At 42.9% G+C, this 144179-nt stretch overlaps 1 protein-coding gene across 1 annotated transcript; it reads left to right on the top strand.

The window, feature by feature from the left end:
• Positions 1-29399: 29399 nt before the first annotated feature.
• ARMC1 (armadillo repeat containing 1) lies at positions 29400-142789 on the top strand. The gene is made up of 7 exons (XM_069220258.1): positions 29400-29592; positions 40639-40836; positions 58933-59024; positions 107160-107349; positions 113471-113587; positions 113678-113752; positions 139640-142789. Exons 2-7 carry the CDS (start codon positions 40675-40677, stop codon positions 139829-139831), a joined length of 828 nt encoding a protein of 275 aa, XP_069076359.1. The 5' UTR covers positions 29400-29592; positions 40639-40674; the 3' UTR covers positions 139832-142789.
• The last annotated feature ends 1390 nt before the right edge of the window (positions 142790-144179 follow it).

The raw sequence follows: 144179 nt of genomic DNA, 5'->3' as shown, positions 1-144179 counted from the left end.
ATCCAGAGAGGCATTGCAGCACACATGGAAAGAGGAAACAACAAGGAAAAATAAAGATAATTCTCCTTGTTGTGCCGGCCCTGCGGTGGCTTACAGTTTTGTTGCATTCCCAGGTTTATAGATTTTTGTAAATCTTGGAATGTGCCAAAACCCACGGGTGTTGCGTGGAAACACCCACCGTAAAGCCCATGATACGTCTCCCTGATGCAGTGTACGGCAAAGCACCAACTTGGGATGCGTTGGCTTACGGCCATGAAAAGCCATTCAAAGTGTCTTTGCATGGCCTTGTAGATATGGGTCTGCACTATGTACCCCTGGTGCATCACAAAAAGTGATGCACTGGCACTGCACGGGGCTTGTAAATATGCCCTTGAGTCTTCTGCTAAGTCCCCAGAGTTTATGACACCCCTGCCACGAAAGCAGCAATACATCGTTTGGGGCATTTTTAAGAGGCTGTGAATGATATAGTTTGTGGCTTTTGCATCCGATGGGCATCTGGTGGTGCCCCTTGACATAGAAAAAGCATTCACTATGATTGGTTGGTCTTTCCTTATGGAGGCCATGGGGTTGGGACAGGTAATACTCGCTGGATTCAATGACTGTATACTAGACAGCTGGCAAGAGTTAGAACAGAACCAGTTCGGTGATCTCAGAGCGCTTTACTGTGGGCACAAGGCAAGGTTGTCCCCACTATTTTTGGGCTTGCCATGAAATCTTTGGAGCGCTTGTTCTCCAGGGCCCTGGCATGGAGCATTGTTCTATGTGACATTTGGCATATCATTTTGCTTTCTCCCAAAGGTGTGCATCACAGGGTCCTCCTTGATTTGATGTAGTATTACATATGTTTGGGGAGTTTTTGGAGCTCAGAGTTAACTGGGCCAAATCCTTACTGTTCCCCCTCAGTTATTGGGCTCCTGACAACTGAGGTGGGTTAATACATGACAGGTAGGAATAGAAATTTGACATCTTTAAATGTCTTGGCATTAATGTATGCAATGCAGATGACAAATTGATTGTTGATAACCTGGGTAAGGCCCTGTTGGCAGCCCACTGGTGTCTTTGTTTCTGGATTAGCCTGCTGCTATAACTGGTGGGGCGTATAGCAGTGGTCAAATATTACTGTTACCATGGTAATTATACTGGTTTGCAGCTCTGCTGGAGTTCACTGGGAAGGCCTTTTTCATGGAGCTACATGGTTTGTTGTCTGACTTAATTTCGGGGTAAGGATAGAAAAAGGGTGGTACTCAGGAAAACATCTATGAAAGCTCTGTTGTTTGACAGTGATCTGTAGATCAGCAGAAATTAACACTAGAAAGTAGGAGAGGATGTGAAATGTGGTTTGCAATGTCTGTCATGACTATCGCATGAAGACTAGTGATTTGTAAGGATTCTTAGAAAATTATGGTCTCTGGCTGTCCCATGGTGAGTTCTTGTCAGCATTATGTATTTAATTCCTCATTCAGCATTAGTGAAGTGTTGTCTCCTAACCAGATTTTGACGATGAAGCACAAATCTAGTTTTAAGTCTAGATATCAGGTTGCAGATGTTTGAGGTGAGTATTTTGGGGTGAAGCGGGTAGAAAGGGAATGAAGAGCTCATAAAGAAATAGATGTGGTGTTTGAGGAGAGCTCTAGGATGCAGAGAAGAGGTGAGTAGAAGAAACATGATGGGTAAAATGGAGCAGTAAGAGGAGAAAGGTGTTCGGGAGGGGGAGGGTGTTATTGGACCTTTGAAATTAGCGGAAGGCTTGGAAAAGGAGATAAATGGAACAGAATGGGAAATAGATCAGAGGTATTCATGGAGGTTGGTATTGTAAGAGAGGCATTAAATGGTAAAGGATGTTACTGGGAAATCGTACATAAAACGCTCCTGATTTCAACAGAAGAAGAATGAGTTTTAAGCCAAAAATGATCTTATTTTAGATTTCTTGACTTTACAACAACTTCCACTTTCATTCAAGTTACTGTTGGAATTAAATTCTTCCTATTTTTTTCTACAACTTCCTTTAGGTATACCCAAATGTGGACATGTATGGAACAGGGTGCAGCTGACATGAGGAAGTATTAGTGAGGCGGAAAGAGGGAAGCTATTATCTGAGGAGACCAGGTGATGCAAGGAGAAAACATGTGGAGAGGGTTATGAGACAAGGTTAGGGGTATTGCAAATGGAGGAAAGTGCCGTGAGAAAAACGGGTGGGAAGAAGGAAAGGTCATTAGATGATAGAACTAGGGGTAGGTAAGAGAGGAGCCTTTGGGAAGGACAAGAAAGGTCTGAACAGCAACGCGACTCCATGTCAGCATGACACGCTTTTTAATCCAATGCTTTTCAGATAAAACACAGTGCTTTCAGGTGTGTTAGCCTAATAAATAAGCTCATGGGAAGCAAACCAAAACCGAACAGTGTCAGAAAATGGAAGACAGACCGAGGTTCTGCATGGCAGAGCATACGTGTAGAAGGAAATTGTGAATGTGTGTTAAGAAAGTGGGGGGGGGGCATAGACAAAATGCATATGTTGAATACATATTCTGATATTTATTTATGATGTATAATAAAGGTTGTATCTGAGTTTCGACTAAAAAAAAAGGGGCCACTACTTTTCAAGTGAGGGATATGCGTATGCTGTGACATCACTTCTAATGATGTCACTCAAGGTGACATCATTAAAATTTGCCACAGCTGTCAAGTTTCCAAGATCCATGTGTGACAAAGTGCCCCAGTGGAGGTTTTTTTATGCTCTGGGATTTGTGGTCCTGGTTTCACAATGGGATATAAAATGCTACCCCAGAGTGCAAAGAAAAAAACCTTTACTGGAGCAGCTAGTCATGCATGCACCCGTGATTCCTGGCAGGGCTAATATTCACCTTCCTATTTTCCTTTCCCTTGTGCAGAGCACTGAAGTTTTGAAAATTCCTAGATGCAAGTACTAATTAGCACAAGTGATGACATCATGCGACCGCTGTGTTATATGACTACAAGAAAAGTAAAATCTGTGAAAATGATAGCAAAAACAAAAATAAATGGGGACTGAATAAAATACCTTATGTAAAAAGAATCCTGGCTTGTAGTTGCACTGAATAGGTACTAAACGCAGGCGCCAGAATAATTTTTGAACTTATATTTTCTCTTAGTAGGTGGGGGATAGGCTCTGTGATGTGCTCGAACAGCTAATCCCAGCAACAAAAGGGTGGAAAGCTGCCCCTGTGGAAGTGAACAGCTTCCTTTGCTCCCAGAAGCTGTTTTGCACACAGCAAAGCTCCTATCAGAGCTACATTTAAAAAGTCAGAATTCTAGTCTTCTCACCAAGTGTGTCATACTGCCTAATTGCAGGAGGTCAACATGACCAACAAATGCGTGAGGCTCCTCACCTCCAATGAGACCTGTGGTATCTACTTGTATCCTGATTAATTATAGTTACTTTCCTATCTTTCCACTTTCACACCTCATCTTCAATCACAGTGCTAAGTGCTGCACCTCAGGACAATTAAAGAGCACCTCTCTGGCCACTCACACACAGCACCAAAACACTTCCCATATAGGATCACAACAAATAAAATGCTTCTATCTTTCCTCATATTGTACTATGATACCCTGTACAAAAATGTTTTTTTATTTCCAATCTCACAGTGAGGCAGAACCTACAATACACCAGCATCCAAATGAATCTCACTTTGCTTTGGTAATTCATATAGAGTGGTATTTTTTAAAAACAAACTTCAGACAACATCAGAGCCAGTATTTGCAGAATCTCGCTTTCAATGTTTGCATTACTTTCCCTATATATCCATTAGCATTGCTTCAAATATGCGATTACAGGTTCATTCTAGCACAGCCTAACACTGACAATATTTACCTATGTATGCATTCAGGTTTTTTTGTGTGCATCCAGCCACTGAGCTATTAGCTATACTATACTTGATAAGCAGGGTTCTAGCAGCATCCTAACAGCATAGACACTGTTCACTTGATTGTAGGACCTATCAAAAATACATAATGGGGCACCATCACATGCAAACAATGTTGTTTCTTTCTCGTGTTTCATCCTCAGACAGCATACTATCTCAAAAGACTACTATAAGTCTCTACAACCCTACATAAAATGCTTGACCTTGCTATATCTCTCATTTTTTATTTCAAACATCCTTTCCTTACTTTCCATCCTCTCATGCCTCTTCTGAGCACGGTCTACTCTAACCCATCTGCATGTTTGCCTTAATAGCTATTATAATATTTCCGCTAATTGCTCACAACTTATCTCAAGTATAAAAACCTTCCCTTTTTTAAAAGACATTCATTGAAATCCAGAAATACCTAATCTGCTTTAGCTCATCTACTGATCCCACCATCCATCCGCATAAACTCACATACTCCACTAATTTCGAATCCAAGAGACTCTTCTACAGCGCTCCTGCTTCAGAAACAGGATAGATATAAGGAGTCTCGCATACTTAAAATACGTTTTTGATGTTTTAATGTCAACAATATTGCTAAGTGCCACCTACAAGACACACATAAATAAGGAAAAGATGAGTAATCATGGCTACAGCATGGCTACAAAACGTGAGACAAGCAATTCTCTTACAGAAGGGCACAGCTGGGCAGTACATGAACGTTCGCAATGATGGGTCAGTCAACTCAATGCGCCCCCAGTGCCAAAGGCTCCTTACCTGCGGGTACACCGACGGGGCGCATCTCTAAAGCTGAACTCCACTACAGGCCATCCCACCTGATTGGTGTTGTCACCAACCCACTTTCCTCATTCAGTGGGTTGAGTATCCCAGCAACTACAGCTCCCTGCTGGCACATCTGGGTTTCTTGCATCATTAACTATTTCAAAGCCAAAAAAGAGACTGACGGAGAAGTGCAACAATCTCTGCTTCTCCAATATTCTGAAGATAAAACCTTTAAACTCTTTAAAAACCTACCCAAAACCGGGGGTGAAAACAACTAAGATGGGGCTATCACAACCCTAAACCTGTATTTCGGCAACCAAATGAATACTGACTTTGAATGCTTTAAACTGCATCAATCCTGCCAAATTAAAGAGGAGCATATCAATGTGTTCTATACCAGGCTAAGTGGACTCGCAAAAAAGAATGGTGCAACTCATTAAGGGATACAGGTTTGCCATTCTCAAACATCACATCCATTGAAAACAGGGCATGCCACTCAATAAAATTCTTATGCTTGCCTAATTTAACAGATTGTCCAATGCCAGTGCGGAGCAAATCGGAAGTTGCCTTTGGCAAGCTTTCCATAAAGGCAGACCCACCAGATTTGAAATGATTTAAAGATGAAGACCCAGCTGGCATCACATAGGAGTGGACGACTCGCACAACATCCAAAGCCACAAGAAAAGTTGGACTAAATGGCATTGTATGCAGCTACTCCAGACAGACCCCAGCGAGAAGCAGAACATGCTCAACAAGCCAATACCCTAACCACTTTGCAAGAGTCTGCTGGGGGCACTGCCCTGCAGCGCCACAAGGCAGAAGACAACTCCTGCGCCTGGCATTAAGTGCCAGAGGAGCCCCAGACCCCAGCTGGAACCTCCTTACTACACGAGAAACCAAGGACAATGGACTGTTCCTCATATCCTGCATGACCGCAAGTTAAGAGAGGCTTGGCCACTACGACCACAGGTAAAAGTTACATATCAGGGACACTAATAACCTCTCTTATAGACACAATGGTATCTGTCAATGTTATGAGCAAGAAACACTTTTAGAACTGAAACCTTACCCAGCACTGTCCACCAGAAAGATCATGATATTTGTTCATGGAGGAGATGATCTCCTCCTACTGGAAGAAATATTCAAATGTATACGAAAACACCAGGTGAGCAGAGTTTGGGTAGGTCGCTGGCACTCTCCTCGCAGGGCCACTGTCATTGCAACAGTGTCCATAACTCTGCTTATGACCTAAGAGGCCCAACAGATATATTAACTGGGTTGGATTATCCCACAGTGAGGTATTTATATCTGTTGGGGAACAGCCATTATTACATATCTCATCTAGGTGCAGGATAGGGCTTGTTCTGGTCCTGCTGAAGTACCAAGGATCCAGATGGACCAAGAGTCACGAAAAATGTTGATACTACATAAATCACTTTAAAAGCTACCTGAGTACATTAAGGTCATAGGGTAGTATTCCTTTGTTTTTACCTCTGCCAAGGTGACCAAAATATTGATAAAAAATTGAGGACAATTTTAAAGTGCTTAACACCTTTTGCCCTCACACCACACTACACAGAACACACCCTCACACACTAATCCATCATTACAGCAAAAAATGAAAAGGTCTCCGAGAACGTGCCTTCTCGCTGGGCCCGTCGGGCATTGCAGCGCCAGCCCAACAAGGAGCCAGTCCTGTGATGAGGCATGACATCCATTTGGGTGCGTGAGGGCACCAATTCTTAATTATAGGGATTCCCTCTCAATTTCTCTGGTTCCCACCTCTTACCTTGTGACTTTCCTATAGGAACAGCACTTCTTTTTGTCTATTGGTTCTGATTAGGAGCGTAGGTGCTGGACCTTTATAAGTTCCCTGTTTCCCCTCTTTGATTTATAGTATATGAAAGTGCATCATGTCAGGCCAAGTTTTTTGTTGCAAAGCGTGGTGTGGATACTCTGCTCAGCTACTCACATGCCAAAGAACTCAAACTAGTACAGTTTCCCATGGCTATGCAATAGTGGCATGTAGATGAAGTCTTGACCTTGTTTCAACATTTCTTCAAGGTACTGGGACAGCCTAGATAATAAATGGATTTGCAAAAAAGAATATGAATTTCTTAATCAAAGAGACAGGAAAATACCGCGCTTTTATATTCTTCCTAAAATCACAAAGACCCGGTAAATCCACCTAGTAGACCAATTGTTTCAGCATGTGGCTCAATTTTAGAACCTTTGGCTCAGTATGTTGACACTTTTTTTAAACCATTTGTGGCTCAAACACAAGCATATGTCTGCGATTCTATGGACATAATTAATAAAATAGAAGATTTACCATTTGATGAAAATAATCAAATTTTGGTAACCTTTGATGTTGAGGCACTTTATACAAACATTCCTCAAGATGAGGCAATAGCGGTAATCAGACAAGTTCTTGACACAAGACCTGCACCAATTCATACCCCCACTGAATTTTTAACTACTTTGGCCAGCTTATGTTTAACAAAAAACGTCTTCCTGTATAAGGAGAAGATATTCCTTCAGATTTAAGGAGTAGCAATGGGTTGCAGCTTTGCACCAGAGGTAGCCAATCTAGTAATGGACTGTTTTGAAAATAAATGGGTGTATAACAATTCTAACCCCTTTCTAAAGAATATTCGAAAATGGTTTGGATGTACAGATGATATACTCATGATCTGGCAAGGAGACCACACGACTTTGTTAACTTTTCATCAATGGCTTAACCATCGCACACCAGATTTTAAGTTCACAATGCATGTTGACAATAAAAGGATACATTTCCTAGATCTATGGGTTATATCTAAAGAAAGTAATTTACAAGTAAGTCTGTACAAGAAACCAACTGACTGGAATACCCTATTGCATTTCACGTGTAGCCACCCTAGAACTTTGAAAGAAAATCTTCCTTATGGCCAGTTCCTCCGGATTCGGAGGAATTGTAGCAGTAAAGACGACTATTTCAACAATGCATCAGATTTAGTAACCAAATTGATCAACAGAGGGTACCCTAAGAAACTGGTGAAATCTGCATTAAAGAGAGCATGGTTTACCCCAAGGGAAACTCTTTTCTCCCCCAAGCAATGACAAAAGAGAACCCATTAACCTGTGTTATCACTTACAGTCCAAAGGCAAATAAAGTACGGCCCATTATAGAGAGAAATTGGAGAATTTTGGCAGGACTAGATATTGAAAAAACATTGTTTGTGTTTAAAAGAGCCTGAAATCTAAGGGAACATTGGGTGAAAGCAACATACCCTGATGAAAAAGAAAAAAGAAAAATGATCTTAGAAGATTGTTATAATTACCTGCCTTGCAGGGACATTATAAATGTAAGAATTGTGTAGCTTGTCAATTACTAGTGAAATGAAAGAAGTAACTCTGAATGGATTAGTGCATTGACAAGTGAATTTTTCAAACTGTAACACAAAAAAATTAATTTACTGTATTAAGTGCCCTTGTGAATTGATCTACATAGGACAGACATCACAACAGGTCAAAACAAGGATACTTCAACACATTGTCAGAAGCGCGCCACTGGTGGAACATTACTGCAAATTGAACCACTCATCAGAAGATATATGGTGGACAGTATTGGAAGTAGTCCAGACCAAAGGTGACGGGCAACCAGTCTCATACTACTTAACTAAGAAGGAAGCACGATTCATTGAGAAATTTGGAACAGCAAGACTTGGTCTGAATGACCAGGACGAAATGTGGGCGCTGATATAGTCAACATGAATACGGTTTTGTTATGAATTTTGAAAAATAAGAAGATAGAAAATATCTTGGATGGTATTAACATAAAAATGTAATAACTTAGACTGAAAAACTACTTTGTTCAGATATATGGTTCCCTGGGTGTCAACAGTATGGATACATATTGCTCATACACTAGATGTCTCCTAATTCTATTTATTAGATCGTGTATACATAATTTGATCAGGAAGGATGAATATATTAAGGAGGACATTCATATGCACTTCATTAAAACATTTAATATCCTGAAACCTAATAATCAGAACCACAAAGGAATATACACTGGTCTAGATCGATTATAATCCGTCAAATAATAATTCCACTCCAAGATGGCCATCGCCATAGTAACAAATGTGCACGTTTCAAGATGGCCGACGCATGAATAGTGTAACTTGAAGCCTCTCCTGGCGCGGCTTTTTGGCTTCGGTTTTCTTCGCTTTTCCTCTTTTGTTTGAGGAATTAAAGCTGTAACAGCTGTAACAGTATTTAATTGTTGAAGTATACGAGGGGATTAAGGTAGCCCCTGTTTTGAGATTAAATACGCATGCGTTTCGAGTGAAGCAGTCACTCTAAGATGGCCGCCACCCGAAAAACGCTTTTAATATGGCCGACACAGAAGTAACCGGTTTTCCCACCACTGTAGAAATAAACGTGCATGTTTCATGATGGCTGACGCACGAATAGTCAATTTCAAAACTTACGCCAGCACGGCCGTCAGGCTCCGTTTTCCTTCATTTTTCCTCTTTTGTCAGAGGAATCATAGTTGCAAAGCACTTAGGTTTCTTAATACATAAGGGGATTAGATTAGCCACTGCTTTTAGATTTAAAAAGTATCTGCGCTTTTGAGTTAAGCAGCCACTCTAAGATGGCCGCCATCCAGAAAAACGCTTTAAATGTGGCCACCACAGAAGTAGCCAGTTTTCCCGGCACTCCAACGTGGCATTGATTGCTTTTGTGCTCGCAAGCTGACGAATTACTGTCTAAGAGCCACAGATAGATCCAATGGCGGTCATTTTGAACTTGGCGGCTCAGCATGGTGGGCCAAACTGCCCCATTATGAAATGGATGACGGCCGCCAGCAGCCATGCTACCTGCGCTACCCTGCGGATGTTTCAAATGCTGCTAGGCTTTTCCTGGTGGGATATCAAGGGCACTTTGCATGGGCAGTGTAGGGGCCCCCGTGCAGGCCCCCGTCGCGAATGTCACATGCGCGACAGGTCCTGCTGCACCCGCCGCACACCTCATGGAGCCGCCGTAAATGTTGCGGCCGTGTTCCCCGCCTGGCACGGAAAACATTGTACGTCTGGCGGGTTTTCCAGGAGGCTGGCAGTCGATGGAAAGAACGCCAGCCTGAACACAGCGGGAAATCCCGCTGTGTTCAAAATGACTGCCAATGTTTCTCAGCAACATACTTCTGCTACTTATGGATGAGTAGGAATTTGAAATTTAATAAGATATAGTATACTGATCCTATGGGACATTTACAGCTTTAATGATTTTTAATGTCCTCACTCGTGTAAATGCAGGATTAATATATTGATTGGCCTATTTGAAGAAATTATCCTTGTGAAGGGTGAGTTAAACTTATAATAATGGGTTTTTGCTCTTGTTTTTACAGTTACAAAATGGCATGCGACACAATGGTGTATCAGATAGATTTCTGAAGCACTCTTTTAACACCTATAGCATGTTTTAGTACTAGTAGGGCTATAGGTAGACATGAACTTCCACCTTGAGGTTTTATTTTTATTTTTATTTCTACCTCTATTCTCTTTTGTACACCTGGTGATTTCAAGGCGATAGTACGACAAAGGTTTTTTTTCCAGATCAACAAAATCATGGTATTCATTAGTTTTTTTGTCTGCATTCATTAGGTTTGGCTCTCTCCATTGGGCCCATAGTTAAAGGGGCCGAAACGCGTCGACCATTTACACTTGAGAGGTTGCAACCAAGATTGAATCTATCCTCTAAAGACTTTATTTCACAGTCCCTTTTCATTTTTCTCTTTGAAAATAAGGATGTTCTAGAACTGTGATAGATTAGGCAACCATCTCTTATATGTGGATCATCTACATAGTTGCCAATGAGTACCACACGATTTTTGAAATAAGGGGAGGACTGTTGGACCAATCACTGATGTTTTATGTTTAATGTTTTATGTTTATTGTTAAGTATTGTATGTCTGTGGTGCACTAACTAATTCATTTGGATGTGTACATCTTTTCTCTTCTTTTTTGTGTGTACATAAAAGACTGTTGCAATCAGATAGGTTATCTTTGTTGTTGGGATCTATAAAGAGGTTTTGACAAAGGAGCAATTAAGTTGTGTACTCAATGAATGATTAATTTCTTCATTGAATGTAATGTATGTTCGTATTTGTCCTACTATCTGACAAAAACACTTCAGATATTATTGTTCATTACCCAGGTCTAGTAGGGTTAAGTGGGTAGACCCCTATATCTTTCAGTCGCAAGACATCACCATGGCATGCTTTAACCCTGCTAAAAAATCAGAAATAATTGTCAAAGTGAAACCCATTGTGCTGAGTATTGTACTTACGCAGCACACAGGGATAGATAAATGGAACATTATTGCTTTTCGCGAACAGAGCATTCACCAGCACTAAACAATAATATGACTACATAGAAAAAGACACACTTGCTGTCAACTCTATCTGTATGGTCAGTCATTCAAAGTCACAACAGACCACAAGCCTTTCATTTCACTGTTTGCCGTGACAGTACCGCACTTGCCCCCATGATAGAGAAATGCGAACCCCAACTCCAACAGTACCAGTTCACCCAAGGATACCAACTAGGTTGTACAAACCTGGCTGACTACTTGTTTTGACACCCCAGGGCAGGGCCAGTTGCATTGAAGGGTGCTAGCAGTGGTACAGATGAGTATGCAGAATGGATCGCCTTGATTAACTGTCCAGAAGCAATCTAACTTAGCAAAGTGGGGGAAGCCAGTGGAAAGGATCCATGCATACATTGAGCCTGTCACTGTGCAAAATCTAACTAATATAAGACTTTCTATGCAAAGTCAGAGACCTGCAAGAGGAATACAGTGTGGATCTGAAGGCACTCTGACAAATGCAAGATTAACTCAGAAGCAGAGATGATGGATTGCCTCTTCATGGACACAGGCTATTCATCCATCAAGTCCTCTGGACTCACATAATGCAGGAAGTCTGTGATTGGCACCAAGGAATAAATAAAACCAAGGCTCAGCTTGGAGAAGTCTGGTTATTTGCGATGACCGACCGTCTGGAAGAACTTGTGACCAGGTGTCAATGGTGCCAAGCTAACGGCAACCATGGAAGGCCTGGACCAGTAATCACTGAAGACCCCTGTCATGGCCTGACGTCAGCACTGATTTTGGTTTGTGGATGCAAAATCAGTTTAGCTCACTTTGCTCAGAAACCAAAGACCAGCCTGCTCCTAAGATAAGTAAAGTAGTTTATTATGTGCACACGGAGACTGATCAGCATAAGAGATCAAGCTGGAACAGTCTGAATAAGGAAGTAACACATGATCTTATATATCATTAAACCACAAGCAAATTCGTACATTTCATTGGTTCTTGACATTGACGTGTAATCATTTCTGCAAGTTTGCTAAAGTTGTTTATCCTTAATTCTTCATAACGCACCATATATGGATAATAATTCACGGACAGGAACTTGCATAATATGTCCTATGTGTCTAGTATCGCGATATATATCTATAAACAGAAATAGGAACAATAAGTGCACAGGATGGTACTTTTGAGAAGGAAGATTGCTTCAGCTAGCATGCGATTATATTTCATGATGGCTGTAAACATAGCAAGCCTTGCAAACTAATTCCTTCCAAGCTACATCAAGACATATCAAAAGCACAGTTCATGATAGGTTATAAGTTGTTCAACAGAAACAGGCCTAGTTGTCATTGGGTATCACAGGGCCCCATAGGCCCACAATGGGTCCCAGGAAAATGCGATTCCACGGGTTCTCTTCTAGAAGGCCGCTATAGTATGTCGTAACCCAAGAATGTTCTGAGCCGACCACTCCAGAACAGAATGTTTGTATACGAAGGTGAAGAGTTGGAGATTAGCAGTTGGAGCGGTCTGACACCTGATGGATGGGGTCTCTAAGTAACTGAACTTATTTTAATAAATAAGCTTTTTTTAACTACAACTTCACCCGAGAAACCGTCTTTTCTACACTGGCCATGAGCGGAGAACCTACAAAACAGAGACCTCAACATGCACGCATAAGGGGATTGAAGGAGAATAGGGAGGTGTATCCTGAAGCATGTCTTGAACTTAAATGTGTTAAATATGAACATATTTAACATTTGCAGGTAAGTTGTGTTCATTACTTTTCACCGTGCTGCCTGTTTTATATTTATTTGGACAACACGAGCCATACAAAAACTGTCAAGATACATGTGGGGTAAACGTTTAATTATAGTGTGGCATCTCTTGTAAGACCATGTTGCATGAAGAACCAAGGTGCTTGCGCCTACCTTCTATTTCATCCTTCCAGTACTGTATGTGGCCACTCCCTTCAGTCTTCCTCATGGGGCTACTTTCAGCTCCTGTCATCAGCGTGCACGCGGCCACTCTCATTGGCTTTCCATGAGTGAAGCTGCTTCTCCCTTGCATTTCCTGCTAACAAATAATGAAGCCAACACGCTGATGTGAGTGTGTCCTTCTCAGTGAGTCACCACCTTAGTAAGGTTATTTAATCACTACAGCGTGTATTTCAAATAGGTCTGTGACACACACACAGTAATTGCAGTATACAGTATTTGAATGTAGACTCTTGTTGAAGAACTGGTGGACATATTAAAAGAAACTCAAACCTCGGCCACATTTAAAGAATTGCAAACGTGCTCTCGGACATGCACACAAGGATTCACTATTTATTTTGCATGTCCCTATCTGTTGATATTGTGTGATACAGACACAATTATTTATATGTAATCACTGCATATCAATGACTGCGTTATTGTGTGATACTTACACAATGTGGTGATTGTTAGTAATTTATTTTACGTGTCAACGTGAACATTATTCTGTGATGTGCACACAATAACAAATCAAATACACACAAACTTGTTTAGTCATTATTCATTTTGCGTATCAACGTCAGCAGCATTCTGTGATGCGCACACAATAATATGTCATAGGCACACAAACCTGTGATTCTGTCACTTGGTGGGTGTACTGCCATTTGATAAAGTTTGTTTTGACCAATGACTTTGTGTTTCACCACTGCGCATATTAGTTGCTCAATGTTCACATTGTATGTTTTGTTCAGTTTAGCCGCCTATGGGCTTTGACATTGCATTAGCCATTACTTTCTGTATTCAGTTGAGCCGCCTATGGGCTTTGACATTGCATTAGTCATTACATTCTGTATTCTGCCTATTGGCTTTGACATGCTGTATCCAGTCTAGCCGCCTATTGGCTTTGACATTGCATTCCTATTGGCTTTGACATGATGTATTCAGTTTAGCTGCCTATTGACTTTGACATGCTATTAGATATTCTGCCTATTGGCTTTGACATGATATTATACATTGCATTTTATATTCAGCTCAGCTGCCTATTGGCTTTGACATGATATTATACATTGCATTTTGTATTCAGCTCAGCTGCCTATGGGCTTTGACATGATATAAGACATTGCATTTTGTATTCAGCTTAGATGCTTATTGGCTTTGACATGACACTAGACATTGCATTTGATATTTAGGTTAGCTGCCTATTGCCTTTAACATGACATTGCATTTGATATCTAGGTTAGCTGCCTATTGCCTTTAACGTGGAGTTAGACATTGCAGTTGAGAATCCAAGCTGTATTTTTCCAAGCTGTGTTTTTGCACCAGATGAACCAAGATGTTTTTCTCACAGTAGACTAGACATGATAAGAGAGAGTACATGGGTGTTGTTTTCTTCGCTTGAGCTTGGGAACAGGAGTAGTCTTGGAGACCTGGCCAGTCTCCAAAAGGCTTGCTCAGTTTCCCAGGTCTGAGAGGAGGGGGCACACCTTTGTAACGAATGTAACAGGCTGCAAAGGGTCAGATTCGAATCTGCCGGACCTCGTGCTGGAGCTTGGCGCAGGCTGCCAGCAATCCCGTGTGGGTAGATGAATCTCTCTTTCTCGCGGCTGACAGGGGTCATCAGCTTGCAGACCTTAGAAAGATGAAGCTGTAGATAGTTCCCACACGGTGAAGTATTTGTTTTGCTTTGCATTCAATATCTTATAAATATAACCTGCTGTGTATATTGCAAACTGATATATTTTGTTTGATTAACGCGGACTTGAAAGCTACTAATTCGTCATTCATAAATATTGTGGTTGGGGAAGAATTAACAACAATAAAAGTCTTCTTTGACCTCACAAGTGCATTTCTAGTGGTTTATGTATGTGCTTAGAAACTAAATAAGAGGAAAGCACTACAATTGGTACCAGGAGTCGTGGGGTCGGTCATTAAGAGGTGATTAAGAGGGTGTTGACGAGTTGGTAGATTTCTAAGTGCACACTTTAAAAGTGTAATTGTTTTTGTTGTTTGGAGAATTACAGAAATTGTTTTTTTTGGAGAATCACAGTAGCACGGCAGACCATGTCTGAGAATTCATGTGTTGATAAACTGCCTGATGGTGCTAACAAAAACTGTGAATTGTTTTCTGTTTGGGGAATTACAGAAGCACTGCAGACCATGTCTGAAAATGCATGTGTAGCTAAAAGGCCTGATATTGCTTTGAGAAATAATTTTGGTTGTACATATGTAGAAAACGTGTCTTTTGGAAGTAATGATGACAGAAAGGTTTGGATACCTTTATCTGCTTACAGAGAAATGCAGGAGAAATGTAGGAAGTTGGAACATGAAAATAGGAATTTACGTGAGCAAATTAGCCCGACTGAAAGTTATAAAAGGGCTGTTTTTGAAGAATCTTTCTTGTCCCATTCCAGTAATGAGGGGGTTAAGACAGCTCTGAGCTGCACTGAGTTTCCGTGTGAGCCAGGGTTTTTGGCAGCCAAAATGCATTCCTTAACTGATAAGATGGACGAGAGAGACCAGAATGTGATTTACGAGTTACCGTTGCAAAATGCACAAGTAAAATGAAAGATTTTAGAGAAAGAGCCGACTTTCATTAGCTTGTTTGATTTTTGGAAAAAGAATAGCCCTCATTTGAGTGAAATCCTAACACTTTTGTATATGGTCACTGTGAAAAATTATATGCAGCTGCGCGCTTGTGATTTGGCAAATGAAATAATGCAGACTTTAGGTTTCTGCGCAGTGCAAGAAGGAAAAACTGATGTACATGTAAATCATGAACAAGGGAAGAAAATAGTGCCCCTAGCTAGAATCATACAATGGATCTGGTACTTGCAAGACAGGGCTAGAGTACCACAGATAAAAGAATTACCGGTGAAATTGTGTGCACCATTTGAATTCGTGTCCACTGAAGATAAAAAGCATGTTTGTTTTACTAATGATTCATTGACTGAAATGTTGCTTTCTGGCACAGTAGAAGGAACAGCGTTGTATAATGTGTGTCAGATTTTAAAGCAAGAGCTACGTGAGATGTGTCATTTTTATGCTGATTTTTGGTTCATTGCTAATGTTTTAGCACCTAACTGGTTCAATTACCTTGCAGATGTTAATGAGAAAAATTCAGAGAGAGAAGTGTTCACCCAGAATTCTGCCTTAGTGGGGATGGCTAAGTGGGTGCCCCAGAAATGTGAACAGCTGAGAGAAAAAGCCACTTACAGGTGGGCAGAGATGAGAGAGATGCACATTCCCCTAGATTTGATAAAAACTGTGCAGCACGCACAAAAGCAATCTGTCATGCAAGCAGTCACAGAGCAGTTGGGGAGAGGAAAGTTACCAGAACAGAAATGGCAAATTGATCAGGTTTTAGGGAGAGTGATTGCTGCAGATTACCAAGGAAAAATCGAAATGTTGCTGATACCTAGAAAAGAATCTGATTCATTCATACAAATTGGAGACAGAATGGCCCAAATTGGCAAAAGTGCAGTGAATGGAGGTTTGGTAAAGAAGGAGTCTGCCCCAGCCCTTCTGACAGTGCAAGAAAAGGGAAGCTGTGGTGCAGCAGATAAAAACCTCAGTGCTGATGTGTGGGCTGAAGCCCCAAGTGATCCTCCAAAACCTGCAGAAAATATAACAAAGGGCCCCAAAAACGTCCTCCTGATAATAAAACAGGGAAAGAAAGAGAAAGGGTGCAGTTTAAATGAAAAATGTTATTTGCAAGAAAAGTCATACTTGTTTCTTTTGCAGATCCTACCACGTTTCGCCACTGTCCCTGAGTGCGCTGTGTGGTCCCCCTTCCGGTGTGTGCGTGTGGGGTCGGGGAAGGGACCGAATCCCCAACCTGAACCTGGCTGAGTAAAGTGCCAGCACCATGGATCCATTTTGCGCAAACTGCGCCTTCAGTTCAAGTTCAACTTGTTTGATTGCATTCTTCCACTGGAACTAAGCTGTGTTTTTTTTTTTTTTTCCCTTCTCGTATGGAACTCTGACTTTTGCTTACCTTCCAGAAAACCTTTCAGGTGGACCGTGCCTCTTTACATGAGTAGAACTCATGCCACATCAAATTGCTAACACTGTTGAATTAGAGACTCATTCAGAGTATAAAAATTGCCCAGTCTTTTCTATGTAGATGTATCTGATGTGAAAGGTTATGAAATCAATGTGTTAATTCACTTCTATTGCTTTACAGGGATTGCTTTGATCATAATGTTTTTTTGTTTGTGCTGATGTTTTTTGTTTTTGTTTGAAACAGGAGATATGTGAAACAAAAATTCATTGGTCAAAGGGCGGAATGTACTGCCATTTGATAAAGTTTGTTTTGACCAATGACTTTGTGTTTCACCACTGCGCATATTAGTTACTCAATGTTCACATTGTATGTTTTGTTCAGTTTGGCCGCCTATGGGCTTTGACATTGCATTAGCCATTACTTTCTGTATTCAGTTGAGCCGCCTATGGGCTTTGACATTGCATTAGTCATTACATTCTGTATTCTGCCTATTGGCTTTGACATGCTGTATCCAGTCTAGCCGCCTATTGGCTTTGACATTGCATTCCTATTGGCTTTGACATGATGTATTCAGTTTAGCTGCCTATTGACTTTGACATGCTATTAGATATTCTGCCTATTGGCTTTGACATGATATTATACATTGCATTTTATATTCAGCTCAGCTGCCTATTGGCTTTGACATGATATTATACATTGCATTTTGTATTCAGCTCAGCTGCCTATGGGCTTTGACATGATATAAGACATTGCATTTTGTATTCAGCTTAGATGCTTATTGGCTTTGACATGACACTAGACATTGCATTTGATATTTAGGTTAGCTGCCTATTGCCTTTAACATGACATTGCATTTGATATCTAGGTTAGCTGCCTATTGCCTTTAACGTGGAGTTAGACATTGCAGTTGAGAATCCAAGCTGTATTTTTCCAAGCTGTGTTTTTGCACCAGATGAACCAAGATGTTTTTCTCACAGTAGACTAGACATGATAAGAGAGAGTACATGGGTGTTGTTTTCTTCGCTTGAGCTTGGGAACAGGAGTAGTCTTGGAGACCTGGCCAGTCTCCAAAAGGCTTGCTCAGTTTCCCAGGTCTGAGAGGAGGGGGCACACCTTTGTAACGAATGTAACAGGCTGCAGAGGGTCAGATTCGAATCTGCCGGACCTCGTGCTGGAGCTTGGCGCAGGCTGCCAGCAATCCCGTGTGGGTAGATGAATCTCTCTTTCTCGCGGCTGACAGGGGTCATCAGCTTGCAGACCTTAGAAAGATGAAGCTGTAGATAGTTCCCACACGGTGAAGTATTTGTTTTGCTTTGCATTCAATATCTTATAAATATAACCTGCTGTGTATATTGCAAACTGATATATTTTGTTTGATTAACGCGGACTTGAAAGCTACTAATTCGTCATTCATAAATATTGTGGTTGGGGAAGAATTAACAACAATAAAAGTCTTCTTTGACCTCACAAGTGCATTTCTAGTGGTTTAGGTATGTGCTTAGAAACTAAATAAGAGGAAAGCACTACAGTGGGTCAATAACACAAAATCCATTTTTATTTGCAATTGTACGTTATTTACTATTGAAAAGGCTTGATGCAAAATGTTAGTGTACTGCCATTGATTCTTCCGTCCAATACCAAACCAACAATACCTTGGCAGAGGAGGAAGAAGGTTTTCATGCTTTATGCCAGAGTTTGTGGTACCTCTCTTAGCCCTGAGAGAAAGATCTCTCTACTTATTCATTGTTTGGGGGCTGATGGCCAAGGAGTATTTTAACACTTAACTGAATTGTCTGTAGAAAATGAAAATGGGATTAACAAATATGAAATTTGTCTCAGAAAACTTGATCTACATTACTTACTGAAGATAAGCACTATGTTAGAACGATATCATTTTGGGAGAAGAAGGCAATAAGTGGGAGAATCAGTGGAGGCTTATACTTCTATTTTAAGAAAACTTGCTTCAACCTGTAATTTTGGAGCAACAATTGATCAGAGGTTGTGAGACCAATTTATGTTAGGTTGTGTCTTAGATAAAGCAAGGGAACTTTGCGGTTAAATATAACCCTACACTTAATGAAGTGATTACCAGTTACCATGGCGAAGTCATGTGAACGTTCCCTAGCATGTGTGGAAATACTTTGTTATCATAAGCTAGCCCAAAAAAAGAAAGATGTGGTTCAGGTAGTGAAATGTAATGGTACACTGCTACCTAGAGAAAACAAGAAATTAAATTTAGGAACAACCCTGAAATTAGATGTTTCAGATGTGGCAATACAGGACATGTAGCGAATTTCAAAGAATGTCTGGGGTGGAAAGCTACATGTAAAACTTGTGAAAGAAAATTACATTTGCTTGCTGTAGATCTGAAAAAAATGAAGAAAAAAGTAAGTGAAGTATTGTGTGACCTTGATGATGAGTATTAACAATTTGTTTTGCAAATCAAAGGTCAGGAAAAGGGAGGACCATTTGAGGTGGTAAAGATCAATGGGTCTCCTGTGAGCATGTTATTTGATTCAGGTGCAAAGATAAACCAATCAATCAATCATGGTTCTTATAGAGCACGGCTAAATCACACATTCGGGTCTTAAGGTGCTGAGTGGGGAGGGGAGGTGGAGGAGGACTTCTGCAGCTCAGTCGAAGCGCTGGTTACCTGGTTCAGTCGAAGACTCAGGTCTTGAGGGCCTTCCTGAATTGAAGCAGAGAAGGAGTGTGACGGACCGCTGCTACAGCAAGCGGACCCGCCTTGCCTGGAGGAGGAAAACGGCACTGCCACTTCCGACCCGGAAGTACAGAGAGCGACGCCCAATCCCCTTGCACATCCGGGTGCAGAAGGGCAGGGGAAGCCGATGCGGGCCATTCTTGGGCGTACAAAGGAGGACGATTCGGCTGAAGAGAGTAGTTCGGAGGAGAAGCGGACGAGGAGCAGGAGACCGGGAGAACCTAAAGAAGACGACCAAGGAGAAGGAAGTTACGCTGCTGCAGACTGCAAAACCGAAGTCCTGGCCAGAGACTTGGAGTCCAGAACCAGCAGCGCGGGAGGCGCCCAGCGCAAGCTCCAGCCACGCTTGAGGGAAAGCGTGGCCACATCAGGTGCGTGGCTATACTAAACTGGGGGGAGGGAAGGTAGTACAGGAATAGGGAAGAGAACTGTGTTTTCTTGCTTGGTTTGGGGGAAGCTGTCGTGTTGGCACAAGCACAGAGGAGGGGACACTGTCTATGATTGACTACAGTTGAATGGTAAATAAAACAGGAGGTTTATATAAGGATACACTATCCAACCCAGGGGACAGGGACAGGAGGCAAGTCATAGGGGGAATATTACCGAATAAGGTATATGAACTAGGTATTATTACCCAGAACGATAAAAAAATAAGAGAAAGCCGCTCGTGGGTAAGGGGAACTAAAGAAAAGCTACAGGCCCAGACAGACACCCTAAAAGAAGAGAAGCGAGTGAATAGACCAGAACAGAGTAAGAGGACTAGGTACATCTATAGAAAGAGACCCAAAGTGCACCAAAGGAGAGATAACGAAAGAAGAAAGGAAAAAAAGAGGAGGCAGCCACAACAGGCCACAGGAAAGTCGAAGGAAAGCCAGACAGAGATACAGAAAGGAGGAAAAGAAAGAAAGAAAAGGAAGAGAGGAACAATTAACAACAGGAGAAAAGTAGAAACATAGCCAAGGACAGACCACTTACCTGTATTTTTCTCACTCTTGTTCCCACATGCGCCTCCTTCGAGCCCTGTAACGAGAAGACAAAGGGAAGAATTAAAGAGACATTCATCGTATATATGGGAAAAACCAGAACTGTGTGGAACAAATCTTTAAATTTAATAAAAGTCACCATACCATCTGCCACTGACTACTTGTCCTCATTGCGCCGCCCTGCTACAGGGAGATTGCCTGAGATGAAGAGGAAGAGAGTTCCAGGTTTTAGCGGCGAGGTAGAAGGATCATCCACCAGCTCTGGACTTGCGGATCTGTGAGATGGTGGCTAGGGCTAGGTGAGCAGAACGGAGTTGTCTGCTGGGCGTGTGGAGGGTGAAGTGGTGGTTCATGTATGCAGGTATACAGGTATGCAGGAATAAGATAATCCTTACTCCAAGAAATGTTTTTAAGGCAAAATCAAATTATGTAAAATTGTCAAAACCAGATATAAACCCTAAAACGTATGGAGGACAACCCATCAAATGAATAGGTTATTTCTGTGGCACTATGGAATTACAAGAATCATTCCAGCAAAAATACATGTGTCAGTAAAGGGTGATTCTTTGATTAGTTGGTTCCACCAAAAAGACTTGTCAGTGTACCTTGATCCAAATGAAACACCTTCTGTGAGGTTGAAGGAAAAGTATGTTGATAAGGAAGGTGTTATGGTATCAAGTGTGTTAAACTTTTGAAGAAGTTAATTATGAATAACAATTTCCTGAAGACTTTAGGGAGGAACTAGGTCACCTTAAAAACTATGTTCATCGCATAAAACTTAGTTCTGGTGTGATGGACGTGGAGAAACTGCTAAAGTGTGATGTGATTCAAGAAATTGAAGCTTCAGAATGGGTGTTACCCATTGGGATGGCTGGGAAGGAGAATGGAGAGATAAAACTTTGTGTGGATCTGAGGGAGTTGAACAAGGCAGTGGTTGCAGCTCGATATGCCTTACCAAGTAATACCGAGATGTTATGTTGTTTGGAGTGGGCTAAATGGTTTACCTGTCTAGATCTAACCTTGGCGTACCATCAGCTATCATTACACCCTCAATCACAAGAGTTGACCTCTTTTATCACGCCGTTTGGAATATGTAAGTATCTATGAATGCTTTTTGGGTCGATTTCTGCTTCAGCAGTTTTCCAGAGGGCCATAGAACATATTTTGAGGAGAATAAATGGTGTGAAAATATATCAAGATGATGTGCTGGTACATGGAAGAACTAAGGAAGATAATGATCTTAGAGTGTGTGAAGTACCGAAGAGATTAAGGCGGTCATTCTGACCGTGGCGGTCGGCGGTCGCCGCCCGCCAAGCGGTTCCCGCCAAAAGACCGCACCGCGGTCAAAACACAGCGGCGGCCATTCCGGCTTTCCCGCTGGGGCGGCGGGCGACCGCCAGAAGACCGCCGGCCGGCCCAGCGGGACAGCCCCTTCAACAATGAAGCCGGCTCGGAATGGAGCCGGCGGAGTTGAAGGGGTGCGACGGGTGCAGTGGCACCCGTCGCGATTTTCACTGTCTGCTAAGCAGACAGTGAAAATCTTTGTGGGGCCCTGTTAGGGGGCCCCTGCAGGCAGTGCAGGGGCCCCACGGCACCCGTTCCCGCCATCCTGGTTCTGGCGGTGGACACCGCCAGAAACAGGCTGGCGGGAAGGGGGTCGGAATCCCCATGGCGGTGCTGCAAGCAGCGCCGCCATGGCGGGTTCCCTGGGCCAGCGGGAAACCGGCGGGAAACCGCCGGCTCCCCTTTTCCGACCGCGGCTTTACCGCCGCGGTCAGAATCGCCCAGGAAGCACCGCCAGCCTGTTGGCGGTGCTTCCGCCGCACTCCGCCATGGCGGTCATGGACCGCCAAGGTCAGAATGACCCCCTAAGTGTGATGGACTTATATTAAAACATGAAAAAACATAGATTTGGTATGAGTGAGATAGAATATTTGTGACAATTTGGTTAATGGTATTAACAACATGCCTTCTCCCTCTAATAAGGAAGAGCTGGTGAAATTCTTAGGAATTGCAGAATTTTAAACAAATGTATCCAAAATTTTGCTGAAGGTTTAGTGGTATGAGAAAACTGCTGAAAAGGAGTGGTATTTATATGGTCACAGGAGTGTGAAAAACTATTTGTAAAAATAAAGTAAAATCTTTCTAAAGCAGAAAATTTGAGTACTTTTGAACCAGGTTCAAAACTGTGCTAAGAACTGATGCTAGTGCCAACGTTTTGGGTGCGGTGTTAGAACAAATAACTGAAGGAAATGTCAACACAGTTTTGTTTTTGTTAAGGCTACTACATGGAGCTGAATATAATTAATCAGTAATAGAGAAGGAAGCACTGTCTGTTTATTGGGCTACTAGAAAATTAAAAACAAATCTTGTGGGGCAGTTCTTCTGGGATAATGATAGACCATAAAGCCCTGATGGAAGTGTTTTGTAACAAGGGTATTGATGCAATATCTAACTGAATTAGAAGTTGGGTGTTAGCGTTGCAAGAGTTTAATTTTGAAATTTCTTATGTACCTGGTGTGAAAAAGATCATTGCAGATTGTTGCTCAAGACTATGTGCAAATGGTAACAATGAACAGGAAAAGCTTGAAATGTAAGATGAGTTTGGTGATGTAACAGTTAAGGTTTGTGTAGGTGGTATCTGGAAGCATTGTACAAGAAGAGGAATGGAAAGAGGCACTTAAGACAGACATGCAACTTAAAAAGTAGTGAGAAGTATAAAAGATGGAAGGACTAGTGAAGACAAAGCAACCGAAGACTTAAGAGTATTTTGGCAAGTAAGACATGAGCTTTCAGTGGAAGATGATTTGGTGATGAGACGTGGAAGACTAATTCCACCTGGGACGGTCAGAAGCAGACTGATCAATTGGGTTTATGAAAACCATCCTGGCCAAAAATGGATCTGATGATCGAAAGAGTACTGCATGACTGCACTGAATATAATAAGAGTGAAAAAGGTGAAAAGATTCTGACATGCAGGACTCAACCTATGGTAATCAGAGAATTAGCACCTGGGCCCTGGTTTGAAGTAGCTTTTGCCATAGCTGGACCTATAAAAGTGTCAGGCAATGACAAGTAGATAATTTCATGCATTGACACAATCTCTAGGTGGCCTGAGTTGAAGGTGGTAAACTCAGTGGAAACACTTGATGTTATCCTATTTTTGGATAAGGTATTTGGAAGAGAGGGATCAAGAGTGTCACTTTTGATGGATAATATAGTTCAGCTGCCATCAAAAATGATGGATGACTTTCTAGAGTAGAGGGGTATTAGACATAAAAGGACATTTGTGTCATTAAGAAACCAATTTTATGATTGAACACTCAAACCAAGTAATCAAGGACTGTATTCAGCATGCCTTAACTAATGCTCTTAAATGGATGGAAGAGTTAAAAGAGATTTACGGTTAGACTGACTCCACATTAGTCAACAGGAGTCACGCCTTTTTTATTATTTATAAAGAGATTTCCTAATGATATGGTGAGTCCAGCATGGGTAAATAATACGAAAATCAGGAAAGCCAAGAATGGAACTGATGATGAGAGAGTGAAGGTAGAAAGGGAAACGTGTGTTGAGAAAGTAAAAGGGGTGTTGAGTAAAAGAAAAGAAAGATTTGATGAATGCATGGCTGTAAAAAGAACAAAAATTGATGTCAGGGATTGGGTCAAAATAAAAAACTCAAAGAGATGTGGTTTGATGGATAAATTCAGTCAACTGATCAAGGTTATCAAAGTTTTCAGAAATGCGGTTTTAACTGAAGACCATCGTATTTGGAATCTGAAAAGGATTGCCCTTTGGAAAAACTTAAGTGGAGATCTAACAAACAAAGGATGGGTGTCTGAGAAGTTCTTGATGAAGACTTCAGAAAATATGGGTAAAACCCTGATGAGGAAAAATTTACGTGCCAGTAAAACAACAGCCCACTTGAAGGATTTTGTGTAAAGTATTATATGCAATGGTTATTATATGTGCAAGTAAGGTCTTTATTGATGAGTAGGTTGTTGATTATAATAACTGTCTTATTCGTCAGTTATATAGATATACTTGCTTGTTTTATTATTGTGGGGGAGATGTGTGATATGTTGTAATCCTACAATGCTCTGTGCGGACCACTCCAGAATAGAAGGTTTGTATTTGAAGGTGAAGAGTTGGAGAGGAGCAGTTGAAGTGGTTGGACACTTGATGGATGGGGTCTCTAACTAACTGAAGTTACTTTAATAAATAAAATATTTTCAACTATAACCTTGCCTGAGAAATCACCTTTTCTACAGACGTCACATGCTGGTGCTTTCAGACACCTTCTCCAAGTTCCCCGTTTTTAAAAATACTCACCTGCACCAACTTTGAGTACACTTTGAACAGTCTTGAGAAAGTTTTTGCCATCTTCGGGTTATCAAAAACTCTGAAGATGGCCCTGTGAAGAAGGTCTACCATTTCAGGGTTATGACTTCAAAGACTACCATGTGTTATTGAATATTACTCACTGCAAGATTACATCTTAATGGCAACAACCATATAGTCACGTAGAAAGACTGAGGAGGACTCTGAATAAAGCCATCTGCAAAGGGGTGGAACAGCAAGAGGTCATGGAGACAATACTTCACAAGTTCCTTGAGACTGAATGAAGGACGCTGCATAGCACCACCCACCGATCATGAGCAGAAAAAAAATCTACTTGTCCCTTTGTTGCCATGTAGTGCAGCAACGTATTATGACATAAATCTCATTATGGTAGAGCTATGATAATAGCCTCTCTGATTATGCCAGGGCTACTACTATAGTAGAGCTTGAATACTAGAAATGTCAAGCCCTACTATATCAATTTCCTAATTTTGCCACCTGTCCGCAGATCTACATACTGAGGCTGGAGGAAGCAGTAAGCAATAGTTCCATGGTTAAAATGCATTTGAGTCTAAGCAAACCTATGAACTTGCATGTTTTAAGTATTTTCACCAGCTGCTCTCTAATTGTTTCCCATACTGAGAAAGTTTGGAAATTTACTGACAAGGGTAATCTAGAAATTCTTCCAGGGTTAGGATAAAAGTGGTTAGAGAGAAAGTGTAGATTTACTCAATAGATTTTCACATGAGCAAATCGACACATGAATATTTGCTTGTGCTAAAATAATGTTCACAAATAGTTTTGAGCAGTATGAATTCTAGGCCTACCTCTGTAAATTCTTGTGAATTCATGAAAGCCACATAGACATACACCATGGGTACACTTTTGTGACTTTCTTTAAATTGGGCTCCTGATGAGGTCAACTGTTAACTGACATTTTGTTTTCAATCAAAAACACACTATGGGTGCACTTTTGTGACTTTCTTTGGAATAGGGCCCCTAATTCGGTCAAACGTCAATCAAGACATTTTGTTTTTATCAGAATTCTCTTTCTCTCCCTAGCTATTTACCGGAGAGATTTACTGGGAGCGATGGCACTCTGCTCTTCCACAAGTAGCATACTGGCACACAAAGTAGTTTCGTTTAGTGCCAGGGCTACTTTGGCAACGTGTGTTTTTTAAGACCAATTTTTTTTTTTGCCAATATTTGTTACAAAGTCATGTCAGAACAAAACACATATTGCCAAAACCAGTAGACTGACCACCAATGTTGGATCAGTTGGCTTTTCCAGTGCTTGTTTTCATGTTTCTCATAATCGTGTTAAAAATTGTTACGCTGATTTTCCGTTATTTTTTTGAAAATACTAGCATATTTTAGCAAATGATTCTTCAAAGAAATAGCACCTAAACTTTCACAGTAAATTAGCAAAATGTTTTTTTCCTACTTGCATTTTCTTCTGAACTTGTATTTTGAAAGCAAAGAAACATTAATCTTGCATACCATTTGCATCTAATCAAAGAGCATTCTGGGAGCATTATACATAGCCTCATATTGTTAAACTTTTAAGCATATGTGTATGCATTTTTTTACTGGAACCACTGTCTGTAGTGCAGTGTGAGCTTACAACATTTATTTAGGGCACTCACCCTAATAGTGATTGGTTTTACGTTAATGAAGCATACATACAACTTAGAACAGTATTAGCATATTAGAAATATTACTACAACTGCAGACAGTCTCATTCCCTGTAAACTAGTAGGCAAAGGGTTTGTGCTGCAGGGGGTTGGGTGTACCTGTCCCAAGGACAAAATAAACATGAAAATGTGTTGTCCTTGACCCCAAACAATATGTCCTGGGACTTGGACATGCCACATACTAACATCCATCTTCACATGATCACACACTGCACTCTCATTATCTCATAACCATTAATAACCACACCTTAGCACCTACATATTTCCTCTGTTGAGTGCGCGGACTGGTTTTACGGTTTTGGTCTCCACACTGCCTGTGTGGACTCCACGAGCAGGTGAAACCAGCATTGTCACTTAATTTATGATCTAAAATGGGACATTGAGCATTACCAGTGTGTTTTCGAGGAAAAGATAACCCTTGTGACACGTGATAATGTATATATCATACACACGCATATTGCCATCCGATGCCGGAGGTTTCAGGGGTTAATAAAGATCTATCTGGCCGTGGGTGTGCACAAACTCTCTCATAAACAGTACATACATAGCCTGCTAGCGCACCTGGTCCTTAGTAAGTAAACTTACAAGGGGACGCGTATAGGCCGATTAACCTTTTGGATTGCATGGAGTATCCTAGCAATGTAGTAATTGATGGACATCAACCATCAATGTAATCAATCAATAACCACTAAGAGAATCATTAAGCATGAGACAATATATCGACATTTCGTACATAACCACAACTCGATTATACGTTTTATCTATTTTATGTCCCTGTTAGTTACAATACTAAGTCATAACGTTAATTCAAACTTTATTCAATCAGCTCAGAATTAGTTCATTAATGACCACCAATAACATAGTCTAATCAGAACTTGAGAAAACATATGATCTAATGCTTCAGCATAAGCCAACAAAGATGAATATGTCAACATCAATAGCAGAGTTCAGCAATCAGTTTGTCAATCATTTGTCACTGTCAGCGTCACCCAAAGAATCCTACCTAACCCTGATTAGCATTTAGCATGTGGGACTTCATACAAAAACAATTTAGAACATGATTTTGGAAAACATCTAGCAAGTAGATAACCTATAAAAACAGCGCAGTTGGTACCAAAAAAGGAAAGGCACAAAAGTTAATCAGTCACATTGTCATAGCTACCTATCCACGAAATGGATCAGCAATAAGGTCAGTCTTCGTCCTCAGGTCATCAATCGATCAGCAACGCATCAGGCTCTCAGAGCATGAGCCCAATGACATAATCTCGAATCGCGTCTTCTAGCATCAGCATTTCACCCCTCACATCTCCCTCGATTCGCAAATCTGAAGTTTTAGCCCCTTGTCATGACTTTTTATTAGAGTTTTTCAGTCCACCCCCTTAATTCCTATTTGGTCAATCAATCAGCAGCTATCCCTCTATCCTATAATATTAATTTTGCAAATCTATGAATTCTAATATTTCTCTGTTCCCAATTCGTTGATTGGTTCACTGTACGATGTCCTCACCATCCGACTCATCAGGTATCGAAAATGTTGCATCTTCTTCTCCAGTCAGTGCCTCTATTGTTTGAGTCCTGGGAAAGTACATTGAGTCTGCCTTACACCAAACTGCAACAATTTCAGTTCCATTATCTCCTGTCCATCTGTACATTGCAGAAAACTCTAGTAAAGCAGATTTTATTAAACAGCAAACAGTTCACTGTCAGTTCAATGCACCAGCAACTTCTACATTATTAATTCCAGCAACTTCTACATCTATTAATTCGGCTCCTGCATGAGGTCTGGAAAGACTAGGCCACAACTTTGGCTAAGTTAACTCTACAATATAATGCAAAACATAGGTTATACAGCTTAATATGACACATTGCTACATTATTATTATACATTTTCATTATTCCACTTATTTTTAGTCATTTTAGTACAAGTTCGTATAAGTGGCTGCCATTCCCCGTGGGCACATTTTCAAACGTGCACATTAATTTTTCTCTACGAATAACTTCTCCATGAACTTTTGTTAACCATAACATGTAAGCATTTATTTATAATTAGCATATCTGCTTCAAGAAGCCCATTGATTATAGGGTACAACGTTCTGATTTGCAGGATCACAACATTAGGCAATATACAAACGCACTTACAATAAGTCACATTGTATTGTGAAGATTCATACATTTTTTCTTCTATTCAAGCTCTTTCTACATTATGTTAGCCATTCAGCTTTCACTCGACAGCTGTTTTACAAATTAGTCTCAACGACGTTTCTTGGTGGATTAACACGCTGTGTTTCAATGCACGTACGTATAAAGCCATAAAAAACACGCTGTTTTTGTTTCCCTGTCTAGAGACTGGTCCAGCAGGTCCGGCTTGGACTTCTTTTACAGAAAATTGAACTCAGTACTCATACGCACGCGTGCTAGCTACACAGGTACTTCACGAGAAACGTTATTTGTATTACACTAACACCAGCTCGCGGGCAGCTGAGCCATCTCTTCCGGAGCGAAGGTCTTTTTTTTTTCTTTCAGCAGAGCATTTGTGCGATAATTTCCGGGGCAGAGGAATAATTTTCCGGGGCGGGTCGCCCCCTCCAACCAATCGCAAGCTATCTTGAGAAAGTACAGCCACTAAGAAAGACCTTCCAAAATCCTGCCAATCAATGGAAATTGCATTCCGGTTGTCTCTCCATACCTTCACTTATACAAGTTGCCTCAGTGGCCTTCCTAGGTTGGAAGTCGGTTTGGTGAAGCGCAAGACAGGAGCAATTGGATTGTTATCAGTCTCTTGCGAGAGGCAAGTCCCACGCCAGGGAACCTCCCACCTGATTCAGGAGCGTTGGCATGTATAACTGAAGGTACAGTTGTCTGCTAACACAATCTACGTTATAAGGATTTCAGTATGTGGTGTGCTTCACGGTGTTGTTTTGATGAATCAAAAAATAAGGGTCCTGGTTTCCGTTAAGGGACACACGACATTTATGATCGCGCGTTCTCATCTACTTTTTTTTGGTGTCGGCACGGGCGCATGACTGGGAGTGAGGTCCGAGCCTCAGTTATAGTGTCACGGAGAGCGCTGTCACAACCCGTGATTGTTTAGGTTTGGTAGTACACAGTATCCTGTGTCGTTTCGTGGTAACTGTTCATTTTTAGGTCGAAGTTTACCAGCTTTGCTGAGGACATCTTGTGGGCATTCAGAAAGTTTCCCCGGGAATGTATTGCTTCCCGTTGGCTCTGTGGGTTGTAACTCACATTTGCTTGCTTTCTATTTGATGGCTCTGTTTGTTCTACACTGCCCAGCTGGAGTTCGTCCCTTTCCTTGCCAAAATCCTAGTTACTGTATTCGTCCAGGAGTGCTTGATTTCTGTAAACATGGCGTTTAAATCTTGTTACACTTACTGTGCATTCAAAGACAGAGGTAAAAATGTCATGCTGTCTTCCATGGAGCTTGGTGTTTACTTTTGTTTCTCAGACTTCAAAGTGAGAGGATTTATGTGACAGTCATGCTGGCTCCGTGGAGTGCTTGCGGAAGCCTGTACGATGTTATATTTTTTTCTAGCTCACAACAAAATATAAATGTCTGTAAATAAACTGTGCTGATATTTCTGAATTAGAAAAGCCCAAATGAAGCACATTTTATAGTAAATCTGAACTGTGGTGGAAATAAATATTTTCAAATGATCAAAACAACTCAAATTAGATGAAGACATTATTTTTTGTGCACTGTATACATTTATCAGTGAAACTGTATATCTGTGCAAATGTAATGGTTATGTTAATTGAAGATGTATTGTCTGTAATGGAAGTGTCCTACCACACAATGCATATTCCACTCTGTACCACTTCATGCCACTGCACTCTACTTTGCACTACTCCATTCTATGCCACTTCACTCTACTCCACTTTGCACGACTCAATTCTATGCAGCTGCACTCTCTGCCACTTGACCCAATGCCTCTCTATTCTGCACCACTCTACTCTGTGCCACTGCACTCTTCACCACCATGCTCTGCACCACTCAAGTTTAGACCACCCCACTCTGCATAACTCCACTGTACGCCACTCTGCAACAGTTCACTCTGACAGTACAGTCTATTCCACTCTACTGTACCACAGCTGTCTATGCCACTGCACTCTACACCACTATGCCATAACTCTATGCCAATACATTCTACCCTGCACCACTCCACTGTATGCCTCCTCACTATACCATGCACTACTCCACTCTGTGCCACTTCACTATACCTTGCACCACTCCACGCCACTTCATTATACTCTGAAACCATGCACTCTCTGCCACTGCATTCTACGTCACTGTACTCTGCTTTGCACCACTGTAGTCTATGCCACTGCTCTGTATGCCACTGTACTCTACTCTGCAACACTTTGCTCTACAAAACTGCACTCCCTGCCTTTGAACTCTGTCACTCTGCTCTGCACTACTGCCTTCTTCTAGTGCCCTCTACGCCACTATACTCTGCACCACTCTATACCACTGCACTCTACGTCACTGCAACATTCTACACCACTGCACTCTGTGCCATTCTATTCTGTGCCTCCCTATGCCACTGCACTCTATGCCATGTTATGCCACTCTGCTCTGCACCACTGTATTCTATGCCACTGTATTCCACGCAGCTGTGTTCTGTGCCACCGCACTCTATGCCACAGCACTTTACACCACTACACTCTACTATGCACTATTCCAGCCTACGCCACTGTATTCTATGATGTATTCTATTCTGCTGCATTCTACTCCACTGCACGCTGCAACATTGTACAAGAAGGCACTTTCCTGTACACCACTCCACTGTGACCCATTCAATGCCATTCCACTTTACTCTTTGCCAATGCACTCTATGCCACTGCACTCTGACACTCTACAGCCCTGAGCTCTACGCCAATTAACTCTGCTCCACTCTACTCTGCACTCCTGCTTTCTTTGCCAATGCATTCTACCCTACAGCATTCTATGCCACTGTACTCTGCATTGCTCCATTCTGCGCCACTTCACTCCGCAGCACTCCACTGAACGCCTCTGCACTTATGCCACTGAATTTTACGGCACTATACTCTACTCTGTATCACTCAGTTCCACTCTACTCTTCTCCACTCTATGCAACTGCTTTATGCCAATGTACTCTACGCCACTCTACACCACAACACTTCTTCTGTGCAATACTCTAATCTACACAACTCCATTCTACCACTCTGCATTGTACAACACTGAATTCTGTGTCACTCAACTCTACACCATGCTACTCTGCAACACTGTATGCTAATGTACTCTACACCAGTCCACTCTACGCCACTCCACTGAATGCCATGCTATGGGACTCCACTCTGTGCCACTCCAATACACAACACTCTGCCACTCCACTCTACTCCGCACTTCACCATTCCACTTTACGACACTCCACACCACTCTCCTCTACTCCACAAACTTTTAGTCAGTGCTGAACAGCAGCCATGCCGGTGTACAACGTGGCTAAAACACATTGGCAAAGCCAATAGCTCTTGCATAGGTGAGACATATTGACTTTGCCAATGCATGTTGCATTGTACAACACTGAATTCTGTGTCACTCGACTCTACGCCATGCTACTCTGCAACACTGTATGCCAATGCACTCTACACCAGTCCACTCTACGCCACTCCACTCCACTGAATGCCATGCTATGGGACTCCACTCTGTGCCACTCCAATACACAACACTCTGCCACTCCACTCTACTCCGCTCTTCACCATTCCACTTTACGACACTCCATACCACTCTCCTCTACTCCACAAACTTTTAGTCAGTGCTGAACAGCAGCCATACCGGTACAGAACATGGCTAAAACACATTGGCAAAGCCAATAGCTCTTGATTAGGTGAGACATATTGACTTTGCCAATGCATGTTGCTAGGGCACTTGTCCTTCTAGTGAATGCTGACATCTGGGTTATGCACAGTTTAGAAAGAAATGCATAGCTTTGACCACTGTTGCGTATTATTAGGCGGAAAGTGAGAGGATAATCAGCTCTTCTCTCAGCTCCCAAATAATATCATACCATGACATACCTAAAGACAATAGTAGCCTTTTTTTTTATTAAAACCAGCATCACTGTGCATGCTGGAAGTTTGTAGGTCGACATTACGGCTATAATGGGAAACTAAATGTAGGTTGCAGAACTTGACTGGAAAAGACATAGCATGCTGAGTGTCTCACAAAAAAAGGCTACTTGGCAGGTATACTATTTTCCTACCTGTACGCTTTTTTTTGTTTTAAGGAAAGTTGATCAAGTAAAGTCACAGATGTAGAGCGAATTAGGTTGTATTTACTAATTTTCGTTTTTAAAATTCTGGTGCATACCCATAGACGCACTTGTGATAGAAACAAGTTGTTTCAAAAAATAGTCTGCTCTGCATAAATCTCAAAAGTGATAGAGTATATATTTGGCAGATGAAAAGCGTTAAGAAACTGACAAGTTTAGCAACTTGATTTTGAATATGATTGAGTTTTTTTTTTTAAATATAATTGTGCATCCTGTGATTTACCGTGCCTGGTTTTCTCTCTTTCTTTAAGAAAGTAGCACAAACATCCATGTAAAGTGTTTGTTGTCATGTAGAGCGCTCGGAATCTTATTTTGGGTCTTGTTCGTGGTATATAAAATTGAAAATGAATAAATCCTTGAAAAGCCTTTTTTTTGGACCTAGGCATTTTTAGACAACTCGTACCTCCCTGTGCTTGGCTTCTCGACTTATGCAGACTCTTGGAAAACCTAGGAATCTTACAGCTTTATGAAATCATTGCATGGTTCTACATACATGGACTAAAATTATCTGCATTCAGGCTGAAGTATTTTCTTTGGTCATCATCTGGAACTAAATTCTTCCCCCAAAAATAATTAATGTTCTTGTATTTTTTTTAATTAACTTATTTGTGTTTTTTTTTTTTGGGCAGTTTTTTATATAGTGCACACTTGACCCGAAAGTACTGGAGCATTTTACATGAACACCAGTTACATTACTCAAGGTCACATTTAGTTTTTGAGGCACTTAGAGATTAGGGGCCTGATTTAGAACTTGGTGGATGGGATACTCCATCACAACAGTGACGGATACCTCGTCGGCTGAAATCTAAATCCCATAGGTTATAATGGGATTTCGATTACGGCAGATGGGATATCTGTCACCGTTGTGACAGAGTAACCCTCCGCTAAGTTCTAAATCGGGCCCCAAGTGATTTGCCCAGAATCACAGGATGTTGATTCGACACTGACAATAATCTAAGTTCCCAGCTCTTGCTATAAATGTCACATACTCTCCCTTGTTACTCAATTTAGGGATGCTTTTTCCCCCCTGTTGGATTAAACATATAGTTATCCCACCCCCGTGAAAAGCAACCTTCACACAGTTCTCTAAATGCAGCCGCTAAATTAGTGAATGGGCTTTACTTCATTCTGCTCCATCACATTCGGATTGCTTGTACACTGCTACGAGTTATCGATCCCTCCACAACGTTACAAAGACAGAAAACCTGTTTTATGTTAAAAAAGAAAATCTGCAGGGAAATATGAAACGTTCTTACCGGTCTGTTACTGTGAAATCAGTGTAGATGACGGGCAAGTTCCTGTCAGGCGTAAGTCTTGTAACTCCTGTAACGGAATCAACAAACTAACTTGTAGGGAAACCAAAAGCTGTTACAAAAGGTCAGTGCCCTAGAAATGCTCATATAGCATATCTCGTGTATGATTGATTGTGCAGGAACCATACTTACCTTTGAACGGAGTAGCCTGTGGGGTAACAGGGAGCGTTCAAAATTGCCAGTTTTTCAACCTGTTTCAATTACCTTTTGCTTGTAAGTTACTTTGGAAACTCGTGAAGAGTGCACAATCTAATTGCTTAATAATGGCACTATATTCACCTGTAAGGCGTTGTGACATGTAAGGCCTTCGAACAGAGAGATTGGTAACTCAGCATACAACTGTAGACAAATCAAAGTTATTCTTTAGATTATAGTTTACACAACTTTACTAGAAAATAAAATGACACAAGGTATGTTTTATAAATAAGCATTCGGGCTGTAGTTGATACTGAGAATGCTGATGCCTGCTTAGATGTACCTCATTGCTGCATAATTCCGTCATTTGTGTACAGTGCCGCTCAGTGCATACCTTCTGCGAGGGGGTGCTTAAGGTGTTATCAGATGTACCAGTAATGTTGTACCTGACGCCATTGCTTTTTTTATTATGCATTTTTGATCAGTCATTAGTGACCTGTTCAAGGCTCTACCACGTGGCCACATTCATTGTCTGTAGAAGGGTTGCATTTTATTAAATCCTCCTAGAGCAGGAAGGCCTTGGCTAGTAATAGATGCTTGAAAATTGGGTATATGAACAGCAAAAATAAATTCTGGGATTTTCCAAATTCTTTCAATCTCGAGTCCAGCATGGATGGCAGGGGCTTCATTATGTTGTGATGTCTGCTGCTAATTGCAAGCATGGGTCTAACTTTTAGAAACAGCTACCCGAGTTTAGAGTGTTGTCGGAGTTTTCTGCGAGTGTGGATAAGAATGCATATTTTTGAGCGTCTCACTGCAAATTGGCATGGATTTTAAATAAAATTAAAGCATATGTTGCAAGTGGCGTAAGGGACTTTGAGGGTAGCGAGTGAAACGCTCAATGTAGTTATGCACAAGTGCTAAAATACTATCTGATTTGTTATTTAAGGCATTTGAAGTTCTTGCTTTAGAACAGCACATGTTCTCTGTTTTTTTTTTTTTTATAACTAAAGCAGCTATCATTGCTCTTCTAATAGCCAGATCTTCATTTCTACGGTTATATGTACGTCTACTGGTGCACCTAGCTACACTTTGTTTAAAGACTGCGGCATTACCCTTAGATAATCTGGAGAAAGTTCAGACTGAGAAAGAACGAGCATCCCTTTGTTGTCTGTAGGGTCAATAGAAATGTAATTAACCATAGTACAGAGAAGACATTTTTCCATACCAGTGTGAGTCTGCTACCTTGCAGAACTGTGTTTACATTTGTTTGGCTGTAATGTGAGCTTGTTTTGTAACTTTAACTTTGCTGCCACTCTAGGGTCGTGGAAAAGCAAAAGGGAGATACTTTGTAAGCCGCTATAACACGTACAGTTTCTACTTTCCTTTCTAAAGTCTACACTTATTTAAACAAAGCTCATTGGGCCGCTTATTCTTGAAATCTTTTGTCACAAAACACAAACCAAGATGCTTTAATCTTACTTTGTCTAATGGGGGCAATATTTAAACTGTACTAGTTTATTGACACAATTGCCGACTCGACAGACAATGTGTAGTGTGTTATGGAAGTCAGGTCTGCTCTGTTATCAGCTTGGAAATTCAGTCTTTTTCTTGCTTGATAGTGTTTCTTTTAATTTTCTTATGCATTTGTTTAATTGTTTCTCAGATTTTCTGTTATTGCGGTCAACTTATATCCATGTTATTGGTCCGTTCCTTAATTGGAGATACTTTGGGATCTGTGCAGTAGTTATATTAACCCATCGATCTACCCATACCATTTATTGATACTCACTGGGTTGGTAAGAGTCCAGTACATTTCCTCTTATCGTGACTTCCTGACTACATTCCAACTGTAAGCACCAGCAGAAAAAGTTTTCATTGCTTTTAGGTGACCTGAGTTGATATAAATCTAATGTAAGGAATATTGGTTTTAGTAAATTCAACATAAGTTTAAGAACTCATAAAACAAAACGATAAACTAATTCATTTTGTTTGCTAATATGGTTTATCAGCATTTTAAGGCAACAATACACCTTTATTATAAATGGGCCTTACGATTGCACTAGTTTTCTCATTCCTACTGTAAACTTCTAGCCTCCCTCTTGGCTCCATCCCTATCTCTCAGTTCACTTCAGGCCTGTCTTTTCCTCGTTTTTGATAATGTAAATACTGCTCGCCATTAAAGTATTTCACATGTCCCCCTAACGTCCAGCATCTTCATGCAGTGAGCCTTAATTGTCTTGAGAAATTCGCATCCTAAGGGTCAATCAAATAGTTGCAGTGCTCTCAGTCTAGTAGGGCATGTCATCTCCCAGCATCTTTTAGCCATAAACTTTAAAACAGGTGCCAAATAGAAGAAATTTGTCATTATCCATAAGTAGATGCCTTTCCACCGCTATGATGTCTTATATTTTATTGTACCACACGTTCAGTGTCAATGGTGGTCTCTGTTTCTGTTTGCGTGCTATTAACATTGTAGCCTACACCAATAGGTGAAACATCAGAGACCATTCCTTTTTTGCTCTCTGCGGCTATTGTTAAAGTTTGCAGAAAACAATTTCCAACCCCACAGGTCTAGGAAATCACCCCTTTTCCTGGACACGTATTTCCAAAATAATCACAATCAGGTACTTCCACCAGGTATATTTGTGGTCTCATCTTGCTCCACAGTCACTCCCGGAATGGTCCATTACTCCTGTATACTACTTTAAATAGGCTATTTTAACATGTTTGGAGTCAGATATCAAAGTATCGAGACCTTGATTTATGACTGTAAGATCTACTTCATAATCCTTGTTATATCTCTACGTAAGTCAGTCAGCTTATGTTTTGTCTGATATAGCCCTGGTAGGAAATTCTCTTGTTTCTTCATGTTTCCCCAACTTCTCAAAATCAGTCAGTTGCCTTCTGTCTGCTAATTTATTAGGAGTGTAGAAGGCCCAGTGTCTCAGCTGCTGATATCTGAAGTGTTCTGCCTGTGTTACTAAACTCACTTTTTTGCAGAGTTCAAAAGATTTGATTTTAGCCTAGCATAAATGTCAGCTAGCATCCTGCAGTCCCTCCCCTACCAGGTTTTGTACCCTGTATCCTCATAAGCTGGTTTGGAAGCTATATTGTTATGTATGGTGGGAACTGTGATGGGTGGGCTGTAAGTGTTTGTGTGAGTAGGGAGTCCCAGATCTCTAGTGCAATACATTTGACCATCATTTAATTGTTATCACAATTACTGCAGTGACCACGATACATCCCAAAGGGTTCTCCCTGCCACCGCTCTATCCAAGTGTCAAATGGAGTAGCTCTGTGACCATTCCTCCAGTCCATCATACGTTTTTAGCCCCAGAAATCACAGTCCGTCCTTGTGTTTCGTCATTCACAAAATGCTCCCAACCTGGATCTGGGACATCAGATCGTCCAGGTAAAGGATATTAATCCATTCAACCGAAGTTCAAATGAATTCATACCTTAGACACACCACACTAAGTGCCAACTATCAACATCTCCTGGTTAGGCCCTTCATCCGGCCATCCCACCAAGTGCTGTATTTTAGAAGTAATGTAATAAAGTTCAGAGTTAGACAGTGCCTGCCCACCTTGCTTAAGAGGAAGGAGAAATATCTCAAAACTGTAGTGCTGTCCTCCACTCCCACATGAGCCTGATGAAATACATATAGAGACAGCTGGCAAGATTCACAATCTAGGGAAGCGCTATATGTCGTGTCCCTGAAAGAGGCGCAAAAATCTAGAATGAGAAACTTTAACAAAAGCTGACAATTGCCCTTATTCAATATTATCATGTTGTTGAGCATCCTAATACTTTAATTCTGTTTCTTAAGTTTGATCTGAGCACTGTGCTTCATTCAGGACATCCTGCCAACACGCTCATAGTTAAAAGTCAGCATTTATGCAAATTGCTACGTACGCATGGCCGGTCACTAAATATGTCTAGGTTTTTCAGCACATGTGGTACAAGCTTTACATGGTCTTTCCGTTACACCAGAGCATCAGCAAAGAGAGAGATCTCATATACCAGGTCACCAATATTTACATCCCACGCTGCATTCATCTCATGAAATGTGCTTCAAAAGCCCCATATTCAAGTCCAAAATCAATGGTGACTGGGCACCCTTCCCCCGTTCTTTCCAAAGACTACATGCTTCCAAAATCGTGACATCCTCCTTTACATGGGGTCTTGATGTAGTATATAACAAATTAGTAGCACATAAATTAAGAGCGGAAACAAAATAGGCAAAGGACACGGAAAAGGATTTCCCAATTGAGTGTATCGGTGTCTAAGGAGGACATATCAGGATCCTCTTAGTTCGAAACAAGATGTGTCCAGGGATACACCAGAGTTTAAAGGTTCTGTCTAGCTCATAGGTACTCACAATATTTTTTAAGGGGCCAAAAAGTTTAGTCTGTTATGTGACAGAGGGCTGCATTGAAGCCAGCAGTGGCAAGTGGGCGGGGGTTGGGGAGAATCACCAGTAAGGTGGAAAGTTGGGGAAGTGAAGCATGTACATCTAGTTGCTGAATGAGAAACCAGAAAACTTGGGATTAATCCTGGCTTCCTCACTTTACCAAATTGTGTGACACTAGGCAATTGTTTTATTGCACTTTCCCGCTTTCTTTAGTATCATATATAAAAGGATGTCACAAGGACCCTCGTATCTCTACGGGACTGCTGGATTAGGGGCAGCAGCACCTCTGCTTGTATGTGACCGAGTCACTCCTACACTAGGTGGCAGCTGTCGGCCCAATCCTTCCGTCTCTTTAGCCGTACCTCACCAAAACCCGAATAGTAAAGGTGCTTTCTGGCAGCCTAGCGCATGGGTTCTAGAAGACTCTTGCGGGGGAAAATTGCGGTGTAACTAGTCTTATCCATTTCTCTTGTTGGCAGTAAGTCTTTTTTTTATTTTTTTTTACACACTCACTCACTCTCTCCATTTATTTAAAAGGCGTGAGCTGCAGTGATTAGGATAATGACCAGTAGCAAAATCAGGATTGTGAAAATAAGCAATGTAAATTGGAACAACCCCAACATATTGCAATAAACACGAATATTCAAATTCCTCCCTAAAGTGTATTTGCTACCCTAGAGAGAGCAAGGCTTGATACACCTAATCGACCCATGCCATGTCCATGAGAAGCTGGCGATTGCCTTAGGACAAGGTCGGCCTCCAGTCTCCAAATCAGGTTTCGTAGAGACACAGAGGCTGAGGTCTGCTGCAAAGTGACGTGCAGTATAGATGGAATATCCTGGGTGGAATCCCTTCTAATGGCCTTGGTCTCACAAGGTGTAGGCCGACCCACTCCCCCATGCTCTATTCTGTAGTGGGAGGAAGCAAAGTGTGACTGACACCACAACAGACTAATGGATTAGAAGAGCTTGCTAAAAGCCCCTTCAAGTAAGTATATTATACATAAACTTTTATAAAAAATGAAACGTCTTGGCTAATGCCAGACATAACCCTCCCCCCCCAAAAAAAATAAAAACAGCCTACACACATATCCTGGCCCTTCCACGAGATAGAGAAAATGCCAAATAATTGCGACTAACTTTTAATGTGACCAGAGCACAACATCCGTAATGTGTCAACACAAGCTGATCAGATTTTCAGCTATCTAGATATTTAGCATGTCCCAACATTGTTGTGGAAACACAACTAACAATGAAAATCTTGGAACCATGTGAATAGTGAGCAAGCTGCTGAAACCTCTGACAGGCCATAACAATAGCAGAATGGGCTGCATAACTGCAGAAATACCACATGATGTAATACAACATCTAATAGTAATTTTATTTGGCTGAACAGACAATGCTCATCCGTAGAACGTAGCATTTGCAAACGTTAAAAAAAAAAAAAAAAATAGTTGCCATAATTTCACGTGTAGCATAGTGATTGTAGAAATCTTTGTGACTCATCAAAACATGTTCATTTTGCAAAAGCATAATTTGCACTGGGTTCATCTTATGAGGCAAACTTGAATCGAGTTGAAAGTGTCCAGAGGCACACAGCTGGCGAGGACGGAATATAGTGTGATTTCTATTGCAGTGGTGGGGCCGATGTAGTGATGTATGTTTTCTGTTAAAGGGAATGTTGCTCATGTAAGATGTTATTTTTACTTGTTTTTTAATACAGAGTTTTAAAGTGTTCGACATAAAAAATCAACACATCATGAGCAGTGAGCCAGACGCACTGGCAGTGGTCAACCAACTGCGGGATCTGGCATCTGATCCTTTAAACAGACGAGCTATTGTGCAAGATCAGGGATGTTTGCCAGGGCTGATTTTATTTTTGGATCATCCAAACCCGCAAGTTGTCTACTCTGCATTATTGGTAAGTACTCTTGGTCCTAATCAAAACTATTGTTCTACTACAGATAATGCTTTATTTATGTTGTAAAGAATTGACTAGCTTTCGATTGATAGTGAGCGAAAGGCATTTCCGTGCTGACGATGGGAGATGGGCTTGTGTTTGAATGTGTGATTTTGACTTGTCCGAACAAGTGAACAAACATAAACTTATACCTGCTCCTTGTAACATGCCTACAAAAACAAAATCTTGGTGAAGACTGCCAATTGGATCGAAAGGACAATGCATTAAGAGCGAACCAGGTCAGATATCAAACAGAGTTACAAATTTAGAATGCACTTTAAAAGGTCTTTTCATGTGAAATTTGTGACATTGCCTTTGTTTATTATACAGTGTATGAGTAGGGCTGTTTCAAAAGAAGTGTCTCAATAACCTATCTTACCCACCTCTAAAAAAAAATTATGTGAGGGTAATTCTGTACAATTATATTCGTATAGCATACTGTTAATCTGTTATCATGAATCAACTGTTGATAGTTGCAGTATGTTTGTTCAGATCGTCTTGCACAACAGATTGTTTCAAGAAATGGGAGCAGGATTATTCTTCATCATTAAGTTTTCGTTAATGTTCATAAAAATGTAGCAAATCTGAGAACACTGTTCCAAATTTTTTTTTTTTAAACTGACTATCTAAAGGCAACAGTTTCTGCCTTGCATGTTAATACGTGAAATTAGATTTAGCAAAATGTAAATAAGCGACTTGGCTGAGTAGCTCTTTTTAGGTCGCTTACCAGACAGTGCAAGATGGGAAAGACCTTTTTTGGGCTTAGGATACGTTTACAGCCCACCCATTTCTTACCATTGGCTGGCATTATTTCACTTCTATTTGCTTACTTATTCAAAAGCTTGCATTCCTCGTCTTGTGTTTGTTCTTGCCTTGGAGCTTAGCATCTTTACCATGACTAGTATCCTTCCAATGCTCACTTTAAGGAAACTACCTTTTACTTAAGCACTCCATGAGATACATGTTTTACATCTCGCTGCCTTGCGTGCTTCTTACGCCTCCAATTACCACCCCACACTGTGTTTTTTTTTTTTTTTTTTCCCCGTAGGATAGTTTTCCGCTGATTCCTTGTGTGCTTCTCCACCCTCATTCTGTTGCTGTCTTCCTTGTGTGCTACTTCCCTGTGAGACTTCCCCATGCTCTGTGTTGTCCACTCCACCATGTGCCAATTTTTCCCTCCCCAAAGACTCGTCCATTGCCTATGTACTTCAGTGACCCCTCCCCACCTTTTTTTAAATTTTAAATTTCATACTAAAATTCCCATTCTTTCGTTTACTGATTGAACTGGCATCCGCAGTCTTGTATTTGAATTTTCTTTTTAAAAGAAGCAAAGTAAATTACACACACATCATTCTACTGGCACACGCATGTGTGGTGACGCTTGCATGTGCATATTTCATAATGTATGCATGCACCAACCGAATAATGGTGCAGCTGAATCATCGCTTCTCCCTTCTTTTGCCTTATTTTTTGCTAATGCTTTGCAATTCTCCCATTTGAAAAGAAAAAGGTAGACCTCTGTCTCATCAGATGGAGATTTAGCACTGTTACCTTAAAGCAGTAGACTGCTCAATAATCCAAGAATAGTGTGCACCTGTCAGTTAATTTACCCCAACCCCCCCTTAAACGCCCACCCAACACAACAGTCCATCAGCACTGGACTTAGCCCTTCCCTGGGCTTCCACCCATAGAAACTCTTATAGAAGGGTGCCCAAATAAATGCCAGATGTGTGCTTCTTTCAGGTCAGACCTTGTTTGGGTATACTTTTTCCTCCAGAGATCATTCACAATTTAGGTGGCATGATTCTCTACACTGCTACTACTACTCAACATAGCAGCATTGTTTTCACATAGAAGCATTGTTTTTATCCAAGTGTTGTTCAATGCAGAGAGTTTTAACCTCAAGCCTTTTGTTGTTAGTGTTTTTGAAATTAATATCTTGGGCACTCTACACACTTTCAAAACACAGGATGTGTATTGACATACCCTGGCCCATAGGGAGGTGGTAGAGATTCTGGAACATCCCTATGAGGTGCACACCTTCCAGAGACTCTTCCTCAAATGCAGGAGCCACCCATACCTGAGTACCACCATCCTACCTGGTCTCACTTATAAGAGGGAGTAAAATACATCTAACACCAGGAAGTCTTGTTCTAGAGCAGGGTGTGAAAGATCCCATAACTGGTGTCCGGGGGCGGGGGCATGCTCCAGCAAGGGAGATTAATACATATACCACTCTCCTTGGATAGACAAGAGATGACACCCACAGAGTCAATCTGATCTGAAGTTTATTATTCCTAAACAGCATCTTTCCAAACTTGGTGGCTGAGGCAGATCTTTATCTAATGACATGTGACTGGCATCTGAACTTTTTTTATTTAACAGAATCTTAAACATTTGGTGTCGCTCCCCGTAGAATGGTTCCTTACCAGTAATTTCTCCCTTCAATTCAGAATCTGATGCTAGAACAGTACCAGGAGTTATTTTTGGTTTCCATCATTTTTAGGGTTGAGCCTGCGTTGCATGCGCTCCCGCATGCGTATCCCAGCGAGACGCTTTAGTTACTAGAAAAGGGCTCGGAGCCCTGTCGACGTCACGTCAGTGTGTTTCATTGGTTCGTGGGCTTGCCTAGTAAAATCTGCTTGCTTTCATTAGTGGAAGGCATGCACACGTCATGCCTTTTCCGGTGGTTAGCCCTCCTCGAGCGCAGCGACCAAGTACAGAAAACATGCAAGGCTCGTTTTCTGTCGGATCGTGGACTACTTTTTCTAAATTTTCCTAGCGCGATTTCGCTTGGCAGAAGTCGAGCGCTTTACACAGTTAATTTCACTTTTTCGGTTACGTACATAAAAGCACTTTTGCCGATAGATGAAAAGTCGGGTTAGGAGTTTACAACGCGATCAGCTCTAACATGAGCAAATGCGAGACCCATTGCATTGCAAATGCTTGTTATTTTTTGTTTCCTCACACTCTAGCACCTTTGGATTGGACTTGAACCCAGTTCCAAAGTCACCAGCTCTGACCATTAAGCCACATCTTCTCTCATCGCATTGGTAAGCATCTGGATGTTTCATCGAGTCCCACTTGCTATATTTACGCAGAAACAAAGGAAGCAACTGAAATGTTATTTTATCTTCTGCCTTGTAAGTTGTGCGAGGACAATTTAGCTAGCACGGGTACACTGACTGCATTATATAACCATCTAAAATCTCAGATGAATTGCTTGTATTCCTGCCCCGCAGCTCCAATATTAGTTGTGCAGTCATCGTTTGCACGCTGAGGATGGGCAGGCTGGCTCAGGCCACCACTAGTAAATGTCTGGCTGACTCACCACATCAGACAGGGAAAGATTGATGTTTGTGAGACAGCCTCCAGTGAAATGAACCTACCATATGGGGGGTAGACTTCCCCCATTGTTGCCATGCCAGCTTCTCATAGCATAGAGAGCGATGTGGGTTCCTGGGTGGCCGATATGGCCAGTTGGTGTAGTAGTGATAGTGCTGGTGCGTACACCAGAGACTTCCCGCTTTTTCGCTCAATTTCTGCCAGGCCTTTGTGGTACTATATATTGTGTTGATTCCCAAACTAATGATAACCTTATGTACATGTGTTAAGATGGCCTTAAGAGGTATAGGATGTGCGACATCGCTTTCTATCACTAAGTGTTTCAGATCTGTAACAGAAAAGTACCAGTTGTGTGCAAATTGTTCTTGTGCACATAAGTAATATAGGTACATATTTGGGGCTCCACATCCCCCCACTCGTAAGTGTTTCTTAGCTACATCTAGGTTGCTTTTCTGCCCAGGCTAGCGTTATCAGATAGGATCTTAGTGTTCTAAAAAAGCTTTGGTTAGAATGACAGGGATATTAATGAATAAATTTAGGAACCAGGTCAAGATGGTCATCTTCATGATTGCACCCCTGTCAGCCAATGACAGAGGAAGTCTTATCCACCGGGCTACCTGATCCTCTAATTTAGAGATCGCTTGTCCATAGTTCTGTCGGATAATGATTTCAGGATGCCTATGTATCAACACTCCTAGGTATTTGACTTGTTCCGTACACCGCTCAAGGGAGAAATCAAGCACCTGGGGTTCAGTACACTGCGTTCGAGGGGAAAGTGGTTGATTTTTCCCAGTTTATGCTCAGGCCTGAGAACCTCTCATACCAATTATATTCACATATTGTCGTAGACTCCCATTTTGGTAACAAGACTGTTGGATTTTGGGTATCTGCACCACCAGACATAGGAGACTTAGAGGGTCATTCTGACCCTGGCGGCCGGTGGCCGCCAGGGCCACCGACCACGGGAGCACCGCCGACAGGCTGGCGGTGCTCCAATGAGCATTCTGACCGCGGCTGAACCGCCGCGGTCAGAAGCGGAAAGTCAGCGGTCTCCCGCTGACTTTCCGCTGCTCATATGAATCCTCCATGGCTGCGGAGCGCGCTCCGCAGCCATGAGGATTCTGACCCCCCCCTACCGCCATCCTGTTCATGGCGGGAAAGCCGCCATGAACAGGATGGCGGTAGGGGGGGTCGCGGGGCCCCTGGGGGCCCCTGCCGTGCCCATGCCAATGGCATGGGCACGGCAGGGGCCCCCGTAAGAGGGCCCCAAAATGTATTTCACTGTCTGCCTTGCAGACAGTGAAATACGCGACGGGTGCAGTAGCACCCGTCGCACCTTCCCACTCCGCCGGCTCGATTACGAGCCGGCATCCTCGTGGGAAGGTCGTTTTCCCCTGGGCTGGCGGGCGGTTTTACTGGAACCGCCCGCCAGCCCAGGGGAAAACTCGTAATACCCGCCGCGGTCTTTTGACCGCGGCGCGGTAATTTGGAGGGCGGGATCCTGGCGGGCGGCCTCCGCCGCCCGCCAGGGTCATAATGAGGCCCTTAGTCTGATTCCACACCGTGTGACAGCTGTCAGGCTAACCCTTTTTGGCTAGCTAGAGCACCTCACAAGTACCAGAGGTAGAAGTGATTTGTGTCAGCCTATTGCATGACACTCAGACTCCTCAGGAAAGTCGTTCTGGAGCAGATATTATCTCCTTCTAAGTCTCATACATGCAAGGACAACACAAAAGCAGGATCTTGGTTCAATAGGTTTGTTGGACCTGGCATTTTATGGTGTGTTTTCCCCTGTCTTTTTGCCTTCTGACCTCTTTTTATGGTATGCTGGACCCCGTTTTTGATAGTTTATTGTATCTGTGCACTTTACCACTGCTGATCAGTGCTAAAGTGCAAGTGCTCCCTGTGTAAATTGCATTGGTGATTGGTACCATTCGCGAGCACCTGGAACGCCTGACAAATCAATGGGACGGGAACACCCTTCAGGTAACAGGCTAAGATTGCAGATCAAGTATTACAAGCCCTGTGAAGGACTGCTTTTTACAAATCATCGAATGACTTACAGAATTATTGCATTCTTTTCTGCTAAGAAAGCCCCATTTCGTGTAATTGAAACATTTGTACTCAAAGGGTAGCTCCCACATGTCATTGATATAACTATCTCCTAGCTTTTCGGATCTGCCATTGATATAACTATCTCCTAGCTTTTCAGATCTGCCCACAGGAATGTGCTTCAAAGAAAAAGTGAATTGAAATGTTGAAATTGGCAGATTAATAACCTTGTGCCTTAACCATACTGCAGATGGTCTTTCTGCCACTGTGAAAGGCAACCTTTCTAACTTTGCAATGTCTAATAAAATGTGTGTTGCTTCTTTCTTAGCCATCTTTTGTTGCTGTCACGTCAGATTAAAAGCGGCAAACAATTCCCTGGAGCTGACGTATTGCCAGGGCATGCAAGCACTTTTCAGAACTTGTAACGTGCAACCTAATGGACCTAAGCTGACTCAGTCCATGTTGTAAAAATTATATTTAACTTTGTATGGTGTAAATTGCAGAACAAACAATGTTATTTAGGGCCTCATCACGTGTTTGGCAAAGGGTATTACTCCATCTTAAATGTGACAGATATCCTGCCCGCCGAGTTACAAGTTCCATTATATCCTATCGAAATTGTAATACGGCGGATGGGATATCCATCACGTTTGTGACGGAGTAATCCCACCCGCCAAACTCGTAATGAGGCCATAAGTGTGTGTATGCAGATGGGCAAAGTGTTAATACCATTCTCTACAACAGCTAAAGCTTTCTATGAATTTTCCTAATCTATCTGCCTCTACAGGGTGGCAGCTTCTCTCTATGAAAGTTTCCAAATCTCATCATAAATTGCATATAAAAAGCTCTTAGTGTGTGGCTTTCTTGAAACTAACAGAAAATCTTATAAATCTGTGTGTTGGCTGACAGGAGACAAAGGTGTTCTTTGACTGCTGTTAATGTGGAAGATTTCAACCATTGTTGACATAATTTGCCCACTCTATATGTGGTGACAATATCAGAGTGATGTAACGATATGCAACATGGGTCTGGTCGACTTGCTTTAAAACCCCCTGTGGAATTTACAAAATGTGCATGACAACCATTTGTGTCCATTGGCCAGAATAACCACTTGTTTGGACCTTAAAGTGTTGGGTTAAGTGTCGCCTTTTGGACCCACCTGTTGAGCTGTGCTTCAGTAACATTAAAAACTTTTGCCATTTGTCAAATTTAGCTAGTGATGGACTACTTGGCGGTTTCAATTCCTTAATTATTGCTAAGCCTACACAACTTGTTTGTTGTACAGTTTCATTTAGAAATATAATTTGCTATGGAACCAGGCATGCTATAGGCAAAGCTTCCCTTCCCTGTATTTGCCAATTTCTATTTCCCCATACACTCTTTAAGTCAATAGACTTCAACCAATATTCATAGCCATCAGTAGCCAACTGGGAAACCATGGATTGTTCATTGGTGATATGCAGGGTTCTGTTACACCCTGGTACTCCAGTTGTGTGAGTAATTCCCTCACTGGTGGCTTAGCTTCATGTTTTATGGGGTATTGTGGTTGTAGAAGTGATGCTGATCTGCTAGGTATTATATGGTAGGGGGAGTCTTTATCCCAAGCTAGACGGTTGAGATACAGCACCGGGGCTTATGCCAATGCCCTATCTACTGTGTAAGTCTATCTTAATTCTTCAGGCACAAGGACTGAGAAAGATGCCATAATGCCAGCTTCCCCTCACGGGAGGGTGGACAAATTCGGGTGGCCAATCTTTTTCTGCCAGTGGAATGTCATAACATGACGTACATTTTTCCCAGAATATAACCTTAATTGTGAGCTCTGTCTCCCTCAGTTTGTATTTTCCGTTTGTAAACCCTATCTGAGGGGAGACCCGTGTGTCTGCAGTTTTGACTTCTAAATAGTCGCTCATTACTGTCACCGCCATAAGCTCTTGACGAGTCTGGTGAAATATTGTGACCTCTGCCGTGCTGTCTAGCAGAGTCAGTGCCCAATCCCTGTTCTTCAGTAAAATTTTCATTGTGTGTGGCATTGCTAGCCAAAATTGCTTCCACCTTTTTCTTTTTGAATTGTGCTTTCTGTTGCGTTCGTTTTTCTTCCTTTTTTATGGAAGGTTCAAATAAGCTTTGTGAATCTTTTTTTTTTTTTTTTTTTTTGGTTTCACGTACTCGTTCTGTTATTTGTTATGCCCGCCTCTCTGACTGCGTTTATCCGGTGAGTCCTGAAAGGAACAAGATCTCGGAGCCTCTGGCGTACAGCTAATGTTACTGCTTTCCCTTTAACGTTACCAAATATTATCGAGGATACTGTGGTAAAGATGCCCATTAATTGCATCCCCATATCTAGGGCCAGGGCAGCCCTGTATTTATCCTGAACTTGTTTTAACACTTCCAGAAGATTCGCAAAATGTCTGTGTACCATGTGCGGTAGTGTAGAGTGCAGCAAACACTGCACCCCAAGTGGTGCAGTTATCCACTGAGGGAACCATCCCGAATGGCAAGCACATTGTAAGAATTCTATGTTTATCCTGGGGTCCCATATGAGGAAACACTGCTTCCAAGGCGCTAATTATTTGTGCGAACCAAAACGGAATCTCTTCACGTTTGGTTTGTACTCTACCCAAATTTGAATGCTCAGTAGCAGGATTTATTCCGGTGGTGGCCACATGTGGTAGGGCCGCAGCAGCCCTTGCCGGGTGGTGTTTAAAATCTGCATTACAAATTGCATTAATTGTCTGTATATTTCTACAAAATTAGTGTATAGGACGCGTACGTCTGCCACTGTCATTGTACCTATATTAGGGTGTGGTGTATAGGTAGCTGATTCTGGCCATGTAGGTCTGTCAGTACTTAAGGGACCTAATCTAACATTCTTTGGAACGTGAGGTAGGGCTAATTTTGGTATTCTTGATAAGATAGTGGTATTTCTAAATACGCATAAGGTCTGTATTTTGAAGGTGCATGTGCTGGAGTGTAATGATGAACTGTATGCATGTTCCCATCTGCTGCTGGAAAGGTGACCCAAGAGTAGAAAATTTCTGTTCTGTGTGCTCAACGACAAATGTTACCTCCGTCATCTGTGAGACCATTATGTCTTAAATGTGTTGTGAGGGGGAGTCTCATGTTATCTGCAGTTACGACCCTGTTTTGGTCTGCCATTACCTGAAATGTAAGCTTGAACAAATGACAGAGTCAAATAGCACTAGCTATCTCGCTGAGGAGGATATTCCCAGATACCACTGACGTCTCTTTATAAGGTAGTTGGGGTGTCTTTTGCACATAATGAGACCAAAATACATGGGTGATCTGCAAATTCAGTGCTTAACCACTGTTAGTAACGAGACTGCTGGATCACCAGCAGCACCTCCGGGCCAAAGAGACTGAGCCTGATCCCACACTATGTGACAGCTGTGGGCCTAACCCTTTCCGGCTAGCTAGAAGCTCCTCACAAGTACCAGAGGTAGAAGTGATTTGTGGCAGCCTATTGCATGACACTCGGCCTCCTCTGGGAAGTCCTGGTAGAGCAGATCTTACCCCCTTCTCTCGGTCATACAAGTCTCATACATGCAAGGACAAAAGAGCAGCAGGATCTAGGTTTTATTGGAGCAACTGCGTTCTATGTAGAAAGGAATGAATTGTGATTATGAGGATAATGAAACCCAGGATTATGACAGTAGTGACCAAAAGAGTGAAACACAAGAAGAGCCCCACCACATGGTCGTCATAATAATAATAATAATAATGTCACTGCTGTGCTGCACAAGCTTCCTTATATTATCATGTCGTGTCCCTGATCATCTGTTTCAGAGTATGAACTGGAGACCCTTTATAATTAAAATGAGGATCCCCCCTGGAGTATGACAAATAAGTTGAGGCCACTCTGACTGCATCCCATCTAGTTCTCACATGCAGGTCAGTAGAATGTGTGAGATGCGTTTCTTGCATTAGTACTATCTGCACCTGGTGGCAATCCATATAAGGAAGCACCTTCTGTATGTTTTTGGGATTATTGAGCCTTCGGACATTCTATGTTAGCAGCCTGATAAAGCCCTGGGTGCGCCTCATGGTATCGGAATATGGGCCTATCATGGTATTGGAACGTGTCTCTGTATCACGTTATGTGATAGTTGTGTTTGGGCAGTATGTGACACTTGAGCATTCCTCATTGTGATGCATTGTAGCAATTCCATATGCAAACAAAACGCTTCCCTCCACCCACTTCAGCATTCCAGGCATGCCAAAGCCATCACATGCATAACCTTGAAATAAGAACAAACAAACCAAACAGATAATAACTGTAGGAAGTTACACTCTTTTTAGCATGGTTACCTCCACTTTTTGTCTGCTGTAAGTGTGTTTTGACTATCACTGCGATCCTGCTAACCAGGACTCCAGTGACTGTGCTCTCTCCCTCTAAATATGGTGCGTAGGACTTAGCACACCCCACAATTGGCATACTGGTGCCACCATGTAAGTCCCTGCTATATGGTACTTAGGTACCAAGGGCACTGGGGCACCAAGGGTTCCCCATGGGCTGTAGCATGCATTGTGCCACCTATGGGAGCCCATGCAAAATGTGTCTTAAGGCCTGCTGTTGCAGCCTGTGTGAAAAGGTGCATGCACCCTTTCACTACAGATCACTGAACCAGGTCACCGTAAGTCACCCCTACGGTAGGCCCTCCTAGCCCAAAGGGCAGGTACCTGTGTGTGAGGGCCCCCCTGTATGAACAGAGGTGCCCCAACGAACTCCAGCACCATTGCACTGGACTTCGTAAGTGCGGGGAAGACATTTTTCCCATGTACTGCAAGCTACATAATGGTACCTCCGAACTTGGGCATGTTTGGTATCAAGCATGTCGGAATCGTAACCCAGTTCTGTTGCCAGTATTGGTTGTATGATTCCATGCACTCTGAGGACTCTTTAGAGGACCCCCAGCATTGTTCCTACTAGTCTTCTGGGTTTTTCCGGGCAGCCTGTGCTACTGCCACCCCCCAGACAGGTTTCTCCCCTCCTACTGCTAGCACCAGCCCAGGCAGAGGAAGGCAGAACAAATGATTTCCTGTGGGAGATGGAAGTAACATCCTCTCCCTCAGAAATAGGTGTTACATGGCTTGGGAGGGGTAGCCTTCCCATGCCAACGGTATGCTTCGAAAGGCGCATTTGGTGCCCTCCTTGCATAAATCAGTTTGCACCAGTCCAGAGACCACCGCTCCCTGCCATGCCGCGAAACTGGACAATGAAAACTGGACAGTGGATTTGCCCAGAGCTCCTCCAGGTGGCCGCTTGATTCTGCCATCTTGAATCCAAGGTGGGCAGAGGCCCCTGGGAGCACCTTAGTGGCCAGGTCAGGCAGGTGATGTCACAGACCCCTCCTTGATAGGTGGTCACCATGCTAGGTGACCAATTCCCCTTCCTGGGCTATTTAGGATCTCCCTCTTGGGTGGTTCCTCAAATTCGACGTGCAAGATTCCAGCAGGACTTCTCTGCATCGTTTACTTCATCTTCTCGCCACTGGGACTGCAGCTGGACTCTCCAGGAACCGACAATCTGCAACTCCAGCTACGACTCAGCTCTGCAACATTGTTTGTTCGGCTCCTTCCAGCAACTGCAACATTTCCCTGGCTGTGCATCCTCTGAGGGCGACGAGTCTTCAGCCTGCACAAGAAGCAAGATTGAATCTCCCCTGGTGTGAATGAGTCACTCCCCTGCATCTGCAGGCACCAACTACAATGATAACCAGCTGCGTGGATCTTCTCTCCTCCTGAACTGCGTGGATGCTGCATCACAGGTGATGGTCTGGAGTGGTCCCCTTGGTCCTCTCTAGCAGCTGTTCAACTTGGAATATAGTAAGTCCTTGCCTCTCCTTGCAGGACAGTACCCCTGTGCACCACAACTCTTGCAGCTACCAAGGCTTGTTTGTTCCTCCTCCAAGGGATCTTCAGGCTCTGTGTAGCCCCGGCCCCCAGCACTTCTTCCTGAAATGCGCAGTCTCCTGTCTGCTGCTTCAGCGACACTTCTCCAGGTGTGCTGAGTGGGCCTCATTGTGACTCCTGTGCCTGCTGCATGTGGGTCGCCTGTGTGGGCTGTCTCCTCTTCCTGTAACTCTCCCCGATGCTGAGGGTCACCTCGTACTCCCCTCTTTGGGTCGAGTCCCATGGGCCTTGCTGGTCCTCTTCAGCCTTGCAAATCCTTCTTTTCCGACTCTTGTATTTGCCAAGGCTTGTTGGTGGTTTTCCAGCACTACTGACCGACTGCATCACGACTGCCAGTGTTTGACATCACTTCTAGAACTCCTCTTCGGCTCCTCTGTTGCACTGCTGACTTTTTGTCCACCGTTAACCTGGTCCTGCATCCACAGAAGGTTGGATAGTGGCTCCTGTCACAACCTGACACTCCAAGTCGAAATGGACTTGGTCCCCTTCCTTTGCAGGTCCTCTTCTGTCAGGATCCACCTTTGGTTTCTTTCAGTCTTGTCTGGGTCTTGAGCAGTCCTTTTCCAAAATCTTCCTGTGGGTTTTGAGGAAAACCATGTACTTAACTCTTCTCTCCCGGTTGCTGAGTGGCACTCTGGTACTTACTTCGTGGGGTTCCTAGTTCCTCTAGCTCCCCTCTACTGATTCCATTTCCTTGGGTGGGAGACTGCCTTTCACATTGCATTTTTTTTTAGTATATGGTGTGGCCCTACCCTAGGGCCCTCACTGTTTGCTGTTGCTTTTACCAATGCCTATTGTTTTCTATACTATTTCCTGATTGCTAATGTGTATATAACAGTGTGTTTACTTACCTCCAGTTGGGGTATTGCCTATACAGTATTTTAATATTTGTGTTACCATGATAAAGTGCCTTTATTTTTGTACCCTGTGTGGGTCTTTCATGTGTGTAAGTACTGCATGACTATGGTGGTATTGCATAAGCTTTGCATGTCTCCCAGATAAGTCTTGGCTGCTCACCCACAGCTACCTCTAAAGAGCCCTGGCTTCCTAGACACTGCCTAGACTTCACTAATAGGGGATACCTGGACTGATAAGGTAATAACACCACACACCAGGCCAGCCTCCTACAATAATTGGCCTCCTAGTTAACACAGTAACATGGTATGATACCATTTGGGCTGTACCCTCTTGGGGCAGCTAGAGTCCGTAAGTCCCACCCAATGGATGGGGATGGCAAGGAACATGTGCTGACCTGTGGCAATCAGGTTAGAATCACTGAGGGTAAGCTGCATTGTAGGCATTAGTATGGGTCGATACTGTACAGAAGTAGGGTTACAGTAGGGCATCCAAATATCCATAACAATGTCATTGCCTGCAGTTCACATGACATGGTTAGGATTCTGCACATAAGCCCATACGTACGCCACATGGTATACCTCTGGGGGTCACCTTTAAGTATCACCAGCACTCCTGCTCTTTGTCATACATATGTTGCCCATACAATGCTGCATACTTATAGTTTAGCAGCAATGGTTACTAAATATCTGAAGTTGAAGAAGGAGAGCGTGGTGGGCTTTTCTGGGACCATTGTATAGATTTAATAAAGTCCATGGCAGCTCTCGGTGTGGTGACGATCTTCTGTTTCCCGCCGTGTTCAACCCAGAGGGGGGCAGGATACCCTATGCTATGTTGTATGTTAGCAGCTTACAGTTTTTCTTCAGCTGAGCGTACTCCCTACGTGCGACCTGCACCGCAACAGTGAAATCTGGGAAGAAGGCCACATCATAACCTTGTTATTTAATATTCTGCTTCTCCCTAGACAGGCGGAGGACAGCATCTCTATCTAGGGTATAATGGGCCTCGGGTGGGAGTGGGCATGCTGCTAGTGTCTTGTGTTCCTTTTCCATTATCAAAACCGGAGACAGCTGCTCTGTCCAAAACTTTCTTTCAGCATTTTTTCTGCATTGATCTCAAGGCGGCCCATATTACTGGATTCCGTAATAGTTCAGGGTATTTGGTCATGAGCATGCTTCCAGATCATAGTTTTTTTGCTTGGATCCAGCACCTTTGCAATAGTTGATCATTTGTTGGCGACTGTTTGTGATTCATCCTCTGCAGTTGATATACGCTGTTCCGCTTCAGCAATTCACGTTACCTGCTTATCAAGTTTAGCAGCCATATGATCCATCCTCAAAGTCAATGTGTCCATCTTTCCATCAATAGATCGTAGACTCTGTTTCATGGGCAGTAGTGTAGCCTCAAGAGGTGCGATATCCCGTGGTTGTGACTCCTGTTTGGAGTCCAAGAGTGCGGGTGCTGCAGCCTAGAGGTGTGCCTAGCTTCGAATGTGAAATGGGACTGTTGCTTATGTGTTTTCCCCATTTTGTCTGGTATTGCCATCGCTATTCTATACTTGGGGCGTGGGGGTGTCGGAGTATAAGGAAGTCCCAAGAACTTCTCTATCAGTAGTCAGGAGGCTGCCGTGGCCCAGAGAATCCGGTCACACCGTGTCCCCACACGCTGTCAGAGGGCCGCCAACAAGCAACACCGAATAGACCAGTGCTAGCGATGTTGCTGCCCATTCAAGTCACTGGGGGTCATTCCGACCCTGGCGGCCGGCGGTATGTTGGCGGTAACACCGCCAACAGGCTGGCGGTGTTCCGCCAGCAATTATGACCGTGGCGGAAAAGCCACGGCCATACCGCTGGCCCCTCCACTTTGCTGCCAGGATTCCGCCTGGCGGTCATAATCCCCAGGGCAGCGGTGCATGCACCGCTGCCCTGGGGATTATGAGTCCCCGACCGTCGGCCTGTCCATGGCGGTACACACCGCCATGGAAAGGCCGGCGGTAAGGGGACTTGGGGTGCCCCTGGGGGCCCCTGCACTGCCAATGCACTTGGCATGGGCAGTGCAGGGGCCCCCAGGCATAGCCCCGTTGCGCATTTCACTGCCCGAATTTCGGGCAGTGAAATGCGCGACGGGTGCTACTGCACCCGCTGCACATCAGCATTGCCGCCGGCTCTATTACGAGCCGGCTGCAATGTTGATGTGACATTTCCGCTGGGCCAGCGGACGGTAACACTGTTACCGTCCGCTGGCCCAGCGGAAATGTCATAATAGGGAGGCAGAAATACCGCCGGCAATGGCGGTATTCTGTCTCCCTCGGCGGTCTTTTAAAAAGACCGCTGAGGTCGTAATGACCCCCAATGTATTGCATCTCAATGATTGACATCCACTTGCTGTCTTCTACAGACAAAGATGTCTAGGCCCACCTCAGCTGTCTTCAGCAGATCTATTGCATCACAATGGAATTCAGCGCCCTCATCACAATGAAGGCCCCGCAGTAGCCACAGATGTCAGCGTCTATGAGGTGTATGTTGGCCAGATTTCTACAACTCTTAGTAGCGTTTACACATGTCTGCCAAGTTAGTTTTGAGCTGTTCTGCAGCCCACAAACCAATTAGGACATTGCTATGGTCAAATTGTTCTCTGGTGCTATGGGCTCTTGCCTCCCAGTCTAGTAGCTCAGGCCTTCTAGTTTGCTGCTGGTGAGCATCAAGTAAGCAAACATCACAGCGTGTCCAGTGGTGCTCATCTAGGCCGCAGCAGTATCCAGGTGCACCGTCTTACCCATCCTGTGCAGTGCTCAGCCACCGCCAGGGCCTCACCACCTCTGCAGATTTTTAACGCTGCTTCAAGCTCTGCCACGTTGGTGCTCATGGCCGGCAAGTGGAACCAAACCTGCGAGGGCCCGGGTATCTTGAGGTGGGCAGGCGCCTCGGGCCTCGCGGGGTTTGTGGCAGACTGACCGCTTCTGGTTCCTCTCGGGTTTCCTCAGACGGCACTCACTTCACTGCTAGTGACGTCGCCAGTGCCTCGTAGCAGTCATTGGGGGAGCACTGCGAGATTGCTCACAGATAGGGGCCCGCCCCCAGGGTCCAGCAGCTCAGCTCCCCATCTCCCAGCTAGTATTATGCCACATCTTGCGAGAGTCCCTCACTGTTCGTTCTGTAGCTTGTGTTCACTAGTCGGGTAGGTGCAAACGGTGCAAAGTTTAAATCCAGTTGCAGGCCGGCAGCTTCACACACATCATGCTGCTGGCTGTGTGTTTGGATGGCAGTCTGTAATACGGATATTTGGCTGATCAATGCCCCCAGCCGGCAGAGCTGCACTAAAGTGCGGCTATATTGCCGTGAGCTCTCTGGAGTTCCTGCTGCCTCCCGGAATTGACTAATAAGAAGGGCATCCCAAACCACATGAAGGAACTCTTCATCTTCATATGTACACACCTGCATTGTGCTGTAGTTAGAATATGTATACTGTTAATTTTCTTGAGGGTGAGATTTGTTGTAAGTAGGTAAATTGTATGCAGCTGAATTGGACATTTATAGCAATGTTATGCTGATATTTAATTAACTTATTCTACTCATTGCCCTCCACTTCACCTTGAGATCCGTCTCCTGTATGGTCTTCAAGCTAGTTAGGTTTGTTTACGTCATATTGATTAGGGTGCTGTTCTCCCCTATTATGAAAATTACTGCATCACCTCATGCTTCTCAGATTCAGAATCAGTGATCCACCATCTGTCCCGTAATAAACCCAAGATCTTTCTATATAAAAAATTGGCTTGCTGGAAGTTCCTCTTCTTCCTCTGGTGTTGCTAGGGGTCTCAGTTCTCTGGAGTATTATCTAAGTCTAAAGCTCTCAAAAATCTGATGAGGATCTTTTACAGAAGTAGGTTTTGGGACCTAAAAGCTGTGTCTCATTGGATATCCACAAGGCCATATGATTGACACTGAAAGATCGAGTGACAAAGTTCCCTGTGGTGGGAACCATATTGGTTAAGTTGGGAAGCCCGATCCAGAGAGATTGTTACCTAAATGGCCTACTGTTCAGTTGTAGTTCTTATGCTGTCTTCATGGTGATTATGGATTCCATTATAGAATCTATACCGACCATCACAAAAACCACTGGAGAGCAGCAGTAAGGTTATTCATACAACCCAAGCACACCTTTGAACCACAGTGCTAAAATACACTGCAAAATGATAAAGGCTAGCCTAACAAGGGTTGTCCCAATACTGATCTAGCTAGAATTAACATGCTTTAATTTAGGTAAGCCGCTGTTTTTGTTCCGCTGGCCTGAGACACAACTGACCTTAGATTCTGGGCAAAACATTTCAGTGTCTCTTCTGGCACTGGATGAGGAGAAGGCTTTCATTTAAGTCTATTGGATCTACCCACCAAGGGTCCTACACAATGCAGTGCTGGGTGCTGATGTTAGCAAATGGATATTCTCTTCAAGTCTTTTTGGAATGTGAAGCCTACATGTAACTAAGCAATGCTGGAAAATAATTTTATACATTGCTTATGTACTCTGTATTCTAAGTGAGATGGTATGTCCGACCCAGGACTGCTTATTTAACTCAGAAAGTTCCATGAAGTATCTTGATGTGAATTTAATCACAAAAAATTCAGGTCCTAAATATAACTGATGAGAAAACAACGTTGCCAGTGTCTTATATTTTCCATTAGAAAAAGGGACAGCTGAAATATTTCAGAATTTACTTTCTATCAGGGTCTTACCAGATATCAGAAGGTACACAATTACAGAAATCCATGTTGATATTTGTTAGTGTTGATGTAATTGAGGCTTTGGTACTGGACACGAGAGTTCAGGGCTTGGACAGTAAACCACCCGGCCCCTGAACTTCCATCCCTGCTCACCCTTATTGAGGGAAACTACAACTTCAAACCAGCTTTTGGAACCCCCAATTTCACACACAGAAAGTGAGGTAAGACACTGCAGCTAGGCAGCATTACTTAGATGACATACTAAGTGACTCTTGCCTCTGGTAAGCTAGAACCCCAGCTGAACAAAAAGGATACATTCCAATTCCCCCAGTTAGGGTATACTGCAGTGACGAATGAGCACAGAGCAAGGGCAACTAAGTGTTTTTTCAGTGTTCAGTATTGTATAAATGAATGTCTTTCATAATGCCACAGTGGGTTGGGGAAATTAAACACCAAGTTAATTCAGAAGCAACATAAATGTCAATCCAGTTGCTTTTCATGATTACTGTTTTACTGAGTTTTATCAAATATCGGGTTCTCTTTGTATTGAGTACAGTAGGAAACCAATCGCTGATTTGAATAAAAAAAGATTGTTTGTATTTTTGTGTGGAGGATAGTTAAAGATGCCTTCTGTTGGAAGTTGCTATTTGTTCTCAGGATTAATTGAATGGCAGCCCATTATTACAACAATCTAGCTCTGGTTTGCAGTGTAAAAAAAAGTTTTTAGTAAATCACAACACTCTTGTATTTTTTAACTCTTAGTGACAAAATATTAAAGATCATTTCAGATATCTTAATACTCAATTCTTATGCGTATACACAGGGTGTTATGCCTTCTGAAATAACCTTGTTTAGTAAAATGTCCTTTTAGGTTCAACTCCACTATTTATTATAATGCTGCATGAACATCCTGAGGGAGACACTTTGCCTAGGGACTGACACCTTTCTCGCCACCTCAGGATCCACGAAAGGGAACTGGATTATATAGTTAGTAGTGTGTAAGAAAAAGATGTATGATTTTGCATATAAATGAAGCATGGCACCATTTAGTGATCCCTCTAATTAATATGATTTATAAAAAATAGTCCAGGGATGGTTTAAAGAGGACAGATTTGAGCTACTAATTTTGTTGACTTGGATATTTTTTTTCTAGGCTCTGCGGTATTTAGCGGAATGCCGTTCAAACAGAGAAAAAATGAAAAGCGAACTGGGCATGATGTTGAGCTTGCAAAATGTGATACAAAAGTAAGTCTTTGAGAGTGTCTATGTGTGTATGTGCATGTCTCTGGTGTCCCAGCACGCTTAGCAAGCTTCTTGCCAGATGACTAGTGATTTCATAATGAAGTTCCAAACTGTGTTTTCCCCAGTAAGTTTCTTTTTTCTGTTAATTACTTGGATCCCATAAATGGTTGGGCTAATAACAGGCAACATTAGTGCCAAAGATTGATTTTGTGTTAACTTATAAATTAGCTCAGCCTTTTGTAACATTAAGATTTCAAAGTGTGTGTTTGTACCTACTTTTGTAGTAGTTTGTTTTACATATTTATTTATATAATAATAATAATAATGAAATTACATTTACGATTCATCAGCAAAACCAATGTTTTTAATTCCAGGAGATTTACGGTTCACAAAATAATATGTTGAATTGCGCCAAAGGTGGGACGAGGGGCTACTGCTTCTTAGGAGGAGAGGTTTTAAGCAGAAATTGCTTATTGACTGTAGAAGCAGGGCGAGATCCTTTCTTTCGGGAGAAATGATGCAAGAAACCATTATCTGGACGTGATTGGGGCAGTGGGAATCGAAATTCGGCTCAGTGATTGTGAGTGTTACTGAGAAAGAGGAATGGGAAAAAGGAGTGTGACTTAGCCCTATACGAACAACCATTACACTTATTTATTGGGCCTGTTAGGTAATTGGTTGAGATTGTGTGATACAATAATTAGCAGGCAGAGTCTCAACACAATAATCAACCATCAAGTTATTTATACTTTGTTTGTTTCTACATACTTTTGCAGAAGGGTTTCTAACCAGGGTAGTGTTTTCAGTCTGTTGATGGCATAGTAACTGGCATAGACATATATTCTGTGGCATAGTAGAGTGACTGATGGATAGTCATCTTTTTGTCACAGTGGGAAGAAGGGCACACGTTATGGTCAGATTAATGGGTGAACAAACATTCCGAGGCCCGTAAGACAGGCCTTGTATAGTCCGGTAACAGGAGAGGAATCTGGAGCAGATATTATTTACTCACTAAATAATGGGTAAGCATAGTGCGTGCTGAATGAAAAATCACCCTGTGGCACATTAGGAATGTCTTAATGTATATATTATTTGTATAGTGAACCTAGCTGAAAGGCACTAGTTCTGTAGAGGGTGAAACACACTGAATGATTAGAGGAGTATCTTCAGTCAGAAGTGGACTGATACTTCATTGTGATGTAGTGTATTACAAAGAGGCACATCTTAAAGCTTTTCTGAATTGGAGTCGGGGTTGTGGGCACAGTCCAGAAGGATATGGGGCTATTCTAGATGCTGAGTGCTAGATGGAGAAGGGCTGTTGAGCTATTTTTCCTTTTTGTGTACTTCTTTGTCTCCATCCTTAGGGTAGTGTAGTGAATCCTACTTAGTTTTAATGGAAATCAGGAGCTTAGGTTTCTGGCTTGCAGGCCGTGCCCTGCGCACCTAGTGACTTTTAACCTGGTTATCCTGCTCTGTCTTAGGCTATTTATTTTATTATTTATTTTAAGATGGCTGCCTTTTTTAGAGTCAGAGCAATGTTTTAATTTGTGTTATCAGTGCCACTCTGTGAAGGCGTCCCAATCTGCCAGAAATCACCTTTTACTGCTTGGGTTTTTGGTGAGGGTACTGCCTGTGAGCTGCGAGGGTTGGGCCAACGGTTGCGATTTGTAGGTTTGGCTTAGTCACCTACAAACAAAAGTGCTGTCATCTCTAAACCACCAGTCTTGCCTAGGAACGAGAGTCCAACCATGACACAGCGCCACCAACGATGGTGTTTTGGCACTAATTTACGGATATCCTGAGTCTCTGTCTCAAACACAACAGGAACCCTAAGTAACATACAGAGACGTCTGTGGTTTTGGGGATGACCCTCCTCTGCTGAACAGGGAGCACTTAACTAGGCTATAGGTTGTTCAAGCTTGAACTCTTAAAAGGACTTTCTCCCCATTTGGCGTTCCTTCTCTTTACCCATTATCCAACATGGTTAGTGCCATAGATATTCCAGAAAATGCTAGACATGCATTAACACTACATCTAATAGTGCACGACTTAAAGATGAGGGCGGGTATGTTACCTTCATAGTGGAAGCAAAGGAAGGTTACCAAACAGAAACATTCTATTCCTGGGTCACCTTTCCTGAGGAATACTCTACAACATACACATTTAACACATATGAAGTAGCAAATGTACCACTACGGTACTGAGCATACCTGTAACTTGAAATACCTAAAACCCATCAAGAACACCAGAACTGGTTTAATGGCACCCTACCACATGTAATACAACCTGTGACGTAAGGTCCCTTAAGTGATGACGGACCAACTTGGCCAATATTTGTCACATATACACCATATCCAGGAACATGCATGCATCAGATCTGCGCAATCTTTACAATGAGCTAGTAACATTATATAGATGACTTATTCTTTTCGTATTGCGAACTTTGAACACTACACCAGCGCGCCCAGCACCACTAGCGCCAGCTGGATACCAGTTGGCCTTTACTGGGATTAACCCACAAACCGTACATTCTATCATGGGCAAGGTGCCCATGGAAGAAGAGAAAATCCTGTTCTGAATAGCGCAAACATATAAACCGCTGGAAGCTATGCTTCCCAGGCCCACAGGAAAAACATAGAAATCTCTCAATGTGCTTGCCATTCGGAATGTTTCCCTCAGTGGCGACTGCATCACATGGGGTACAGTCTTTGCTGCAATATGCACTACCATGCATGGTACCCCTACATTTGCCAATTTACCAGAAGTGTTGAAACAAATTCTAAATGAGCACGAGGCTGCTCCAGCCCTAGATTTGGGGATAAAACTGATGTGTAACTTAGACACAGTCTCCTCAATCATACTCAGTAACATTAAAGGGGAAGCAGTTACTTTTTTTAAGATGGCTGCCTTTGTTTAGAGTTAGAGCAATGTCTTAATTTGTTATCTGTGCCTCTCTGTGAAGGCGTCACTATCAGCATCAAAAGTAAGTGATGTACGTAGGTATTCACATCATGTCCCTTTCCCACTTAAGAGTGAAAGGAATTGTTTACATAACTGCCGCCACAAGCCTGCCCCCTTATCTATTGTTTGCGGACATACATACGTCAGGGGTCCTACATGTCTGTGTGAGATGTATTTATACAGATCAAGGTAATCAGAGGGATTCCTACCAGATGTTATCAACGGCATCTATGTTGCACGTCGCCTTAATGCAGACCTAGCCTTTGTCTCACCACGGAGTCTAACCTAGGTACCTCATTCCAAGCTAACAAGGGTTGGGGGGCGTTTCTCATGGACCTGGTACTGGCAGATTAGGTTTATCACACCTAGCCCTCGTTAGGTTAGACATTAGGTTATTCTTGCTAGGGTTTTAGGGATTTTGCTTTTCATGTATATATATGGGGTGGTCTTTGTATTTACAGCTCTCTTCTTTACAATTCTGTTTCTTGCATTTTTTGTTATCCTAATCATTGCAGCTAATGCGTTTTATCGAAGAGTGCAGTCTTTTTAAAATACTGATTGAAAACTTTCCTGCATCTCCTTCATTACCTGTGTGTGACGGAGACTTATTACTAATGTGAGAAAAGGGTAACTTCAGCTCCACCGCGATTCCCCTGAGATGTCGCATTCTAGAATCCATGCGTAAAGGCTGCCACCTTTTACTGTTACCGTTTTTGGTGAGATACTGCTTGTGAGCCAGGAGGGTTGGGCCGACAGTTGCGACTTGTTGTAGGATTGGCTTAGCCACCTACAAACAAAAGTGCTGTCATCCCTAAACCAGCAGTCTTGCCTAGGAGCGAGAGTCCAACTAAGACAGTGCGTTCGCTGCGGGTGTGCTGAGAGCTACTGGACACAGTGAAATTATCAGCCAGTAATTTGGGGCTACTGTCCTTGATAGCTTTGTGTAGAAGGTAAGGGGTGTGCCCTTTGGACATAGTGCTTCAGAAATGTACTTGTACTTTAAAAAAAACAAAAAACAACAGTCACTTTTGGGGCTTTGTTGGGGGCCATGCAGCAAAGCATGTCAGTGTTCCCATTATATCAGAGCTCTAATAACAGCCTCTCTGATTATGCTCATTGTATTAGGTTTTGGATTCTCGCAAGACTTCAATTTTCTGGCTGGAGGTTGGTAGTTCCAGGTTTGAATTGCACCAGGGGCGGCTCCTCCATGAGGGCGGATAAGTGTTGTTCCCCCGGCAGCAGCGGCAGCTGCAAAACCTTTATAAAGAAACAACAATAAACAGTGTTTATTATCGTTTCCTTTGAAAGGGACGGGGGTGATGAGTGTGAGGGGGTGTGAGCGCATGTGTATTTGGCCGGTGGTCTTGGGTCGCCAAACACACATGCGCATAGAGCTCTCTCCAGACCAGCAACACAGTTGATGGGCTGGAGAGAGCCTGCACTGGCTCCCGGTATGCCTTGGAGTGCCCTACCGGGATGCTCCCAGCCAAACCTGTTGCTGCTCTGAGCAGCGTCAGGATTGACCACAGGGCAGGCTGTGAGCCTTTGCCTGCCTGCAGCCAGCCGAGGAGCAGGGTGCGGCTTTCAGGTACGTTTTAATTTTTTTTATTTTATTAGAAATGTCATTAATATTTTCTCTCCCTCCCTGCCAATCCCTTGCCCCTCCCCCCGCACGTGCGTGACACCCCACCCTCTTTAACACTGCGAGCTGCGACTGAATTTCACTGTATGTCTGTGTACATCTACTAATGCTGATGGGTATTCACAACTATTCTTGAATTTTTTCCCACACTGGAAAAGGTTGGAAGTGTATTCTTGGCAAGAGCAGGAGTAGACCACCTTTTAGGGTGGGGGAGGGACACGGGGTGTAGATAAAGTGTTTGCAGTTGCTCAGCAGATTTTTGTATAACGGGTAACGGACAAAATGTAGATCTTCGCATGAGCACATGTAGCGTTATGTGTATTTGTAAAGCAGACGTTGAGCATGGGGAGTCTATTGGCTCGAAAATAACATACGTTTTTTTTATCCAACTCAATGGCACTCAATTGTATTTTCCTCACCTGTGAGCATGTATATTTGCTTATGCAAAAATTGAATTTACAAAGGTCTGATAGGAGTACGGTTTCCAGACACACTTCATTAAACATTTGCCAATTCATGAAGGTCCTAAGTACACTTCAATGCAAGGATATATATCTGTGGGTGCACTTTTTGTTTTTCTTTAAGAATTGGACCTCTACTTATTTTCATGATGTCAGCAAGCATAAAACAAGCAACTAAAAAATGCCCTGGAGAAATGGTATCTAAGGCTGTTCAACAGTTTAGCAAATCCCGTTTTAGTTTGATTTTTAGAATTATTTTTTTTAGCATTTTTTATTTTGAAAGCAAAAAATCACCGACCTAGCTTTTAGAATTCTGCATGTAATCAGGGAGTTCTCTTAGAGCATTGTCAGTAGCCTCAAATTGTTACATTTTTTTCAAACGTGTATACTTCTTTGCACTGGAGTTTCCTGTCACTAATGCAAGCAGAGCGCTCAGCTTGTTACGGCATTTCGTTACAGCAGTTACCCTAATATTAAAGGCTTTGCATTGACGAATAATCTCTACAAGTTTATACAATACCTAAAGTGCCGGCTTTTGGGCAGTGCGGGCGGTGCGACCGCACTGGGTGCTGACCTCGGGCGGTGCCGTGTTTAGCAATAACTTCCGAAACTTGTGATTTAAAAGCACCTGCTGAAAAGTTCCTTGTGCATTTAGCCATCAAGAAACAATTAAAATGTCAAGATACCTTTTGTGATTAATGTTCCTGTTAGAGAGAGATATTGGAGTTTTGTCTAGTGGTAGCCTTGACTCAACATAAAGTAGCACGGAGGGCTAATATGCCTGCTGCAAAAAACAGAACTATTGAGCATATTTAAGAAAAATGGCTCTGCACACAGTGCAGCGCCACTTTTATTGCACCCCTTAGATCCCCCCCCCAACGCCACCATGTGTGCTTCAGATTTAAAATACGTTGCACCATGACAGTAGTTAGGGGACTAGCGTCTGAAGTTTTACGCTAATCCGGCGCTTTGAAGGATTAGCGTAAAAAATGTTGACGCTAATCTTGCAAAGCACCCAGAGGCTCATTGTAACCAATGGAAGCCTCCTTTTAATGTCTGCTCTGAGCAGGCGTTAAAAGTGCTGGAAAAAAATTACATAAAGCAATCTACATCTGCATGCATTGCGCCTATTTGTAAATAGGGTGCAGCATTTTTGGGCTTCTAACGCCACATTAGTGTATAAAAAAAAAAAAAAGACAATAATGTGGCATTAGAATGGCACTAGTGGCTCTTAAATATGCCCCTGTGGCAGTGCTTAATTTGTGCTTGCTGTTTCCGGTGCAGAGCACCGGCACTTATTTTTGAGGCCCTGCGCTTATTTTTCTGCCTCAAGCATTTACTGCGAGAAAAAGACACATATGAGAAAGACGGAGGAAGAGAAAAACGAAAAAGCATCACAATGGGAAAAAGCTTAAATGTGCAAGAGTGAGCTGAAGGGGCAGGGAGTGCCTGTAAATGGATTGAAGAGTCCCGAGATGGCTTCAGGATTACACTGCCTCTGAATTACTTGTTCTCACATTTCATTGCAGCAGCCACGTGTTTAAGAGGAGGGCTTTGGGCACCGGCACCTTTTTATTTGCAAATTAAGCACTGCCCTATGGGGCTTATTTGAAAAAAGTGGAGCTGCACACTGTGTTCGGTCACTATTCTCGCGCCCCTTAGCACCTCCCCCCCAACACCACCATGTGTGTGTCATATTTTAAATACGGCTCACCATGGCAGTAGTTAGGGGACTAGCATCAGAATTTTTTATGCTAGTCCGGCGCTTTGCAGGATTAGCATTAAAAATGTTGACGCTAATCATGCAAAGCATCCGGGGTCCCATTGTAACCCATGGAAACCTCCATTTAATGCCTGCTCTGAGCAGGCGTTAAAAGTGCCAGAAAAAAATGGCGCAAATAAATCTGTCAGATACCATATGCCTGGCGCAGTCAAAGTGTAGCGCAAAGGGTTACAAAGTGGCACAATGCATGCATTGCGCCACTTTGTAATATGGCGCAGCGTTTTTGGCCTTCTAACACCACATTAGCTAAAAAACAATGCACTAATGTGGTGTTAGAATGGTACTAGGGGCTCTTAAATATGCCCCTATGGGGCATATTTGAAAAAAGTGGCGCTGCACCACTTTTCTTGCGCCTTTAGCGCTCCCCTTACGCCACGATGTGTGTGCTGTATTTAAAATACAGCGCAACATGGCAGTAGTTAGGGGACTAGTGTTCAAATTTTTGACGCTAGTCTGGCGCTTTGCAGGATTAGCGTAAAGAATTTTGATGCTAATCTTGCAAACCACCCAGGGGCCCATTGTAACTGGTGCAGGCATAATGTAGCACAAAGGGATACAAAGTGGCTCAATGCATGCATTGCACCACTTTGTAAATATGGCACAGCGTTTGTTGCCTTCCAACGCCACATTAGCGTTAAAAAAATGACGCTAATGTGGCACTAGGCGCTCTTAAATTATCCCCCTATTTTTTTATGTGGCTAGCTGAGTGGATTAGTAAAGCCAGCCTTTACAAGTGCTTTAAAACACATAAATGTATGTGAAAGGGGAGCGATGGAGAGATGAGGGGCACATTTGCCGGGTGGTAGTGAGTGAAACCGAGGCAGGTGGGGGGGTGCCATAATAAACTGTCGCACAGGGCACCACCAGTTCTAAAGCCGGCCCTAAATACATACACATATAAACATTCTGCTGTAGTAGCAGGTAATCCATTCACTGGATTGGTAATGTAAACTGCAGACGAAAGGCTTGTGCTTCGGAGGTTGGGGGTTACTTGTCCATCAGTCAAAGTAAACATGAAAAATTGTTGCCCTTGACCCAGTCCTGGACATTGGGTGATAGGGATTCTACACCCATGGAAGATGCATCTGGTTTTAAAGATGGTGTTGGGCTCCAAGGGGATCCAATCGATTTTGGGAGTGTGAGAGTAGGGGAATGTAATCCTGTTTCTTCAGGCCTTTAATGAGATGCACAGTATCAGTTGAACAGTCATTTTCTGTCGGTCACTTATGCTCATCATTTCTGTGTATAAATGCTGATGTTCATATTTCTTGACCAAGCAACTCGAGAAAGGTTTATTTATCTAGCCATTCTTATGTTTATTATATGTCCTCATATGATGCTAATACCAATAAGTGATGTTGGGGCACAGTTTTCTCATGTGAATACTTGTGTCGCAAGAATTCTTCTTGCTGTATTCTGAGGTGTAGTAATTTTACTTGTTATATTTTTCTGCCTGGTATTTCCAGCTGGCTTATTTGTTTGCCACTTGTATTTTGATTGGCCTCTTCCAGGTGTATGAATTTTGATCTCATAGTTTATCACAGTGCATGATGTTTGGTACTTCAGGAAAAGAGCAACACAGGTAAATAAAACATAGGAAATTATAAGTTGGAAAAGTAAGTGCAAAACTTTCATCTGCCCAACTGTACCCTCTTATTTTATAAGTTATATTGTTGGCCTTTGTAGGAGCCAATTCTCCTTTGTCCTGAAACTCTCTTGCCTGCTGCTGATTTCACATATTATTGTGTAATGAACAATTTCCTGGCTGTCGTAATGGAAAGTGTCAGTTCGGTTAAGGACCCAGAGGCGAGGATTATGCCTTCTTCCTTCATTTTGTTTTTCACAGCAGTCATCTTTTAGTGGAAGTAAACTACCATTCCCAGCAGTACTTGGGAATGAAAAATTTCAGCATCCAATCAGGTAGCAACTTTCCCAACATAGTCCTTGTACCACCTAGAAGCTCTATCTTTCTTCGCTCGAGGTATACAAACTGCAGGATATTCAACCATCTTGTTAAGAACTATCAGATATTAGGAAATAGAAGCACATCTTGTCCTAAGCAATCGTATCAATTAAAATCAGGTACTCAACATTAGCATCACATCAATCTGCATTCTCTTCTACAATTCCAAGAACCATTTCAGAAACAGTTTTGAGAAAAACCTACTTACTAGTCATGGGGAGGGTTGAGGTTGAACTTTGTCAGGTGGGATAATCCTTGCTTCGGTGTCCTTAATAGAATTAAAACCTTCCGTTATGATGGCTAGGAAAAGTTTCAATGAATTTAATGACATTTTTTATTCTGTGTCAGGACCAGAGACAGCGATTATGCTAGTTTAAAGTTTTGTCACTACCAAATGAGTCACATCCACCACCGTCTTAAAGTAGAATCTCTTAACGTGCAATCAGAGGACCAATCTGCCGCATTCATGATGTCCTCCAAACGGGATGGCAGAATGCCCTGGCTGGCCTTTAAAGTAATTGCACCCCTTGCAGGGTGAACTCCTTAAACCTTGAATACTCGCCTCCTGCATGACCCATCTAACCTAATGAGCAGTAGCAGGAGACGACTCCGCTTTATTTGGTTTCCGAAGAGCTACGAGGAGTTGATGCTCACCAAGAGGGCTCAACCCAGCTGTGATTTCCTCATAGGCCGTAAGGCACTGTAACACACACAACTTAGGAGTGTCCCAAAATGTGGGTTATGTAATAACCCTGGTATTGATTTAGTACGTCTGCTAACAGTAAAGGTAACCCTGTCAGGGGAGAAAACTATGTCCGTAATATCCAGGGCTTGAATATCCAAGACTATCCGACATGACACCAGACAAAGTAGCATGGTCAATTTACCTGATAGCTCTTTCCTAACGAGGAACCTGTTTAGTCGCCAAGAAAGGAACAGGTTAAGCACCTGGTTAACATCTCAGAACACTGAGTAGAGCAGTTCTGGAGATAGAGAATCAAAACCCCTTAAGGAGTCTGCAAACAAAAGGGTGCTTCCCTATAGGGGACCCATTGACAAGAGTGTACCCCCCTCAGAAACTGCGGTGCAAATGGTATTAATGGAGCGGTAAGCAAGACCCTATGTCGCCAGGCTGGTCAGAAAATTGAGTACCTGCGTTACATCGGCACCCACAGGATCAAAGCCCTGTTTTTATTTATATATTTTTACACCCCACTGCTCTCCCACCCCCCCCCCCCCTATTGTAACCCGGCCTACTTGTAGCGTTTGACCGTACTGTCCTCCCAAGCTTTGGACAGGAAGTCCTCAGCCTGTATCGAAAGACCTGGGATTGTCCAGTGTCTCCTGTAATTGGCTATGCTGTCAATGATAAGGAGCCCTCCATCACCATCCGGTGGTGAGCCCGGTCCGGGTTCAGGAGGAGAGTCGAAAGCAGGGCGTTTGGAGAAACCCAGGAAAGTTCCATCAGAACTGGGAACCAAATTTTAGACCTTCAAATCGGGGAGATGAGCACCACTTCCGCATGTTGCCTACTGACCTGGGCAGGTACCATGGTAATTATTGAGATCGAGGGAAATGTATACCTTTTTTCCCCCGACTCCTTTCTTGGAGGAATGCATCGGCTGCCACCACAGGCGGGCTGGGTCTCCAACTGAAGAACCGGTCCACCTGGTAATTCAGGCGTGAGGCAGACAGATCAACTGAGAACGGGCCCCACCTCCCCAAGATTTCAGCAAAAACCTGCATGTACAGATTCCACAGACTCATGTTGTGGAAGTGACAGGAGTGCCAGTCGGCAACCTGGTTACCTGGCCAGGAAGATACTCTGCTGTTAACGAAAAGTGGTGGTCTAGACAGTATGGCCCACAATTTGTCACTAGATCAGACAGAGTTTTGGATCTTGTACCCCCTAGGTGGTTGATATAAAGCACCAACAACACATTTTCCATTTTAAGCAGGATACATGACTGGACCCTGTGCTTGGTTCAACAACGGACTGAAAAAGAACTGACCAGGAGCTCCAAATAGTTAATATGTAACTTCTGTTTTTGCAGAGACCACGTGCCTCCAGCTACCAGACAGTTTCTTCTTTTGCCTTGTCAGACAAGAAACACGATTGGGAATAAGTGAAGCCTCTCCGATGATGAAACGCCTTGATGTGCTGCAGGGCTCAATCATTGAGGGGGCATCGGAAAGACCTTTTGGATGGAAGACGAGAGGAGGCCTCCCAAGTGAGCCACTTGGCGAAGCGATGTACGCTGCTTGGACAGTGTCTTCCTTAGCTCATGCCAGATCTTTGTTGCCTTCCGAGGCAGAAGGCTGAGGGATGCAGAGTTGGAATCTATTATGAAGCCCAGAAAAGTTGCTGGCTGGCAGGGCATCAGGAGTGACTTCTTCTCGTTGATTACAAAACCCATGGCCTCCGGAAGATTCACTGCTGATGAAGTTAGAGGGGTAGTTTCCTGGAACACTGGTCTAGCAACAGCACATCTTCCAGTCAAACTATGAGGCATGTCCCCTGTTCCTGGAGGTGTTCGACCACCAGTCTGAGACCGTTCATGAAGCACCACGGGCTGTTGACCGCCTGATCGGAAGAGTGGAGGACTTGAAGGTCTGTTGTCGCCACAGGAATTGGAGGAACTGTCTGTGAGGGAGGAATATAGGGATCGTTAGATAGACCTCTTTCAGTTCCAGACTTACTATCCAGTTCCTAGGAATCAAGACGTAAACCAGCCACTTGTTGAACTCCTGAAAGTTTGTGTCTGGCCACTGGCCATCATCTTTCTTGTCTACTAGAAATATGTTTACAACAAAAAGGGGCCGAGGGCCGTTAGAGGTCCAGCATATCTAGCCCCACCTAACTATAACTAAAGGTAAGTATGCACTTCCTACAAAAACTAAGAGCACTGCGTGCAGCTCAGAACCCCACATGAGGGTAGCCCCTTTCAAGTGTAAGAGCCCTCACACACCCTAAGGGATGTTGTGCTTCATCATCGGGCAGCTCCACGTTGGGCTGGCGCTGCAATGCCCAATGGGTCCCACTCTGGGGCTCTTTGCCAGAGATCTTTTCTGGTTGTGAATGGTGAGGTGCAGTAGAGGTGTGATGTTATGAGAGTGAGTAGATTGGTGCAGGAAAGGTAAATTAAAAATGACTAGGCGTAGGAGCCCCTGTCATGATTAAAGGCAAAAGAGCAAGTCAGTAATGGGCGCACTGATCCTTCTGACAAGTGTATGAATGGCATACGGTTGACCTGTTTCTTGCCTTGGCTTGTGTGGTTTATTGCAAACTATTTTGATTTAAAACAGCCTGGAAGTGGAATGCATGGGGATTTAAGGAGTGAAAGTTACATCTATGATGGTAATTAAGAGTGTGTAAGGCTGCAAGGGTAGGAAGACTGCATATGCTGCAGCACCTTAACTGCAAATATCATGTGTTGAATAAGAAATAAATGCAACTCTGCCCCAAATCTTCATCTTAGCCATGCTTTCTTAAAATATGTTTTACAGAGCTTTTCAACTAAAAAGAAAATAAACTTAATATGGTCGCCCAGATCCATCCTCCTTCCACATTTGGGTCGTAACTCTGGTAGTAGTTTTATACCATACTTGGCTTGGACACGCACAGAATCATAGCCCAGCCATCATAGAGATCGCTCTCAAAAGTTATATTTTATCACAATTGAGTACCGGTCAAAAGAACATATTTGGGGGGAAAAACTGTATCAACTACTCCAACTCTGCTACCCTCTCCACCCCAACCTCCTCGTTGGGTGTCTCTCCCTTCTCTCTGACTGTAAGGGGATCTTGCTCTGCCTGATCATTCACATTAAGGGGCCCCCATTCCCTTAATCTTCTTGGAAATCAAACAGATGTAAATCTTGGAGTGCGGATGGCATAGTCTCCACTCTGGGCATGGCTGTCAGATATTCTATTAATGGGGACCAGATGTTTTTCTTTTGGAACTGTGCTTTAGTGCCTTGGATGTCCATAATTTTTTTTTTTCTTTTTTCTTTGCTGCTGGTATGTTCCAAGCACTGGTGAGCCAGTGTTTCTCTGTCTGGACTTTTCTTTTTTCCAATAGATAATAAGTCTCTTGATTGCACTCAGTTAGCGATGAAGAATAGTTTTGCACACTTTGCCTACCCTTCTCCCCTTTCCCTTTCCTAGGTTTAACATGATTTCAGCTGGGTCTCTATTGCCTCTCTCAAGAGTTTTTGTTATATTACTAAGCACTTCTTTTCAGACGATTTGGGTTAACTCACAATCCCACATTAGGTGGATGAACATGTCCTTGACTTTCCCACATCTCCAGCACAGGACTGATGATGATAAGTAGGCTCACTTAAGCTAACCCTGAGTCTAACACCATGACATTAAGGGCTTGTATTATAACTGGTGGCACAGGATAATCCTAAAAATTATTAATGTTGTGCCATTCCAATCTTCCAGCTTTTATCCCTACCAACCTGAGGAACTCCCATCTCACCCAGCTGAATGCTTCTCTGCATTTAGGGACACTAGAGAAGGCTGCAATGCCTTTTCCCCTGGTTTCCTCTCTAGTGTGTGGGCTGCCTTACTTATGTAATCTGAGAACTGCCTCTCCTTAACCAAACCCCCCTTGATGTAGTTCTACCAATGCTATTAGGATCTTATCTAACCTTTTTAGAAAGCACTTTAGTCAAACTCTTAATGTCTGCAATAAGCATGGCCATGGACGTCTATGCCTTACACTCTTTTGTCAATTTCCTCAGCTTTCCCAGCACCCTAACTTCAGATTCTCTCCTCGAAAAGTTGAGGCTCATTTCTTCACTGAAAGAGTTTGGGGGAATCTTTGCAAACGGCTACTGATACCCCAACCAAGGCTTCATTAGAATACATCAATTTGTATATTGTTTTTGTTTGTTGTCCATCGTTCTGTTGGGTAACATAATTTGGCTGTGTGTATTTTGACTCATTCTACTGGGTAAGAGTTTATCTACTTAGTTGCCTTTTTTCAACAGATGGTCGTTTTAAGCATAACAGTTTTTTTTCAGCTCCGTTTATTCTCAGGAGTTCTTCTGTGGGTTATTCTGTGAGAAGTAATCCTTTGTTCCCTGTCTTAGTTCCCTTCATTCTACTCAATTTCTTGTCCGGGTTAGCTCATATTTCCAGTGTCTTGCCCTCTAAACACCCCCCACCCCCTCGAACCGGCCCCTCCCCCATGTGCCTCTCTTCATGGGAGTGATCTGATATTGTCCCTCTAGCGTATGCATTTTGGAGGCTAGGGAGCAGGGTTGTTGATTTTAACAAACCAAAAAAACCTGTTTGAAGCCAGTGTAGGATTTATTGACCTAGGAATAAAAGCAGTTGTCTCCCTCTGTAACTCATGCAGGATTAGAAACAGCACATTTCACTTCTCAAGCTAACCCTTTTATTAATTTTAGACCCTCTTCTCTTTATCAGATTAGACCTCTGAAGGCTTTCTATGGGCCCCCGATCTTTTCAAATTTCTTTGAGCATTCCCTCATTCAGTTTCTCCACTCCTCCACCAAGCTAGGTGTTTGGCCTGTGACTTCACTTTTGGTGCATCTGCTCTCCCCTGCACTTCTACTTCCTTACTCTCCTCCAAATTAGGTGTCATCTTCCTTCCCACGATCCCCTGCCCCGTTCTTGGACCAGTTTAAAGCCCTTCCTCATGTCTACCTTGTGGGCACCTGCATACCTCCTTCCAGTCCTCTCCCTCCAGTGTCCCTGTATGTTTGGTCCATTTCTTCCCAATTGATGTGATTGGCTCTTGCATGAGCATGTGTACTGGGGTGAAAGCAATCTGCATTCAGCTAAAATTCTTTATTAAACAAGTGTGTATGTGTGCGTGTAGGGATGTTTTTGCATCAATTTATTTTATTTGAAGTTACTTAATACTGCTGAGTCTAAATATGAAAATTCTCTTTTTAGCTCATTGAAGGAATTAAGACCCTCTGATACCTAAACAGCACACAGCTTGGAGATGCCATTCAAGTTCTATGTTCATAAACCAATTAATATGTGTATTTATCCCACGTTGTGGGGTTTCACATTTCCCAACCCATTTTGGATTTACAACTTGACAGATTTTGTGATGTGGTGTTGCTATGTAATAGGAGTTTTTCCGTGCAGCGGAAGTTAGTCAGAAAGGTTTTTTGATCTGCTACCTACGCTTGCTACACGCGGTAATTCATTGTTGACTGGCTCTAACTGTATTAATTTGATCTCCTTCATGTATATTGCTTATTTGCACATGTAATATAGGTTTTATTTCTAATCATGTTTTAACTTTGATGTTCATGTTTTTTTTAAATAGTGCCAATGCTCGCTTAGGAGTTTATATTTTCTACGAGACTACTGCTTTTATAAACAATAACAGTTAATTTTAGAATCTCTTTACCTGCTCATTCGTCGGAAATCGCCGCCATTTTGGGACAGAATTCCCTTTATGAGCGCCATCTTTGGGGTTAGCGCTCCAATTCTTTATGGCTGCTGGGCTATTTTAAGACGCAATGACCGCGACGCGCAGCTGGCACGCTGCTGGCGCGCCGAAGGCCAGCCAGTCTGCACCAGACCGTGCCAAGAAACTCTGAATTGAACACTGCTGAGAAGGTAATTATTAAATAAATAAATATACCAAAGAGGCATTGCTTTCTATGAACAATAAGCCTCAAAGTCTGTTTACTCAGAGTATAGATCCTAGTTGTAGGGCATATAGGTGCCCTGCCTGTGATTGGTCCCTCCAACTTTCTACTGATCTACAAAAGAATAAGGAGTGCTACAAACCTATTTTTGTAGTCTATTGTCGCTCATTAGGGGCTCATATAACGGACATCCACCTTCTTGTGGAACAAATAAAACCACTGGCTCTATTTTTAACGGAAACATGGTTGGATGAAAGTTCTGCTCCAGACATTGTGATGGCATTACCTACTGGCTATAAACTTAGCAGAATTGACAGGCCTAATAGAGGGGGTGGTATTGCAGTTGTTTATAGAGACACATGCATGGTCACAACAACTCCTACATTGATTAAAGGCTGTGAGAGCATGTTTTTCTCTATTGGTGTGAACCCTCATCTTACCCTGTCTGGTGTTTTGGTCTATCGTCCACCGGGTCCTATAGGAGACTTTATGGCCTCACTGGCAGAGAATATCTCACAACTAGCATGTACTAAATCAAATTTTATACTGCTTGGGGATTTTAACTTACATGCAGAAAATACTGATAATGTCTCTGCAAAGATGCTAATAGCAGACATGAAGGCATGTGACCTAGTACAGTTAATTCAAGGTCCCGCTCATAATAAAGGTCACACACTTGATCTTGTATTCTCTAATGTTTTAGGATTAGAAATTCTATCATCCCATCCGCTAGCATGGTCTGATCACTACTTGCTAGAATTAGAACTAACCATTTCTCTGCATAAGATCATGAGTGTCAGGACTCCGCCACGCAAAAGGAAATGGCACAAACTAAAGGCCCCTGAGTTTATTGACTCACTGCAATTTTTTTTATCAGAAAACCTAAACACAAATAATATAACAGACTTGACACACTCTTTTAATTAATGGGTCAGTGATAGCTTGGATAAACTCATACCCTTCTCCGGCTCTAGAAAACAGCCACGGAAGAAGTGTTCCCCATGGTTTACCTCAAGCTTACTTGAGAAGAAAACAGAATGTAGGAAGCAAGAGAGAAAATGGAGGCAAAGGCAAGATGACTCCATGAAAAAGGAATATAAGAATCTGATTCAAGTTTATCATACAGAAATAAAAAATGCACAGGCTAAATATTACTCTTCAAGACTTGAAGCAGCAGCCAATTCTCCTAAGGAGCTCTTTAAGGCCTTAAAAGATCTCATCCACCCCTCTGAGGAGTCAGAAATGATGGACTCCCCGCAGCAACATGTTGATGATCTTGCAATTTTTTTTCATGAAAACATTCAGGATATTTATGTATTCTTCTCTAATACTCTAATAGGAGACCACTCTGTCAGGGATCAGGAGGGTAGGGAAGAGATTATTTTAACGAACTTTACTCCTATTAGTACGGATAGAGTAGCTAAATTACTGGGATCCACTAAATCAGGCTCTCCTTTGAACCCTGCTCCTCCTGAGATTCTCTTCATGGGAGTACCAGTGTTAGGTCCGGTAATTACAAATCTTATTAATGTTTCACTATCGTCTGAAGCAGTACCAGACCTATGGAAGCAGGCCATTGTTAAGCCTCTCCTAAAAAAAAAACTAATTTGGATTCAAAGCTATTGAATAATTACCGACCGATTTCACTGCTACCTATAATGGCTAAACTAGCAGAGAAGCATGTACATACTCAGCTCTCTACTCTTCTGGAAGAGAGAAAGATCTTCCACCCCACACAGATGGGTTTTAGGCAATTGCATGATCGCGATGACGCACTGATCGCGATGACGGAGGAAGCAAAAAAGAGGATGGACAAAGGAATTGAAACAGCCATCATCCTCCTAGATCCGAGTGCGGCATTCGATACGGTTGACCTTAACATTCTTAAAGATAGAATGCGGGGATTGGAATCTCTGAAGTAGCCTTAGATTGGATCCTATCATTTATTCATGGAAGATCCTTCCAGGTGTTGGACAGATCTTACACATCCATATCCAGCGTATCATAAGCAGCTGTGAAGTCCCACAGGGTTCTGCCCTGAGCCCTCTGCTTTTTAATATCTATATGCTGCCATTAGCAGAGTTTGTTCAGTCCTTTGGTCTGAACTTAATATCATATGCAGATGATACTCAGCTTATTGTCTCCCTTTCCAATACTCAACCGGATTTGGGGACAGCATTAGGTCCTTGCCTAAAAGCAGTTGCTGTATGGATATGGAGACGTAAATTGAAGTTCAATGATGGAAAAACTGAGGTTATGTTCTTTGGGCAAACAAAAAATTCATTAGCTAATCCTATCATAACAACAGGAGTAGCCACTCTCCCGCCCCCTAAACATCTTATAAAAAGTCTTGGGGTATGGTTGGACCCCCAACTCTCAATGCCGCAACACGCCAATAGAGTAGCTGGAACTTCCTTTGCCCTGCTTAGGACTTTGAGTAAGGTTTTAGCAATCCTGCCTTTCCTAGCCAGAAGATTGGTTATTCAGGCATTGATAGGATCTCACCTTGATTATGGCAATGCTCTGTTTGTAGGATCACCAAGATACGTAGTACAAAGATTACAGAGGGTGCAATATGCAGCTGCACGACTGCTTTTAAAAACACCTAAGCAACAATCCATACGGACCAGAATCTCCTCCTTACATTGGCTCCCAGTAGACAAAAGGATTCAATTCAAGGCATTATGCCATATTCATAGAGCTTTATACAATCAAGGACCTGAAATGCTCAAAACATTGGCCTCTTTTTACACTCCAGGCAGACCTCTCAGATCCTCCTTAGCTATGTTAGTCACAGTTCCAACAGTGAAGAAAGCAAGATGGGGAGGAAGGTCGTTGTCATATCAAGGTGATATACTCTGGAATAGTCTTCCTCTTAATATTAGATTAAGTTCTCAAGAGATCCCCTTTAGGAAGGCCTTAAAAACCTGGCTATTTAGAGCGTGATTTCCTATGCGAATATGAACAGTGACGAGTCTGCGTTGCAGTATAAGCGCTACGAGGCCCCTGGGCAGTTTAGGCGCTATATAAGCAATTTTAACATAACATATAATGCTTCCAGATGGTTCCTTGTTCCTCTTGTGCACATGTCCCTGCTTATGGATGATTGAGGTAGTGTACCATATATCCAATCATTGATAAATATAAATTGTGAAATCCAATAGACCTGGCAACCCTACACCACCCTCTCCCCCGACCCCCATCATAAATGTTTCTTTGCAGCATTGTAAAAGCTATTGTAGGTGTACCTGCATCCCAAAACAGTGTGCCCGGTCAATGCACTGTCCACTTTCTGAAAATATTTCTCTGGGACCACTTACAATGTGTTGGGCAGGTTGTAAAGTAGTTAAGGCAGCTAAATAATTTCGAAAATGGCAGCTGTACTTATCAGGACCAATGGACAATTTTCGAGTGAGCAACTTTGAAAGTACCTGTCCCTGCCTATCTAAAATGGACAGTATATTCCCTCTTGTGGAGAATAGTCTGACAGTGGTTGTGCGATTAATTTAGCCAAGTTAATGCCTAAGTTCCAATTTAAAATAAAAAATTTAGGCTTATGGTGAATTGAGAGGGTAGGGTTCGACACATAGAGAAGCATATAACAAGGCTTTTTTTTTTTTTTTACACTTTGGACCACATCTGCAGCCTCTAATTAGGATATCTTTCCAAAACCATGAAGCTAGTGGTTCTGTACCCATGGTAAATAAGAGAATGAAGAATGGGCATCTTTGCCAGATGCCCTATCCATGTGGGAAAGCGTCTGAAGTAGTGCCATACACCCGTTTATTGGCCATTAATTTGTTATAGAGCAGTTGAACCCCTTTTATTAATTCTGGGCCAAACCCAATTTTGAGTATCAGTGAAGACTAATTCCTTTTTCTCATTCCAGGGATATAATCATCACTGTGGGTTGTCCCAAGGTAGGAGCCCTCACCAGGCATTCGTATAAATGACACAGGTTGGGCATAATGGCTCAATGGGGCATGAAGCTAGATTGATCAAGATTTATTAATGCCCACTTACTATGTACAGTTGATTAGACTCCGCTCATGCCAGAATTTGGACTGCTATATTCAGGCTGGATAGGGGCACACTTTAGGATTTTTCCTAGTTTCTATGGATTATTGTGTCAGACCTTAAATCCAACAAGAGAATATCCTCTTTTCTTGGCTCTTTTATGCATATTTTTAATGTGGCCTGTTATCTTACTTGATAGACATTTGAACTGATTGACTGGGAACCTGTTTGGTCCAGGGGATTTCCACTTTTATGTTGTAATATGACCTCACCAATTTCTTTTGACGGAATATTCTTCCAATTTATCTTGATCCTGACCCATCAGAGACTTAGTTGGCATGTCATAGACTAAGCCCCCCAAATCCTGCATAGAACTTGTCAAATTGGCCTCCATAGGCTGTTAGTAGATATTGGTTGAAGGTCCTGGCTAAGTCCTCTGCAGTATCCCTATTTGTGTCCTTTATTGTCTTTTAACCTTCTTATCCATTTCTGGTTTTCTTCCCTTTCTTCAAGCCATACCATTAACTTTTCAGCCTTTTTTCTGACCTCCTGTATTCTTTGTTACTTGTGCTCAGGCTTCCCACTCTATCAGCCCTATATATTCATCACTTAGGATGACCATTGAGTGACTTGAATCATACATCTTGGTATCTATATCTGTTTTTGTTCTAGATCAGCTAACATCTCCTCCAGTTCTCTCGCCATACAGTCCTTGGCCTTTTAATTCCCTTTGATCTTTCATATCACCTGTTCTCTGAGAACTGTTGATTTTACTGTGTCTGTATTCTTATTAAAATAGTTTACCGTAGTTCCCATAGCTCTAGTATCCATCTGTCTGGTAGTTTTATTTGATTTCCCAGCTGATGTGTTGCATAGAGGGAAGTGATCAGATATACCCCTTACCAGGTATTTTGTATCTGAACATCGCCAACACTGTGTGACCGAGAAGCACAAGTAGTCTAGAGTAGAATTTCCTAGCTCCAGAGAAGTAGTAGTATTGGCAAATGTTAGCATATGCCTCCCTCCAGACATCTACCATTTCCCTGGCCCTGGTGACCTTTCCAAACATTTGGAAACACTCCTGCTTCTGGTTGAAATTTCCCCCTATCTTAGTAGTGCTTCTGGGAATTTGAGAACCCATTTTCTAAGCTGACCCAAAATCACATCCTGCAACCTGGGTGGTAAGTAAATGGAGATAGTATCTACGATTTCCTCATCCCATTCCCCACTGAAAACTGCAAGGAATACCCGAGGGTCAGTGCCACTGGTAAATACAGTTATTTTTCCTAGGATCTTTACACCTCTGGGTCCTGAGGTAAATCCAGAGGCACTGTTAATTTATAAACACCCCCTTCCAAGAAATATGCACATCTCCTGAAAGAACAGTAGATATGGTTTGTGTCGCCTCTGAAACTACATTCCTATTCTCATTCTCCGCTTATGTCACAATCTCTTTCCTTTTTATGTTATTATTCTGTGATAGTCACTGGTTCTTGCTATTTGATTGTCAAATACACAGTTAGATATTGCTGTGGCCAATTTCTGTCTTGCGCTGTATGACGGGGGTCAAATATCTGCGGTCAGAATTGTTGCCTGCACTGTAGTTTCTCCAATTGGTCACTAACAGACTTTATAAGATTAAGCCCACAGAAGAGGGAATACACGCTATTACACAGTGGATGGACCCATTCCAAAATGACTTTGGGCCCAGTTAAGAGTTGGACGGTTGTACTGCCACAACTCCAATACGGCGGTGGTGAGGCTGCCATCAAGGTGGCGGCCTCACCACTGTCATATTATGATTCCACCTGGCTGACTGATTGATATGGTTCCATAAAGAATAGTGCACATTCTGAGGGTGCTGACAGGGGGGCTTCTGCACTGCCCACGACATGGTGGTGGGCAGTGCAGGGTTCCCCGTGTGGCCCTCAGCACTGTCTTTTCACCCGCCTTTTCATGGTGGGACCCCACATGAAAAGGTTGTCAGAAAGCAAAGTCGTGATCAGCACGGCAGTGCCAAACTCTTTGCACCGCAGTAGCTCACCATGTCGTTGAGCGTCACCAATCCTTGGGGATTCCTGATCCTGGCGGAGGTGTCGTTTTCCTGTTGGTCTGACGGCCAGGATCGTAATCCGGCGGTCGGACCATCAGGATTGCAGCGATCTGACCGCCACTGCGAGTTTGAGGGTCTATGGACTACCAAACCCATAATTAGGCCCTTTGTTTTTAACTATATGACTTTCATGTATCTATGTAGTCATGTTTGTAGTGCACTGCCCAAGCACTTCTTGCACATATCACTCATGGAGCTCCTTATGTATGTAATTAATGATTTGTCATTTTTCTACTATTTGTGACAATACAGCATTTTTTTAAAGGATTGATGTGGTCAGGCCTAAGTTTATCTGAAAGGCCTGACCATTCTATGGTAATTGACTAAAGCATTAGTGTTACCGCAATGAATGTTTTGATTTAAACACATTTTGAATCCAGCAGGACCATTGTTGCATATTCTATGCTTCGTGACCTAGGTTTTCATCACTCCAATTCCCAGCCCCCCACACCCCCAAACCCAGAAAAAAAAGAACAAGCTTTCAACACTTGAGGGGGAGTCCAGAGTGCTCTTCGGGGGGAGGGCAGGGGTTCTTCCACACCATAGTTGCTCAATAGCACTGGATTTTAAATCTGGCTGCTTCCCGGTTTGTTCTTTTCTCTTACAAGTCCAAGATCTGCTGAGAGTCTGTGTAACGCCGCTGCCATCTTGCCATCTTGCGGTTTTCCCCTTGGCCATGTTTTAGGGTTTCTCAATAACAAAATTCTGGATTACCAGCAAATTGCTTTCTCACTTAATCATCTGTTTTGTCTCCAATTTCCGTTGCCAGTATATTGTGTGTCTACAAATATGGCAGAAGGAGCCACTGGCTTCTGTTTCCACCCTTAAAAAGGTCTAAGTTATGGGAGTTATTTTAACATTCTCCTGTGAGTATTTCTTCGTCACCAAACTACCTCCAGTATTTTGCCTGAAAGATAGATTTGAAAATCGTTATTTAAGTTCTCCGTACACTGCTATCCTTACAGATTCGTGAAGTACTGAACGCTAGGCTACATGCCATCGTCTGCCACCAGAGTTGTTGGCAAACTGGGTTAACTGGCAGAGAGCTCTGCTTCTCTTTCCTGTTGCAGAATCCCAAATGTGGCTTACCGTCATATACTCAGAGACATGTGCTTTTACCGACTTGTGTCATAGAGTCTAATACCATCTTAATCTAGCTCCACTTTAAAACAGTCCGCATCGCTTTACTGTGGCAAAGATATGGCCCCCATGGATGGCTTTAACGGCGAAACATACCTGGTGAAGCCAACCTGTAGTGCATTGATGTCGCACACTTTAAATACAGTGTGTCATGGGGTTTGTATGAAGAGATGGAACTCCCAAATCTATATTCCCATCTCTTTATTGTGCATGTTTCACCGCTTCTTGGTAGTTTGTTCCTTTCACTTAATACCTGCAACTGAGCTTGTGTGGAGTACACAAAAAATTTTGCTGCACGTCACTTGCATTTTCTGCTCTTTGCATTGCCTTCTCCACTTAGATTTTCAGGGTCTGAATCTTTCTTTGTAGACACCTTCCATATGACTTACTTTTTTTTTATTCCTTTTGTAGCAGATGTTGCAAATGTGATGTTGATGTACCCACAGTTGCTGTTGGGTTTTCCAAGATTCAGCTATTGCTTTTAAAATATTGTCAGTGCTCATAACTTCTCCCACACATTCATGTGAACACATATTATTAATTTGTTCTCAGCTTGTCTTTTTAGAGTATATGAAATTATCTGTTTTAGATTAATTCGCCTGGGTATTTTCCTTGTTTCTCTCAATTTCTGCATTTCCACCTGTACTTTGTCACTCTTCTCTGTGAACGATCTGTCCTTCTTTATGCTAAGTATTGTTTAAGGGATTTTTTCATGTTTTTTAACAAATGACAAACCGGAATTTCAGTTTCTGTGACCTCAATATTTATCTGCTCATAGCTGCATCTGTGTCTTCTTGATTTACTTCCAGCCATACTTGTCATCAGTAAAACATAAAAGGATGTTAGTTCTCCAGAGTGGGCTTAAGAGGAAGCTTGTGTTACTACCATCTATGTTCAGTATTTACCAGTGATCCAAACATAGATATGGTTCCAGGGTGTACAGAGTGCCAACCTCCATCTCATGGGACACACAGTACTCGTATATTTTTGTCAGCGTGCCACAGATTCACATGGAACTTGCTCTTCAGTTATGCTATTTTTGCATTATTTCCGCCTGCAGTACTTCCAGGGTATGGTTTGAGGTCATTCTCTTAGGTTACTGGGCACTGTGTATGACTCTCATTCTTGTCTTGTTTCCAATAGTGATCAGTGTAGTATCCAGAGGGCATGCTTGTAGCTGTCCCTGGTTACACATGCTCCCCTGGACCAGCAGTGTATATACTTACCAACGCTGGGTGGGGGTATGGCCTACTGCCATGCTATGCACCACGTTGTGATCCATACTTGCAGTACTCTGATGGCATAAACAAATGCATGCCTTCCAGGTACTAGCCATGTTCTTCATTCATTGAGCACAAGTCTAAGAGGAAAGGCATGCCCTTTATGCATTGTACTTGGACGGTATTGTATCCTGGCATCCCCTGTGAGTACTCACCATGCCATAGTAAGAGGGTACCTACTTGCATATTAGGCCCAAGGGCAAAGATCAGGAAACTGCGGTCACGCCCTTGAATCCATCATCTGAATCCAAATTAGCTTGTAACCCTTAATAGTATGTCCCTTGGTCTAGGTCTTGGTCGTCTTCGTGCTATTGACTGATCCCCTTACCACAGGGATGTTTGTTATCCTGAAACTGAGTTTTTTGGGGCTAAATTTACTATATGCATATCTCGAATAGATGCTGAAGCAAAAAATAATATTTGAATAAGAGTTTCAAGGAAGTGTTTCTTTTCCACTTTTAATTATTATTTTTATGTATTTGGCAAAGCTGAAGTGTGACCGACCCTATGTAGATTGTCAGGCTTAGTCTGGAGATAGGGATTGATATATTCATCAGAGCTGGAATATACCTTGAAGCGTTTTGCATTATCTGAAAGAGCTGCTTGGCTTTTTGAGTATGATAGCAGTCAGTAGACATATAAAAGCACCATTGAGGAGTTTGCTTCTATAGTTGAACAAATAATGGGATATGAAAGTACAATGTAATGGGGTGAGGCAGTGTCTCACTTGGTTTCTTGTACAATAAACATCTGACTCAGACCAGCAGCAAAGAGAATGGGAGGGTGAGAGGAAAGACGAGGAGAGGGACAACATTGTCCTAGGATCCATCCACAAACTGAATTCCCTCAAAATGCGCACCTTTGCCACAGCTTTGTTCTGTATGATGGGATCGAAAAGGCAGTGTAAACTCCAAAACACCATCCAGATTACTTTTGGGGGTGCAGATCTAACAAGAAATATTAAGTAGAATAAACATGACCAACCTAGGTGACAGTCACTGGACAGGACTAAGTTGGCGTCAGTGTATGGTGCATAGAAAAAAAATGTGAGAGAGACAGAAGAGCTTCCTATTTTCCAATGGTTACAGAGAATATTCATTTGTATTTTCTAGACCATGTTTGATTTGGAAATCAAATGCCAGTAAGTGCTTTAATGACCTAGAAAATTGTGCTGCGTGAAAACATTTACCTAAGCGAAGTGCTTTGCAAGGCAGTGCCCCTTGCAGGATAGCAGGGTTGACAAGCTGGAATTCATCCAGCAGATTAATCAACTGTTCAAGTTAATCCTTTGTAAATTTTAGTCAATTAATAATTTTTTCTTTATTTCAAAACCCTTTTGCAGGGATGGTGGAACTATTTTATTGTAATTATAAATAGTATATTTTACAGTTGTTCAGTAAGACTATATCATTATTTTAGAGTTGATACATGCAAAAGTACTGTAGGTCCATTGTTTAAGACACACAAATATGTTTGCACATTGGTCTGGGATATTCAAAGCAAAAGTTTGAGAAGCTTACAGGGGTGTGGAATTTAATAAAATATCTACTTGTCCGAGGGACAGGTTGCTTCATAAATCTACTTGTCTGGTAAAAGCAAATCTACTTGTCCCTTTGGTGCCATTTAGTGTAGCACCAATTACGGCAACAATCTCATATTAGAGCTCTGATACTAGCCTCTATGATTATGCCAGGGCTCATACTATAGTAAGCCTTGAAAACTTGCAATTACTTTATTTTGCCATCTTTCCGCAGATCTACATAATGAGGCGGGAGGTAGCAAGCATAGTAAGCAATGATTCCAAGGTTGGACTGCTGCACGCTACATAAATCTGATTTCATTCATTCAATAAAGGAAACTTTAGACAAGGATATTCCTGAACATCTAGTGGGCAAAGTGTTTTTTTTTTAACCAAAGAAATGCATTATTTAAATCCCACACAACTGCAGAATGTCAGGATCAGCCTCTTGGTTGACAGAGAGATTTATGTTGCTGGAGGGTAGCTGAGTGTGGTCTGCCCTCTCAAACACCTTCACATTACAGGTTCAAATCCCGACAACACAGATTCAGGTATTATTCTGAGTTCTTGGTGTTGATTTACGGACTGCCTGACTGCTGTTTCATCTGAAGCAGTTGAAGGCATAATTGATTTGTATTTTGACAAAAGGAGGATTTGATTGTTGTGATAGAGCCTTTATATACAAGTGTCTTTTAAGTGTTGCATTCTACCCAGATGTTTTCCATTAAGTTTACAGCTTTTCTGATAGTGAGTTTCTGAAGTGTGCTAATAGAGAGACATTTGTAAGTTTACTTTTCCATGTACAGTGAATTGTCTGGCACTGATTAGATGGGTTTCCGAAAGATATATTTCTAGTGGGTGGTTTAAATTGGCTGAAGCATATTCCTTTGACCTGTGTAATGTTAACAGCAGTTTAAAATCAGTTTTCATTTGTGAGGGCCGATTCTTTTCTTGCTTTTTTGGTCCTAATTTTTTTTTGTTTTCTGTGGCTCAAATAAGCTATTTGTTTAAACCCCTAGCTAGTGCCCTTGTGGTTTAAAACCATGTGAACACTGACATATACCGTTATTGATAATGCAATCAAAAAGTACATGTGAACTTTGTTATGGTTATACTACTTGACACCTACGGCTGAGTTAAGAGAAGATTTCAACATACAAATGATTGAGCAGTTATTTGTTTATAACCCTTGTTTTATTTGAAGAGAGTTTAGACCAAGGCAAATAGGCTGCTTTGCTGTTAGGTTTGCAAAGATTTATGAAGTCACTTGGATACAGGAACTCATATTATTAACACTTAAGAGAACAAACGTCGGCAATGCAATGAGGGCTGGCTTATAACTGTAAATGCCTGGTATGCTTCCAGTCATGCACAAACTCTTTAATCTGTTGCTGTACCACGTGATCACCTACGCTTCAGTTACCATGGAAAGAGAAGACAGGTAACAACATACAGTGGGATATAGTAATACAACTGACTACATGTTACATTATGCCAGAGGGGGAGGAGAGCCAGTGAATCCATGAATTGCCGGCCGGATCATCGCTTGATTAAAGTGTTGCACCTCGACATACCTAGCCCGCTTACCCCCATACAGTGGAATACAGTAATGCAACTATGTGTTATGTAATGCAAGAGGAGGAGAGCCAGTGAATCTGTGACTTCCTGGCCAGATCATAGCTGCAGCGTAGACCCCAAATGCCCTGTGTCCTTTGCCCTCCTGGTCCCCTGGCCTTGCCCAGTGCTCAACGATCGGATCTCTTGCCACCTTTGTCTTGCAGCAGCCCGGCATTTCCTGGGGGATTATCATGAGAAGCAGTGATAGAAGACAAGGGGAGAAAGGCAGGTGCAGGAACGCTGCACATCCAGCAAACTGAGATCCGCAATTGCACAAAAAAGTGGCCAGAAAGGTGAGATAGCCATGAGGAAGCAGTAGAGGGGCATAACCATACAGGTGGAAGCACACTTGGGCAGTAGGAGCTTTGAAGCTCGGCTACAGGGCAGCAGGAACTAGGCTGCAGGCACCACAGGTTGCACGGAGGTGGACGATGTAAGGCCAGCTACCATCAAAATTCGACTTCTTAAATGACATGGTCGGGACTGTCCTCTCTGCTCCAGGCGACATGGAAGCCCTTCTAGCACCAATTTCTCTGACACTAAGTACTACCAACCCCTTACCCCCAACGACGCATCACAAGACACTGAGGCTTGCTAAGACACCAAGCCTCACAAGCTGGACACGGGCACTGAGATAGTGCTGGAAGGTGTAGTGAATGAAGAAAATAAAGAGATGGCCTGGGGCCCGATAACTGACCTGGAGTTACTCTCATTCAGCTCATTATCTCCTCACACCTCCCCCAGACTCCTGTTAACAAATGGCACCCCATTACCAATCGAGGCCAGGGCCATATTGGTCATGGGCTACAGCAGCTTGGAAAATCTAGTATAACCAGTTGCACAAGATACACCGCTCCATGAAGTACCCAGTCCAGTGAGGCAACAACTCCCAAGTCCAAGATTCATATTGGGATCATGGCAACTTGACCCCATCCGAAATACGCTCTACAGACAATGAGAACAAACAACAGACGACCTACGTCTGTATAGTCCAACTCCACCAAGCAGATTGAAAACTCTGACCAACTAGAGAAGGGGAAAAATCGGGCTCCTCAGCACTCACTCAATGATTTACATATATTACATCACAGGATATGGGGACCACAGTAGAAACGGGGAAACAAACAGGGCCACCTACAGTGTGTAAGAGCTCGGATTAAAAAAAAAACTCTCAGCCTTTCCAACGCCAAGCTTCCATTGTGCCGGCAGATCCAGGGGCTGTATGGGAACCTCACAGCTGCCATTAGATACTCTGTCCTACCAGTCAAGCAAAATAGATGTGCAAGTAGACCTGTTAAACACACTGGCTGTATTTGTTTCCGGAATTGATCATAAGATGGCTAACTTAAATAAACTGATAACCTGAGCCCACTAATACACAGCACAACACATGTGGCTGTGCTTCCAACCCGGTGATTAACAAACTTGCTACAATACCAGATGGGTACATTAATAGACTATCTAAAACATAATGTTGATATTTCATGTTCTAACAGAGAAAGAACTCCACCAGTGAAACCTATCTCTTGTAAAGCAACCACTAGACCAAAAGGAGAAAAGAAACACTGCTCACTTACAACGCCAACGAAGGGGGCCATTGACCCTCCTGAAAACCAGGTCAATCCAAAAGGGTGAATGCTTTGACACTACTCAATCCACTGTCCAGGTTCGGCCCAAGAATATGATGACAAAAAACAGAGGGAAAAGCAAAGCAAAGCAAGAAACACAAAAAGCAGTTCTACCCTGTTTAAGCTCATTTCAAAATGCATCACATACAACATTGTCTGATGAAGAACCAACACAGTTGGGAAGCCCGACTAGTAAGAGCTGACCAAAGAAAATACAGTTCTATCCAGAATTTGATGATAAGCCAGAAGAAGTTTCACTAATCAGTGCTTCTCCACTTCATGAGGATCATGGCACAGCCACAGCCACAGCCACAGGTGACAAATCCTCTCCAAACCAGGCGTGGATATCACCTAGCCAGGTTTCCACAGACATCAGTTCATCAAATTCCTGGCCCCTACAGAAAGCAAGTCACAGGAGTCCATCTTTGTGACTTGGGTCTCAAACCTGATGGCTAGGAAAGTTCTCCTGGAAAAGACCAGTTTCTACAACTGGGGAATTAGGATCAGCGCGTGCTGGCCAGCAGCCTGTCCAGACCCCCTCACTTGCCAAAAGGAGCCCGCAATTCTCAACAAATAATAAGCATGTTTACTCCATCGTTAGAAACTTTATTGGAAAAATGATTTCATCCTCTCCCTCAAAATATCTCACACACTCCTCTATGGATGTATGCAGATTTACACAGCTAGACCTGGGCTGGTTATCAGCAGCCCTGCCTGGTGGCAGGCAGTTCTGACATGCTGACACTCAAAGGCATAAGGCAAATGTGGAGCCTAAATCTATGCTCACAGAGTATAAGTGGCTTTCACAATAAAAGCTATGATAAGAACTGGATAAATCTCATGAGGGATTATCAAAATATACTTCTACAGGAAACGTGTTCAATACAGCCATTCTCCGGTGACGGATTTGTGGGATATTACACCCTAGCACATGAAACAGGGAGGTTGGCCACCCAAAGGGGGCCCTGACAACCTTTGTGGCTGTCAGACTTAAGATAGAAAGTGACCGTAGGAATCAGGCGATTAAAACATCCTAGTGGTTAAGCTGACTAATTGGCACACAAAAATTAAGGGACACCTTTTATCAATTAGTTTATATACAGATGACTTGCCAGTAGAATTGTATTCTACTTATGTAATTATACAATACCTCACTCGAACGAGGGCTACTCTCTTCCTCAACCCGAGAAGCATTGGTAACCTCCCTCTTAAAACCTGGTAAAGTGCACCGACTGACATGTCCTCAAACAGGCCCTTATCAATATTGGACACGGAATACAAATTCCTTAATAAAGTTCTAGCATCGCGTCTGCTCCCTTTACTCCCTCAAATACTACATACAAACCAAAGCAGCTTCATCCTGTGACGTAGCACCTCCTTAAACATATGTCGTATTTTCCACATAATGGATGAAGCTAGAGAACGCTACCCATATGCCGGGTGCCTGTCACTTGACATCTGGCAGGCGTTTGACACAATAAGCTGAGATATTATGCTAGCGGTACTTGCCGCATTTTAAGTGGAAGACGAATAAATTCGCTAGGTGCAGTTATTATATGCACAACCAACTGCAAGAGCGCAGAGAGGGCAACATATTTCGTCCATTTACCCTATTTCTCGGGGAACCCAACAGGGATGCACATTGTCGCCACTCCTGTTATTGCAGGAGAACTATCGCCCAGTATATTTGCCACAGAGCCAACAATTGGGGTATTAAATTAGACCGATCAGTTCACTTGATATCACTCTATGCAGATGATATGCTCTTGTATTATAGTGATTTAAGGGGCAATCTTGGTAACTCGGCAGAATTGTTGTCCAAATTTGGCAACCTCTCTGGGCTAACGGATAAATGCTGATAAATCCTATGCATTTTCCTTTAGCAACACCTACACAGAGCCTAGGGTTCAATTTGGAGCCTTTAGTATCAAGGTAGCACCACCCTCATTTTGTTATCTGGGTATTCAGATTTATCGTGAGCAGGCAGATATAGTGGAGGGTAATCTACTGCAAGCAATAACAGAGCTTCGGTCACAAGTGAGCTTCTGGACCGCACCCCACTCTCGGTACCTGGCCGAATAGCATTGGCAAAAATGGTGGTCTTAACCCACCTTCTACATTATTTTGCAAACCTGCTATTGCTGATCCTACGGCAGGACCAGAGGCTTCAGATTATGCTTCTTTTTCTTTACTGTCAATCAAAACAGCAGCCAATTAAACTTACAGAAAAGAAAAAAAACTACATAGCCCAATAACCTTTGTAGTCTGGCCTGCCCAGTCCCAGGCTTACTCCCAGTATAAGAGTCACCATAACAAAAGTCCTTCCTCTTTCTTTGCTGCTGCGCAGCCAGAGATAAGTGCCCTTGTCTTCTGTTTCATTTAAGCTTGTTTATTGATTGTATGTGTGATATTTTGGCTCGTGGAGCGGGAGCGGCGCTGAACCGAGCTCTAATACAGGGTTTAACCTAGGACACGCTTTGCGATCCTGACCCCCTTTTTTCATAATTGCCGCGCGCGCAATCGGCTGATATTTCAGCTCCGATCGTGCGTCGCAGTGCTTTCATCTGTTGTTTTGTCCTTGCCCGCCAGAGATAAGGTTTTTTTTTTCCCTTGTATTGGTGTGCGGCAAGCGATGACTGTGGTTTAAACAGGTCTCCCTCGGAGAACCGTAGAGCGCTGGTGAGAGATCCGTCTGCTCTCTATTTCTATAGTTTTTTCCCTCGCGCATGTGCTCAAGCTGTGTTCTGTGGTGTGCATTGCGCGAGGAAAAACTTCAAAGTTCTAGCCCCTGGAACGCCCGACGGGGCGCAAAAACGTTTAAGGCTTTTGCCTAGAAGGTGTTACAGGTGCTCCCTCCTCGAATCTTGAGCCTTTTTTCTGAGACAGTGTCTCAGTATTATTTAAGACAGCAGATTCTGCTTTAATTAACCTGTAGGGTTTTTTTTCCTCCCCTCTTTGAACTCCTTCTGTGCATCCTGCCATGGCTTACTTTGCCAGGGAGGACGAATATTACCAAGAAAGGTAGAAGAACCCTTCGAAGAGCAGATGGAGGAAAGATTGGTTCAGGCCTTAGGTCATCATGTTTAGGACTGAGTGAATCAAGCTTTAATTAAGGCCTTAAAACCTTTTGCAATGCCTCTAATTAGATATGGGCAAAGAGAACTGATGGGCCCCGCCCTCTGAGTCTAGGGCAAAAGAACCCCACTCTGAGGAAGGTGGTATGAACCCCAGAGCCTCTTTCCGACCTTTGTCCTCAGCAGAAATCCTTTCGCAAATGGCCACAGCAGTCCTCAAGGATCACGAATATGGTCCTGGGTTAACACCCACTTCGGACGTATTTCCTCCTCCGTCAGGTTCTCGCAAAGAATTGTCACAATCTTCTGATTCACACTCTGAGTCGGAGTATTCTGAACCCAAACACCAGGGGAAATGCAAACGTACATCTCATCATGTCAAGGAGGAGGTACTGACACAGAAATACTTATTATTTGACCCTGAAAACATTATTCATCCCCGTTCTACTGATTGGGTACCATGTATGGAAGAGGCCCATTATGTGCAGGACAGACTGCGCAAAGGTTTTGATAAAGATGTGTGCAGGACCTTGCGCTCAGAATGCCCTCGTCCTTCCCTTCTTGGGAGAGTAGCTGATACTCCTAAAATGGACCCCAGTGTAGCTACCTTCTTGAAAAAAAATTACGAAGTATCCCAAGAAAGGGATTGATCGTGCCTGGAAAGGGTGCCAGGACAAGATGTTGGATCTCTTGGGTCCCATTACTAAGATTTTGGAATTGGCTGTTCAAGCCAAAGAAACGCTACTCCTTTAGATCCGGAGGCTGTTCTTGAATGGGCTCAGAGAGCCATCTGTCTTCTTGGGAATGCGAATTGCGCTATGTACGCAGAACGACGAAAATTGTTTCTTATGCATATCGACCCCAAACTAGTGGAACTGGCTCCTACTGAACCAGGGGCTCTAGCTAATGGACTACTCTTTGGTGACAGGTTTGTTAAGGACCTGGGTAAATACGTCTCTACCCTCGCAGCTTTAGATAAGGCCCAAACCTCAATGAAACGAATGTTCAGCTGAGGCCTTTTTTACCAGGGCTGGACGCTATCTGGGTTGGGCGTCAGGCCGAGGCTTCCAACAGACCTTCCCCAACTACACCCCTAGAGTACGGGGCTACTATCAGTCCTCAGGATTCTATTCTTCCAGGGCCCGAAGAGGCTGAGGTCGTGGATATAGAGGAAAAGGTGCTGAACGCGGTGCAGATTCTTCCACTTCAGGTGAGAATTATTCCCCTTACAGAAGTAATCCTAGGAGGGAGGTTGGAGAGGCATTTCCAAGCGTGGGCTCACATTCCACAAGATCCTTGTATCCTGCAAACAGGGCAGGGTTACAGACTGGAGTTTTAGTCCACTCCATTTCAAAGTAATCGCCCTCTACCTCTCCTTTTTTTCCCAACAAGAGATTTCTTTTATAGACACAGAGGTTCAGGCAAACAGGCCGTAGTCCGTTCAGAACCACATTCAAACGGTTTTGTTAGCACGATTTTTCTGGTGCAAAAGAAAGGAGGAGGTTTTCGCCTAGTATTAAATTTGAAAGATTTCAATTATTGGATAGTGTATCACCATTTCAAGATGGAGGGTATCCATTTACTACAAGACCTGTTGCAGGAAGGGGATTGGTTGGTGCGCCTCGACCTCAAGGACGCATACCTAACAATGCCAATTTTTCAAACCCACCGTTGTTTCCTTCAGTTTCTTTGGAGACACCAATGGTACGAGTTCAAGGTTCTCCCCTGTGGTCTGTTTTCGACCCCCTGGTGTTTCACCAAATTGCTACGCCCATAGCGCAATTTCTTCTAGAGCAAGGCATTCGCCTCATCATTTATCTCGACTATATGCTAATTCTGGCCCAAACCAAAAACATAGCCTTACTTCATCTGACATGGGCGATAGAAATCCTCCAAGATTTGGGTTTCTTGATCAACAACGAAAAATCAGTGACTGTTCCCGCACAGTGCATAGAATTCTTAAGTTTTCAGGTGGACTCAGTTCAGGCCCAGTTAAATTTACCATTGTCGAAGCGGGTCTCGATCAGGAAAGAGTTACGGAAAGCCCTTGCCTCTTCAACTATATTGTTTTGGATTTTGGCCCGACTGATTGGGCTTTTTGCTTCATCGATTCAGGTGATTTTTCCGGGCCCGTTACATTATCGAGCTCTTCAACTCCTAAAGATCCTGCATCTTTACAAGGGTCTGGCGGGAGCAGATTCCGTTGTCGGAAGAAGCAAAGATGGAGATTGCTTGGTGGCTGGACCATATGGAGGCATGGAATGGCAGGGCTATTTTTGCATCCTTTCCGGGGATAGTGATAGAATCAGATGCAAGTCAATGGGGTTGGGGAGCTCGTTGTGGCTCGACGGAGACAGGAGGTCGGTGGTCCTCGGACGAGTTGAGCCTTCACATCAACTGTCTGGAGTTGCTAGCCGGGGCCTTTGCGATTCGCTCGCTCTCTCCCATCAAGGCCAGTTGTTGCATTCTTTTAACCGTCTTGGCAGGACCAGATCTCGCATGTTAGTGGAAATTGCCAAGGAATTTTGGCATTATTGTCTACAGAACCAAATTCATGTAATAGCAGAGTATATTCCGGGCCGCTCCAAGGTAGTGGCGGATTGGAAATCTCGCTTTCTGAGGGACGGCAGCGATTGGAAACTCCACCATTCGATTTTTTTCAAAATCTCACGGAGAGATGGGGTCCCTGCCTGATAGATCTTTTTGCATCACGCCTCAACTCCCAAATTCTGCGCTTTTTCAGCTGGAGACCAGATCCTTTAGCAATGAATTTGGATGCGTTCCTTCAGGACTGGTGCCGGGGTCTTCTTTATGCCTTTCCCCCTTTTTCAATGATTCAGAGAGACCTGGCACAAATCAAGAGACAATTGGCCAAAGTCACTTTAGTGACGCCTCTCTGGAAGGCTCATTTTCCAGTTGCGATGTCCCTGTCATGTGCTCCTCCAGTTCTAATTTCATCGTTCCCTTCACTGCTCCTGGACCCATTGGGTCTTCCTCATCCTCTAGTAATCCAGGGACAGTTGACTCTCATGGCATGGAGACTTTCTGGAGACGTTGGCAAATGCCAGGAGTTTCAAATGAAGCTATGTTCTTCCTTTCTCAATCTTGGGCTCCCTCCACCCATAAATGTTACGAAGCCTAATGGAAGAGATGGTTGGGTTGGTGCGGTGAACAGGGTATTGATCCCTTGGGGGTCCAAATTTCCATGATTGCAAATTTCCTTTTCGGAACTAGCAACTCAGGGTTTAGCATACAGAACTATTAATAATTTCATGTCAGCTATCTCAGCAGGACATCCTCATGTGGATGGTAAACCGGTTGGGGAGCATCCTTTGATTTCCAAGGTTCTTCGGGGTATCCGGATGGTTAAACCTCCGCAAGCGCGTTACTCAGTCCTGTGGGATGTAGATGTGGTTTTACGTTTTCTCAGGTCTTGGCTGTGTAATGACGATTTATCCCATAAGCAATTATCGGCCAAACTTACGGTTCTTTTATGCCTCATCTCATGCAGACGAGTCTCAGATGTGCGAGCTTTGGACTTAACAGGTAGAGTTTTTACTCCTTCGGGAGTTTCATTTACGATTTCTAGACGTACAAAAACTGCATTTAGATGTATTTCCTATCCTGCTTTTCCTCATAATCAGAAGTTATGTGTTGTATAATGCTTGAAAGCTTATGAAAACTATATGTGAGAGTGTTGCACGGATGTAAGTGGTCAACTGTTAATTTCCCTTCGGAAGCCATTTGGTCCAGTATCATCAGCTACTTTAGCTAGATAGGTCAAGTGGCTTTTGGGAAAAGCTGGTATTGACACTTCCCGTTTTTGGTGCTCATTCAGTTCGGGGTGCTATGGCCTCTAAATCTCTTGGAAAAATGGAAAAAAGGGCTGCAGAAGAAGGTTTGTGTTTTTGTCCCGGAAAATTGCATCAACAAAGGGTTTGCGGTGCTAAAATCACCAGCTTCCCAGCTTTGATGAACAGGCAGACTTGAATCAGAAAACCCAATTTTTCAACACAATTTTGGCATTTTACTGGGACATACCTAATTTTTACGATTTTTTGTGCTTTCAGCCTCTTTCCAGTCAGTGACAGAAATGGGTGTGAAACCAATGCTGGATCCAAGAAACCTAAACATTTCTGGAAAGTAGACAGTATTCTGAATTCAGCAATGGGTAATTTGTGTAGATCCTACAAGGGTTTCCTGCAGAAAATAACAACTGAAATAAAACAATATTGAAATTGAGGTGAAAAAAACAGCCTTTTTTCTCTACGTTTTACTCTGTAACTTTTTCCTGCAATGTCAGATTTTTGAAAGCAATATACTGTTACGTCTGCCGGACTCTTCTGGTTGCGGGGATATATAGGTCTTGTAGGTTCATCAAGAACCCTAGGCACCCAGAGCCAATAAATGAGCTGCACCTTGCAGTGGGTTTTCATTCTATACCGGGTATACAGCAATTCATTTGCTGAAATATAAATAGGTATCAAGAAAACTTTTGTATTTCCAAAATGGGCACAAGATACGGTGTTGAGAGCAGTGGTTATTTGCATATCTCTGAATTCTGGAGTGCCCATACTAGCATGTGAATTACAGGGCATTTCTCAAATAGACGTCCTTTTTACACACTGTCTTATATTTGGATGGAAAAAATGTAGAGAGAGACAAGAGGCAATAACACTTGTTCTTCTGTTCTGTGTACCCCAAAGTCTCCCGATAAAAAATGGTACCTCACTTGTGTGGGTAGGCCTAGTGCCCGCAACAGGAAATGCCCCAAAACACAACGTGGACACATCACATTTTTCCACAGAAAACAGAGGTGGTTTTTGCGAACTGCCTACCTTTGGATTTTGGCCTCTAGCTCAGCCGCCAGCTAGTGAAACCTACCAAACCTGTGCATTTCTTAAAACTAGAAACCTAGGGGAATCCAAGATGGGGTGACTTGTCGAGCTCTCACCAGGTTCTGTAACCCAGAATCCTTTGCAAACCTCAAAATGTGGCTAAAAAAACAATTTTTCCTCACATTTCTGTGACAGAAAGTTCTGGAATCTGAGAGGAGCCACAAATTTCTTCCACCCAGCGTTCCCCCGAGTCTCCCGATAAAAATGGTACCTCACTTGTGTGGGTAGGCATAGTGCCCGCAACAGGAAGTGCCCCAAAACACTATCTGGACAGATCAAAATTATCAAATAGAAAACTACCTGTTTTTGCGGGGGCACCTGCGTTTTTGGTCCTGGGCTCAGCAGCCATCTAGGGAAACCTACCAAACCCAGACATTTCTGAAAACTAGACACCCGAGGGAGTCAAGGGAGGTGTGACTTGCGTGGATCCCCCAATATTTTCTTATCCAGAATCCTCAGCAAACCGCAAATCTAGCTAAAATAAATCACATTTTTCCGACATTTCTGTGTGGGATCACTGCACCGGGACAAATTTCCTACCACCCAACGTTCCCCTCAGTCTCCCGGTAAAAATGATACCTCACTTGTGTAGGTGGGCCTAGTGTTTGTGACAGGGAAGAGCCAAAAACACATCGAAATTGAGGGGGAACCAAAGTGGGTCCAAAAGGGCAGTTTGAAAAAAATCATTTTTAGGCTGCCAAGTGCAGCAGAAATTCTATCGGTATAGATGAGACAATGCTGGGTGGTAGGAATTTTGTGGATTACTGCAGATTCCGGAAGGTTCCATCACAAAAAATGTGGGAAAAATTTGTGCTTTCCAGCAAAGTTGCAGGTTTGCAGGGCATTGTGGGTAAAGAAATGGTGCGGGGTGCATGTGAAGCACATCACCCTGGAATCAACTAGATGTTTATTTTTCAGATGTGTCTAGGTCTTGTGGATTTTTCCTCATAGCAAAGTCCCAAAGTAAAAAAAAAAAAAAAAAAAGTGCAGCCCTCACCATTCCAAGTGGGACGATTTTGAGAGTTACTAAGCTCCCATGGCCCAAATGTGAAACAAAAAACAAAAATAATCAAATGTCCTCTTGCTTGCCATGGGATAAGATGTTTTAGTGTGGAGGGGAGAGCTGAAAGACTGTTAGCCCCTTCAGTTCGGGTGGGGGCATAACCAGGCCCATACTGGTTGGTAGCCACCGCCCCACTAGTTTCTTTTATTTTTTTTATTCCCTGGCATCTAGTAGACTTTCTGTCCCTCCGGGGTGTGATTTGGGGGTAATTGCCCAATCTGCCCACCGGTGGGCAGAACAACTTTGGCCCCATTTATTTGGGGTGGGGGTATGGCCATACCCCCAACCTCTTATTTTGAAAAAAAATCTTCCCTGGTCTCTGGTGGGCTTTCTGCCCCCCCCTTTGGGGCAGATGGGCCTTCCAAAATAGGCCAGTCTGCCCCCAAGGGGGGCAGTTATGGCCAACAGTAATGTGCCCCCATGGGTAGAGACCCTTGCCCAAGGGGCTGCCCCCTCCAAACAAAACACACACATACACTCACACACCAATCCATGGTGTCTAGAGGTTTCTGCCCCCTTTGGCGGCAGAGTGGCCTAATAAAAATAGGCGGATCTGCCCCCAAGGGGGTCAGAAATAGCCTAAATACAATTTGCCCCCAGGGGAGCGACCCTTTTCTAAGGGGTAGCTCCCCATACATAAAAACATAAAGTAAATACAAAAATATATATATCCCTGGTGTTTAGAGGTTTCTGCCCTCTGGGGGCAGATCCGCCTAGTTATATTAGGCCGATCTGCCTAGGTGGGGGAGTGGGGGCGCAGAAAAGGCCTAAAAATATTTTGCAATCTCCCCCCCCCCCCCCCCGGGGAGTGGCCCTTGCCAAAGGGGCCGCTCCCCTTATGCGTTTGAATAAAAAAAAAAAAATTCCCTGGTGTCTTGTGGCCTAATAATAATTATCCCCCCCCTCCCCCCCCCTCGGGAGCGACCCTTGACTAAGGGGTCACTCCCCAAACATAAAAAAATAAAAGTAAACAAAAAAAAAAATTATCCTTGGTGTCTAGTGGTTTTCTGCCACCCCCCCTTCCCCTTCCCCCGGGGGCAGAAACAGCCAAAAAACAAATTGCCCCCCTGGAGAGCGGGCCTTGCCCAAGGGGCCGCTCTCCTTATTGATTAAATTTAAAAAAAAAAAACAATCCCTCGTGTCTAGAGAAGCCTGAAAGGAGAGGAAAGGTCTTGGGAGGCGTTGGTGGTGGGGGAAGCGATTCCCCTTCCATCCCTGCCTATGGGAGAGGTGTGCCTGGCCTTCGGGCGCTCCCCCCAGGGGCCCATAGCAGGACGGGGTTATCTCGTCCGAGGCACCAGGGAACGGGCGCATTGGACGAGATCACCTCGTCCTGGGCACAAAAGGGATAATAGAATTGAAAATTCTTGACGCGATAGCTAGAAAAAATGTTATTCCCGCCCAAGTGTTCCGGGCACTGAACGCACTACTAGTGGACCTGATCTGCGGCAACGGGCTGTCCTTGAACGAAGGAGGGATGAGTGCCCCATATTTAAAGGCATATTGCCTTGCTGAACAACTGCAGTGGTTTCCATAATGGCTTGCTAGCCATAACCTAAAGAAAATCTTCTACACTACTGAGATGCTCCACCGAAGATGGTTGCACCGTTTACTGTGCCCTGGGAACCCAGTACCCACTGCAGGCTCTGATCTGTTGCTACGGACTGCAGGCTCTGATCTGTTGCTACGGACATCTTTGGCCTATTGGAAAATGACTAGGCGGCATACGTACTCCCCGAACCCTTAACCCCCAAATGTGCCACTACACGGCCTACCTGGGCACCCTAACAACCGCTATGCTACGTCTTTGAGTGGCAGGGGTGAGAGTTATCACTAGGAAATGTGTTTCAAGAATGCACATTAACGTTACACTCTGACTTTGTACGAGCCCATGGATTACCAAACACACTATTTTTAACGCACACCAGTGTAATAGGCTATGTGCGAAAGAACCGGGCACCCAATAGAGCAGAGCCAGTAACGCATGAATTATTACAGGCACTCCATACTATGAGACATGGTAGATATCTCATCCGCTGGTTATATTGAGGGCTTCGGGCACACCTCAAGATCACACTGGAACCCCACAGAACCAAATGTGAAGAAGACCGGGATAGGTCATTTACGAGTAAAAACTGGAGTTTTCTTTTACAATACCCAAAGAGATTTCCTGTAACTCCCGATTTAAATTCTTACAATTTTCAATACTCCATTGTGCAAACTTAAATCTGCACAGGCTTAGTGTGCTGTTCCCCACGGCCTCAAGCAATTTCACCCAGTGCCAAGCATCGGAAGCTGACCTAATAAAGGGTCACCATCAGGACAAGAATGGGGTATAACTGAGCAAAATGAATCCAGGTAGCTGGCAATTCAACTCAAAAGTGCGTCTGACTTTGTAGGAGGAAACAATTAGTCACATGGAGAGAAACGGGGGTAGAAATGTCCATGACAGACATGGAGGGCAGGAAAAAAGTGCGTATAGGGATGAGAACTAAAGCAGACACTGATAGGGTCCTTCAGTAGACCTATTGGTCAGTAAAGGATGAAGGTCGGTCCAGGAACGAAGTGGGACTCGCAACCAAATTCAACTACTGCATTCTGAGAAGCTGCCCCGAGCGGTGGATTCGGATTATGAGTTAAGACCCCCGTAGAAATGGAGCCAAACTGATTTGTAGGGTTGAAAAATGGGAAGAACACCGTCCCGGAAGGACTGTTCGCAGTAGCGATTCGGTGTCTTACGAATCTTCTCTCAGGGACCCATGTCACCTTAAAGGGTTCCTCGGGAATGGATCTTCTACACTTTGAGCACTTATTACTCACATTTTTTTATTAATCCAATGTGTATGCTGCATATAAGTTTATATAGATTTTTGTGTAAATTGAATTTTTGTTGGTCAACTGTTTCCTTTTTTATTATTTGCGCTAAACAATACATTATTTAAGTACTGTGCAAATGATTAATTACTGAATTAATTATACCTGTTATGTTAATGCTGTATGTTAACAGTTGATACCCTTGTCCTGTTGGATGTTAGGGCTGCTCCTATATTATATACTGTTTCCTAATGAAGCTGTACACACATTTAGGGTCCAATCATTCACTTTTGAGCACCCTTGCAAGTTAAACGCTGGCATGATGCCCCCATGCTCCAACCCCTGCATGGTCGCTCACTCACTTGTGTGCGCAACTGATTGTTCACTTGTAATTGCTATTGGTGACACTAATAAACAGTCACAAAGTCGCGGACCTCTTCCCTGGATAATGTAGTGCTTATAGAACACTTATTTGTTGTACTTGGGCTCTGTCTCCAGCCTCACATAAACAGTTCTGCATCACTTTCTAGCAGCTGGTCTTCCTGACTCACCGGTCCCAGCGCACAAATCCTAAAACCTCTCCAGCTCCCCTGCATGCAAGGACACCATGGAGACTAGTCACAAAAGCATTTTGAGTATGGGAGTAGTACTACTTTACATACTTGCAAGTGCTGTTCACAAAACACTGTCTGTGCTTGTCCCCTCCGCCCCCGCCTTATGTGTGGAGATCTATACAATCAGATATATTTGTTTCTGTAGTAAATGTGCGAGGGAAAGGTGTAGTGTAGTCTTTGGGAGATGAGAGTAATTTAGTACTAATTGGGAGGGATTAAGCAACGTTTCATGATGGATTAAACGTGGAAAATACTAAAACCCACCCACAAAAGAGTAGGATAATCCCTGTTCACATTTACACCTGCATCTGCTACATTAGTATGACTGGCAGAATAGGCTAAAAGCTACTCCAGCCAAACCTTTGAGCATGCCAGACACCACAAATAGCCAATCACTGGTACTTCTCGTCTCTCTCCAAAGGCAAGTAGACTTTGTATTTTCTCAGCAGTCACAGGTGCCTTTGCTGGATTATCTAGCACACATGTATAGGACTCTTTGGTGTACACATAAGTATGTGCTCTTCAACATAGCACAGCATAGTGATCCTGCCTGGGAGCAAACCAGAACTGCAACAGACTACCTTTGAAATCATTGGAGGCAAGGTATAATACTTACATCACATTGGGAAAAATAAGAAAATACATGGAAAATATTTTGAATGTTTGGAAAAACGTTGTATTATGTTTTTTTCACTTTTTAAAAATAAAATTAAAAAAAAAAAAAAAAAAGTTAAGTTTAGTTTCCAGTTATGTAAAACAAATGATCCAACAATGCTTCAAACATATGCAACAAATGTTACTGCAAGTTGGGTAGTTAGTGGAGAGTCAGGACTCCACTACACTCATCAGGATGTGAAACTCACTACAACATCAACCAGTCGTGCACACAGCCTGTCCATATAGGAAAACAAGACGGACAAAATGTTTGTTACTGTGTTGGGTTTACAGGCAAATGAAACGCAGCTTTGGCATGCCCAGGGAAGCAGTCATTGCTTGATACTGTTTGTCACCAGATTTGATCCTTGAAATGAATGCGGACTGGGAATGCACACTATAAACCTGTGTGTGTCAAAGTAATAGTTACACTCTTAGCTGGACACTTGATATTTCAATAGGGTTTGTGGAGACACCGTGGCCATCTCACAGGCAAACTAATCATGATGCTTGTGACTGATACTGAAGTACATTCACCGAGTGCACCAGTTTATTCCCAGCCACAGTTGAGGTTAGTGCTACTTATCTGACAAGGTAGCGCGTTGAAAACAGTTTTAACAGTTTATTCTCTAAGGCTACGGGCTGTGAGCGAGAGCTAGTGAGAGAGAGAGTTTGTGGATGTGTGTGTGTGTGTGTGTGTGTGTGTGTGTGCGCGTGCGCGCACTCTCCAAAGGTGATGGAGAGGAGACTGAGTGGCATATAAAGTAATACACAAATTAGTTGCAAGAGAATGGTGTTTAGTTCGCAACTGGACTTATGTTCTACTTTCCTGGAAAAGGCAGGTCACGGTACATGGTGATGAAGACCTACTCGTCAAGGGAGAAGAAACAGGATCTGGGTCTGCCTCCAGGAAGAGCATTTGCCAGCTCTAGCTGGAAGCCTTCTCTTTCACTCACTTCCTCTCTTCCTCTCATCCAGCTGCGTTTTCATGAGGTCCTCTGCAGTGCGTGCCCCCACCTATGATGTACTGACATAGTCTGTCAGTTCCTGCCACATAGCTACCTTCTCTGCTCCACAGAGTTTGCATGGAGAGAGACCGTGTAACTCCTTGTAATAATCAACTACAGTTGTAACTGTGGAGTCTGTTCCTCCTCTTCTAAGTTCCTCTTCAGTGGGACTGGCTGCATCTTGAAGTGTTTAGCCTGTTGTGTGCTATCCTGTTAGTAAAGCTATCCAAGGGGAAGAGGGCAGAGCCTAAGTTGTGGGTTTTATTTACACGATTGCCAGGCTAATGTGTGTCATGTGTGAGATTTGGGTCATATGTGTTTCTCTTTTCCCTTCCATTTGTAATCCTCCGTGCCAGCAGTTGCTACAATTAAGATTTTTGTTGTAGGGGGCTCCACCCCCCATATGAAGAGTTAGAGAGTCATAAATCCTACCACTAGGTGGAGATTTCTTCTTGGAATTTTTGAAAACATCTGTTTGGTGGTCCTCTGTGTAAATGTGCAAGTAACTCTGCAAGTAGGTTTTCCTTTGTGAATTGGTTCTGTAGTGTATATGCACAGCAAAGTTCCCTTCTCACGCAGGATACACATGGAGTGCATTGAGCTTGACAGAAGCAGCCGGTTTGCTCCCAGGCAGGATCACTATGCTATGCTGAAGAGCACATACTTACGTATACACAAAAGAGTGCTCTACATGTGTGCTAGATAAACCAGCATAGTCCCCACTGACTGCTGAGAAAATACAAAGTATACTTGCCTTAGGAGAGAGACGAGAAGTGCACCTCATCAGCTTACCTGTTTGTTCACTGCAACATGCACCAGTCCACTTTATATGTTACGGCTCTGTTACCTGTGAACATGGCAGCCAACTTAAGAGTTGGAGTAGTTATAACATGTTGGACTGACTGTTGCTGCTGTTACCTATGTAATATCACTTCATTGCTGTTTTCTTCATGCGTGACCGGCACTGCAGCTGTTGGAGCTGGCATTTGACTTCTGTCTTTGAAGCACCAGAAACACAGAATTTAAAACTATCTTTATTTATTACTCCGACTTTTCCCCAACTAGTCGTGACCAACAGTTTGGGAAATGCCGAGCTAGATTGTATAGCAAAAATACTCTGTTCTTGCCTACTAAAAAAAGAGTTGATCTTAGTACTCTTAAAAAGGTCCACCATAGCAGAACGACATTTTCTCAAATTGGCAAGTTGAAAACAAAAACACAGTAGCTACACAACTGTATTAGATTACCTGTACAAATACATTTATTATTTGTAAATTCATGTTAGTAGTATTCATAGATAAAAGACGCATCTGAATTAAGATTTGCACTTGCTATGATGCAAGCTTTGTGAATGCATTCATCTTTAAGTCTAGCCTACAGACAACTTAGTTGTTTTTTTGGCATAAGGCCTGTTGTACTCAGTTTATACTTGTACTGACCTTTGAGTCTGTCCTTTGATTATAATTCAGTGGAATTATTTTCTGCCTCGGTTTCCCTGCTCCTGATTCAATGACTTTCCTTCTTATTCTTTGGATTGTCGTACTGAAGAATCATTTCGGTCTCACTGTGTTTTGATTGGATGAGTTTTATTCTTCACCCCGATGTCATGACTTTGCTTTGCTTTGCGTTGCATGCGGCACCACTTTCTCTCTCATTGTCTCTCCCTGCTCATTCCCCTCCTATCGGCACCTACTTGCCCCTCAGCTGCCTTGCTCTGTCTGCCGCTGTGTCAGCAGGTGACCACCTTTGAATGTTTCAGTCTATTCTAACATGGCTGCCTCTGCAGGTTTGCATGCCTTTTGTTTTGCTTTAAACAAAAACGTCATAGGATGGGGGCAGTATGCTTACAGGACAGCCATCTTGGATTATTATTATTATTATTTTTTTAAAGAAAAACCTTCTACTGTGTCCACTATGCATACAGACAGGTTTGCCATCTTCGAATGTTTTTTATTACATCAAACGAAGAAGCATTCTAAGATCATGCACCACTTGTTGTTTACACTCCAGAATCAGATGAAGACCAAAAGGAAATGCATTTCTAAACTCGCTACACTTTCTATTAACCCCTCCGTTGCCAGGCCTTTTCCCCTTCCTGTGCCAGGCCTTTTTTTGGCTATTTGGGGCATTAGGCCCTCATAACTTTTTGTCCACATAAGCTAGCCAAGCCAAATCTGCGTCCTTTTTTTCCAACATCCTAGGGATTCTAGAGGTACCCAGACTTTGTGGGTTCCCCTGAAGGAGGCCAAGAAATTAGCCAAAATACAGTGAAAATTTCGTTTTTTTCAAAAAAATTGGAAAAAGTGGCTATAGAAAAAGGCTTGTGGTTTTTTTCCCTGAAAATGGCATCAACAAAGATTTTGCGGTGCTAAAATCACCAGCTTCCCATCTTTCAGGAATAGGCAGACTTGAATCAGAAAACCCAATTTTTCAACACAAATTTGGCATTTTACTGGGACATACCCCATTTTTAAAAAAATTTGTGCTTTCAGCCTCCTTTCAGTCAGTGACAGAAATGGGCGTGAAACCAATGCTGGATCCCAGAAACCTAAACATTTCTGAAAAGTAGACAAAATTCTGAATTCAGCAAGGGGTCATTTGTGTAGATCCTACAAGGGTTTCCTACAGAAAATAACAACTGAAAAAGAAAAATATTGAAATTGAGGTAAAAAAACAGCAATTTTTCTCTACGTTTTACTCTGTAACTTTTTCCTGCAATGTAAGATTTTTTTAAAGCAATATACCGTTACGTCTGCTGGACTCTTCTGGTTGCGGGGATATATAGGGCTTGTAGGTTCATCAAGAACCCTAGGTACCCAGAGCCAATAAATGAGCTGCACCCTGCAGTGCGTTTTCATTCTATACCGGGTATACCGCAATTCATTTGCTGAAATATAAAGAGTGAAAAATAGCTATCAAGAAAACCTTTGTATTTCCAAAATGGGCACAAGATAAGGTGTTGAGGAGCAGTGGTTATTTGCACATCTCCGAATTCCGGGGTGCCCATACTAGCATGTGAATTACAGGGCATTTCTCAAATAGATGTCTTTTTTACACACTCTCTTATATTTGGAAGGAAAAAATGTAGAGAAAGACAAGGGGCAATAACACTTGTTTTGCTATTCTATGTTCCCCCAAGTCTCCCGATAAAAATGATACCTCACTTGTGTGGGTAGGCCTAGCGCCCGCAACAGGAAATGCCCCAAAACACAACGTGGACACATCACATTTTTTTAAAGAAAACAGAGGTGTTTTTTGCAAAGTGCCTACCTGTAGATTTTGGCCTCTAGCTCAGCCGGCACCTGGGGAAACCTAGCAAACCAGCGCATTTTTGAAAACTAGAAACCTAGGGGAATCCAAGATGGGGTGACTTGTGGGGCTCTGACCAGGTTCTGTTACCCAGAATCCTTTGCAAACCTCAAAATCTGGCCAAAAAATACTTTTTCCTCTCATTTTGGTGACAGAAAGTTCTGGAATCTGAGAGGAGCCACAAATTTCCTTCCACCCAGCGTTCCCCCAAGTCTCCTGATAAAAATGGTACCTCACTTGTGTGGGTAGGCCTAGCGCCCACGAAAGGAAATGGCCCAAAACACAACGTGGACACATCACATTTTTGCACAGAAAACAGAGGTATTTTTTGCAAAGTGCCTACCTGTGGGTTTTGGCCTCTAGCTCAACCGTCCCCGGGGGGGGAGGGCGTGCAGAAATGGCCTAAAATAAATTTGACCCTCAACCCCCCCAAACCCTCCCCGGGAGCGACCCTTGCCTACGGGGTCGCTCCCCCTGCGTGACATTGGCGCTAACAAAAAAATCCCCGGTGCCTAGTATCGGCCTAATACAATTTTCCCCTTCAGGGGAGCGACCCTCGTCCAAGGGGTCGCTCCCCATCTGTAAAACAAAAAAAACAAAAAATCCCTGGTGCCTAGTGGTTTTTGCCCACTTGGGGGCAGATCGGCCTAATCAAAATAGGCTGATCTGCCCCCCAGGGGGGTAGAAATGGCCTAAAATAAAATTTCCCCCCAGGGGAGCGACCCTTGCCCCAGTTCCCGGGTGCAGGACGAGGTGATCTCGTCCAAGGCACCCGGGATCCGGTGCCTTGGACGAGATCACCTCGTCCAGGGCACCGTAGGGGCTAAACATTTAATTTTAGACCATACATCTGAACATTACTAAAATCTTGTAGCAAGTTTGTTATATAGGCTTTGCACTTTGAGTAGCATGTAGGGCATGTGTCCACATGAAAACGACTTTGCTTATCTTTTCAAATAAAGAGGGAAAATATGAATTGCTGTATATTGATGAACAGTCCTATGAATATTTAGATTAAGAACATCTGGACGAGCTCTGCAACACATCATATTACCAAAGCACGACCATCATGATTTACCAAAAGTATGTTTTTGTGTGTCCTTTTTAGGGAACATGTGGTAATCTTTGTGAATTAACATGTATGATAACATGGACTGTAATGTGTGATAATATGAAAGCATTCAATCACAATAGGGTCTGATGGGGACTTTGGGCTGTATTTTCTGTCGTCATGGAGAGTCTTCAAGATTACAGTGAAGGGGTAAAGTATGGCTTGGATTGATGGGTGCTAAAAGTAAACAACCACTGAAAACATGGTAATTACTGCAATTCTTATATTCCTTTCTTTATAAACTGGTATGTTATAGTCCTAAGTACTGCATGTCAATTTTTTTGATTTTTGCACTGGATGTATATCTACTTTCAGCACTGGAACCCGGATGGTGACATTCGTGATGTTTATTTTACTAGGTAATCTTTAAAATCCTAAAATGTACGCATCAGCATAGAAAGACTGTATTTTGTAGATCTGTTAAATTAATAGTGGTTGGTCGGGATTGCTGTTAGAATGAGTCTTGGGACATGGCACGTGGTTAAATCGTAGATCTTCTCTGGGCACACAAATTGATAGCTAGTGATTTCTGTCCAGTTTAAAGGACTTGGGCTGCACTAGCTCAACGTAAGACCTCTTCACACTGAAGACACTGCCCAAAGTGAATGGTACTGATTAAGGATGAGATTGGCAGAATTTGATTTTTAAAGAACAACTTTTCTGATACATTGATCTTTGTTTTGTATTTTGCAGCTTGCAGCTTACAGTTTACATTTTTTTGGTAATGTTTAAACTGTTGTCTCAGTGTTCAAGTAAACTTTGGTGAAAGTTACTTTAATGAAACGTTTGCTTCCTCCAGAAACATTTACATTTTTCATTTCAGGTCTACCAGTCCAGGAGACACCAAATTTTTGGCTAATGAAGTGTTTGAACTTCTTCAGTCATCCAATAGCTCAGATTATGACAATGCAAGTGAAATTAATTCCCGGCGGCGGAAAGCTCAGTTTTTCTTGGGGACCACAAATAAACGTGCCAAAACAGTGGTACTACATATTGATGGCCTTGATGACACGGTAAGCAGATTCTAAACTGCCATGGGTAGGCCCCACTTTTGATCTTTTGCCTCACTGTCTCGCAAGCGTGCGTTACAAAATCAGGACATGAAACATTTCTGTTGAATTAACCTGTTGAAGTGTTTGTTTGTGATGTGTACCCAGCCCTGAAGTCATAGTTCTCTTTTTTGTCATCCTTTTAGAGGTATAATCGAAGGGTAGACTAAAACTAACTTTCTCAATGTTATGTTATATGGATTTGTACAGCATCGCTAATCATCCCTGAGGGTATCCAGGCACAGAGTAGACCAGGCCTGAGGGGAAAGGAGGAGATCATGCCTTTCTCGCCTGAAAAAGCCATGTTTTGAGGTTCCTTCAGAAGTCCTTGAGTGAGGGGGAGGTTCTGAGGTGTTGCAAAAGGTTATTCAAGGTCTTGGCTGCAAGGTATGAGAAGGAGTGTCCTCCGTTCTGACCTTCTTGATGCGAGGGAGATGTGCTCTTGCCTGGAACGTAGATCAAACGTGTCTGGAGGGTTGGTAGAACTTGAGGCGGTGGATGAAGTACGCTGAACCAGTGTTCTGGAGACCTCTTTGTAGGCATGGGTGAGTGGCTTGAACTTGTATCTTTCCTGGACTGGGAGCCAGTGGAGAGTGTTAACGTTCAGAGAGATGTCTCTATTATGTGGGATGTTCAGGATGAGTCTGGCAGTGGCGTTCAGGGTGGCTTAGAGTCAGCATAGAACATGGGCTGGGATTCAAATGTATAGGGCAAGTCTGTAGCCCAGTCTACAATAAGTAGAAGCCTTGGTTACTGTTCACCTGGTGTTAAGTGGGATTCACTTGAAAATCTTGTGTAGCAATTGCAGGATGTGGAAGCATGATGAGGCAACAGCGTTGATCTGTCTGCTCAAGGAGAGGTTGGTGTCCAGGATGATCCCGGAGTTCTTGGTATGGTCTGTACGGGTGGGTGGGCTGCCAGTTTCAGAGGGCAACCAGGAAGCGTCCCAAGTATTGTGGTTGGTGTCTAAGATGAGGACTTCTGTTTTGTTTGTGTTGAGCTGGAGGTAGTTGTTTTTCATCAAAGCAGCAACGTTGCTCATACAGTTGGTGAAGTTTGCCTTGATAGTCCTGGTTGAGTTGGTAAGGGAGAGAATGAGCTGTTTGTTTTTTGGCGTAGGATACTCTGTTGATGCCGTGGGCTTGGACTATGTCTGTGAGGGGTGTCATGTAAATGTGAAAGAGTTTTGGGATGACTGATGATTCTTGAGGGACTTGGTAGATGAGTTTCTTAGGTTCTGAGTGTAGGGAGTGGGCATTCATCTCATTGAGTTCTGCCCATGAAGAAGGAGGATATCCACTGGAGGGCCGGTCCACAGATATCCAGTTTAATGATTTACACACTTTTTACCTAAAGTATCAGAATATTGCCTTCTGTGAACGATGGACCAACTTTTGGCAAATCTAATGTGTGGCTTCTCTGAAAAAACTGTTGGTGGTGGGAGCTGTGCTCATTTATTTTACTTGAGGTTACTGTTTTTGAGTTTCTTCTACCCCTTGTTCAACATTACCTATAGATGTTATTCCTGTTTGGGTCTGCTCTACATTAGCTGTCTGTTGTTACAAGACTTATTGTGTACTTGCATAGTGCTTTCGATCAGGCCATTGCTTATTATTGATTAGATTGCTTGTCACTGTCATTTGCTTGAATCTTATTCTGTCACTTTCCTTATTCTTCTTGTGTACTGTACAGCATCAGTAATAAGATTTTTGTGTTGCAGATAAAACTAACATTGGCAAAAAACATATAAGAAGCATTAGCAAAGCCAAAATGTGAACCGTATTTGGTATCACTAGTTCACCTCCTCAAATTAAAGGAGAAAACAGTACACAATGACTGTTTCTTTTGTAGGGAAACATCAGAAAATAGGAAACATTCAAATAGGGAACATATGTATAGCCCACTAAAAAGGCTGAGGAAAGAGTAACGTTTTTGCAGAAACAATGTTATAGGCATTTTGGTTGGCTTGAAAATAATTATAAAAAGCCCATGGATGAAGCAACTATCTATTCACCTGTGGATGTCCCTCTACAACCTAAAAAACAGAATCAAACCAGAGGTGAAGGTTGCCAGCAAGTGGTTCAGTTGTTTTGAGAATTTCTCTTTATGAAAAGTGTACTCTGTAAACTGGACCTAGTTTGAAACCAAACCAAGGTGCAGATGTTCAAGCATTTTGCAAAACCAATAAGAGAAAATACAGAAGAGTGCCAGAATCAAAGAAAACTCAAATTACTCTCTAAGAGAGTCTGCCAAGAAACCAAATGAGAAAAGGCCTCCAAAAACCTATCTTCTTTGATCAGCATTGAAAAAATCTGATGTCCTTCTTTAAAAGCAACGTCGTTCAGATCTGAGTTGAAAAAAGAAAAAAATCTTATGTTGCTGCATAGGGTCCTCCTTCTGCATTGAACACTGCATTGGTATCTAACTGTATTGAACAAACAAGGGCCACGCATTTAAGAGTGTCTTTGGTATCTAGTGGAAAAGAGAGTAAAATTCAAACTCTATTGCAGTGTGTATAAAATGTGGGAGGTTTGCACATTTACAGGCCTACATTATTCCGATGCATGATAGTCTTGCCATGGAGAACATAGGAGAAATTTGCTTTGAAGACAATATCAGTAAATGTATCCAGACGCTTTTTCACCTTTCCCCTTTTCTTTGCACGTCCAACCTCTTGTCACTCCTCCTACTCCTGAAAAATTACATTGGATGAAGTCAGTATGTGGAGGATTGACTGTCGCCTTGCTAATCGGTGGATTCGTAATCCTCCTGATTATGGACCGTTGCCCAGCAGTGAAACTGACTTCTGAGTTGTAAATTGTTCAGTGTGGGTTTAACCTTACATCTTCGTAGTTGGCTTTTATCCTTTTAGCTTAATTAGGTATTTCGTTAGATAGAGCAAGCAAGGGGAGAACAGGGTACCTTTTTCATTTTTCTGTTTGCCACATCCAACCTTCAAAACATCTCTGGGATTTTGTTTAAGGATAACCTGTGAAGTCTTTTCCTACGGCTTGTCCTAAGGAAATGATGTGGGAAGCACACATTTGTGTGCTATAATTTGCATCCTAGTACAATACACCACTCAAACAATTTACATACTCCAGGAATATATTCAAGCACATCCATAAAATACACTTGGAGGAAATAAGAACAGAGGTGCATCGATAGGCATTTTTCCAACAGTACTGGTGAAAAGGCTTGTGCAACGACTTTCTAGATAAGTCCCTTGCAACTGTTACTCTCCCTATTGTGCATTTAGGGGGTGATAGTCACCTTCTATTATGAGAGCAGTTATGAGGGAGCAAGTTCATAATGGGTAATTTCCCCCTGTCCAAAAATTGCAGTGCCCATTCAGTGAGCTCCAACGTGTACTGTCCATGGGGGGGAAAAGTTGAAAAAAAGGAAAGATTGAAAGGGTAGTCGACATCTGTATGTCTAGTACATGAAGATTAGCTCTTGGTGTTCACTAACATTGGTGTGCTGGCAAGGAGTTGTTGTGTGCATCCTTTAACACCCAAATCAATGGAATCTATCCACCTTCAGAGGTACAAGGCTAAGTATACCTGTGGAGTCACAGATACGACGTACAGGTTTCCTACAGTGCTCTTCGCAACAACTCTCCCAGTGGAGCTACCTTACTGGATATTTTTGTCAGATGGAAAATCCGACCCAGGGTCTAGTAAGGCAATAGAACACGTCTCTTGGTCCTTAGTATACCTGGCTGTCACCCCCTGTGAGGAGTTGGGAAAGGGTGTGGTAAAGGCTGCAAGCAGGAAGCCAGGAAATTGAGTCTGCGCAGTTTGTCATTAGGACTTACTACTGCGCAGACTCGACTTGCTTCCCACGTGCAAGTCAATGCTGGACCTGGATGCCATTATTTCATTCTGGTGTGTTTCTTTAGTATTAGAACTAGACTCATGGCGAGTAAAGAGCGATGGCAAGGTGTTGCTTTTACCCACTGCAGTTCGTGTCATGAAGGAGTCGGAGTCGGCGTCGCCCAGGGGCTCGACTTTGCTCCTGTTGACCTATGTCATGTTTTAAAGTCTGCAGTTACCCCTGCTAAGACAGACTGCACGTGAGCCCCTGTTAGTCACAATGCTGTTAGTGTGACTTGCTTTTGAAGTGACAACAATATGTTGGAGCGATGTATATGAATAAACTACAGGCAACGCAGCATGGACATAGTGAGTAGTGATTGCCTCTCAGTGTTTCCAAATTTTGCAGTCTGGAGCTCATGCACTAACTCCGAGCAATTCTGACTTAAATGCATGCGTTTTAGAGAGAGCAAGCTCATAAAAACAGCCAGCCAGCTCTGAGCCAGCACTGTCCTGCACGATACCTAGATCTCTTATCCTTTTCAGTTTTACGAGCCAGTTTTGCTTCAGTAGCATCAGATGTGTACAGTAGGTGAGTTGAAGACTATTTGGTAATAAATTATCACATACATCCACAGTTGATTAACATAATACAGTGTGATAAAGAGTTTGTCCTTTTTTTTTCTTCTTCTTCTTCTCTGGTCTAAGAAAATGTTGCATCCATTACTTTATTTTAAATAGCGCGTTGATACCGGAAAAGCAAGACGTAAGTATGCATTGTGATCATAGTGAGGTTCATTTATTGTCTGAGCTGCTGTGTTGATGCTAAGTGCATTATCAAGCAAGAATAACCAGTCTAGAATGGACGTACCTGGCAGGTTGCTGGAAATGGGACTAGAGCCTTTTTTCCATCAGTCCTGCGACTCATAATTTATCCTCGTTGGGGTTGGAACAAGGAAGGCAGCAGCGCAGGAACCAGAAGAGCTTCAGTCAAATGGCCCACACTGAGAAGCTTAAAGGGAGCTTTAAATACACTTGATTCAGAGCTCAGGGACCTCAGCTCTGTCAGTAGGACCCTTGGGAGCATGAATCTGAGCATCATCTCAAAAACACATTTTTTATGTCAGGCTGCTCAATTCCTACGTACCGTTTGTATGATTTGTGAAATCTAGGCTGAAAAGCACTGTACATGTGGCAGATTGGCAGGGACTACAATTTTCACTGGACTTTTGCCCATAAACTTCAATTATTATTAGGAAGTCATCTAAATCCAAAGGGATGTCATCAAATCACCACCTTATTAAATACATGTATTTATTTATTGATTTAGATGTTATGTAGAGCGCTGACATCTGCTCTTGCCACCACTTCAGGAGCATTTTAATAACTGGAGCTTTCTACTGAGATGAATTGGAGCAGTTAAGTTCCCATTTATGTTAAATAAGATTAACACAAGAATTGGCGACAAACCTCACAAGAAAACATGCCCTGCACCTCTGACTCCCTCCCCCACCCTGACCAAGACCAGCCCCAACACTCACAAACTTCACCAGCCCCCACTGATAAAGAGTAAATAAAGTAAACTATTTTGTATTTATCTCTTCCTATCACTTGCTTACTCGTTGCCCAATCCGGCTGCGTTTCACATGTGAGCCGCTTTTTAATTGGACGTAGAACTATTTTAGGTTCTTGGGAAAGTAGAAGAAAAGATTATTGTACATCTAGAGTCGTTTGATTAGACGTTGTTCCCCTTCATTTCCCTCTGTTCACAAGCCTGGTTGTGCTGCAATTCAAGCGAGTTGAAATTGTGCCGTCTGTGTTAAACTGCTGCTTTAAGTTAACTTGCACGGCGGTAACTGCCACGACTCATAGCTGAAGGACACAACAGCTGCTTGGATGAATTTAGTCAGTACGGGCACAAGGTGTCTGATAAATAGCAACGTACACACTAACCGCTCATCAATGAGCACTTCAGTCAGTCAGAGCTTGACCATGGGGGACTGTTCGGCTTATCATATGGCACAAAGCATTTTTGACTTGAGCACTTTTTCTTCTCATTATTTCCACTTCAGTCCATCGAGGGGCATTTCTGAATGTAAGCAAAACATGCTCAAATCCATTGTGCCGTGATAATTTTAAAAAGTGTGAGAGTGCATAAACCGTTGGTATTAGAAGCAGCATTTAATAAATGTTTTCGTATTGTGTTCGTGCATGTAGATACTTTGTTACTTTTTAGGTGACGTTTTAATTGATTTATTTTCAATTTTTAGTCTCGACGGAGCCTTTGCGAAGATGCTTTATTGAAAATAAAAGGGGTCATTAGCTTTACGTTTCAGATGGCCATTCAGAGATGCGTAGTACGGATTAGGTCTGATCTGAAAGCAGAGGTAAGTGATTGTGTATACAGTTGATCAGGCGTGTTAGTTTTATCTGCGAAGTTAAGCACCCTGAAGGTTGTGTTCATTCCTTCTTTTTAGGCTTTAGCAACAGCAATCGCCTCAACCAAAGTTATGAAAGCGCAGCAAGTTGTGAAAGGAGATAGCGGAGAGGAGGTATGATATGACATTTTCAGTGCATGTTTGATCAAGTTATTAACTATTGAGCACTTGGTTTCACAAGCTAAAAACTGTGTGTTCTTAATTGGCTTGAGCATACGCAAATTCTCCTTATCTTTACTGATATGTATATGTACACTGAATATTTCGACCTACTTGCTGGTTCTCACTAGAGGGAAAAAAAGTATTGCTTTCAAAACACACTTTGTTAATTATTTATTTTTAAATTCAAAAAGTAATTTTTACTGACAAAATAGAGACAGCCTCTAAACTACTTTCAGTTTTTATCTAATAATAAATGGAAGTGTGAAAAATAATTCAGGGTTGAACTGTTAAAAATGTTGAAATCCTAGGACAATCCCAATACGAGTTAAATATTTGACACATAGGCAGTTTATATTGCTTTATTTAGGTGTAGGTGGAGTCATGTGGATCCTCCTACATGTAGTGCAAGAATAGCCAACACGTGTTTCACCCCTACTGGCAAGCAACCCGGGGATTTTTCAAGGTGCCTGAATCACATAGAAGAGTCAAGGCTAACAGAGGCCGAGACGGGGCACAATAGATGCCCTGTTCCAGTGTTGAGTGTATGCGGTCAGTGGGGCTATGAGTCCCCAATCCTGAATCGGTCAGATGGTGTCTCTGCTACACTTGACTCTTCTACGTGATTCAGATGCTTTGAAAAAGCCTCGGATTTGGATTGTCCTAGTATTTCAACATTTTTAACAGTTCAGCCATGAACAATTTTCAGTTTCTTGTACATGGGTAAGGGGGTCGCCCATTTCTCAGGGCGAACTGTTTTTCAAATAACCCCATTATCTTAAGGTGGTGGCCCATGGGTGTTTAACTCCTTCTTCTGAAACCGAATAAATGAAAGTGGACGGATAGCACAAAGCCTTATAGAGGAGAAAATGGTTTGTGCTTTTAAGCCCCAAGTTGGACCCTGCAGATGAAAAAGGCACCACTTTTACTATTCACTGTCATTTCCCTCTCTAAGAAGTTAGTAAATCTGGGCAGATCCCATGACTCGGACGTTCTAAGTTTCTGTTTATACATAGTGCCAGAAGCAGGGCTTCATAGGAGACCTGCAGGAGTATATAGGGGGTCATTGGAGAGGACCAATTAACACTTTCTGTAGCAAGTTGTACAATCTATTTCAAATTCGAGGCATGAGTTAAAAAATCAGTTGGAAATATACAGTTCACCTACCCTTAAAGTCCTTTCGATGAGCACTAAAGGGCACTCTGGCTTCTAATATAATCTAACAACACAATGTCAGTTTGCTGCTTGAAAAAAGCAGGGAGGAACAGATTTGAGGATCCTCTTGACAGATTCTCATGCCATCAGGTACTGGCTGATCACCATGAATATTTCAATCACAGCAGTCCACATATATGTTGTGCAGGATGAGCATGCAGATGCTATAAGCAAACCTTTCCCAGAAACTAAATAGTCGTTCCAAATGTTTGATGCACCTTTTTTGTAACATCCCTGAACACAGAATGCCAACTCTTTGCAGTAGGCTACTAAGAAACAGGATCCCAGTGAATTGAACATTTGTTGAACTGGTCAAAATCATTTCTTTATTCCTTTCTGTCAGTATTCCTGATCCCACAAATGATCATCAATTTGCAACAATTCAAGACAAAAAATTATCTTAGCTCTCCCAGTGTGGCCTCTCTATTGCTGATTTACACGGCTACTTTACGTACAGGAAACTGTTGTGCTGACAGCCTATTTTATGGATGGGACAGGTCACAGTCATACTCCAAAAGCTACAGTTGCTTAACATGGCATCCTGGCTATTAGTCCACTCAGGTGTGGCATTTCTCAATGCTCTTTACTCTCAATGATCATTTAAACAAAGCTTTGAGACTTCCTCCAGGTTATTGCACACGTTTCAGTGGAACAGACTTTGTTTCTGCTGTGTGGAGATGTCCATCTGTTCAGAGATGTGCCAAGAAGAATCTGCTCTAGTATCTTGTGTTTTGGAACGTTTGGACTACAGTTGTTGTTTCTGAAAATTCAATTGGTAGTTTTCTCCACCTCAAGGTAGAATACCACTTTCTTCACTATCCCAGTATGTAAAGGCATTTGAAGGGTCTGAAAAAGGTATTTTCTCCCATATAAAAAAAACCTGCTTCCTTTGGAAGTTCAATATTGTAAATTTGTTTGTGTGCATTAATTGAATCTGCATCCAAAGCCATTTGCAGTATCTTTATTGGAAAACTGATGGCGACTTCTAATTCTGCATACTGTTTTAGTGCAATCCAAACTCTGTGCTTCACTGTGGCCTTTCCAATATGTCATGTTTGTAGTAACAACTTAAATAGTTCACAAAGCGGGAGAAGGAGGTTTTCGAGGACCTGAGACTGTCCTCCTTTTAAGCCTATATAACATTACAAAAAGGCCCAGCCCAAAAAAGATTTCACAGGGTGGACGAGGGAAAGAAAAAAAGTTTTTTGTGTGTGTAGAAAAGCCCTCAGCCCCTAGGGATACCCTTTGGTGGCATGCTACATCATTGGGTTTCCTCCTGTTCTGCTGTGGAACGGGGAGTGCTACGACCAACGGAATGCAAGGGAGCACTGATGTAGTTTCATCAGTGTGAATTTTGAGAGGGAACAGAGTGGTGGAGTCTTATATGCGATAAAAAAAACAGCCCCTGGGTACTATTACTAATGTAATATGGGTCACCGGGGCAGTATGGTTAAAAAGGGGCGTTGGAGGTGGAGTATACTATGTACCTTAGCTCCTGGTCGGTCTACATGTTTCGAAGTCTAACCCTAGACTCCTCTTCAGGACCAAGATGGACTCCCTAATATCGCTCCTTGATTATCACTAGCAAGAGCAATAACACTGAATGCTCTGTGGTATAGTGTGGTATGATTAACTGAAGTGAAATAATATAATATAATACCCAGTGGTACAGATGTCCTTCTGAGATACCTGTGGGAACGAAAGAACAACAGTTATCATGGCCCTTGTATAAGTTGGGCTGCTATTCGTTTTGCTTATGGGTGTGGTACCACTTCACCCCACTTGTGTGAAAAAGAACTTGTGAGCATTATGTATGAAACAATAGACAAATACAGAACAAACTACATTTAGACAAACATGTAAACACACATAGACGCATAAAGCACCTCTAAAAACCCATACGTGGTGCATGCGTGACCTACTTTTTAGTGTCTATGCTCTCGTATCATAGATCCTCTGGGAGGGGTGTGTGCTTGTAGTCACACATTGAAAATACATGTAGAATATTAGACTCACCAAATGGTCGCTTCTATGGTGTGTTGGAAAAGGGGGTTATATCACTTACTTCGTCAAAGCGACACTCCCGCCTTGTGCCTAATGCTCACCTTTTGCGGTCTGAAACACCATGACTCATGTGGGAGTGAAGTTTATAAACTCACTGCAGCTGACGCGCCTCGACCTGCTGCAGCGTGTGGCTCTAGACCACTCGATTTTCCCCCCAAAAAAAGTAAGATAAAAGAAATGTGAAAATCAGATTTTTGTTTTTTTTCCTGCTGTGGCCTGTCTGTAAAGAGGTGGTGACGCTCATGCAGCCTCTAGCTCTCTGAGCTGTATCCTGCATTGTTGTTTGCTACCAAAAAGAAAACTAATCTCTTTCTGCCAATTGGCAGTAGGCCAAACTGTTATCCATGGTCTTTAAGAATGTCTTGATAACAGGAATTAGCATAGCAGCTACCAGTAGATGAGCTTACTCATTTGTACTCCAGAGCAGATGGGTAAATGGGCCAAGCTTCTGTGTGAAACGTTTCTTTAGTTATTATCTATCTAATGGGGGTCCACCTCTTGTCCACTCTCTTGATTGGATGTTTCCCTCAGTGAAGATGATGATGGGCTTGCTAATCTATTATTTCATAAATATAGTTGTAAATCCCATGATGGCAAGTAAAGTTAATTACTTGAAGTCTTACGTGTGGGTGCATGTGTATCTTCATTGAATTTGTGAACGATTTCGTCCAACCTCCCCATGAAATCAGATGAGTGGGTTTAGATATGTGTTTTTTTAGTTACCATACTAAAACCTTATTCTACCTTGCCAAAGTAGTGTCCTCTGTTATTGCATGGTTGGCTTAAGATCTTAAAAGCACAGTGTTTTCTCTCCTTTTACTAACTGCCATCATGTTTCTCTGTGAGGCAGACAAGATGCCAGGGAGCTAGCCAAAGAATCTAATGTAACCCCTGTGAGGCTCAAGACTTGGGCACCAAATGTATTTATCAGCATTGAAGGACAGAGGGTGCCTGAGAAGCTGCAAAGCTTTGAGGATTTTGCTTGTCTCACTTATCCTTCAGACCGGTTTGAATATGCCCCATCATCTCCCACCTCTAGGGCATCTCCCTGTTCTCCCCACCTCCCATGGACCACCCAGCCATAAAAGGCCAGCATAGGCAAAGCCAGTATCCTTTGGCCATGAAACCTCTTAGCTTTCCTAATGCTTTTCTGCTTTTAGGGCCAAGAAAGTGTGTTTGCCTCCATCCAGATGAATACAGTCACTGCTACTATCAAAATCATCTGAAGATGACCACAGTGGGTGCATGTGCATCCTTGGAGGCAATTTTTGACTGTATTTTAGTAACGCTTTAACTAAAATCGTTCTAAGACTGTATCTGCAGATATGCTCACATCTCTGGTGGCTATCATTGAATAGATTTTGGAAATGCTTCAACAAAATGCATTAGAATTTGGTGGCCACGCATGTGAGCTCAACTAAACACGATGACACTGAAATGCTCCAGGGCAGAACAAACTAGAAAAAAAGAAGAAAACCATTGAATCAGGGGAGGGAAGTGATATAAACCACAAACCCATCTATTGTAGAATGAAGCTGGCTTAGTTTTATTTCTAGTTGCCTCTAATCTCCACATTTAGCTGCAAGTGGTCCTTTGTTGCAAGGCACCTTCAAACAGCTTTGTATGATGGGTTTTTTAATCCGAGATTTGTGATAGTAAAAACAAAACAACAAGAGCAAGAATTATAAAAGGGTCATGGCATCTGCAACCAGTCTTGCCCTTGATCTGTCATGGCATCTGCAACCAGTCTTGCCCTTGATCTGAACAAACAACTTTAAACTTCGAGTCTGCACCTTCCGACAGTTCAATGTTATTGGCCAATCTAGTCTAATTCAGTAATTGCATTCACTAATCTAATTAGAGGGGGGGCTCCTGGGTCCCCCAAAGGAAGGCCAAAAGGGATCTGTTGTCTAGAGCTGCAGTGGTTATCTATGGCTTTGCAAAAAGATTGGGAGCGAAGCCTGTCCGGGCACTTATTAAGGTCTATCCGTTACAGGTTGAGCCACAAAAAGACACTAAATTAACCTATGCTCAACACTGGACAGCTTGGCAGAAAAAGCAGTCAAGCAAAGTATTTGTGCAGCACACAAATAGTATTAAAGGGAAAACACCACACAGTAAAAATCCCAAACCAATTTAGAAAAATACAGTAATAAAGTACATTTTAATAGATTACTTGACATCAAAACAACACATATCCAAACAGTAGAACTGTAGTTATGAATTTCTAAAGTTTGAGGTTCAAAATAGAACCTAAAAGATGAAAATGCCAATCACAGACATCTTTTCACCTTTAGCACCACGACAAAGGGTCCAGGAGTGGATGGATACCTCTTGGGGTTCAGTACTCACTCAGGCTAGGTCCAGGTGCAGCTCCAGGATGGTAGGAGCCTGTTTATGTCCCTGTGGCTCCGAACAGTAGGCCAGCAAACTAGCCTTTGGAATCACTACTGGTAATCTGGTGTGCATATGGAGGGCTGAAAAGCAGGACTGGCCTCTGAAGGTTCAAGGGGGGCACCAAGCAGCAAAGCAGTCCTTCCAGGTACAGCAGCAGTCTGGCAGAGTGCACAGCAGATCACAGCAGCGGGCAGTCCCATGAGAGTCCTTCCGTTGGTCCAGTAGTGAATTGAGGATTGGGTTTGAGAGCCCTATTTTTATAACCCATTGCCCTTTTTCTGGCAGGTGGGAGATGTTTTCAGAAAGGTTCTTTGAAGTTCTGAGCGTTTCCTGCCTCCCCGACCCTGGCTCCAGGCCGGCTGCACTGACAATACAGGGTGTTTAAACCTATTGTGAGGAGACAGGACACAGCCTAATCAGGGGCAAGTGGGGCTGTGCTTAGCTCCCCTGCCCCCAAATCAATCCAGTTAATGGGCATTAAGACTCTGCTAAACACACCACTGTGTGACTGTATCGGAGGAATGCACAAATTCCTAACTGAGTTACACCCAGTCACGTGACCTAAGACAGGCTGCAGGCACAGAGGGCTAAAGACAGGAAAACGGCATCTTTCTAAAAGTAGCATTTTCAAACTTGTATTGGCAAATTCAACTTTACCATTAAAGAGGGCTTATCATTACAACTTCATAGGTACCAAACATGATATATCTGCTTCCTCTCATTTAGGAATTACAGATTATTAAAAGTAATAAGAAATCCCCAATGTTATCCTGTGAGAGGGGTAGGCCTCACAGTAGTGAAAAACAAATTTGGGAGTTTTCTACTACAAGGACATGTAAAACCTAAAAGTACATGTCCTACCTTTTAATTACACAGCTCCCATCCCTAGAAGCTACCTAGGGCCTTGACTTATGTAATAAAAGGGAAGTTTAAGGCTTGGCAAGGAGGTTTAAATGCCAAGCTGCCATGGCAGTGTGACACTGCATTCAGGCTGTGATGGCAGGCCTGGGGCAAGTTTTAGAGTGCTACTTAGATGGGTGTCGCAATAAGTGCTGAAAGCCTACTGGTAGCATTTAATTTACAGGCCCTTGGTATATCGTATTGTAATAGTATTTATATAGCGCTTACTACCCCTGATGAGGCAGCAAAGCGCTTTTCGGCGAGTAGCACGCTACTCCGGAACCCAACAAGAATTAGTGATGGATTAGTATAGGGAAATACAAGTACAGTTTTAGTAGTATTATGAGTTCATTTGAGCCGTGGATATGAGAGTTTGTTAGTTAGATTGACTGGTGTAATGGAGGGGTGGAGGAGGAAAGAATCCAGAAGTGTTAATTGGGAGTATGTAGTAATAGGATTTAGTCTTGGGATGAGTAAAGGAGGATGGAGGAGGCAAGAGTCTGTGGAAGGGGTTAGGGAGATCATAGTAGCAGGGTGAGATAAATGAGAGTGAATTTAGTAGGGTTGTTTGGGAGGTCATGGTAGTAAAGTGAGGTTTGGTGAGTTAGATGTGGAAGCGGAGGGAAGAGCTTAGACAGAGTTATTTAGGAGATGAACGTAGTAGAATGGATTTGGGATGAGTCAGTGGGAATGGAGGATAGATTGATAGAGACATGACATATGGTGATGGGTAGATAAGGGTGATATAAGATGGGAGCAGGGATTCATAGATATCTAGTATAACAACCCACCCAGGAGCCATGCAATGACCCATGAACATGCCAAGCACAGAACAACATACACACATACACATATATATATATATATATATATATATATATATATATATATATATACAGACACACACATTTGCACCTATATATGTACATACATATTTAAAACCATGAGTAAATATACTTAAACAGGTTTAAAGAGTGTGTGTGTGTAGTTTATTGTTATGACATAGTAGCGATACATATTTTCTAAAGAACTATACATAACTAGAATATACACATAATCAGAAAAATATACTTATCAACATAGGTATATGCAGTCCATAGTTGTTTGAATATGGTGGTTATGAAGGAAAGAGCCAACTCTTGAGTAGTTTTCTGAAGACAAGAAAGTTATCTGTGGCTCTTATATTTGGGGGTTATGAATTCCATAGTTTGGCTGCTTGAACGGAGAAGGATGTACCACCTATAGTCTTTTTCTTGTATGGTGGTGTTCTAAGGCGGGGTATATGGTATACAACTCTACAAGGGACTTACAAGTAAATTAAGTATGCCAATTGAGCTTCAACCAATAAAACCATGTTAGCAGTGGTAAAGTGCACAGAGCCCTAAGGCCAACAAAAGCAAAAATGCAGCCAATGTAGGTGGAGGAAGGCAAAAGGTTTGGGGGTGATCCTGTAGAGAGGGCCATTTGCAACAGCATTGCTGTTATTGGAACATAACTTAACATTATATTTTACTGCTAGTTTTTACATTACACATTTTTACTTTGCACAGAACATATACATAGTTTTAAAATGTGAACATTTGTTCTGCATACATGTATTCTTGTCTCAAGGCTTCAACGTGTGGTAATGATTTCATTGGGTTTCTTCTGTCCTGTTGTGTGTGGGATAAGAGTTGTGGTTGATTTTAAAGAGCACTTGAATGGTAAATGGTTTGCAATATGAAAAGCAATTGACATTAAACCCAATGTAGATTCAAAATAAGCATTTATATGCTAGTTAAAAAAAAAATACTATGGTGTCTGCAAAACCCTTGTCCTTGTACTGTCATTTGGATATGCTGACATGTGTGAAATAGTGTTTGATAGAGCTGAAATGTGCATTCTCAACAGAAACCATTCTCATTGATTTGGCAGTTAAGCATATTATGCAAAACTTGGTTTTGCACATCGCATTATAAGTGTGTTATAAATAATCGAAGAATATTTTGCAGCTTGAGTTGTTGATGTTACTTTGCTAAATTCATTTTTCAGTGTTTTTAGAAGCTGATCAACACAGCTTTTGTAGGTCCTAGCAGAAACTGAGCATGATGCTAACATAACGAATGCTGTAGCAGAGGTAGTAGTGGTAGTTTGATGTACATAGCAGGCATGGATATGTTGCTCACAGTGGTCAGATATGCGTTGAAATCAAACAGTACTCTTATGAACTGAACCAAAAGCACTCCATTGTAACTTACTGATCAGATCACTGAAGTAACCCTAACACAGAAAACTATTGTTAGTCATTCTTAATCAAAACATAGAGGGCATCTATTTTGAAATTTCTTTCTTTAACAAGCAAAGTTATATCATTATTTACTGCCCTAGCCTGATCCATCCTTTTGGGTCTTTCATTGTTTTTACACTAAACTGTTCTTTAACCTGTGCGATCTTGGTAATATTTTCAGTTCGTTTTGAGCGGATAGACGTTTGAAGCATTTTAGAACTAACTTACATGTGGACCTATCAGGCCATTCACAGTCTTTAACTTTTAAGGTTGAAGCTGCCTTATGCTCGGCTTAAGTAAAACATGCATGGTAAATATCTCTCTGTCATTCAGTAGGCTATGCCTCCTGAGACTGCTGTGGTACAGCGCTTTTTAGTGCACCTCATGCATCAAGAATAGACACTGTTGCTGTTATTGGTGTCAGTAAGGTCCCAGATCAGTCCTGCGTTAGGGAGCCGTGACCCTGCTTTTAGATCTCAGGAACTATTGAGGATGTTTTAGGGTTTAATATTCTTCACTTGATGCAATATAATTCTCAGGCGGCTGTTTGCTTAGAGATGTCCAACCTCATTCTTTATGCATTTGAAGTCTGTTCTGCATGTCCACCTCCCGGTACTGTGTCTCTTAGGCCCTTTGCTGATAGCTACTAGTGAGAACCAATGAGAGCATTTTGCAGAGGCTCTAAAATACAAGTTAGCACATTTTCTGACATTTCATGGCCTACTTTAGGGCTGCAGTTTTAATTAGGATTTTTTTTGTATAATGTTTTATCACTTTTGGAACAAAATTCAATAATATAAACACTTTTCACCTCTTCGCAACATTTTTTTGATGCTTTTAATCCTGGAGTTTGAAAGTTGATTTCATTATGGTTTTTGATTATGTTTCATTAAGTGTATCTCTGTTGGTGAGTTCTCTTTTCTACAACAAATATTACTCTTCTCTTCTGTTCATGGCAAATGGCATTCTGTATCACAAGTTATATAGTTCTTAGGTAATATTTACTACTAATGTGAGGAGGATATAAAGTTGCAAAACCAGTAAAAAGTACCTTTCTGTTTTTTTTTGTTTTTAAATAAACATATTTTATTGGTTTTGACTGCAGTGTAACAAAACAAAATGCCTTAAACATAATGAAAGCTTCTTCATCTTGTTCCTGTTCCCCGCCTGCACCTAGCCGCCGCCCCTTACGTGTTACATCATAATTCAAGACATATGTCCCACTGTGGAAGTCAATCTATAGTAGTCCCAACATTTACCTCAAATCTTAGAGAATTTTTGTGGACAACCCCAGGCAATAATTGGTTCCTCTTCTTAGGCACACCAGTCCATGGCAGCTCACCAAAACTTCAACTTCAGTGGGTCCTGCCGTTTCCAGGATTGTGCTGTGTCCTTTGGCCACTAGAGTTGCCAAGCCCACCAGAGCCCTGTATCCCTGCGTCCCACCAAAATTGTCCATTATCACCAGCAGGGTCTCCAGAGATTGGCAGCGGGCGCATCTGAGGTCTGAGACAGTGCCCATGTATCTCAGTTGTTGGGAAGTCATGTAGGTCTGGTGGAGGTAGTGTGGTTGGACCAGGAGGAGACGTGCAGATATTGTTATTTCCTTAGGAGACATGCAGGCTTTTCGCCATTCAGTCGCCTCTGATTTCCCAGTTCTGCCCTTCCACCTCCTCTGAAGCAGATCCAGTGTCTCGTGGTCGTTGCATACCAAGGCTCAGTATCACTGGGAGATACCCCTGCAACCCAGTTCCCCCATCAACAACCCTGCCTCCCAGGGGCTAAAGTCTGGTAGTTCCTGTAGGCTAGTGCCATAGCAATCCAGGGTATGGTGCACCTGTAAATACTTGTGGAACTGAGTGCGGGGGAGATTGGTATAAGAGCACATGGCAAAGCCTGATTATATGTCTCCCAACACAGTATTCCCAATCGAGCCCCAACAGCTAAATCCCACCAGATGCACCAGCTGCTCCAGCCAGGCCTCTTCCAAGGGGGGGGTCCACTGAGGCAGTTGCCTGTCCCAGCTTATAAAGTGTGTTACCCTGTCCACACCAAGAAGATCACTCTGGTAACCTCCTGGAGAGTAAGAGGGATTGTTCGGCCATAAAAATTATGCATCATCATGTCACCTCTAAGGGTGCACAGTTCTAGTTGCTACATGGGATCATCTCAACGGCCTGTCAGCAAGTCATTTTTGACTAACAGGTGGGATGCCCAGTAGTAGAGATAGATATCCACCACCCCAATGCCTCCATCGTATACTGACTGGCGGCATTTAGCTTGAGCTATGAGGTGGAGGGCCTCCATAGAAAGGATCGAAGCAGTGTTGCTACCTCATTAAACCATGTATTAGTAATGTAGATTAGGACGTTTTGCGGGATATAGTGGAAATGAGGCATTATCATCATCTTAATTAGTGTGACTCTTTCCAAGAAGTTGAGGGGGAGGTGTTGCCATGCTGTCAGAGTGATTCTAGTTTTTTTCAAGAGGATTGGAAGGTTGAGGGCCCAGGTGAAGTCCAGCAGAGTTGAGATATGTATACTCAGGTACTTAACGCTGAGTCTGCAAACAGGGATGCCTGGTCGCCAATCACTCGATGCAGAGTCCCCTTGTAGAGGGATGAGTAGTGACTTCCCTACGTCCATTTGTAGGCCTGAGGCTTCCATAAAGAGACGGAGAGCTCAGGGGCCTGCGATTCAGAAACGTCCGGGTCCGCGAGGAAGAGGTGGATGTCATCCACATATAGTGAAGTCCTGTCCTCAGAGGCACCCTCCCATCGCCACGCCCTCATCTGTGCGTTGCAGTGGATCATGTGTGCCTGGGACTCGATGGTGAAAGCGAAGAGTACCGTGGAGAGAGGGCACTGCTGTCAAGTACCATGTCAGATTGGGAACTTCTGAGACAGTATGACATTGACCATTACTTCGGCCGTCCGTTAGGAATATAGAAGTGACACCATCTCCTGTAAACGGGTGACAAACCCCATCTGGTGCAGCACTGTTCCAAGATAGTCCCAGTCAACAGTGTTGAATGCTTTTTCAAAGTCGATGATCAGCAAGACTGCTGCCTCTCCAGTCTTGCTGACGTGGGCCAAAGCTGCGTGTAGGCACCAAGTACATTGTATAGTGCTATTGCCAGCGGTTTGCAAAAACGTATTAAAGAATGTTTTCAGGAAAGATGAGGTACTACTATCTGATAGATATTATTAGCTTCAGACTCCTTACCTTTGCAGTTCCCAGGCATCAGACTGGATCCTGAAGATTTTTGTGTGAGTGGTACCCCTGCCCACCATCAGATGGCTTTGTTCGGTTCTGTGCATCAACGACAAAAGTGATATTGTGGTCACCTATCTATGCGCCACCTTGGCATGCGGACGTAAGTTCTTTTTTTTCCGTGCCAGTTATCGCTGATCCAGAGAAAGAGCTACCCTCTTTAGTTTTTTGGCTGTTTTTTTGGATGTTTTGTCGAATTTTTTTTTGTGAAGGAATGTGTTTGAGGAAGTCAGATTTTAAACAGTGTGGCGCCTGTCACTGGCCATGTCGGTTACAGACCCCCGTCTCGTCTATTTTTGGTGTCTCTAGCACGACCACAACTCTTAAGTCGTGCTCGGACTGCCGGGGCATAGCACCAAAGGCTTTGGGGGAGCATTCAAAGCTGTTTGCGGCCAGGCAGTCGATCCCACTTACCGTGACTCCTTGGAGGTCTTGGTCCCAATCATGGAGAAGTTTGCAGAACTGCTACAGGAGCCCAAAGTCCTTTTTCTCCCACTTCATGATGCTCGGGGAAGAGGCGTAAGACTCTCAACAAGTAGAAGTGTGCTTCGACTTCTCCTCGTCCGTCGGCTGATGCAGTGACTTTGGAACATTGGTGTTTGAGGCAAGGTTCCACTGAACCATTGCCAGGTCTGACACTACTCCTTTCATTTCTGGGAATTGGATCAACCCCTGCTCAGGTGAGAGCTTTACGTGGCCATGCACTGCGTATTTGAGCAGGCTGACCCCTCCGGAGCACTTTTGGGCCCAGCGCGGTCAGAGGATGCCCCCTCAGGACCCACTCCGATGGCTTCAGCCTTGGCTCCGATGGGGTCTCGTGGATCCGATCTCGGATCTGGACCAGCGCCGGTCATGCCAAAGCGACCTTCTCTGGCACCCGAGGACTCGGAGTCGGAACTGCATAACTTGGCACCAACAGGTCCCTTGGTCCTAGGTTGTTGCCTGATCATTTTTCTGAGCAGCCAGGCATAGAGGAGGAATGGGAGGGGTCACTGGACCCTTTAGAATACCAGTTGGTGGGAGCATGTATAGACTGGTATAAGGAACTGGGTGATGCTGGTAGACTGGACACATCTCCAGATACTGGTTTGGTTTCTCCCCCTACCGTGGCTACAGAGGAGGGAGCATCGTATGCAGTGGTGCTGACGAGAGCAGCGGAGGTCCACGACCTCGAACTCACCTCTGTGGTGGTCTCGATAGAAGTGCTTCAGCCTGCAACTTTCCCATCAGAACAGCTGCTCCCCTTCAATGAAGCACGGTCTGATGTCCAACTGGGAACTTAGTCCAAGCCCAGCACAGGATAATTGCTCTCCGCCATCGCCTGCACCAGGTAACCAAAATTTCCTCACCCAACACCACACCGCTGAGAGCTTCGTAGTCCAAGCCTTCCCTTTCCACATCACGTTCCCTGCTGCACCACCAGACAGGGAATCCAAAAGGCTGGACACATTGGGGGAAAAAATAATTCTTCCACCAACCTAGCATTGCGGTTGGTGTACACTACATACCTTTTGAGTCGTTATTCCCACACAATGTGGGATATGGTTGCGTGAGCGCTTTCACAGGTCCTGGAAGAGACCTGGACCATCCTCTCCCCAGTGGTAAAGGATGAAAGAGATGCAGCAAAGGTCACCATCATGTATGGCTTGGACACAACAGACTTGCTGAACAGATCGGTTTCATTGACAGTGGCTCTTGGACGCAACACCTGGTTGAGAACATCTGGCTTTTCAGGGGATGCCCAGGCCATCCTCATGGACATACCCTTCAATGGGACACGTCTGTCCAGAGAGAAGGCAGAATTAGCTTTGGAATGCTTTAAGGACATGCGGGCTATAGGTGCTTTAAGGACAGTCTGCCCTTCTCCCCTTTTGTGGCTACGGAATAGGGGTGCCACTGCACCAACTCTATGCCAGCCACTGTCCTGCACAAGCTCCCCAAGGTTTGTGTGGATGTGGACTTGGGGCATTCTGACCCTGTGGATCAGGTATCCAGGGGCCATCAACCACCAACCACCCCCGGCAGCTGCAGCCTCTAAACCCTCCTGGTCTCCTAGTAAGGGATCATGGCAATCCAGTTGGCAGGAGAATAAGTCATCATCACCCCCAATGGAAGTCTATTACATCAGACAGGTGGGTCCTGCAGATCATTCAGAGGGGCTACTCCATCCGCATAGAATCCTCCCCTTCCCCTATACTGCCAACAGAAGAACGGCAGATGGAGGATCATCTACCCTTACTGCAAGGGGAAGTTATGGCTCTCTTGGAGCAGGGAGCCATAGAGAGGGTTCCGATATCAGAAGTAGGCAATGGTTGTTATTCCCACTATCTTTTGACCCCAAAAAGAACAAAGGTCTTCGACCTATTCTAGACCTCCAAACCATCAATCTCTTCCTCAAGAAGGAGAAATTCAAGATGCTCACTTTAGCTCAGGTCTTGTCTGCCGTAGACCCAGGAGACTGGTTTGTAGCATTGGACTTGCAGGATGAGTTTTCCCACATCCCCATCCTGCCTCCCCACAAGTGTTACCTGCAATTCAAGGTAGGTCACAAGCACTTTCAGTCTTACCCTATCTCAATGACTGGCTATTGAAGGTGGGCTCTCCCTAGGCTGTCATCTCCCACCTTCAGACTACAGCGGACTTCCTGTATTCACATGTGTTCACTATAACGTACCGAACCTGACTTCCTTGCTTCCTTTCATCGGAGCAGTTTCGGGCTTAACTTCCTGAGCAGTGAGTCTGAGATATTCAGGCTATGATACCAGTTTTTCATCCTCTGTTCTGGATTTCGGTGAGAATAACAACTCTGAGGCTACTGGGCCTCATGGCCTCCTGCTGGTGAATCATGCCAGATGGCATATGCAGGCACTGCAGTGGGACCTGAAGTTCCAGTGGGCTCAGCATCAGGGGTATCTCTCAGAGGGAACTGCAAAGGACCTGTAGTGGTGGCTGATGAACCTTGATTGGGTCAAAGGCAGACTCCGCTCCCTTCCCCAACCAGATTGCACAGTGGTGACAGATGCATCACTCCTGGGACGGGGGGCCGTCTAGGAGAGGTGGAGATCAGAGGACTCTGGTCTCTGGCAGAATTTGGAATTCACTTGCTAGAGCTCGGAGTGATCTGAGTGCAGGTGTCCACTGACAACACGACTTCCATGTGGTATTGCAACAAGAAGGGCAGGGTGGGGTTGTGGACCCTTTGCCAAGAGGCCCTGCGTCCCTGGACATGACTGGAACAGAACGACTTAAGTCTGGTGGTTCAACACCTAGGAGGTTCTCTGAATGCCAGGACAGACAAACTCAAATGCCCATACCTAGTGAATCACTAGTGGTATCTCCAGTCGGAGTTGGTGCAAGAACTCTTTCAGCAGTGGAGAGAGCTTTGGTTAGATATGTTTGTCTCCAAAAAGTACGTGCAATATCATCAGTTTTGGCATTGCAGTTTCCAAGGCGGCAATTGCTCAGAGATGCTTTTTATCTTGAGTGAAACTCAGGCCTCCTGTAAGCCTTTCTGCCCGTACCACTTCTGCCCAGAGTTCTCGAGAAGATCAGGAAAGGCAGGGTCCAAGTCATTCTTGTGACACCGGACTGGGCACGAAGATTCTAGTATCCCAAGCGTCTGAGAATGAGCATCGCTCCTCCGATCATGCTACCCTTTGGGAAAATCTTCTGTTGCAGCAGCAAGGGAGGGTTCTCCACCTGGACCGGTCAACTCTCTTCCTTCTTGCGTGGAGCTTTTGACCTTCTTCCTAAAGTCTGTAATATCATTCTGGCAGCAAAGTGTCCCTCCACCAAGGCGGTATACGCCTGCCAAAGGCAAAAAATTTTAAATTACTATACTGAACCAGCTATCATCCCTCTTTCTGCCTCTTTTTCTGATATTCTTCTCTTCATTTTTACCCTTGCCCAGCAGGGATCTGCTCTGGGTACTCTCAAGGGCTATCTCTCTGCTCTGTCTGACTTCCTGTGGCTCGCTGACCAACCCTCTTTAAGTCCCTTATTGTAAATAGATTTCTCAAAGGACTTGTACATATGTTTCCCCCATCGCCCCTCATCATGCCTCAGTGGAACCTTAATTTGGTTCTCACCTACCTCAATTGTACTTCCATCGAGCCGCTGCACAATTGTTCCATCTGGTTGCTTACCCTGAAGACAGCCTTTCTAGTGGCAATAATATCTGCAAGCAGGGTGAGTGAACTGCAGGCTTTGTCATCAAAGCCTCCCTATTTGACCATGTTTCCAGACAAATTGGTGCTTCACACTAGGGCCTCTTTCCTTCCAAAAGTTGTGTCAGTCACCCTTCCCACCTTTTATGCTGCTCCACATCCCTTTAAAGAAGAGGAGCGACTTCACCATCTGGACCCAAAAACAATGTTGTTGTTCTACCTTGTCCACACAAAAGATTTCTGGTTGGATGCCCAACTCTTTGTGGGGTATGTTGGAGCACAGAAAGGTCAGGCAGTACAGAAGCGAACCATTTAATTCTGGGTCATTCTCAGTATTAGAATCTGCTACATCCTGAATCAGAAATGCCCCCCTGAGGACTAAGGGCCCATTCCACCAGAAGAAAGACTGTGACAATGGAGCTGGCACATGAAAACCCGATCCTGGACATCTGCTAGGCAGCAACGTGGGCATCCCTGCATATGTTTGCCAAACATTATTGCCGGACAGTCTGGTCCGCAGGGATAGGCACTTTGCCCATTTGGTCCTACAGGGCTAGTTTAATAAATTTATCCGCAGCCCACAACCAGGGTTGGTACTGCTTGGCTATCTATTTAAAGGTAAGGATTCTGCAGCTAGTAGTATTTATCAGATGAACAAGTTAAATACCTTTGTTAACCAATTATCTGGTAGAGACAATATCTAGCTGCAGATTCCTTACAGACCCACCCATTTCTCACTGCTGTGCAGACAGATTTCTAAGGTTAGGGATGATCCCTTTCAGGGCCCTAGATTGGACACACCAATGTCAATGCTCTTCATGGCTCTGCTCCCCTGGAGTGGAAAGTCGTGAAAAACAACTGACTTCGGCGCACCGTGTTGGCGCATATATAGGTGACCGTGACATCCATTCTGGCAACGCTGCACAATGTTACTGCTCACGCAAATATCTTCCCGATCCAGTCTGATGCCTGGGAAATTCAAAGGTAAGGAATCTGCAGCTAGATACTGTCTCTACCAATAAGTAACTTGTTTGTTATGCAAGTTCCTTTCTAGCCTAAAAGGTGAAGAGTGTAACATTGTTTTAGCGGGCTGCTAATCTCAACTGAAGTTTTATTTTGATAAGAGTATGGCCATGAGTGGCGATGAATGAAGTTATTAATGGCATCTGTGATGCCCTGAGCTTGTGTGTCTGAGTGATTGTCCGTCCAGATGTTGACCTTACCCAAGAATTAAACAGAAATTAAATCTATGGCAATATTGAGGGAAGACCTGCCAAGTTCAACGAAAAGGTCAAGAGATATTTTCTAGGAGTGTGGTAGAAGACACTGCAAAGAAGTGGTGGGGCAGGACTGGTGATGCATTTCACCCAAAGATTTTCAAGGTTGCAACCTGGTGCATTTGAATATTGCACCGGGTCCTATTTCTTATTTACATTTGATCATCTGCACTGAGGGTGATCGTAAGGTTGTTTATTGCTGCAGCATAGTGTTGGAGAATAACAAGTATGATAATTGTTTGTTTTGCCAGCGTTACATGATGAAATGTGGGAGTCCTTGCCGATTGTGTCCAAATAATGGGAAATGAGAATTGGCCTTCTCTGGCTTATCTGTGGTGTAGGTCACAGATTGAGATCGGTGATGGCTGTTTCTGAGGACCTAACTTAGTGTCCCATGGGTAGGGATTGTTCTGGAGGCTGAGTGTCCGATTTGGGCCAGTTGTAGGATGCTTGTGATCGCTGAAGAAATATTTTTGTGTGACAGCGGAAGAGGATGTTCAGGCTTCCTCTTTTTTTTTTTAACAACAAACCAGATAGTCTTGTTATTTATCGGCCAAAGTACTTTTTGGGAAGATTAGTATCTGTGCCTTTCCAATCACATGTGAACCATTCTGTCTTACACATTGGAGGATGATGTCTGCTGTGGTTGTTGAATAATTTGACAATAATAGGTCTGAGTTGTTCTCCAGGCGGCGGCGGCGGCACAGGAGCACCATGCGCTGTTTTATTAAGTTGTGAATCCTTTAGACACTGATGTTCCACTCAGCTCAACCATATATGCTTCGGCTAATCCTTGGAACCAGACTGTGTAAATGTTGTTTCTTCCTTTTATGTCTTCAGCCCTATATTCCAGGAAGATTATTTTTTGCAGCTCCTCAAAGGCTAGGTCCCTACTTGTACCTTTTAGTACAGCTCAGTTGACTGAGGTCCTTACAATTACAGTGAGCAGGGCCTGGTTCCACACTTCTTGTCCCAGGCCCGCCCTCTGACACAAGCGTTCGTCTCACTTCTGTTCAGCATCTGTATTAGTATGCAACATTACAGTTTCTACGCAATCAGCCTTATAATCTGCACACTTAACTGTCTTGGGATGTAGGTGTTTGAGCTTATCCATACTGGTGTGAGAATTCTTTAAAGCAATACAGAAACACCATCCCCCTTCTCCCAGATTCCCAGTCCACTGCTTTTACGCATAGGTCGCCACCTATGGCGTATATTAGTCCTCCCTTTGACTAGCCAACAATTGCCAGTTCCCTTCTGTCTAATACCTTTAAATGTCACAAGATGGGCATGAAAAAATGTTGCCTTTCAGTAGTATCCACCTGGTCCTGCAACGTGAGCTAAGACTGGCTTCAATCTGTTTCAGAGTCCCATATCACTCCCAAGGTATGTTGTGTCCTGGCACTCTCACATTATAATCTGCCCTTAAGGAGGCCCTGGTGCCCAACTTCTTTCCTAAAGTTAGAACTACAGCAACCTGAGGAGTACAGCTACCTCCAACTAGGCTTTGTTCTCTGATCCTGATGACCCCTTCTCTAACATTCTGCCATGGCCCTGCACTGGTTTGTGTGTGGGGGGTGAGGTTGAGTGGGGTGGGGGATGCGGTTCTCCACACATGCAATAGGAGCCACGGTGCTCCTCCAATTACACTGCCCCCAGACTTCCCTTAATCACCCTACACACTGTCCAGATGTTCTAATCTCCTCCATGGCACCCGCATCCCAGGTCTTTCCTGAGTCCGGCCGCCTAATGACTGCCGTTTTTCTTCTTTCAGGCAGGTAGAGCGGGACAGTGCTGCCGCACTTCACCATAACGTTTGTCAAGTGATATCACAACTTGGACTCCTCTGACCTCCTTAACTCCTCCGACCTCGCCCAGTTACTTTGTTGTGTTGATGCCATGCTGTAGAAAAGATATTCTATTGCTATCAGAAGTTAACTAGCGGAGGAGGCTGAATCTGTGTCCTGTTGTACCACCTTGTTTGCCATGCCCCCAAATGTCCCACAATTTTAGATTATTGTCAACAGTATGCAGTTCTTTGATTAGCACTTTCTTTGTGAATAAATGTGGAATTGTTGGGAACATACAGAGAGCACTGTAACCAATCCAATAACCCAAATTCCTCCTTTACATGCAAGAACAAAGTCTGTGGCCATTCCGTTCTGCAAGGTAACTGTTTCCTTAGCGGTTAGTTATATATTTATTAGTACAAGAGCATCATTGTGGGAGACTCCCACCTCCTCTGGGACGTTAGCCACACCTCTCAACTCCTCTTCCGAGAGGCCAATCCCATACCTTGTCAATAAAACTGTGGAAATCATTGCAGTCTGTAATACTTGTCTTGTGCTTCTCTTTTGCCAATCATGGTTAATGGGCACATTGAGTGATGGTGATGACTACAAAAACAAGGTAGCAACCTCTAAACCATTTAAAAAAAATATATATTTACCTTTATAAACAGATTTAGAGAGTTTCGGCCTGGGCATTTGTGCTTCTTCAGGTGAAATTGACTCTTAAGGAAAAGATGATGTTCAGAATTCCACTTGGGAAAAGGTGGGAACGGAGATTTGGCTCTTGTGCTATCCCACAATTATGTTGCACACCACTGAAGCCTAAGTAAATGCGGGCATTCTCTTCTTTGCAGTATAGTCCTTTGGCAGCAGTGGCTAAATGGATGTTGGGATCGTACATCCTGCTCACGAATTGGCAATTCTAGATTACCTGCATTAACAGGAGTCCTATTTCTCTGATATTACATGGCCATATTAGTGCTGATCAGCACATTGATTCCCCCAAGATGAATGGGTTAGAAATCATGGGCACACTCCCTTTGAATCCATGGGCACATGAGTAGAAATTCAGAAAGATGGCATATTAAAGTCTCTTGATAGGCTGATCACTTATCTCTGGGAAGGGTGGCAGCACTGTCACTGCACTCTTCCAATCCATCACCTACCCTCTCTTGGGGGCACAGTCATCCCATGAAACTGCGAAGGGAGCTGGTCATACCCTATGAGACACAAAGGAAGCAGGAATTCAGTTTGCTACTTGAGTTGCAGGTGATGACCATGGACAGCAGAAGGAGCAAAAGCATTCTGGTTTCTTTGCTGCTCTGTGTGTAGAGACCGGGGATGTCCATCTGTAGCCCCCCTTCAGTATGCGTGGTTCTTTCGCAGTGCGATGTGTGGACTAAGGAGATAATTCTCTGTACTTGAGGACAGTGCTGGGGATGAGGAGGATTTGGAATATGCCTTGCTAGATCCTGGAGTGATAGTTTGCGCGTACTTACCTTATCTTGTTTTTCAGTGTGCAGGCTGTTTGTCGTGGCAGGCCTCAGATAGGCTCTGGTAGAGTTTCTTAAAACTGAGAACAGAAGCTGTTGATACATCAAATCAGTTGCCTGCAGATGTTAAGCACAAACTATCAGTCAGGTGTATAATTTGCAAAGCTGGATACATTGAAAGAATGGAAGGAAATATCCTGGCCCTTCCCACTAGTGTTTTATTAGCACTCAACTTAGTCTTTGGCTGCGAATCGCTCTTATTAACATTAAGGCTAATAGTAAGATGCTGTGTCATTTCAAACCTGTCTCTGCACACAGTTTCAATATTGTGTTATTGGACGATGAACGTATTGTTGGAGAGCTTTACACATTTCTTGCACTGATTAAACAAGATTACTGCCTTGGAAGCTTCTCATAGGATTTGAGAATCTTGAGAAAACGTATTACAGTAGTCTCTTAAGCGTGCTAAGAACATCTTCCTTTGCACAGGGAAAAGCTTCAATCCACCAAGAAAACATGCAAACCATGACCAGGGCACATAGATGAGAACAGTACTGGGGCATCTAAATAATACTCTATATGGACAAACGGGTCAGATAAGCAGATCTAAACATTTCGACTTCTTTACCAACATTTTATGCTTGACAAGTAGCGCATGACTAACAGTACTGCTTAGAAGGAAAACTAGGAACAAACCAATAACTATTTGCTGCAAGAATTATTCCATCTTTGCCCACATCTGTAATACTACAGTATAGAATAGCAGGGCTATGCGGTATATTTTCTGAGAGGCACTGTTTTGCCATCTTTTGACCTCCATTTGTCCTGATATGTACAGCAGCAGTGCCTTCTCCAAAGATCCTTTTAACCTTTGATGCCTGCTCTTGTAGAATAGCAAGGTTATGAAGTCCAAGTGCTAGGGGATCTGAGATAAGAGAAGTGCACATTGTAACACTAGAAGCCAGTGATACGGCTGCACTCTTCGCGGCTTAATTAGCAAAGAACATTCCCACAAGACCCTTTCTCTTGTCTTGCTGTTATGCAGCATATTTTACCACGACTACCTCCTTCGAAAGCTGCTACTTTGACAACTAAGACACACCTTGCGTTTTAGCAGTAAGCAAAATGGCACCAAAAGAATGAGGAATAGGGGCTGTTAGTACAAGTGACAGTAACAAGCCATCCGTTACATTTGAAACCCAGTACTCGGAAATGAACTTTGAGAATTGTTTAGATGCAATCCATGAAGAAATGTTTTTCTCCTGCACTAATGTTGTGTCCCAAATAATGTACATGAGGAAGGCAAAACTACAGCTAATCCCGCAAAACTATGCCCTTTCTTTGCTAATTCAGTGAACACATGCAACAAATCACATTTGCATTGGTTCATGGAAGTGGAGGTGTGCAACCGGTTGTCCGCACAGTGAATACGAATAGGACCACCATGGAAGGGAAGGGAATTGAATCATGATATTTTTGTTGGGCCTGGAAGAAAACAGGCTGATCTGTAATGCCCTGGGGACGTCTTGTCCAATTCAGCAAATTCTGTTCACATTCAAAAGTAAGATAAATTGGCAGTCTGGATGTAAAAGAAGGAAAAATACTAGGCACACCGAAGTAGGTGGTATGTAGGACGAATGGTCACTGGATTTGGAATAGTCTCAAGACCGGGCAAATTACAGAGGCACAGGACCTTTTGTAAAATTGTGTACCAATCCTTTGAAGGGTTTGCACCTTTAGCTGCAACAGGGGGAGAGGATTCATCCAGTGAAGTTAATTTTGATTCTTCACAGGAACATCCAAATACACAGTATAGTTGAGTTTTCACAAATAATCTTTCCCTAAATGTATAGGAGGGGATGAGGGGCTAAACGAGAAAGTATGCTTATTGGGTACTGGACCAAAGGATACAGTAATAATTCAGGTAACATTATGAAGTACTCTTTTGGTTAGAACTGCAAACTTCATCAGTCGGTTTGCCAAATAGCGGAAGAGAAGGTGAAAGTTGCAACTCCCCCATCCCCTGGACCATGCTGCTTTCTGCCCCATTCGTCCTTGCCCCACTGTTTGCTAGAGTGAAAGCATTTGGAGAGACAATAATTGGTTTCTGCATGTTCTTTTTCCCTTCGGCTTCAAAACAACTCATAGCTACAACAACTAATTCTGTAAGCCATTATTTTTCTACCTGGGCAAATGAGACGTAAGTGATCCTTCATTTTAGGGAACAAACCTGAACAAAGGCAGCCCCTACAGCCTCAGAAGTGGTCTTGTAAGTGTTTTGAGTACGAGAATTTCTGTCAAATAAGTCTTTTAATTGGTCTGAGTAAACATTGGTTCAACTGGGAATTTGTTTGGACCTGGGGTTTTCCCTGGAGGCATAGCTGAGAGCACCTCCCCATTCTCTTCCACCATGATCTGCTGGTCAAGATCTTTATAGTCAACGACAGGGGGATTGAGGGCAATGAAATATCGTGGAGCTCTGAGTGTGCATTCTCACGAGGGGGCCCGTGTACTCTTGGATATAATGTACGATAATAGTCTTGTGAAAATTTGCACCACCACAGCCTGCTCATGTAGGTATCCCTTGGCATATCTAATCGAGGGCACCACCCTGGAGGCGAAGTCTCTGGTGACCAGGCAGTATAAAAGCTTTCCCAACGTATCCCCTTGTTCATACAACCATTATGTCAATGCTTTCCAGCATTGCCTGGCCTCTTCTAAAGAGATTTGATACAGGCGTAATCTCACCAATGTTAGCTGCCAGTCTAGGTCAGCAGAGGGCCGCTTCTCCGCTCCAGGGAGAGAATCTGGGCCTGAAGAGTTGTTGTCTGTGACAGTATCTGCGCCTCTTTACCACAGACATATCTTTTAACCAAACCCCTAAGTGCTAGCCGCTCACAGTGTTCCAGCTGAGTGGTCTGTCCCTCTGTTCACTTAGAAAGAAGAGCGGATCTCTGTTTCAATAAAGTTGGAGCATTTTGGTCAGTAAAATACCAAACATTAATATACCACACAAGGCGTAGTGTCGCAGTTTAGGGGGTGGAGCGGCAAGAGGTAAGAAGGGGCCTTGGTCCGAGAAACCTCCGGAAAGGGTCTCAATCTCTGAAAGCTGGGTGACATCTGCCACCAGAAGCCATATTGGGTCAAGTGAGTCAAGGCATGTTTGCGGGGGTGCCACATGCGTCTCAAGGCCCCATTAAGACTGCCCAAGCTGACAGTTGTCAGAAGCGTGGCTGAAACCCCAGTCGCTGAGATCCGTAGGTGTCCAATATGGGGTCGTGAAAGGCATTGAAGTCACCTCCCTCCACCATGACACCCTGGGGGATGGTAAGTAGAAGGGACCCAAGTGGTTGTAGTGCGTGTTGTGGGAGACCTGTGTTAAGTGCCTCTTCGTTCCCAAAAACGAGCTTCACGAGTTCCAGTGGTAAACAAGAACTTGTGGTAAAACAGGAGAATGCTTTGATTGTCAACAAGAGCAACATCAAGGTCAGAAAGTATGGCTGTTTCCACTACATGATTACCACTTCTTCTTGCATTCTAGATCACCACACACAATTCCATAGGCAAGCAGAGCAGAATCACAGCTCACTGCCAGCAACCCGGCTGTCTCCCCCAAATTGTTCATTTTAAATCTTTAAAGCCTTTCTATGCTTTTGTTTCCTTTTTTCATTTCTTTTGGACAACATAATTTACAATTCGCCTTTTCTGCGGTGATGGCTGGATAAACGTCCAGTGAAGTTTAATTGGTTAATTTATTGCAGTATTTATAAAAGAAAAATCGTGCAAATTATTTTTTGACAAGCTTCTCATCCTTTAGCAAATACGAATTGGGCACCATCTGTGGGATATGTATTCACATGATTCAAAATCTGTGATGGTGGGAGCGTACCAGTATGTCAGTTATTCCCTTTTGTTATATTTCAAGAAATATTTTATACCGGTTGTTAGTGATTTGGTTCTAGAAAACACCACCACACTTTAAAGATAAGTGTGTTTAGTTTTGCCTAGTTATTACCAAAGATAACATGGCCATGCGATTTTGTCCCACTCTTGCTACATGTCTAGGAAATGCAATAAACTTGACTTTTGTCACTTCTTACATTCTTGTTCGTATTATCTTTTTGGATCAGATTGATAGTTTGTATAGTCTTCTTTGGATTAGGCTCATATGTGATCACTGCTTCAATGAAAGGTTCTACCACCACTACTGAAATTGTTAGCCTTTAGTTCCTGCTTAAGTAAACGTATTTTCATAACAGGGCATTGACATTTTTAAGCCAGATGGATTGTATCAGAGCTAACAAATAAACTTTAAGGACCTGATGATTAATAAAGCTCTTTATGCATGTAACTTTAACATTTGCTCGTAAATGGCCTTAACAAATGTAAATCCTCTTTTCCTAGTCAACAAATATGATTTCTCACTCGCGTCCATTTTTCTGTGAGTAAATCTCCACCAGGAGTTGTGTCCCAGGGCAGGAATACCTAGAAAATTTGTCAGGACCCAGCGATGGACTTGTTTGTATTCACTAACCTTTTCTCTGCCTATTTCCACCCTTGAAACGGTCTAGGTTGGAAAAGGGAAGGGAACAATCTCGTAATTGGTGAAGGTGTTTTCTTCCTAATGGAGAAAAGTGTGATGTTCAGTTGCATGTGCTGTTGTGTCGTATGTACAATTATAGATGCAAAATTGCCTTGGCGCTAACGTAAATGGGGATGATCAAGCATTCCCTTGTGTACTCCTGAAAAGCTATATGTTTCTCAAAAGAAATTATAACTTTACACCCAGTCGTAAGTGTAAGTAAATGTTTATAGATATACATTTTTTTGCGAATCTGACTTTCTTTGATTCAGTCACAAATACTACTGGAGAGTTATCTAGTCATTCCAAAGCACGCTTCAGGCATTCTCCCTTACTGGATATACAAATGTTTGCTTGCATTCCTTTCTTTTTTTCCAAAGCCTTTTGAAGAAAAGTTGCTAAAATCTTATTTCTTTTTAGATGTTGGTTCCATTTCAAGACACTCCTGTGGAAGTAGAACAGAATACAGATTTGCCGGACTATTTACCAGAAGATGAAAGCCCTTCAAAAGAACAAGACAAAGCTGTGTCCCGTGTAGGGTCCCACATGGAGGGTGGAGGCACCTGGTTCAGCACGGCTGCAAACTTTCTATCACGGTCTTTCTATTGGTGACCCGGGTTTGGGGTTTAAAACCTGTGCAAACCAAAAGGGGGCAAGTTTGCCATTTCTTTGGTGGACTTCCAAGTGCAATTGCAATAAGAATTCACATTCAGTTTTTAGAAGACCAATATTTATGCTGCAAATTCCATTGTATCAAGCATTTAGCCTGGTATGCATAATGTTATGAATAGATGATGAGTATGAAAGAGCTCCTCGTTCCAAACCGGTTTAATTCTTTCACTGTTATACACGGGTCTGTAAATAGGTTAGACGATGCCCTCATTTTCTTAGCTAGCAAACGAATGTGGTAGCGTGCCTACTGTAGAGTGAATAAATACTGTTATTTGCATGGAACGTCCAGTGTGACTACTTGAGGAGCGATAACTGACACAAAAAGATGTTCCCAAAAGAGTTAATTTCCATTATTCCGTGGTTAGTTATTGAGAGTCAACATCAGTAAACTGTATCATTCAGTTAAAGGAAAGAAAAATCTCATGGTGGACCTGTCATTGCAATTTTTGGACGGTAAGTGTTATTATTCGTGTAATTCCGTGCAGTATGTTAATATGTATAAAGAAGAAACAAACACATGGTGGCATGTGAGGGATTCATGACCTACAAATTGCAAAAACCGACAGTGACCAGTGAGTGAAAAGTACAGTGAACTCAGATGAAATACGGAATTAAAAAAACACCTCTTGTACTCAATACTATGTCAACGGTTATTTGTAGGAACAAGTATCCATGCAAGTATAGTAATCCGTTGGACAGGAGAAGCATTGACTTCTCAACTCCTTTATGTCTGATGTCTGCCTGAGACATCATCATGACTGGTAGGCCGAGAAACTTCTAACTGTCACCATTCAATGGTGAATCAAATGGCCGGAAGAAAATACTGAGAGGCAAAAAGCTATGTGAACTCTGCAACGGGCCAAGGCAAAGTCTCCAGGGAGCTCTGATCCTTGTAGTACTGTTGGGTTGGGTCAGTAGTGGGTGGTTGTTCAGCGCGGGCAGCCAGCAGTATAGGACTCCCTGGGCACTTAGCGTTGAACTCGTTACAGACTTTCGAATTTATTTTCTGTTGTCTAATTTTCAGCTGTTCTTTTGGTTCATCATTGAATGGGGACATTTAGAAGTCACTCGACTACCCACCACGATGAGGACTCCTTTAGAAACAGAACACTAAGGGGATGAAACTTTGACCCTCCTCTTGTCCAACAGATTACTTTACTAATATGGATATTTGTACAAATAGCTGTCAACATAATATTGAACATAAGGGGGACTTTTTAATTCCTCGTCTTAATATTTGTATGCACTAGTCACTGCCACTTTATTGCATTTCTTATGTTATGAATTTATGGGAATACTGACATTGGTGAAATTACCTTCCTAAGAAAAACTGTAATAACACAGGAGCCCTATTATTTTTTTTCAAGTCCTTCCATTGAATTATACCGTTTGCCGATGTTGTGTCACGATAACTGAACATCTGAACTGAACAGTGCAAATGAAGACCTTGGGGAACACTGCCTTGTCTCTGTATTATATATCTAGTTCCCTTTTGGAGTTCGGGTTTTTCCTGTGCTTTGATAATAGATGTGATAGTGAATCGGGTCCCAGTAACGATCGGCACATCTGTTCTTAAATATGTCTAGTTTTCTTAGTTTTGTTTTTGTTTCACAAGTCACATGCCTTCAGCCTTCAAACTTTTTTTTGCCTTATATCATATTTTGGCTGATTATTTTTCTTAGCGTTGCTCCCCATGGTTAACCCGACATGATTGTTTATTTGGGAAATCTACTGCCTTTTTTATCCACTTGCTTGTTTGTGCTGACCGTTAGCAGCTCTGCAAAATGTGCCACCATAGCAGGAGGTTTGATGCTAAGGTCCGTGGGACATCCACTGGACTGGTATGCATCATACTAAGGAAAGGTATTTTTTAAGGGCACAGAAATAGCAGTAACCTATGTTAGCACAGTATTGCAAGATGGAACAGTATAATCCCATGTGTATTTTTTTTCTCTAACCACTAGTGCACTAAAGATTTTACAAAAAAAGAGTGAATTGAGATGTGATAGGTGTTCATACAAGAAATATACAGAAGAACATTTAAACCATGTTTTAACTGGTGTGTAACATTGGTTACCATTTGCTGGTTTTGTGTAGTTGACATGAATGCAGTTTAGGTATCTTTTGTGTTGTTTTGATCTTTTACAAGTTTACTTATCGCTGAAGACTGTATACAATGGATGAGATTGAAACTCGAGAAGAAAGGAAATGCATATTATTTAATGCCTCAAAGTCATTATTTTATACACTGTCACATGAAAGGCTATTTTCTTTGCAACGTTGAGCTCTATTACTTCACTGTCACCTCGTAAATGCCTTTTTAATATTGTGGAAAATCGACGTTTTCTTTTACAGCGCAGAAGTTGTTTTTACTTGAGTACTTAGCCATTGTTTGCTACCAAAAGCTATATCCATCCAAAAGCGAGGAAAATATACCACGCCGTTGTGGGTCTTGCCAGTGTACAGATTGCTACTGCATAATTTAAGACTTGTGTTAATACATAGGATTTCAGTTTCACGAAGCAGTCACTTTGCAACCAAGCAGTATTTTCATAGAAAACGGAATCATCATTCTCCTCTTGGTACACCCCATCCGAAATAAGATCCATTTTGTAGTCATCAGGTGTACTGACGAACTTCAGTTCGAAACCAAGACAAAAGTCTGTGGGGAATGTGCTTTATGTTAAAACTAAGCGCACACATGCTGTTACATAAACTACGCTTATTTTTGTGTGCAATCTAATGGTAAAATTAATATGTGCATTAAGAGCTTTAGTCATTTGTTTTCAAGTTCAGGTATGTTCTCGTGCCCATATTACTGCTCTTGTATAACATTTATAGCAACTGTAAATTATTTTTGAACTGTGGTGTGTGAAATAAAACAAAAAGGACATGTTATTTTTATATTTGTTCGGTTTTCTTACTTCTCTTTTATCGCTTAATTCCTGAATTCGGTGAATGTCACAATGCAGCAAAACAAGCACTAGCAAAGAAAACGGCTTTGTATTATGATATTTGGTGAGACCTTGGAAAACTGTTCTGTTTTAATATCACAAAGTGTATATGGATTAGCATAAAAAATAGATAGTCAGTCCTTAAAGGAAAATAGTTTTCCCTGATTTTCAGGCAACTCTGCCAAACTTTCATTTTGTCTTAATTACTCCCTTGCCGTTTGACCTTGTGCACCTTCCCTTTAAGCAGTTCTGTTTAGATGCATCGCTTACATTAGTCATCTAAAGTGGCAACCCTAAGCAAATACAAAGTACAGCAGTAAACAGTTCACTGGTGCTGGTCACCTGTTACCAGCAGTGGTTTAGATTGCATTTACAAGCATCTAATATTGACCCAGTGATATGGGAGAGAGCCAGGAAAATGTCACTTCATCTATCACAGTTCTGACCTTCCAGGTGGACAAGGTTTACAAGTTATAATTGACCCAATGGTGCTTGTTCTTTCAACCTTGGAAGGAAACGGTGGTGAATAAATACCTCCTAATTCAAATACCCACCTCTTCCTGCCTGTTACGTGATACAAAGAGCTCTGCAATGAAACCATTAGTAAATTGAGCGATCTTCTACCTTACAGTTATTATATTTTACTTTTCTGTACTATGTACTGCAGTTTTTTTGTACCACATGATAATACTCTATGTAACCTATGTGCTATTGTAGGAGGCTGGCCTGGTTTGTAATGGTACCAAGGGGTACTTACACTCTGCACCAGGTCCAGTTATCCCTTATTAGTGTAGAAGAGGTGTCTAGCAGCTTAGGCTGATAGAAAAGGGTAGCTTAGCAGAGCAGCTTAGGCTGAACTAGGAGACATGCAAAGCTCCCACTATACCACTGGTGTCATATGCACAATATCATAAGAAAACACAATACACAGATATACTAAAAATAAAGGTACTTTATTTTTATGACAATATGCCAAAAGTATCTCAGTGAGTACCCTCAGTATGAGGATAGCAGATATACACAAGATATATGTACACAATACCAAAATTATGCAGTAATAGCAATAGAAAGCAATGCAAGCAATGTACAGTCACAATAGATTGCAATGAGAGCACATAGGTATAGGGGCAACACAAACCATATACTCCAAAAGTGGAATGCGAACCACAAATGGACCCCAAACCTATGTGAGCTTGTAGAGGGTCGCTGGGACTGTAAGAAAACAGTGAGGGTTAGAAAAATAGCCCACTCCAAGACCCTGAAAAGTAGGTGTAAAGTGCACCTAAGTTCCCCAAAGAGCACAGAAGTCATGATAGGGGAATTCTGCAAGGAAG

Source organism: Pleurodeles waltl, chromosome 2_2, assembly GCF_031143425.1.
Source record: "Pleurodeles waltl isolate 20211129_DDA chromosome 2_2, aPleWal1.hap1.20221129, whole genome shotgun sequence".
NCBI classification, from domain to species: Eukaryota; Metazoa; Chordata; class Amphibia; order Caudata; family Salamandridae; genus Pleurodeles; species Pleurodeles waltl.
The sequence above is the reverse complement of the archived record's forward strand: the minus strand, read 5'-3'. Positions and strand labels throughout refer to the sequence as shown.

What these genes read in the sequence shown, in the direction of transcription:
- ARMC1 (XM_069220258.1), top strand. Translation starts at nt 40,675, where the DNA reads ATGAGCAGTGAGCCAGACGCACTGGCAGTGGTCAACCAACTGCGGGAT. An exon ending in TTGTCTACTCTGCATTATTG is followed by an intron (nt 40,837 to 58,932) that starts GTAAGTACTCTT and finishes TTTTTTTTCTAG; the next exon opens with GCTCTGCGGTATTTAGCGGA. An exon ending in TTGATGGCCTTGATGACACG is followed by an intron (nt 107,350 to 113,470) that starts GTAAGCAGATTC and finishes TTCAATTTTTAG; the next exon opens with TCTCGACGGAGCCTTTGCGA.